We start from the raw sequence: 104,344 nt of genomic DNA on the forward strand, positions 1-104,344 counted from the left end.
CACGCATTTACCAGGCAGCCATCGCCATGGTAACGCTGGAAATGGTGCTGTTTCAGGCCAGTTAGAGCACTCTGACAAATGCAGAAAATGGCATTTCTGAGGCGGGAGCAGAGCTTTGCTTGCAGGGCCTCCAGGTACCTGGGGACGAGGCTGCTCGGAGAAGGTCCTCACAGGACTCAGTGCCCCCAGGGACGTGTGTCCCAAGCTGGGGTGAAAGGTGGTGGAGGGAGCATGCGGGATGGGAGATGCTAGGGGAAAGGGAGCAGCCACAAAGTGGGCTTCTCAGGCAGCGCTCCTGGCATGGACAAGGCTGGGACTGGCAGAGCTCGTCCCTGGGACTACCTCAGGATCCGAAGCAGCCCGGGGCCGGTACGAGGGACAGGGCAGGCATTTCATGGAGCTGCATCCTCACCCCACATGTCAGAGCCATCCAGCGCCGTGATGGTGTTTCCTAGCTGTCACTGGATTATTCATCCATGTAAGAAGCAGTCTGTGCCTTTTTGTGGGGACGGCTCGCTGTTGCACAGTCAGGCTGGCTTTTTACCTGTGTGCCTTTATAAAGGCTGCACTGTACCTGCTGTTTAATCCTCCAGGCAGTCCTGTAAGATGCTTTTGCAGATCCTCGTAGCCAGCCCTCATCTTCTCACCCTGATCATAGAATCATAGAACACCAGGTTGGAAGGGACCTCAGGGATCATCTGGTCCAACCTTTCTAGCACAATCTAGACAAGATGGCCCAGCACCATGTCCAGCTGAGTCTTAAACGTGTTCAGTGTAGCAGAGTAAACCACTTCCCTGGGGAGATTATTCCAATGATTGACTGTTCTCATGGTGAAAAATTTACCTCTCGTGTCCAATTGGAATCTCCCTCGGAGTAACTTGTACCCATTACCCCTAGTCCTTACCATGGGACTCCTTGTAAAAAGGGAGTCTCCGTCTTCTTTGTAGCTCCCCTTTAAGCACTGGGACATGGTGATGAGATCACCTCTAAGCCTCCTTTTCTCAAGGCTGAACAAACCCAGCTCTCTCAGCCTGTCCTCATACAGCAGGCTTCCCAGACCCTTGATCATCTTGGTGGCCCTTCTCTGGACCCCCTCCAGCCTGTCCACAGCTTTTTTGTACAGCGGGGACCAGAACTGTACACAGTATTCCAGGTGTGGCCTGACAAGCGCCGAGTAGAGAGGGATAATGGCTTCTTTGTCTCTGCTGGTGATGCCCTTTTTGATGCAACCCAGCATCCTATTGGCCTTCTTGGCCGCAGCAGCACACTGGTCCCTCATGTTGAGCTTCCTGTCCACCAGGACCCCCAGGTCCCTCTCCACAGAGCTGCTCTCCAGCCAGGTGGATCCCAGTCTGAGCTGCACTCCTGGATTATGTTTTCCCAGGTGCAAGACCTTACACTTGTCCTTGTTAAACTTCCTAAGGTTCTTGTTAGCCCACTCTTCCAGCCCATCCAGATCTTCCTGCAGGGTGGCTCTCCCTTCCGGAGTGTCTACTTCCCCACTCAGTTTGGTGTCATCTGCGAACTTCATCAGGCTACACTTGATCCCGTTATCCAGATCACTTATGAAGATACTGAATAGCGTTGGGCCCAATATCGATCCCTGGGGGACCCCACTTGTGACGGGTTGCCAGTTTGAGAAAGAGCCATTTACCACCACCCTTTGGGTGCGGCCCACCAGCCAATTCCTCACCCACTGCACAGACCACTTGTCCAGGCCATAACGCATCAGTTTCTCCAGGAGGAGGCCGTGGGGAACCATATCAAAAGCCTTGGAGAAGTCCAAGTAGACAACGTCGACCGCTTGCCCCATGTCAACCAAGCAGGTCACTTTATCATAGAAGGCCACCAGATTTGTCAGGCACAATCTGCCCTTGGTGAAGCCGTGTTGGCTTTTCCCAATCACGTGCTTCATTTGACTTGTGATGGCCCCCAGGAGGATCCGTTCCATAACTTTCCTGGGGATTGAAGTAACACTGATGGGCCTATAATTACCCAGATCCTCCCTTGAGCCCTTCTTGAAGACAGGGGTAACATTTGCCTTCCTCCAGTCCTCTGGGACATCCCCCAATTTCCACGACTTCTCGAAGATTATAGAGAGTGGCCCCGCAATGACATCAGCCAGCTCTCTCAACGCCCTTGGGTGGATGCCATCAGGGCCCATCGATTTGTAGGGGTCAAGCTCCTGTAATAATTCACATACTAACTCCTTCACTGATGATCAACTGGGTATCATCAGCAATCACCTCCCTTCTCCCAGCTGCTGGAGGAGTGCCGGGCTGTACAGGGAGCCCTTGGGGGCTGCCCTGCCCTTCGCACCGCTGCAGAATGCCCACGTTGTTTTTTAACCAGGTATTTATTCACATGGGGACTTGCCCACTCATTCCAAGGCATCTTAATTTCCTTAATATGGACCCCTCCTGAATGTGTTGTGAGACCCAGGTGGACCTTCCCACTTGAGTCTCACCTGCCCAGCAGGATGTGGGGTGACTCTGCCCCAGTAGCCCATTGCTATCTGTGTGTCCGCTCATTTTCTTCCTTAGGATGTTGTCCATCGACTTCTGAGGCTGGTTGAGGACCTGAGTTTGATTAAATACTTCCTTCTGAAAGCCATGCACGATTTAGGAAGGTTTCAAGTAGGGAAAAGTCTTTACTCCTAACTTTAAGCTGTCTTGCTCCAACTCTGGGAATTGAGCCTTGTGACGCTCTGGCTCCCAGAGCAAGGCTTTGCTGTACCTGGTATTTTCTCCTCTTTCTCACCTTGTAACCTCTCAGTCTGTTTGACATCAAGCTTCAAGTCTTGCTGCAAGGCTTTTTCTCTAGAAATCATTAGCTGTGGCCTTTTCTTTTTGCCACAGTTCTCTACCACTGGTTTTAAAGCGTGGGACTGGAGCTGGGCACCAGCACCAAAAATTGGGGGAAATCTCCTTGGATGCAGGCGCCAGGCTGGAAGGCTTCTGCTCGGCCAGGCGGTCCCGGGATGTGCAGAGCTGGGACCTACCGAAGTGCAGAGGTGGGAAATCACCTGTATACAGACCCACTTGTCCTGCTCAGCTCCCCTCTCCTCTGTGAATACTGTGCTCCTCTCACCTGTTATCAGTTTTTCCTTGTTTTCTGCATGATACACTGCAGAAAAAGGAGAATTAAGGCCTTTGCAGGGCTCGGGGGAAGGTACTTTTTTTGGGGGGCTTGTGGAGCAGCTCTCTGCAGCAGGCTGCAAGACGGTGGGTCCCTTGTGGAGGGGCCAGGAGGTCCCAGGTGGCAGGAGGGGACGGCAGTGGTGGGAGGAGAGGGCGGAGGGTGACGAGACCCTGGCATGGGAGCTAGGGCGGTGGGCGAAGAGCAGGGCCAGTGGGCGCGTGTGGCTAAAGCCGTGATGGCGTGCGGTTAAAACCGTGTGGGCTCGGGAGCCTGTGAGCCAGGGAGTTACCATGGGAACCGCCGGAGGATGCTCCGGAGGGCAGCGCAGCTCTGCCGGCACGGCTCCGTGGCCTTGGTGCCTGCGCCCGGGTCCCCAGCCGCAAGCACAGGTGGAAGGCTCCCGTTGCTGGGAGCGGGGCCGGGTGGGCCCCCAGCCCGCAGGTACCCGGAGAGGTACCAGCTTGACTTCAGCAGAAAGGGAGCGATCCCCTTTCAGCCAAGCCCCAAAGCACTTCACAGAGAAGCTGCCTTTAAAATAGAGAAAGTGCAAGTGGGAGAGCAACCCCAGGCAGGACCAGAGCGGGGGTGGGACCTGCAGCCAGACAGCAGTGCCTGGGCTATGCCGGTGCCGCCAGCTCCGGGGTCCTGAACCTCACACACACCCCTCCATGCCTTGCACGGCTTCCGAACCCCACCATGCCTTGCAGCGGCCAGAGCAGGGCAGCTCCTGGCCCCAAAGCACAGCCAGCCACCGTGCAGCAAATGGCTTTAAAGCCAGGGCTGTAACGCTGTCCCTGGGGCGGCTGCATGGTACAGAGCCATTTGCTTGGCTCGCTGCTTTGCTGCCCTCCAGAGAGCTGGGTGCTGAAGTGCTCGGCTGAATCGGGGCCAGCTGCATCCTGCGTGTAGCTGGCTGGCATGTTTTGTTTAAGCCGAGCCTTCCCGGCCACCCTGAGCCAGCTGTTGACCCAAGCACGGGTGGCGAGAGCCCTGCCCTCAGTGCCTCCCTCTGCTTGCCCCTGGCCCCCAGGTGGGCTGTTTTCCCGGCTGGCCTGGCACTGGGACCAGCTGCATTGGCAGCAGCTGCTCCGGGCACCAGCCAGCCCCTTTCCCCAGGCTGCTCCACTTCCCTGGAAGCCTTCAGTGACAACATTGTCACCAGCCCTTTGCACACCCAAGAGGGCTGTATCGCGTGCATCGCTCCCACGTGCTGCTGCTGACACGTTCAAGGCTGGCTGCTCTCAGGAGACAGGCCTTGCCTTTACAAGCCGTCTCAGTTTCCCAGGTAGGGTGTATTTACTCAGGTGCCCACAAAGGCTGTTTTCAGGAGCATCTCTGCTAACTCGCTGGTACAGCATCAGAGTTGGTGCCCTGCCCTTTCCTAGCTCACCCTGGAACATGTTAAAAGGAAAATCGTTATCACAACTGCCAGGCTCCAAACTGCTCTTTCCAGGAGCAGGGAGGTAGGGCTGTTTGAGAATCAGCTGGTTCATCTCCTGGTTCCTTCAGGAGCCTTGGAGATGCCTCCTGGCGCCATGGCTCCTTGCTGCTCCCTCCTCAGCTGGTTTCACGTTGTCATCTGTGGTCACCCCTGTCTCCTCTGCACTCCCCAGCGAGCCGGGTGGGAATCACCCAGTTCTCTCGCTGCCAGCACTGAAGCAAGGACCTTGGGCAGCGTCTCCCAGTGCTCCTCCTGCAGCTGCCCTGACGGACTCCTCCCTCTGGATGGCTGTGAGGAGGGAACGGGAAGATGACCTTGGCTACCTTTCCCTTTCCCTCAAGCCCACCCTGCTCCTCTCACCCTGCTCCCTGTGAGCTCTCAATTTTCCCAGGGTCTCTCCAGCCCTTAGACTCTTCCTAAGACCCATGTTTTCCCATTTTCCTGGAACTGCTGTTTGGTGCCAGTGATGACCGATGGGGACAGAAGCGCCCTGCAGGTCACATGTGGGTGTTCTGACTGGCAAGGCTGGGCTGGGCGCCTGTTTGCTGTTCTCTGGCTGCAGCCTCCGTCCCTGGACCGTGAGGACGGGGACAGGGCCAGGCTCCTGCCTGCCTCTCGCCTGCGAGACCCACCCAGCCAGGAGCACAAACCCTGCTCCTCTGTCCTGCGGGCCGCACAACCGCCTCTGGTCCGTGCTCACAGGTCTGGCAACAAGACCTGTATGCATCGCTCTGTCCATCATCACTAAACACCCTCCAGGAGTATTGAGAGCCTCTGTGCCTTGCAGACCTGGCAAGGAGCAGCTCGGCATGAAGGCAGCAGGGCAGAGCGGGTGCTCCAGCATCCCGGCATCCAGGGATGAGCGTGGCCAGAAGTACGAGCTGCCCCATCCCAGCCAGCGCCGCCGGTGGGCCCCGCAGAGCCGGAGAAAGTGCCGGCCGAGCCCGGCAGCGCTGGTGCCCGGGCAGAAACCCCACACACTGTGAACAGGAATCACTAACGGCAGCAGAGGGGAAGGAGGGCGGAGGCGATGGAGGACTGCTCGGCCCCATCCTTGCTCTCCAGATGAACTGGTGTGAAATCCCCACAAAAGGCAAAAGCGGTGGCTGGCAGCCTGGCGGCAAGAGCCCACCATGGCCAGATCCTTGCACCCGTGGGGCGCTGCGCATCCCCACCCAGCGCTGCTCCTTGGAGGAGGATGATGGTGAGGGCTGCACGACGGCACAGGAAAGCCCTGGCATCGAGGCATTGTGCAGCAGGAGTGATGGGGAAAGGCTGGCCGGGGGAGGCAGCCGCTTTCTGCAACAGCCTTCAAAGAGTTTTCCTTAAGTGTTACTGCTCTTTAGGGGTTCCTTCTCCTCCAAAAAAAAAAAAAACAAAGGGAAAAAAAGGCGACAAGGAAGAGCAATCTCTCGGTGCGGGATGAAAGCGGCCTGTCTTGACTATTTACCCAGCAATTATAAGTAAATCGTTGGTGCCTAACGGGGCCGGTTGCCATAGTGACGATGGGATGGAAGGACCAGCATTTGGTCCTGGCCGCAGCCAATCAGGCTGGGAAGCCCAAGCTGCAATATAAAGTAAAGATTCCCATCTTCCAGCCACACACTTGCCAAGAAAGGGAAATAGGTTCAAGAGTCTGGGGGAAAAAAAGTGCTCTGGACGGCGGCAAGCAGGGCGGCTGCTCCCGTCATGGCGGACTGCGAACGCCCGGGCAGGTGAGAAATCCCAACTCTCCCCATCTCCCCGCTTATTGTTCTCCCGCGCCGCGGTCCCCTCCGCTGCCCCACCCCACCCACGCCGCCGCCCCGACCCCCTCGCCCCGGCACCCACAATGAAACCCCCCTTCAGGCGAGAGACAAAGAGAGGCGCGTGGAGAAAGGCTCCACCATTCTCCCCAAATTGCCATCGTAGGCCTTTCAAATCAAATTTCGCAAAGCAGCTTCATCAAAGGCCCCCAGCTGAGAGGCGCGAGCCCCATATTCCTGCCCCCCCAGCAGGTCTGGGGTGGTGCAGTGATCCCACACAAAGTCCGCGCCACTCCAGAAGTGTCTTTACAAAAAAAAAAAAGGGGGGGAAAAAAAAAAGGGGGAGAGATGGAGATAAAAAAAAACGCAAGCGAGAAAGAGCGGCGCCTAAATTGCTCGTCGTCTCCCCATCTCATTACTCGCGACTTCTGAGGACGGGTATTTCCAAAGGCTGCTATGAAAGACTTGTGAATGGGGCCCCCCCCGTATGAGATCAAAGCCCGAGGGCCGGGACGGCGGGGTGTGCCGGAGGAGGGGGCGAGCGGCGGCGGCGCCGCAGGATGGTGGGGGGGAGCCTTCCTCCCCTGCTGCCGCTGCCCTCCATGTTTCCCGGTGTCGCTGCTGCCGCTGCCTGACCCATCTTGCAATGGAGACCGGGGACAGCGGCCAGAACCCAACGGCTGAAACCGAGATGAGCAAACTCCACCAGCTCGCAGTTCGGCAACTCTCCCAAAATTCATGATTAATAAAGGAGCTTATTCCAGCCGGGACCTCTCCGGACACCTCGAATTGCAGATGAGCAGGCAGCTTCCCCATCGCTCGAGCCCACTCCTTGGGTCTCTTCCCTCCCCACGCCGCAGCATCACGAGCCTGGTGGGCCACCAGCAGAAGGGCCGAGGACAAAGGCAGAAGGACAGAAGTTGTGCCACTTTCCCTTCCCGCTGCCTCCCTTCAAATATGGGCTGCTTTCTTCTGCTCAGAGACAAATTCGGCTCCAGGCAGCGTTCCCACCACTAGCACCACCGGCAGACAGGCGCCCCATGAGCGGCACGGAAAGCAAACTCACAGATGGTAAAATAAGAGAGTCGTGTAGGGTTCAAAGAGACCTTCTATGTCAATTGTTATATTATTAGGTAAACTCTAAGAAGAAAATCTTTTAATCCACTGTGGCTAATCCAGTCCACTTTTGTTGGCCAGGACATATTCAGCATCAACAAAAGGCTCTGGCCGACGGACACCGGCATACATAATGTATTTATAACTGCGGGAGCCGGCTCGGCGGCAGAAAGAGCCACTGCTTGGGCCAGCAGCGGGGGCCGGGGCGGAGGATTTGCCCGACTTTTATCAGTTTTATTTTCATTTCAAAGAACCCGGCTGATATTTGCACTGCGCCGCTTACCAGGGGGAGCACAAAGAGGGCAGGGATGTTCCCAGCACCAGCCAGCCCCGAAACCCCGCCGGGACCCCGCCGGGACCCTCGCTCCTTGCCTCCCCCCTGGGGCCGCGGCAGCACTGGGGCGGTGGCAGCAGAGAGGGCTGCAAGGGCAGGTTTGCCCTATGCCTGGTTTTGGGGTGATGGTTCCCATGGGGTGTTGGCAGCTGGGCACAGCTGAGGTGGCTCCTCCTGAAACAGCTGTCGCGGGCTGGCAGGGTCCCTTGGGATTTACCCTGGGAAGGTGCTGTTGCCCTGGGATGGGGGGAGTCACCTTCCCACAAGGACGTGGGATACAACTGATGCGAGGAAAGAGCTGCAAAGGGCTGGCACTGCGAGGTGGAGAGCAGCGCGTGGATAGACCTTGTCCTCCAAATCCAGGGAAAGCAGAGACCAGAGATGAGGAACCTGAAAAGCAAATAAAAACCAACGGCAGCAAAGAGCAGGTGGGACACGAGTGCGGACCATGTGGCCACAGCCCAGCCGATGTGAGGTCTTCTGGCAGGAGGAGGTGGGAGCTGGTGGGACCGAGCTGAGATGGGTCAAGGCAGCACCCACAAGCTGCCGGTTGAGGATGCTGGAGGTGAGCAGGGGACACCGGCCACCCAGCTCCTTTAGGCCTCAGGTACGGCCCATCCTGAGCAATGGGCTCCCCCAGGGCAGGGCTGGGTGGGGGCCCACGCCTGGCCCACAGCGGGGCAGGAGGGGATGGATGGCCAGGCTGGGTCCACAGACTGAGGCAGAGATTGAAAACGGCTGTGAAACGCCTGGCTGGATGGGTGCTGGTGGCCATGGGATGAGAACAGGACTGAGCAGCAGAGACCTCCGCAGAGCAAGGAACCAGGGTCTCCAGTGGAGGTGAGCTCACTCAGGAGCTCATGGTCATCCCAGGATGCCACTGAGGCAAAAATGTCCTTATTTCCACCGTGGGTAGCTCAGTGCCATCCAAGGCCAGTGGCTCAGATCCAGCAGTGAGGATCTTCATGGAGACACAGCAATGGAGGAACCAAAAGGGCTTTTTCCAAAGAGCCCAGAGGGCTTGTCCAGGGTTTGATCCTCATGACAAGGGACAGCGAAGGAGACGAGCCCTCTCCTGAGGGAGAGGGGGTTACCACACCCCAGATGCTCCTCAAGGTGGGCACAGGGTGTTCAGCCATGAGGGTAGAGCTAACAGGGCACTGATGGGCCGCACCACTGTAAGTGGCCTGAGGAGCAGAAGAAATGGCCTCCAAGGGATACTGCAAGCCCCAGGTCAAGCTTTTCCACTTTCATTGCACTCACAGGTACTTGGAGTCCTCCAGAACTACAGTCTTCCTCAAATGTAGTTAAATTGGCCAATGCTCAAAAGTTTCTGCAGGGAATGGATGCACATACAGAGTGCAAAGCCATGAGGCACCGGCCCTGGATGGTCCATCCTGAGATCCACCAAAGGAGCCAAGGGACAGGGGGTGAGGGATGTGGATGCCACCCATGAAAGCAGATGCTCTCCAAAAGGCTGGAGTGTACCGGGGGCTGCTGGGGTGCCCCGACTCGCTGAACCTCGCTGCCCAACCCAGCCCGTTGCTCTAACCATCGCCAAGGCATCCCCAAAACTCCTGGCTGCTCTGCATAGCGCGAGGTCCACCCAGCAAAGGAGCTGCCAGGCCAGACCAACACACGAGGAGCACAAACCATCTGTGAGACAGAGGATGAGAATTCAGGCTAAATCATCCATTTTCATCAGGCAGAAGTTTAACAGCAGGGGCTGGAGAGGTGCCAGGCTCTGGGCAGATGTTGAATGTGAGCCTGAGCTAAGTAGCCTGAGTTAAAGATGTTCAGCGTTGGAGATCTGAAAACATCTCTCCATTGGGAAAAGGGAGCCATGGACCTCCTCTGCAGGCACCTCTGCTCCATGTCCCACTGCAGGAGAAGGCTCAGGTGGGCTGGGATGGCTTGTGGTATGGGCTGGGGTGTCACGGGATGGCTGCCCACAAGATGATCATCTCCAGACACAGCCCATGGGTTCTCACCCCACCTCATGGTCCTGGGAGGGTCAGAGAAGTGTTGGAAGAACCAAAGTCCATGTCAACCTTCTCTGTGAGACATGTTCTCCACAGCATGTCCTTGGCACGCTGGGGAAGCTGCTGCTGCCACCGCAGGAAGATGCTAAGTCCAAGGTCTGGCAAGATTTGGTGTAGTACATACACCACAACACGATTTCTCATGCTTTGGCCAATTGTAACTGTAAAGGATCAGGACAAAACACAATATGAGGCCTGATTTGCTTGTGTTTGCTAGCCATGGGTTCTCCTGAGGCTGGTCACCACGCCAGCCAACACTTGTCCATTGAAGGACTTCTGGCAGAGGAGATGCATTAATAAGAGAAGGCCCAGCAGGACTGGCAGAGTGTGGAACACGTCATCTGGGAGAAGACCAGGAGAGCCTGGCACACCAAGGTCAGAAAAGCCGAGGCTGCGGGATCAGGCTGCTGTCTGCTCCCACCACAGGGGGAAGAGCTGCGTAGGCTGAAGGACATGGCTGGCGTGAGCACCAATAGTGTGAAATGGCTGCAGATGTGCAGGCTGGACACCAGAAGGTGGCTCCAGCCCTGCAGAGCAAGGGACAGCAGCTGCCTTCGTGTCCTGATGAGGACAAGGGCCGAAGGGCTGGGAAGCAATACCGCTTTATGGAAGATGGTCCAAGGCTTGGTGTCTGGAAGAGATGCGACACAGCAAAGCTTGAGACACCTGCCCAGCCTGATGCTTACATCTCTGCCGAGCGGTTCTTGCTGTCTCCTCTCCAGGAAAGGAGAGGGCCATGGGATGCTCATGATTGCTAGCCCACGTCTCCCCCAGCTCCCAGCCATCCTGTCCCAGAGAGGACTTGGCTCTGCTGTGGTTCACCTGCCCACCATGGCATGGGAAGGGGAGGGGATTTTAGGAGAGAGGCAGCCTGGGGTTTCACACCCAGGGAAGAGAGCTACCAAGTCAGGAGCATGAGCAGAAAGGGCCACTGACAGTCCCAGAAGTGCTGGCAAAAGGGGATGGGGAATCTCATGGCCGACATTTAGCACCAGGGCAGGTTTGCTTTGGCTGCAGAGCATGTTTTGCACACCTCCAAAGACAGAGACCCCCCACTTCTCCAAATTTCCTCCCACAGTGAACCATTTTGTGAGCAATTTCTCCAGTTCTGTGTCAGGACGACTCTGATGCTCTGCACATCTTGATGAGGGAAACCCTTGAGATGGGTCAGCACCGAGGTGATCTCCTGGGCTGGGCTTGTCGTGGGGCAGCTAAAGCAGCAGAAGAGTTTGAAGAACTCTTCCATAAGTGCATGAATAAATGGCACTCACTGAGCACCCCCAGCTCATCAGCCGTGGCTCAGCACAGCATTGGTTTGCTAATGAGGAGCAGCAGAGCCTGCCCCAGCCTGCCCACCCATGCAGCCTCCTCCCACTGCCACAGCCCCACCAGCCCCAGCGCACTTGGGTGTCCCCAGCTGGTCTGCAGATCTCCAGCCATGGTGCAGCAGGAGGGCTTCCTCCTCATCATGTCTCTGTGCATTGTTGCTCTTTTCTGCAGAAGGAAGCAGGTAAATCCCAGAGCCACTGCTGGGCTGGGTCCAGCATCTTGGCTCAGCTGGTCAGGACCTCAGCTGGCATCCAGCAGTGCAGAGCCTCTCCTGGTGCCATTCCTAGGACCTCACTCCCACCATGGAAGAGGAACCCTACAGGGAAACCTCCTTTCCCACAGGTGGTGCAGCCCTCGGGCAGGTCACCGGGGTGGAGGGGCTCCAGCACTTGCCTGTGCCGAGCCCCGGCTGCCCTGGTTGGGTGCTGGTGATACAGAAGTGCAGGGGTCCCATCCACCAGCTCAGCCGGGAGGGTTGGCCAGTGCTGGGGAGGTGGGTGCAAGGGGAGCAAGGGGAGATGGCAAAGGAAGGCAACCCCCACCTGGGGCTGGAGGTTTTGGAGGTGCTGCTGGGAAGCAGGAGGCTGGGGAAGGGGTGGTGGAGGCTGGACTCCCAGCACAGGTAGGGAGAGACCCCAGGAGGGTCTTTGGCTGTGTTACAAGAGAGCTGGAAGAGCAGGGGGCTCCCAGAAGTGCCCTGCCAGGACTAGGGGTCCCCCAGCCAGGGCTGGCGTGTCCCCCTGGCCTGGAGCAGACCTGCTCCCTTGGTGCAGCCCGTCGTGCTGCAGAAGAGCCCAGCAAGGGCTCTGGCTGGCAGGCTGTGACTTCCCATGAGCACGGCTGTCCTGCCTGCCGGCGGGCAGCCACCAGGAGCCTGTTACCGGCAATTAGCTGCAAATGGCTTCCCAGCCTGGCTGCTGGCCTGCCTGAGCGCTTGGAGCCAATGCTTCTCTGGGGCACAGCATCTTTCAGAGGAGCATCTGATGCCCTGTCTGAGAGGCATGAGGCAGCGAGGATAACCACTCTGCAGGAGAAATAAGGGGTGAAAATGCCATGGGGCTTCCCTCAGCAGCACCCAATGTGATCACAAGGATCCGTTGCCCCAGCCAAGGTCTGGCTGGGTTTTGGACCTGCACACATCAGCCACAACCTCAGCTGCTGTTGTCACTTCATGGGCTGGGAGCTCTCCTGGAGAAGGACAACACTGAGTTGAGACCTGAACTGTACCTGTCAGGTATGTGCGCAGGTAAAATGATTTCCAGAGCTTGTCCCAGGCGCACAAGTGTTTCTGAGATGTCCACATAGGCCCCACCATGCCCAGCAAAGCTGGCCATAAACCGGTGGGCCACTAGGTGGACTCGTAATAAACCAAAATTGCATGATAGAGAGCTCGCTGACCGTCCTCCACATCCTTGCAAAGAACCTCGTCAAAGCAGATGCACTGCCAGCAGCATGCATCCAACTGGCCACCACCTGGTCACCAGATGTTGGCCAAAACATGGTGAACAGACCTTACTTCTCACAAAACTTTTTGCCAGCTCCCTGGGAGGGCTGACCCTTCAGGATGGGTGAACCAGGAGTGTGGGGACAAGCACTTGCTCCCCAAGCCAGACTGCTGATAGCAATGATATCAAAACAGGCTGGAAGTCTGCACGGCTGTAGGACAGACATCAAGGCATCGCTGAGCACTGAGCTTGCTTTTGCCAGCCAGGCTAGTGACCACATCTAAGCCAGAAAATCTCACCCGGTGTTGCAAAACAGATCTGCAAGAGCGGAGCAACTGATATTTCCAGCAGGACTCTTGACATCAGCCTTCCCTTACCCCCCAGTAGCCCAGCTGGTCAGGATCACCGATGGCTGGATAAAGGAGATCTGCCTCTCCTGCCAGGATCAAACAGGTTCAATTAGCACGGGCTGCTCTGGGACAATCCTGCTGGCAGGGACCAGCTGTCTCAACACAGCTGTCGATGATGTGAGCCACCCACCACACCCCACGTTCCTCCCCCGGGGGTGGTGCCCACCGCGTGCCCACCTTGTCCCATCCCACTGTGGGGACACCAGAGCAGCAGCCGCAGAGGGCAAGCGAGTCAGCGATGCCCAGGGGCAGGTGGGTGAGCCCTCGGTCTGCAGTGAGGCTTGGGGACCAGGGACAGGGATGTCCCCCCAACGCCACTGCTTCCTCCTGCCCCAGCTCCATAAGGTGGGGCCATTTCTGTACTGATAACCGCTCCAGAGACCCCATGCTCAGGGTCAGGACAGTCCCAGTATGGCTCAGGGCAGAGCAGAACCCGCTCCAGACATCTCCATCTCATGAAGGGCCAAGATATGAAGTGTGTCCTTCAGGACCTTGGGAGCAGGACCCCCTCCTGCAAGCGGGGACCAGAGGGTGTCCCCACCTGGCCCAGCTCCCCTGCAAGCATCTCCTGGGCAGGGTGGTCCCAGCGGGGATGAGCTGACATCTCTTCTCTCTGCAGAGCGGCGCTGCTGAGACGCACGTGGATGGTGTCGCATCCCCGGCCCCCCGAGAGGAGCAGCAAGCCTGGTGGTCTGGAGCATGGAGAGGCAGGAGTGCAGGGCGCAGGCCTGGGGCAGACCCCAAAGGTGGGTGCGGGAAGGCGCGTGGGGTGGGACGTCACCTGGAGGTGCCTGCTTTCACCAGCCGGTGACGAAGAGCATTGGGCATTGGCGATACTGGCCGAGTGTGTGTGCGATGGGTTTTGGCAGAGAGAGTTGATCAAAACTGGGAGAGTCATGGGGTTTTGGATCCGGCAGGGGTCTGGCAGGATCTCTTTGCTCTGCCGGACTTGGGCAACTTTTCCCTGAAAGTGGCACAGGAGCCAGGTGGAGGGCCAGGGGGCCACCAAGGTCCTGGCATCGGCTTGTGCACTCCTCTCCTGAGCTGCAGCCCAGAGCAGCAGTGCCGGCTCCTTGCCCGAGCAGGGCTGGGGCACGTGCTGCATCCTCGCCACTCGGCAGGGACAGGCTCAGCAGCCTCCCACCACCCACTTCCACCCTGAGCGAGGTCCCAGAAGAAGCTAGGTCCCTGCCCAGGTGATTTCAATGTTTCAGGACTTGAATTTCAACCTTAAATCTCATTTGTAGCCTCAGTCCCATGGCTTTTGCCACAGGTTTTATGCAACTCCTAGAGCACCATTGGAAGGAGGCCGTTCATCAATTACAGATGATTTTCTAGAAGGAGATTGCACCTACCCCAAGGTGTCATCACTGTGAGAGAGAAATAGCTGGCTGGTTATCGGGTGATCAGCTCATCTGGAGCAGCCTCCCAAGGCACAGCATGATTACAGTCTGTAATCTTTTTTGGGGGAAATGCCAGGCTTAGAGGCTCTGTAATCTGGCAGGGGAAGGCAAAGCAGAGCTGGGGGAGGGAGGCTGATGCCAGGGCAGGCACAAGGGGAAACGCCAAGCAGGGATGCTGCCGGGGCTGAAGGCAGAACGAGACCCTGGGGAGAACAGGCCAGGGTGCTGGGATGCTGCAGGGGCTTCCCTCTGCTGTATGGGCATCTGCACCACCACGAACAAACGCTGGCAGCTGTAAAAACTGCTGCCTGAGCTGGCCCAGGCCCTTATGTTCCTGGAAGGAGCCCGCCTTGGCTGGAGGGCCGGAGTTTTTCTTATTTTTCATGTGAACAGTAAAACTTTTGCCCCATCCACCTGATCCAGCCCTGTACCTGGGAGGGGGGAGGCCCAGGGATCCCCGGCGTACCCTGAGGATTTGCAAGCGAGCACCCATGTGGGAATGGGAATGGACTGGGAAACTGGGATGATTTTGCTGGAGGGGAAGGACCCGAGCACCCAGAGCAGCCGAGCCCCACACCCTTCCCACCTGCCTGGAACAGCAGGCTCAGGCGTGGGCTTTATAAAAGAGCAGCATCTGAGAAAAAAGGCATAAGCTTGGTGTCCCAATGGTGCTGCACCCCCTTTGGCCAGGACTGGAGGCAAATCCAAGGCAAGCTGACAAATGTGGGTGTTTTTGCCTCTTTTGAGGTGGGGAATCCAAAGCAGGAGGTACATCAGGCTGTCCACGGGACCTGCACCACGGGGACCCAGAAAGCTCGGCTCCTGCTGCTCCGCAGATGCCGTGGGGGGCTGACATTGCCAGGATGGGAAGGTATCTTTAGACCAGTGCCTCCTGCAGGAAAGGATGCTGTGAGGGTTCAAACCAGCATCGCCCGCTTCAGCTCTCGCCTCCAGCCCCTGGCACGGCTGCTCATGGGCATCCTCGCTGCCCGCGCAGGGAGGTGCTCCCTCTCTCCCTGCCCGGCAGGGCAGGAGCTCCCAGCTCCCAGCCCAGCCGTACCCGTGGCTGCTTCTCTGCTTTGTTCTCCTGCCAGCCATGTCCTGTGGCTCCACTTGCTCGTCACCTCCACAGCAGTGCCGCTGGGCTGTGGGTGCCTCATCCCAGCTGGGCTCTTCAGGTTGCCCACGGTTCCTGGTGCCACAACGCCAATACTTTTATCTTAACTGCTAATACGTTTTCTTTCTCCTGCTCTGCAAGCATCATCTTGCTAGTGGTCCAAGAGAGAGCTATCAGCCTCCTCTTCCACCCCAGGACATTTTTTTTCTTGGCAGCCCCTTCTGCCATCGCTGCTCACATAGCCAAACCCCAACTCCTGCCTCAGAAATGAGGGTGCTCCAGGCACGAGGCGGGGACGTGGTACGCAGAGGGCCCCTCTGAGGGCGAGCTGCCCTTTGCCTCCACCAGCAATCAGTGTAGGACCTCACACTTCAGGGTATTTCTATTTGTCCTCCAGTTTCAAAAAGGTTTTTTAATAAAACCGAAATTCGGCACCACTTACGACCTTGCAGGGTCCTTTTAAATCGCAGCCAAAGGTTGAACAGCACCATCTAGTGCGCTTCATCCCGAAAGTGTCCGCGCCGGAGGGACGCCAGCTCTCACCCACGCACATCTCTGCTGTTAGAAGGGTACGCTGGATGCTAACAGCCCACCAGCCATCAAACATCAGCGCCGGGTCAGGCCCGCCTTGCTTTGGGGAAGCTGGTGAGTCACTATTAAGACGAGAATTAATTTGAGATTAATATTCTTAGTGCTGAAGCCGAACCGAGCGCTCTCAGCCTCTGCAGAAGTGATGCTGGAAGGCTTGCAGCTCCCAAGCCAGCCCGGCAGGGAACTGATGGTGCTAGCAGAAAACCTCCCTTTGCAGCTCTGAGAGATGGGAGCGAAGGGCTTGCAGGGAAGCTCTGCAAATCACACCATGCAACTGTTACGTGCACAGTGTCAGGCTGCTTGGATACGGTCCCAGGCCCTTTAGACCAAACGCTGAAAGCAGTTCCTATATCACTAGCATTTGCTGGCTCTTCCAGGCAGAAATGAATGTGTGCACCAGGAGCCGGGAAGCGTACGGCATCCCAGGCTTGCACGGGGACCAGCCTCAGCTGCAGGCTGACGCCAGGTCTGCACCAAAACACCACTGGCATCTCAGCTGTGGCAGTTTTGGGGAGGTATAAGGCAGGGCGATGCTACCAAATGATGAAGAAGGGAGGAATGATCTGGTTTGGTTCATTGGCCTCTATCCTCTGTCAAAAGACCTTGCAGGCTGATTCCTCCCCCGCGTAGCCAGGGGTGCTCAGTTTGTTTTTTCACCTGTTTGATGTCCCTAGGTAAATCTGGAAGTAGCTGATGTTGGCTCCTGGCAAAGCGCAAGGACCGGGCTCCTTGGCGTGGGCGAACCGAGGTGTGAAAGGCAGGGAGGGGCTCCAGAGGGAGCCCATGGCTCTCCCAGCCCCGCTCAGCCCTGCTAGAGGACCAGAAAACAGCGAGGCACTGGGAGGGCCTGCCATCAGCCTGCGGGGAATTCGCTTCTTCCAGCCCACAAAGGGGCAGCTGCCTTGGCTGGACAGGGCAGCGCTGGCTCCGCGTTCTCAGGGCACGAGAACAGAGCACACACAGGGATCCTGCGCCGCTGGAAGGGACCCACTGGCTGGGCTGGAGCTGGCTCCTCACCCCGGGCTGTGTCCTCTGGGCCGGGGGAGTGCGGCTGGGAGCTGGTGGGTGCAAGAGAAGCCCCCAGCGCTTCTCTCACCGCCCCAGGTCCAGCCTGGCCCCGAGGAGCAGTAAGCAGCCCTGGGGCACGCCAGGCCCTGGCACTTCATCCACTTGCATCCTGGTGCACCCAAACTCCTCACCAACCCCACCTCGATCCCCCCTTGCCATGGAGAAACCTGTCTCCAGTTTCTCATGCAAACTCAGTGCGGGCCAGGAAACCTTGCTGGGCCTTTCTCTGGGAGATGAAAAGCTCTCTAATGCCTGATCATCTCTCACCCATGAAGCTGCTTAAACGCTATAATCGAGGCATCTCTGGGGCTCCTTTGAACTAGCTAAGGAGGCTGCGGTTCTCAGGTATCCCCCTGCAAAGCAGGGGTCAGTTTTAACTCGTCTCCACCATCTCTCTAATTTCTCAGCGACCTTTCTGAAACGCAGACGCTGGTACCCCTTCTGCTGTAGCACCCAGCCCAGCCCCATCCCGGCCAGGACATCCCCCGTGGGGATCCTGCTGCTCCCGCCCTGTCCCTCCTGCCTCCTAAACTCCCCCCGAGCCCGTCCTTGGCAGGGCGTGGGTTTCCAGCAGAAGAGCCCTGTGCTCGGTGAAGGGATCCTTTCGCAGCTGCTCGCATTCAACCACGTTTTATTTGCCCAGGACTCAGCTTATGAAGTTTTCTACAGCTGTCTTGACCTCGTCCGTGTCTCCTGCCCCTCTCATTTCCCTGGCCCCGGCGTTTTTCTCAGCAGGGCTTTTTAATCTATTTCTAGACCATTGATGGAAATGCTGAATAGCACTGGGCTTCCCATCCAACCCCCGGACACCCACTGAGAGCATTCCCATTCTGCAGGGATTCCCCATTGATGGCTGTCGGTTTGCCAGCTCCCAGTCCCTTTAAGGTGTCTCTCTTGATGTTGTATTGTGCTAATTTTTAATCAGAATACTATATGGATTAAGTCACATGCCTGAACGGAGTCCAGGTCTATTATTTCTATGCCATAACCTTTATCAGCCAAACTTGTAATCTCTTCAAAGGATGACATCAGAGTTTGACAAGAGCTATTTTCCAGAAACCAGGCTGATTGCATTAATTATATTCCCATCCTTTAATTCTTTACCAGCTGAATCCCACATCAGCTTTTCTAGTATTATGCCCGAGATCAGTGTTGCACTGCTCCATGTAAATCAGCTCCGAGCATCATTCACATGAAAGAGCGCAAGGAGCTGCACCGTCCTGCCGGGCTCTGCGCTGGGGCGGGAAGGGGAGCGCCGCTGCTCGGGGTGGACTTCTGTGTGTTTCAGAAAGCTGCAAAAAAATGTTGTACCTTTCTGAAAGTGTTCCCTAAATGCATGGAAACAGGCACATGCAGTATAATAATTGCATCAAAAAATGGAAACCATCCCTATCAGAAATCTTGTGAGTTGTTTCTGATATTTAGACGATTGCCTCAGGGCTTGCTTGCATGTTCAGCTTTTGGGATGGTACCTAGGGGTCTGCCTGACTCCATCCCAGGGCTCTGAGTCTATCATCACTTTCCAGGGAAGAAGCAGGCTTTGCATTTCCCCGTCGCACTACTCTCGTTCGGTCTCTGCATCTGGTCATCTCCTCTTCCTTCCTGCAATGTCCCCCATCACTCTGGGACAGCACTGCAGTCTCAGTGCCGGGGTACCCCGCCTGGCCAGAAGCTCCGTCTCGGGGTAAGACATGCTCCGTCTTGGAGTAAGACACGCTCCGTCTTGGGGTAAGACACGCTCCCCACCGCCTTTGTGGGGAGTCTCCATGTTGTTTGACCCATTTCAGTCCATACAGTGCCACCCCTTGGCGAGTCCCCCCATTTCTCCCCACCGCAGAATTGCCCTGCTGGGAGAAGCAGGACACATGCTGCGGTTTCTAAACCACCTCTGGTTGATCGTGGAGGCAAGAGCCGCCGGTGGAGCAGCCACCGCGCTCCTCCATCCCCGGGCCCGCTGGTGTGTGCTCTCTCCTGGGCAGAGCCTGGCTGAAGACGTTGCCGTTCCATCCCGGACAGAGCACTACAGGCCCACGGCGGCTTTGAGGCTGGCTGCCTTTTCCCGGCCGAGCCGAGCCAGCTCCTCCGCCAGGCCTTGGAGGTCCCCAAAGCGTGACCCCCTCCCGGGCCGTCCCCTGCCCAGGATGCTCGGAGCTCTGCTGGCTCCTCTTGGCCACAGCCCTGGAGCTGCTCAGCCCTTGAGCGCGGCGCCAGCCCATCGGGGCTCTGCTGGGGCCCCGCTCCCCGGCCCGGACCCTCGGCCATGTGCCCGGGGCTCCGCGGGACTCGAGGCCTCCGCGGGCGGGCAGCGGCCCTCTGCCTCCCCGCCGGCCCGGCTGCGAGCGCGGGGCTGCGGGCTCCCCCGCCTGCCCGGCCGCCGCCACCCCCGGGCCCCCGGGCTCCGTGTGCCCCAGCGCCGCCTCCCCCGGGCCGGGCCGGGCCCGCTCCGCCCCCGCGGCCGGCCGCCGGCGCGGGCCGCCGGTCCCGCAGTACCGTCCGGGGGCGCGGGGGGCGCGGCTGAGCCGCTCTCCCCGGCGCTGGGAGGCAGCGGCGCAGGCGGAGCGGAGCGGTGCGGGGCTCGCTGCTGCTCTCTCCCTGTCGCCGCCACAAGCCAGCGGCCGCGGCCATGGGCGTCCCGGGCCGCCCGCTTTGTGCCGCCGCCGCCCCGCCGCCGCCCGCCGCCCCGGGCCGCCGCTGCTGAGCCGCATGGGCCGGGCCCCGCGCCGCCGCCGCCGCTGCTGCTCCGTGCGGGTGAGTGAGTGAGCGGGGAGGCGGCCCCGAGCCCAGGCCCTGCGCCGAGGCCGCGCCGGAGGCCGCCGCCGGGCGGGAGGCGCGGGGCCGCGCCGGGCGCCGCCGAGCCGGCGCTAGGCCGCCCTGGGCGCGGGGGGGGCGGGCGCCTGCCGGCGGCCACGGGCCGGGCCGCGCCGCGGAGGGCGAGCGGGGCCGGGGGCGGCGGCGGCGGCGGCGGCGGGGGGCCCGCCCGGGTCGCCTCCCCCGAAGTTGCCCGGGGGCGGCGGGGGGCCCCCGCTCGGCGCCCTGTCAGCGCCGGGGCTGCCCGCGGAGCCCGGCCCGGCCCGCCGCCTCCCGCCGGGCAACTTGGGGCGGCGGGGGCCCGGGCGGGCCGGGGGCGAGGCTGCCTCTGGCAGGGGCCGTGAGGCGGGGGGTCCCCCCTGCGCGGAGAGGGGCGGCCGGGGCGCCTGGGTCGTCCCCGCCGGCCCCGGCCGGCGCTCGCCCGCTCTCGGCGGGCACCCGCGGGGCTCCCCCCGGCCGGGGCGAGGAGCGAGCGCCGCCTCGCCGCAACAATGCCCGGCATGGCTGTGGGGCCGCTGCCCCGAGGGGGTCGCCGGCACCCAGGCGGGGGGAACCGGCGCCCTTCCGCGGGGCGATGGGTGCGAGCCCAGCGCTCGCATCCGTAACCCGGGTGAAAACGACCCAAAACCGCAGCACGCTGCGAAAAACCGGCCCCATTCCCTGGTGCCAGGGCAGCGGCTGCACGCTCCGGGCAGCTTGGACGGGGCGTGAGGGCGGCTGCATGGCGCAGGTCGGGCACACGGGGCCTGGCCGCGCTCGCCGGCCGCTCCTGGGCTCGCTGGGGTTATTTGGCGACGCGCAGGTGGGCTGTAAGGACAGGCACGGCACAGGCGGTCCTTCTTGGTTGAGCCAACGGTGGGAGAATGGCAAAGCATCCCCAAGGCATGTTTGTTGGAGTGGGGTGAGCTTTGAGAGGGAGGCCAAGCTAAAGTGTGGCCTCCCTGCTATATTTTCACGTGCCGTTGAGTCAAGCCAGCGCAAGGAGTAATTCATCGGGCGGCTGGTGCTTTGCGGTATTGGCGGCTTTGAGGCTGATGCTGTTCTGTAAAACAAGACTTTTTCTGCTGTCTTTAAATCACGAAGTTACCTTGTTGAGCGGCGGATGTCGCGGCCCAGGGATCGTCCTTGCCCTCCTTCCCCGCACCTCCCGTCCTCCATATTGACTCGTTGCTCTTCTTTAAAAACATTGTACTTGATCAGATTCCCTTCTCGAGATGGTTTTCTCATCTTCCTTTGATGACCTGAAATTTTCCCAGGCTCGTAGCATGCAATGTTGTTAGCGTAAATGAACCTTTTCTCAATGGCCTGTCTATCAAAGCCAGTGCCAGAGCTGGGCTCCTGTGCTAACATGCCCATTTGCAGCAAGAATGCAGTCCAGATGCCCAAAATATTGGGGTCAACGATGCATCTGGATTCCCCTAGAGGTAGACGAGGCGACGTAGTTCATTTCTAAAATGCAGAGATTTGTGAGGAATGTGGCGCTGGTATGTCACTTGAGCGTACAAAAGCCACCTGTGTTTGATTAAGGTGCGGTCTCACTTTCGGGACTAACTGGATATTCTTTCAAAATATTTCTCACAAGCCTTAAATTCCTGTTCGGGGATGAGAATTTGCTAGATCAGTAGCCACATAAAAACATGCTGCCTTAGTATGACCTGGTGCATGTGCTGTCCAGGTAGGCTGTGCAGAGGAGTTAATGGCAGCAGAGAAGATGGCATGTGTCCTGTGGCACCGGGTGGTACCCGAGTGTAGATCTCTTGTTCGTGGGGACTGCCAGCTCCCAGGGTCCGGTAAAACCATCAGTGTTGTGAAATTGGCCACCATTTTAGCGTAGCACCAGCCGTATCAGTGATGCCGAATGCTTGGGATATTCTGTAACTGTCATTTTTAGAGGGTGCCTGGTTTGAGCCCAGTTCTGTGCTCTCTGAAGTTGCTGAGAGCTTTGCCATTGATTCTGCTGAAAAAGACACGTTAATACAGTAACCGTGGAGAGCAGAAGTAGTGGTTTGTAATCGTAGAGTGTTTATATACAGTGATACTTATTTTTTTTTCTCATCTGTTTCAGCCGAACAAACTTGTTCACCTTGGAGCAACAGATATTGGTGATTTGAGATTTGAGCTCATACCCCACTGTTCCTGCGCAAGCAAGGACCAGAAAAATGAATATCCAGGGGAAAGGCTTCCCCTTGGACCTCGGAGGAAGCTTCACTGAAGATGCTCCGAGGCCACCGGTTCCTGGTGAGGAGGGGGAACTCGTGTCCACGGATCCAAGGCCAGTTAGCCACGGTTTCTACTCGGGTAAAAGTGATGTGGTTAGAAATGAGACGTCCACGGCAACACCAAGGCGCTCCGATTTGGATTTGGGGTACGAGCCCGAGGGGAGTGCTTCGCCAACTCCACCCTACCTGAAGTGGGCCGAGTCACTGCACTCCTTGCTGGATGATCAAGACGGTATCAACCTCTTCAGGACTTTCCTGAAACAGGAGGACTGTGCGGATCTGCTGGACTTCTGGTTCGCCTGCAGTGGCTTCAGGAAGCTGGAGCCGTGCATGTCTAATGAGGAAAAAAGGCTCAAGCTGGCAAAAGCCATTTACAAAAAATACATCCTCGACAACAATGGCATTGTGTCCCGGCAGATCAAACCGGCCACAAAAAGCTTCATCAAAGACTGCGTCGTGAAACTGCAGATTGACCCTGACATGTTTGACCAGGCCCAAACAGAGATTCAGTGCATGATAGAAGACAATACCTACCCTTTGTTCCTTAAGTCGGATATTTATTTGGAATACACAAGGACAGGTGGGGAAAGTCCAAAAATTTATAGCGATCCAAGCTCAGGGTCTGGGACAGGTAAAGGGCTACCCGGTTATCTGCCGACTCTGAACGAGGACGAGGAGTGGAAATGTGACCAAGAGGCCGAGCCAGAGGCCAGCAGGGACTCGGCGCCTTCCAGCAGGCTCACGCAGAAGCTGCTTCTGGAGACGGCCACCCAGCGCGCCACCTCGGCTCGGCGCTACAGCGAGGGGAGGGAGTTCAGGTAGGTGAGCGCTGGGGCAGCGTCCCCTCTGCGGGTGCCTCCAGGGAATGGATCAGGGAGCAGCCGCGGGGGTGATGGAAAGCCTTGGAGGACCTCGAGTGGTGGGGAGCATCCACATCGGTACAGGATGGTGTCGTGCGGGCGCTTTGGTGGAATGCAAAGCTTTATTTGAAAGTAGTCACAGGTTATTTTAAGGGTGACTTTGGTCGTTCCTGTCTGGTTGCCCCAAATCATCCCTGCAGCATGTTCCTTCCCTGGGGAAACTGCTGCTGGACGTGGCCTGGAGGCAGGTAGGGCTTGGCGGGCAGTGCAGAGCCGTGGGCAGTCCTCGTGCATATGCGGGGAATCAAGCGAGCTTCAGGTTCAGGTTGGCCGTAGCCTGCACCGGCAGCAGGTCAATGTTCAGTTACAGGAAGGCAGGCGAGTACAGCTCGTGGTAAAACTTCTTGTAAATACACCAGGAAATTGTTGTGATGAGCCAGAACTAGAGGCTGCAGGAAGCTTGCAGGGGATACCCTCACCTCTGTAATGTTCATATGGGTCATACGGGGATGCAAATGGTGCTGCTTTGCACACAAAGATTCCCAGCGCTGAATTCTAGCAGTGTCAAAGTCAGAATCACTGAATCCAGTTAAAACCGTTCCGGGCTGCAGCTCTTCCCTTCATCAAAGTAATTGCTGGGTTTTTTTAACTGGAGGAGTTGCACAGTTTTGCAGCCTGTTTTTTTTCTGGGTCCCCCACCCACTTCCAGCCAACATAGATTTTGAAACTTGCTGAGAGCTCAGTTAAAATTCCAGACAATTAACTTAGCAGGGAGCTCTCTGGGATCAATAAGCGTGTGTGTGTCTAACCCTTGCTGAATCAACAGAACCCGGCCAGAACACATTCCTACTTTTTTTTTTTTTTTTTTTTTAAATAAAATCTCCTTGTTTTAAGACCTGCTTAGGCTAAAATCTGACGCTTTGTGAAGATTACGAAATGAAGTAGCTGAACTGTCCTCTTCAAAGCCGTCTGCCTTATGAAAAGCATTTCTGTGTTTAATCTCTCTCGGCCGTCCCTTTAGGCTGGCAGCTGGAAACGCATCCCGCCCCGCGCAAGGTCTCGGCGCCTTTCAGCTGGCAAAATGTTTTCGGTTTGATTCTTGTTTTCTTATAGATTTTGAGGAGGGGATGTTGCATGTGAAACTCTTGGGGAAAAAAAAAAAAGGAATTCATGTGGACTCCCGCTGTTTTAATCAGGAGTCGGAAAAACAAAATCCCATGGTCTTGGGACTTTCCTGTGGAGTTAATAAAAACCTTGAATGTTTCTTGAAGTGCGTTTTCACTAAGCAGTCAGGTACTCACCATAAGAGAAGGATTAGAAAAGTCTACAATTTAAGTAACTTTTTATTTAAGCGATAATGGCTTTAAGACTGAAAATAACTTATTTGAGGTTCAGCTGTGTTTAGTTTCCTTACTAAAGCAGGTAGCAAAAACCTGCATGCAACACTGCGCTCCTGAGCTCCGGCTTCAGAAAAAAAATGCACTTTACCCGTTATCTGAATATATCTGTGCCAGATTTTAAAATGGTTTAAGAAATGTGCTGTGAAATAGAAGTGTTTTGGAGTAGAGTTCCTCAGTCTTGGGCATTTTCATACCAGATTGGAACAACATGAAATAAATCTTTACCTGGGGGATGGAGGTCAGAAAAAATGCATTACTATTAATTTGTAGTGTCCAACAGCCTGTCATTGTGGCTACTGACGCTTCGTTGACCTGTTGGGTAGGGAGGCACGGAAACGTTTACCGTTCTCACCAGCACAGGAGTCATTTCTCAGCCTGGAGTAACTGAAGATAAGTAATAATTTTATTTTTTAAATGTTGGTATGTGAGCTCTAGTAGCGTCCAGAGCATCGCCGTGGAAGATGCTGCCGAACTGCGTAATCTCTGCATTTTTTATTCTAAAAAATCTGCTGAGATACTAATTTATGAGGTGATTGTTCCTCTTTGTGCAAGAGCTTGTGGTTGAATTAACTTACTTCCCAGATGTTGTATAGCAATAGCTGTCTTGAATAAGCTGGTTTTTAAACCATAGCATCTTTATCCTGCAGATCTTTTTGTTCATATACTTTCTCACCTGAGTAAGAGCGCTGGAAGCCAGCAGAGCTATTTGCAGCAAGAAGCAATAGCTGCGTGCAGCATTTGAAAGGCTGGGTCCCAATTTATTTTGAAAATTTCCACAAACCTTTTTTTTTTTTTTGTGTGTGTATGTATGGAAGAATTTCTTGTTTCTGTTCTTGAGGGAATGTTGAAATAAGCTGTTTTGCATTATATCTGAGGGCCTGTTTAATCTTCCCAAGATTGAACTTCTATTCCTTGGCTTCCATGGAAACCCTAAATAAAGAGGAATCTGAGCAAATGCAATAGAAGTATTTCTCTGTTAGCAAATGAGCATCTTGAATTGACTCCAAATTTTTTGCAGCAGAAAGTTCATAAATCTTGATGTGGTGGCTGTGCTCTCAGGAGAGCAAACATAAAAAATTCCTCAAACAGCAGAAGACAACCCGTTATTAACATTGGATATTTTGAAGGTGTGCAAATGTGCGTGCCTATGTGAGAATATCCCGAAGCCAAAAGCATCGCCGTTACCCACTGTGTTTTTGTATGCGTAGGAAAAGGCCAATAGTCATTATAGTTAGGCTCCTGCAAATTAATTGGACATTGGTTATGGATCAGTGAACTTCAAAGCGGGTAACCCCCGAAGATCTCGGGCATTAACTCGCAGCTTCCGAAAGTGACACTAACGTGGTTGTGAGGGCGGCTAAATCGTTCATTAACCTTCTTCTGACATGCCGGGACAGCGTTCCTCGGATCCGAAGAGCAGAAATTAAACCTGTGCCTGAGAACCGCCCTGCAGCCTGGTTTTTGAGTGCTCCAGGAAAAGGCACACATCTTAAAAAGCTGGAAATTTTGTGTTTGATGGTGAAAGGTCACAGTTGTGTCTTTTGTCGGGGTGCGTTTCTTCTGACATCTCTTTATCTTTGCGTCGGAAGGGGTTTCCCCCCCATTCCCAAAGCGCTGGGGAGCAGTGCTCACAGCCGTTGCCTTTGCTTTCTTCCCGTGGTGGAAAGCAAGAAGAGCGTACCATCTTTCGTCTCTTCTGAAAGACCAGCAAGCTGGGAGATGTAGGTTGATTCTGCCAGTTGTTTTGGGTTTTGACCCGTGTTGTGAAGTGCGCAACATGTTGAAAAGGAGACCTGGGGGATGGTTATGAGAGGACATGTGGTGGTAGGTGAGGTCTCCAGTTGTTGGACATTGGGGAATTTTGTGGTGGAGCTAATAGGCATGGATGGAGAAATTTCCCAGCCAGCGCTTTGATATACATGTGGTTTGGGTTTTTTTAAAGGAAGTTGGCTACGTGATCTAAGCTTCAGTTTTCAGAGTGCTGAGCTGACTAAGCTCATGGCATTTCACAAGTGTTGGTGGTTCAAATGAAAAGGATGGGTGATGCGGTTCTCCACCGGGGCTGGTAGAAATCACCAGGAGAGTCCTCATGCTTGTGCCCACGTACTGGCAGCCTCCCTGGGCGCGCATGAGAGCAGCTCTCCCCAAAACGTACAGCCAGCGCTTCTTCATAACGGGTATGCAGAGAAAGCAAGTGGAGAAAGAACTGAAGGAGCTTTTGGAGGGATGTGACAACTTCTGGTCTGAGGCGGTGCAATGACAAACTGTAACGTGAAGAGGAACAGCGTAGGCTGGTTAAGGGGAGATGCGGGATCTCTCCATTGCTTAGGTGGCGTAAACGGTCCAGCAGTCAGAAGCTGGGCCTGCATCATGAAGAAGCTAAAATTTAGCTGGCAGACCTAATTTTGAGGTTTGCTGGTTCATTCGTAATTAAATATTAAATTGCACACTTCTGACTCAAGACTGTGTGGTGAAGGAATCGGTGTTAATTGTACCGAATGGGTGGAAAACTGGGGATGTAAAATCACAAATGCTGATGCAGGAGCAGTCTGCGTTTAGAAAGTTCAAGGCATGCGTTACTGTCTTACCAATGCTTCTTTTAACTGACGAAGCAGCATGTGAATCTTGGAGCTAGGCTACTGGAGCTTCATGAGAGGTTGGTTGCTGGAAAAAACCAGCTACTAAATGTTATACTCTTATGTAAAGGTGGAAAGAAAAGCTTTGGATGCTTAGCTTGACTTAGCTGGAATTAAAATTGCTGGGCCCGTAACACCACTTGTAATCGATACAAACCTATTTGGAGTGTGTGGCTATTTCCAAATTTAAAGAAAATAAGTTACAGAAGAATAGTTATGCTTCTGCATTGTTCTTGAGAGAAGTCAGTGAGTCTAACGGGGAGGTGGGGTCTGATGCTAATAGCGCTAAGTGGTAATTTAGTGACTAGAGCGCTGTAAGATATACAAGACAAAGACTGATGGTGGTTTTGCACAGAAGTTATGCCAGCTTTTTTAAATACATTGTTAAGCTGATGAAACTTCTACATGGAAATGCTTATATTAACAGTGTAAAGTATTTATACTGGTGGTTGCCAAGTTTTAAAATGGATTTTATTTGAAGAAGAATACCTTTTGTGCCCATAGCTTTGCCTCTACACAAATCAAGATGAAGAAGTGGTGTATTTGTTGTTTGGTTATGGATCAGTGCTTTGGCTTCTTTTTAAGACAGGTAGTTAAGCTTTTAGCACTCTCTTTTGATAAATGAATAGCGTTTTCTCCCCTCCTCCAGCAAACAGCTACCTTATTTTGTTGTGATTGAGTTTTACTTGGGTTACAGAAGCTTTTCTCTTAAAAGAATGAAAGGGGAGTAATAGCCCCCTCTTTTTGGTGCTGGGGAGGTTCATATTGGACATGGGGGAAAAAAAAATCTTCATAAGGAGCGTGATGCAGCCCAGGAACAGGTCACCAGAGGGGAGGGGATCGCCATCCTTGGAGGGCTTCACGGCAGGGTTAGACAGAGCCGCAGCCCCTCTGGTCCAGTGTTGGCAATGGTCCGATTCTGATGCACACTTAGAATGATGGCACAAACCATGAGATACTGTGTTTTGAGAACTGGGTTGGAAGTCGGGCTCGTTTGGGTTCTTCCCGGTTTCAGAAAGAATTGGGTGCTAAAAAGCCAAATGGGAGCTGAACCGATCCCAAGACACTGAGAAGTGCACCTAGGAGGTGGGCCACGGAGTGGGTACACCTTGGTTTTGATCTGCCATTCAACTTCAGCTTGGCTTTATGTTTTAAGCGTTTCTTTGTTGTTGCTATAATGGACTAATCCCTTGAATAATTAGTTACCATTGGACATTTTAAAAATGACTGCCTCTTGGATGTTTTCCTTTAATAGTCTGTTAGATCCTGGATTTATTAACTATTGAGACAGACTGTGAAATCCTGTTATGCCAGGCTTTCTTGGTGGAAAAGGGACTGAGAAGGGTGTGGGGGTGCTGGGGGAACACACGCTGGCCGCGTGTTAGGGTAGAGCTGTTGACTTCCCCACCTTCCCAAGCCGTGCAAGAGGTCCTCCTGGCCCGCTGGGCTGGGTCGCTGGCTGCCGGAGCACACCGTGGCTGTGGGTCATCCCTAGGTTTGGGCCTTCAGAAGGTGCTCCAAAAAGTTACAGCACTGTGGCTGCACAGTGCGAGGCCACTCATGCAGTCACTGTGCATCTAAAATACACTGTGGGCCTGCTTTTATTAGAATCAGTGGAGAAGTCTGATTTCAGAAGTGGCTGTATGTGTAGTGCAGAAAATTGCCGAGTTTAAAAAAAAAACTCAGAACGAAGGTGCTGATATCCTAAATCAGTTCCTGGAAGTATCATTGGATTATTAGGCTCATCCTTAAATCCATTAAGCAAATTACAGTTAATCAGCCAAATAAAAGAAGAAAGATCTTTTGCAAGGCCCTGTCTTTTGAGCCACATGCAGAAGCTGTAGTAATATTTTAATTTTCTGTCTGTCAGTGAATGTGTTCAATCATTTCACTTCCTTATGTGGAGGACTTGAAATTAGAAACTGAGGTTAATTATCTGCACTAAATGAAATATGTGAAGCCCACAAAAGCAAAAACCTTCACGATTTGGTATGGTCTGTTAAGCTAGGCAGACTGTTTCAGAAGGAGAGGGGTTATTTTTTCCTGGTTTTGTTCCGATTGAAGGGTTTTAGTCACAGTAATTGAAATGATTAAAAAGTCAAATTGCTGGTGAATATAATTCTGAGCATCTTTCTGAAAAGACTTGACACTTGGTTGAGAGCAGGGGTTTGCTCTGCCTGGTGGTGTGGAGCAGCCGGGATTGTGCCGTCCTGGCATGGGTGAGGCCCGTTGTCCTTGGTGCCTTGTTATCAACCTCTTCCATGGCAATGGGATGTCATAGCTCTGCTGCTAGGCTAGGGGAGGTGATTTGGAAGTGGAACAATACAGGAGAGCTATGCTTTTGAGTGTATGAGATATAAAACAGGTCCAACACCATCCATCCTAATGCCAGTAATTAGCTAATTACTGCCTGCTTCACTTGAAAGTGCAGCTTTGGACTCTACAAAGAAGACAGTCCTCTTGGAAATACACCATCCCCAGCGGTCAGCTGGTTTTGGGGTGATTCGTTTGTTGAGGGTCATTTTTTCCCTAGTGCTGCAGTACACATGTGGATCAGGTTTGAGCTGCTCTGGGGGCTGCAGTGCCCATCTCTGCTCATCGGGGCAAAGGTGCCCCTTTGCTGGTGCAGCCCTGAATCCCCTGCTCGTCATCTGGGCACTTCAGGAAAGGTCTCTTCTGGAGACGCGCATCTTCTCGTTTCCCTCTGCCTTGTGCCAGAGCAAGCTGCTTTGCCCGAAGTCACGCTCAGAAATTAAATTGCAGTAGGTCACACTGGGGTGTAAAAGCAAAACCATCATTACTCACAGCCCGGGTCCGAGTTCTTTACTGTTGTTACTGCACTGATGAATTTAAGTAGAACCGTTGCAGTTTTAAGTCAGATTATCCAAACTCTATAAAACCCACATGGAAATTGGATTTTTCCTTTGAAGACTCCAGAGTACACTTTTGTGGTAAGACCTGGAATTTTTTGGTCCTGTGGGCCCCAAGATACAACCTGTCCTTAAAGTACCAGCTTTTAGAAGGTCTTTAGCTGATCTAAATAGCTAATAGATGAATAGCTTTCACCTATCCTGATGAAAAAAAGTGGAGGGAGGGAAAACTATAGCTAGAGGAAAAAACCTCTTTGAAATACCCCAGTGAGACCTACTGGTTAGCACCAGGACCTCGTATTAGTCCCTGGACCCACCTCCAGAGCTAGTGACCAGAAGCTACTGGGTTTTATTCTTCTTTCAACCCTCCAAGCCCCACATATTCCCTGTCCTGTTGTAGACTGGAGAGTCTCAGTCCTCCCCCTCTCTCCATTTTCATTTTCCTTTTTTCTGGAGGTTTAGGTTTTTTGTTGTTTGTCTCCAGGCTGTGTTCATAGAAATGCTGGTGCTGGAAGGAGGAGAGCGGTAGGCCTGGGGAGGTGGGGTTGCCTTTTTTTCAGCAGTCTACATTTAGAGTGGGTTAGCTCTGCTGGAAAACCGTGCCTTTAGTGTTCAACAGATTTACCCTTTCCAATCATAAATTCTGGTCTTTTTCTTGGCTGGAAATCAGCTTTTCGGACTGGGTGAGATTTATCTGGAAGAGGGGCTTCCTTGTTCTGCCATTGCTGCCAGCCTGGTCCAGGCGGTTGCTTTGGGACCTCCATCCAGTGCATGTGTTCACGTGGGATCCGTCGTTTTCTAGCTGAGGACCTCTCCAAGCTTTCACAAGCAAAGTACAAATCGGAGCCGAGTCATAGGAGAGCTCCTGGGAATTACAGGTGGGATCCAAGGAAGGAGGTGTGGGGACTCTGTATCCAGCTGTAGCTACTGGGTTTGATTAACTTTCTCCTGGCTCTGCCCCACGGAAGTAAGAGCTGTAAAACCATTTGGCACCAGACATGCAAATGAGAGCTGGGCTGAAGCGCCTGTTACCCTCCAGGATCCCAAAAGAGGAATCAACAAATAGAAATTATTCTATTAGCAGGGGCAAAGTTCACAGGTTAACCATCGTGTCAAATCAATGAAATACAGCCTTGATGTCCTGCACAAGGGCTTTATTGTGTATAAATAAGAGTGCCGGAGCAAAGACAGCAAGTTCTTGCACTGTAACATTTGCAGCGTGCTGAAGAAAGGGAAGCTCTGTGCAGATTGCAGCACAAAATGCCTCCTTCGCGCATCAGCTTCATTCCTACTTCAAAAGATTGTAAAACATGACCTTGGAACCTTCTTGCTCTCCTTATGGCCCTACCCAGATTGGATTTCCATAGGTCATGTATTTTTTATTTTTTTAATAAAAAGTTGGGGTCTTTGGCTAAGAAGGCTTGTCTTTGTACTTTTAATTCAGTCCATGTGACTGTCATAACATTTATTTCTTAGGAAATGAAAAATGTTCCTTCTTGAGCAAAGCCACAAAAGAAAGCTGTTGGGTATGCTGGCAACCTCAGGTGTGTGCAGCATGTGTCTTCTGCTGATCTGCTAGCACTGGATGAAGACCATCACCCCTTTTTTGCTTGGTCCAAGGCTCTGCCAGGAAAAGAAAGGGCAGAAGCTGCCTTCTTTGTTGTGGAAGTATTTATATTTAATGCGTCTTTGAACATCTGCACATTCAGAGAAGCTCTGTTTTCCTCTCTTAGGAAAAGCTACTTTGAAAAGGCTCGCTTGACACTCTTCAAGATGGGCCAATGCTGGCAAAAATAGATGAGCTTGAAACAAGGTGGAAATGGGCAGCAAAGGATGTGTGGATGTGTCACTGCAGCGTAGGATTTGTCACGTTGTAAAACAGCGTTGCGGTTTTCCCCTCCAGATATAGGCAGCGAAGTTTGTGACCCGGGGGTGATTTGAGTGCTGCTGGCTGGGGAAATTAGCCCAACTGGAGGCATTTGAGAAGGCTGAGCATCCTGCTGTCCACAAGCGGTGGTTTTGGGTCTTCCCCAGAAGAGGCAGGAGGAGCCTGCTAAAACTGATCCATAAACTTTCCTCCTTCTGAAGAGAGGAAGCTTTCCAAATGGGCATGGGAAAAACTTTCCTTTAATAATCCTGGAGATAACAGGTCATGAAGCTTCACCCAGCGATTCTTGCGCAATAACTTGTGGTCAGGCTGAAGTGTCTATTTTAGAAAGGCATCCAAGGGATGGGAAGTCATGCAGCATTTTTGTTATCTCTTCCCGTGGTTAGTTACTCTCACTGTTCTCAGTGTGTTCCTTATTGCTCCCTTCAGTTTTTTTCCAGCTTCAGTTTCTAGCTGCTGGGTTTTGGTGGGACTTTACTCACTTTAGTGGCTCCAAATACCTTTGCATGTCTGAAAAAAAACCCTACTGAATGGGTGTGAATGTTCTCCTTAAGTGGCAGCAGCTTTGTTATGGAAGGCCCTTTGGTTTTATTAGACTTTTCAATCCACCGGTTGACTGTTAAACAAGCCGTAGCTTGTCATGGTTGACAAACCTTCACTCTGGTCTCAGACCTAACCTACCAGTTTAAAAGGCAGTATTCTTTTGTGTGCAGGTTTCTGGGTGGGGACCATCGGGCTTCTAAGGGAAATTAACTTGCGGCCTTTCTTTCCCCCTCCCACCTCAAATAAATTAAGTTTTATGTTAACTGTTCTGTCTTTTCCAAAGGCCAAAAGGAAATGTCAGCCTATTCTTTAGGTTTTCTGCTACATGCTAAGAGTGCAAGTAGGTGGGAATATGTAATTATATTAAAAACAAAACAGCTGCACGATCAGTGTCAGCCACTGAAGATAAAATGTAGAAAGTTTTTTTTTTTTTTTTTCAAATGATTCATCCATAATTATTTAAAAACACGTTGAATTTATTCTTAAGCTTTGGAGAAGAATTCTTGCAAGGCTGGCGTTTGCCATCCGTGATGTTTATACACCTGAGTAAATGCCTGTCTCAGCAGTTTGTCAGTGTTGAGTGCTCCAGATCTAAATCCCTTCAAAGGTAAACCCAGCACACCTTTGTCTCTGCTGGCCTTTCCGTCTCCAGAGCTTTGGCTGGTGAGGTAGAAACAGTCGTAGCAGTGGCTGGCACTACGACAGGCAGGGTGCTGAGGCTCACACCGTTTTAATAACTGTTTTATGTAGATTTGCTCTCTGTAGGTTTGGGTGGCAAAGGTTGTAGCAGCTGGATGAGACAAATACACTGATGGGACTGGTGGAGAGGTGGTTGGGGAGCAGCTTTGTGTGCCCACCGCCACGGCAGCCAGGCTATGGGCTATGTCTGCTCTCCTCTTTTTACGTCCCTTCAGCAGTATCTGTTGTATGGATTGTAGTGGTCCGGGGAAGAAGGGAGGGAAGCGCCTTTGGATGGTCCCTCTGGGATGCGGCAGGCTGGCCACACCTGATTTTAGGGGCGTTGGAAGGTACGGTGCTTTTCCTCGTGGCGTGTCGTTGCAAGTGCTGCTGTTTCCTGCCCAACAGGGCAAAACTCAGTATTTTTATTTTCGGCCCCGTGGTATTCAGGAGAAGGTACCCTGCGCTGAGAGAGGGGTGTTTTTCACATGCTGTCTCTCTGTGATTGCCAAGAAGTTGGAAATGCGCTACACTGAACGGCCTGAAAATTGTTCGGGGTTGTTGTTGTTTTTATGCTAACATAGCACTCTGCCCGACTCACCGGCCCAGATAAGCATCCGCGCAGGGCAGGGCTCTTGCCCACGTGGCCGCAAGGGCAGCCGGCACCGCAGTGGGTGTCACTGCTCAGCAACCAACGCCTTGCAGTTTCGTCAGGCTAGGGGTGCGTTTTTCCTTCAGTGAGAGGCACGGCACGGATGCCTGCTGCAGCCTGCGCTGCCTTTCGCTTTGCTCCACTGCAGCGGAGCAGGGAGAGGAGGGAAAGGATCTCTGAGACCGACGAGTTGCATCTTTGATCCAGACGTTAGCAGGGTGCCCTCAGTCCCTGGGACAGTTCACTAGTCAAGCTCCACTGCTCCATCACGCTGCTTGGATGGAAGAGATGAGCAAATTTGAGGAAGGCAAAAACCCCAGTGCTTGTTCTAGCCCCTCTCCTGCTCAGCCCTGCTGCCTGCAGCTGCAGCTTTAGTCAAGAGCTCAAGGAGGCTTTTCTGATCCTGCAGCAGTCTTGGCAGAAAAGTCAGCTGGCCCTACGTTGATCTGTTTTCCTTTCTTGATGCAGTGCTAGAGCTGCTCTCCTTGAGATCCGACTGTCCCTTGCAAATATCATTGACTTGGGCACTCTCAGCCTGGGAGTGGTGACCTGATACCCGACTGATTTTATAGTGAAGATGCTGGCCTTGCAGTCCTCTAGTGCCTGCCCACAGCTCTTCCACATGCTCAGAAGGGTCGATGCTTCCTACAGCTCACTGGATTTGCGTCCCCAATGGTAGGATACACTTGAGAGGCAGCAGTTGCTTGGGCTCAGCAAGGTCATCAGGGTTTTGGTCCCTGATGGTGACGCCCTGAGTCAGCTCTGCGTGGATTGCTCCCTTTCTCACCTCATGTAGGTTCTGCTGTCTGGAGCCATCAACCACATTGCCAGCAGTCAAGCTACGAGCAAGCCTTTTTCTTTGCTAATTGCTGCCTGTGGCTTGGCACCAGCAATGTCAGAAACCCTCCCAGGTAGCCCATCTTGGGCTGTGGACTTGGGTGTAGCGTGTTGCCTCGGGTGGCACGAAGTAGCATAATCCTCTCACTTCCCAGCGTTGGAAATCATCCTGGAAGCCTGAGCTGAAGAAAGAGGGTGGGACTGGAGCCAAACCTCTCGATCCAGATGGGACAGTAGTGGCAGGAACACCTATTGTCCATAAAGGTGTTGCCAAGCCACAGAAGGCAATTAGCAGGGAAGAAAAATGTACTTCCTTTACAATTTGAATTTTAAAAATAGTTTTTCTTTTTAAATTGAGCATACATACATTGATATGCCAAGTAGGCAAAATTGGGATTGTAAGAACAAGCATCTGAAATTATCTAGCTCGTGTAGTTAGCAAGTTAATGAAACAGGCAGGTTTGTCAAACGGGATTATATTCAGTCCTGAGCGATAGCCGAGTGTGAACAGGATTCATAACATCAGGTTACTCTGCGTTTGGCATAGAGGGCAAGTAAGACAGTCCTGGAGTATGGTAGAGAGGTCTCTTTCTAACCATATTGTTGCCAATGCACTTATGGTGGAGATAGAGTTTGAAAATAAATCTTTACTCCTTTTTAGGGTCAGCTGTTCATGTTGCAGATCTAAACTGTGTATTAAACCGTCAACCCCTTCAGGCCTTAAAAAGGTTTTCATAAGCTCTCCCTTTCATATAGGGGACCCTTCTGCACCAAGTCCCCCTCCCCAGCTGACGTTGCAAGCATGGTTTATATTTGTGCTAGGCTGCTGGATTTCACCTTTCACTGTCATAGCACTCGGTGCATCAGTTCCCTCTGTATTGTTGTATTTTGAGTGAATTTGGAAACAGAGCAGGATTTCAGTGGTGGGGACCTCAGGGGTGGGAAATCCTTCTCAGGTGCTGGGGGGGAGCATGGAGATGGGGAGCAGCAGAGCGGCGGTGCCATAGGAGGGGAGGGCAGTGGGGAAGCATCGCCTGCAGTCTGCGACCTGCAGCGATCCAGGCTTGAGGAGGTGGAATAGAGAAAAAAGTAGATGGTGTGGCCCCACGTTAGCTGGGGACCTGCTGACCGTGTGAGCTGTTTGAGGTCAGAGTGCCCTCCGAGTCCCAGAGGAGTGCCTTATTAGCGCTTTACTATCCTTCCTATCTCTGGCTTCCCATATAGACAAAACAGGCGTGTGTCATTTCTTGGGGAGAAGTGTGTGGAAGCTTGTCCCAGGCTCTTTAAAGCACGTTGTTGGCTTTCCTTGAGAATCCTTCCTCCTTGCTCTTCCCGTGGTCCCTGTGATGCAAGATCAGAAAAGGCTGTTCCAGTATCTCACCATAGCTGATCGTAAGTCTACTTCTCTCACCAGATTTCTTAAAATACTCATGTTCTTAGTAAATACATCAGCCATGGCCACGTTACCTAGTGCTGACAGTAGTCCTGCTTCAAGCTGGAGGTTGGACTACTCTGCTCCTCCAGAGGTCCCTTCCAACCAATACTGCCGTGATTTTAGTTTTTAGTTAACCAGTAAGCAGATCCTCCTCTGTCATATGCATGTCTGAAGGACTTCTTCAGCTTCTATGCAACAACGAGCCCCGCAGAAATTCATATACTCATACGGCTGACATAATGGCACTAACAGCTGGACTGGTGGCCAGGAGACAGGGAGCCATCACTGGAAAGAATCGTGAAATACAATACGAGAGCCTTGCTCTGAGATAAAAGTGTAGTTCCAGCAACCCAAGCCACATAGGCAAGGAAAAGCATTTTTTTTTTTCCCCCAAAAATACGTGTTGAAAGTGAGGGATGAAACTGCCATACTATAACAGCCATCTACACTAGGTCATGTCCTTGTCCATCTCTCCTCCTCTGCACCTCTAGGGGTGTTTTTAAATCCCCTGTCTAAAAGGTTAAGCTTTAAAAATGAGAAAGGTATGTTTCCTTTCCTCTCAGTCATTTAATGATTTTTAATTTGCTGTTTGATCCTGGTTCTCATGCATTGACTGCGTGGGAGCTACAGCATTGGGTTACAAATAAAGCAGGTGAGTGTTCCTTTAAAAACTATAAGGCTTAAATCAAATCATGCAGTATTGAAATAGAGCATATTTTTTCAAATAACAGAATGAATGGATTTTTTGTTGGTGGTGTTTATTGGTATGCACAGTAGGATCCTCCCATGTTCTTAAATATCTGATCTAAAATCTGTTCTCCTGGTGGTGAATTTCTCTTTGCAGCATGGTGACCAGAGGTCCTGCATCTCGCCTCTGAGGCCAGTGAAGGTGGGAATGGGCAATGTACTATTTTTAGAAATCAGCAGTGATACATTCCAGGAACTCCTGCGGTATTTTTCAGAACCGAGTTTGAAGGTTTTAAGTACAGATAGGGAAATATGTCATCTGTGTAAATTGCTCTAAATTATCTGCAATTTGTTGGGAGTTGCCATTTCTAAGTGCTTACTGCAACTCTAGATATTTGAGGAAGCTTTTGATTATCCTGAGCTTGTAAAATGTAATTGGCTATTTCTTAATTGTTGTCCTCTGTGAAGTATAATTACCTGTAATGTAGAGCTTTTTATTTGTCGATGCCGCAAACAGGAAATCAAGAGTGTCTGATTGAGATAAGTTTGGGAACTCCACCATGACTTGTAATTGCATCAGGTGACTTGTTTGTACTGGAACTGGTCTCTCCTGTAAAGTCCTGGAGGCCTTCAAAGAACCTAGAAACCTTAAATACTGTCTTTGTCTTGTTGTGCAGGAGCCTGGGTTGTACTTTCCTAAAACACACTTCGAACAGCTACCATCTTCTTAGCAAGGTAGTGGCATCTCTTTGTTCTGACGTATTGCGTGAAGTTTCAGGAGGGATAGACTGAATTGAAATTCTGCAGTTAATCAGAAGATGTGGTAGAGCTTACCGACGTTCATGAATACTGTAGAGAAATCAGTTAATTAAAGCTTAGCAGCCTGAAGGAAGTTGATAGAGGATCCCAGTTTTCATCAGCACGTGGTGGTACCTGGATGTAGAGCAGAGAACAGGTCTTGAACGGCCATACCGAACTCGGATCTATTGCAGACTAAAGTATGTCTCCTCCCAGTCCAACATGTCTGCACAGGGAGTTGGTCCTCATGTCCCATTTGCTGCTGCCGCTCAGCTGCCCTTGACCCAATCGTGCTGGCATTCCTCTAGGACCAGGGCATGGGCTGGGAATGTGGGTCTGTGATGCTGGGGTGACGTGGTTGGGGGGTATGTTGCATGGCCAAGGTCCACCTGTAAACTTGCATCTCCCCGGGTTTGTGTCATGCTTGCTCATGCTGAAGCTTTCATTGTTGTCATCTTCCCAAGCTGCATCTGTCCTTGGTGGGGCATTAAACATTATTACTTAATTGAACTTAGACGTTATTGGGAATTCTTTGTTGTAGTTCTGGGTGGTTTTATGTTTTACAGCAGCAATAGGAAGTGTCAGGCAGGGTATGTTCACCCTTCTTTCATCTCCACCCAGGCCCGGCTGTGCTGAGCCCAAACGCAGTTCCGGGGTGCAGTGGAGGAAGATGTAATGTAGATTGACCAGTCTGGGATTTTACATTCGGTGTAAGGGGATGGAGAGACGTCAAGTGAAAATGAAAAACCCTCTCATTCTCCACTGCAGCCCTGGGAGATGCTGTGCCAAGACAGGCTGGTTTATGAACAACTCTGCTCCCATACCTGGGGCTTTCCAGAACTTTTGTGTACATGTGTTTTCCTTAGGTGCAGTCTGTAGGTTTAAATATCCTCCTCACTGTGCCTTAATAGCATGATGTAGACTTAAAACCGCTTGAGAGTGTCCTCCAAGAGTGCCTGGCCAATTCTGCCGCCCGAAAGCAGCAGCGCAAGCTTCCTTTGGAGGAACCTCCTAAAAACAAAACCTTAAAATAAAAACCCTCTTCTTGCTAAACTAACTCTCTGCAAACATAGAATTTTTTAGTCTTATTTTTGCTCTTTTGATGGAGAACCAGTGCCGAACAGTTCTCAGGGAGAGCGGTGAGTCAGCTTGCCCAACAGTGACTCTATTGATAGATGGAAGGAGTGGCGCTGAAGTCTGTCTAGTCATTGTTGGTGCTTGGCTGGAGCGCCGGGGGCTCCGAGGGCAAGCTCAAACACTTCTCGCCAGCCTTGGGAGATCAAACGCAATGAGTCAGGCTGCAGAAAATCATGATAGGCCCAAATTAATTAAATCATCTTTTTTTTTTTTTTTTTTTTTTTTTTTTAAAAACCCTGTTTTGAGAGCAGGCAGGGAAGGACACACATGCACCAGGGTGTGTGGGACCTGCCAGCTTGTGTCTCATTGCAAGTTGACTTCTCTTGCATCTCCTGAGCTGCTCCAGTGGTAATTCAGCCCATGCTCTGCTCTGAAGCAGTGGACCTGCCAACTTTCTCCTCTCTTGATAGCCTCACGTTTCTCAACTTTCTGTGTAAGGACATGAGGCAAAGCTGGAAAATAAACATTTAGCACCAACATACCACTCTTGCATATACCGTTTTCTGGTTATTTTTCAATTAAAAATGCATACAAGCCAGAAAACATTTCAAAAGGGGCTTTAATTCATTCTAATTTTTGTGTAATTTTGATCAAGGTGAGAGAGGTAGGAGATGGCCATATGGTGGGAAGTGCGGCCATGCTGCTGACCTACCAACGGCTTTCCCCCAGGTTTTCCCATCTCCTTTTCCCAAGGCATGGCTTGCTGTCGAAGATGGGGAACCACATCCATGAAGCCAACAGCTTCTGACAGAGCTTTGCCTATAAACTGAACCTTAAAGGTCATGGGCATGAAGGACCATATCCTATTAAAGCACTAGTTCTTCATGCCAGCACCAATATCCCATGCCATGCCTTGGGTTGGTACTGTCCCCTGTGCAAGAGCGAGTTACAATGGGCACTGAAGGCCTCGAACTTCACTTTGGTCTATTAAATGCAAGTGCCACACACTTTGATACCTCAGGCCATGCTGCCCCGAGCTTTCTTCAGGTGCTCTGAACACATGGTGTTCACCTCCCATCTCACCAGGCACCAGGAGCCGGCCAATTTTCAGCATAACGCACAATCTCAACTATTTTATTGCTTAATTTAGGCCATAAAGTCCCTTTGATGTGTTGTGTAATGCAACGTTCATTCTGAAAAAGTGGGTGGAGTAGCTTTATGGTATTATAAAAATAAATAAAATGCCTGGCAGGATTTTGAAACCACATGGTCATTCCTCCTCTCTCCGCAGATAAGTTGATTGTTGAGAGAGAAATCTTGCTTAATATCTAACTTTGGGTGATTTATTTCTCCAGAGTCCTTTCATCTCTAGCATGTATTGGGTTATCTGTGACTTCTAATCTGATTGTTTTAAGCGTGATCAAAGAAACCAAGAGAATGCACTTTATTTTCCCACTGTATGAACAGAATGCTGTTTGTACAGTGCATTACATCACCTGTTCCTGCTGCTCCTGAGTCCTGCACCAAATGGCTGCGGTATAAATAGAAAACAGAATGGACTTGTAGGGGGTGATGAAATTTGTTCCACTTGCCGAGTAAAACAGAGTTAACTCAACGAATGCTTTCTTCGCGCCCGACTCTACCTCAGCACACAACAACACGGGCTGAAAATGTTTGAAATAACTTGCTCTGTGCGGGGTATTGAGCCAGCATTCAGCAGCATTGAGGAGCCCCGCAGAAAATCCACAGGAGATGGCAGGCAGGGAGATTACCGTCGTTGAAATTGCTGGGATTCTTTCCAGGCTATGCAAAGAAAGAGGTTAGCCTTGCATCGGAGTCATCGTGTTGTTCTAGCTGCAATGGTCCATGGGCCGGGTCTGCAGGGAGGGGTAGTCTCTGTCCTTGCCCAGGCTTGGTGCTGCAGGATCCCTGCACATGTGGAGCTCTGTGCTGTCCCAAAGAAACCCCTCCGTTGAAAGCAGCTTGCTTTTGGACGGTCTGGAGGAGGTAGACCATGGGGACCCATCCAGTTGTTGCTCCAGGATGCAGACTGTGCATTTCTGGAGGATGAGCACTGAGGAGCGGCTCCAATTCATGCTGGAGGCCTAGAAGGTGCCTCTGAAGATGAGCCTGGGAGCTGTGTTTCTCTGCTTGCTGCTAAAAATCCCAAATTCAAGAAAAGGTGTTTATTTTCTGACATGTCTTAATGCTTCACCACCACATAACCTCAGAACTTCATGGAGGATGGCTGTCCTTCTCTCTGCAGCTTTGCCACATCTCCCCCCTGCTAACCTCTCCCAGCCTTTTCGGGGGCACTGAGCAGCATGTTCACTCCAATTATCTAATTGATTAACATATTTAACTTGTAACATTTGTTCTCAGCCTGTGTTTGACTTTCAGTTTCTTGCTTCTCTTGCAGACCAGGAGGGTAATCTGAGGACCTGAAAGCTTGCTTGCTAGCTTTTCCAAGCTGTAGCTGTTGACCTTAAAAAAAAAAAAAAAAATTAAAATTAAAAAAAAGCCCTCTCTCCTTACTGACCTTGCCTTGACACACCTACAGGCCCTCACTAAAATCCCACCCTGGGTAAATAGCTCACGTTTTTTATTCAGAGGCAAATTGCCATGCACCAATGGGTCAGGGAAAATCATTTGGGAGATAAGTGGTGGTTTTATCTTAAGCAATTAGTCCTTAGTGTTTGGTTGGGTTTTTTAATTTTCTAATTGGCTTGGAGGTTGTTCTTGTGCAGCATGTGGTCACTGTAGGAATACTCAACTTGCAAAAAATGGCTAAAACTTGTCTCCCCCACCCCATCCTGCCCCTGCCGCCCGTCTCTCTGGGAGGCTGAAAGCCACTGACATTGCTGACGTGCCATTACAGCAGGATGAGCTTAGGGCCACTATCTCCCTCTGTCAGCCTCCGGGTAGTGATCATCTGATACATGAAAAGGCTTTGCCCATCCATCATTAAGCTGCTGGTGGTTTTCTCTCTCTGTAGTCCCCAGGTTGAAAGAGCAGGAAGGAAGCAGGGAGAGGACTGAAGCATGGAGATTTCCCTTCGGATGCTGTCGCTGCGTGGGTTAGGGTCAGGATCTGCATGGCTTCAGCAGTGACGACTGCTCAGGCACGGCCGGGTCTCTGCCTTGCTGCAGCCATCACCCTGTGCAATGGGGAATTGTCTTTCTCCGAGCAAACCGAGCTGCTCTGCAATTTCTTCACGGCGAATCATAGGAAAATAAGTTTGTCCTTCTCCCTTGAAAGCTGTGCAGCACCAACTTGGGATTGACTAAATCTTTCAAAGTTTCCCTACGGGATGCTGAGCAGTGGGAACAACTATGCAGTTACCTCTTCTTGTCCTACCCACAGGTCTGCTGCTGCTGGCCAAAGCGGCAATACCGAGCTCGCTCTCCGGAGACTCGCTGGTAGCAGCGTGTTGCTTGCCTCAAGGTGATATTGCAAAGGTTGCTGTAGCCGAAACGCTTCTTGTTTATTGTTTGCACAGCAGTCGTGTTTGAAGGCCCCTGCTTGCTCGGCTGCAGGGGGATGACGGCGTTACGATTTGCATTAGGACGGGGGATTTTCCAGCCCTCAAGGAACAGGATCTTCCTTAGTGAAGTTTCAGCTTCCTTTTGGCATGGCTGGATGGTGGGCAGGGGCGGTCGTCTGCAGCGGCTGGGAAGCTCCTCTGTCTCTGAGCCCTTGTGGGGAAAAGGGACTGAATTCTGGGGTGTGGACTGATGAAGTGGTGAACTGAGCTCACATTACGGCTGTTTTATTGCTGCTATTGCAGATCTTAGAGGCGTCCGGTTGGACTCTGTGAGTTGATAGACGCACAGACCAGCACTGAAACAAACTGCATCTGCTTGAATTCACCAACTGGGATATTAGGGTTTAATCTCTGTAGTGCTCCCTCCAGAACAGAAATCTATATTTCAATGTGATACACTACTAGTTTTTCTTCCCCCAACTGTCTTATGCAAAAGCACTTAAGGAGTCACTTCAAAAGCATGCAGAGGTGTGAATTACAGCTGATGTAATTAATTTGTGTTTGTGGGCCTGGCCCCCTGCAGTCTAGGTGGTGTGTTGGGCTGGCAGTTAAGAAGAACAAAAGTCTAATCTTGGAGAAGATTAGGAATTCTTTGACAAAGGTTAAGCCAGGGCACTGCTGCCTTATCATTTGTACTGGTGTCCTGTGGCAAATCTGTAATTTAAGCCATGAACAGTAGGCAGGCTGTTCCTCACGCTAGCTTTAAAGCAGCAGCAGCATCCCTGCTCGCCTACCTGGTTGTTTGCAAAGCAAAGCCTTAGAAAATGGTTAGGCATAAAACAAGACCCGGGCAGCTCTAGATCCTAAAGTCGCTACAGGGGTGCCCATTGCAAGGACATTCAGAATCGGAGCCCGCTGTGTGACTTTTGAAGTCTCTCCTTCCCAAGGCCATCTCCATGCTGTTCCCTGTCTCTTCTGCTCATCTAATTCTCATCCCTCCCACCCTGGGGTGTGTGAGCAGCATAAATACTGTGCATCGACCAGGCGCTGCAAGGAGAGCTGGAGATGAAATGAGGAGGGAGGCAGAGGGACCAGCAGGCAGCTCCGAAACGGGGAAGCCAGCCTTGCCTTTCCTGCGGGCTGCCTTGGCATGCTGAGCCCCAGCCCGGCTGCAGCAGGATTTAGTCCCAGCACACTTCCAGCCAGCATGTCATGGCAAGCTTCCCCAAGCAGCAGTTTCCACTTTTCCTCTTTGGTGTCTATTGTTTTGTTATTTGGGGAACTGGAATCCATGATCAATTTTGAAACATGGTTAGCATTAGCCTCTGACGCAACAGGGTTGTGTTTTTTTTTTTTCCTTTCAGATTGGTCTGAGCCTGAGCCCATCTTTCCCTGGACAGCTTGAGGGGTCCACAGCTCTCCTGTGACCCACGCGCTCGGGCAGTGAGGCAGCGTTGTGTTTAGCGCTGAAAGACCATCCCGTTTAGTCTCAGCAGAGCCGCAAAGTGCTGGCTTGGGCTACATTGGGCAAATAATCACTTGATAGCAAGTGAGTTTCCAAAAGAGGGGGAGGCTGATGGCTTAGATTTAGTCACTTAATGAACAGCATCAGGAATAGATTACGTTCTCAATTATTTTGGTTTTAATCTAATGTGTTAATACCGTGAGGCTCTTTAGATGAAAATGTATTTCCAAGTTGCTTTAAGTATTTGCTAGCGTAGTAAGTTGAAGACATATGTGAAAGAAAGGGTCATCTGATGAGCTGCTATTGTTCTCTTAATTCAACCCACCCCATTTGGGCCACTCTGCATGAATGGCTTTGTGTTTGCTAATAAAATCATGCTATGTTCCCTGCAACACATGTTCTGCATGTCCCAGCTAGTCAGGAGCAGTAAAACCTTATTTTGTAGGTTTATAATGTTACCTTCTCAACTGTGGCTTCTTTTAGAGACACCAGTACTTCCAGGGTTGGCCTTGGGATGCTTGAGCACACAGGGGTGACTTTCAGAGCTGCCACAACCCTGTGCTTCTGGCACATCTTCCTCCTTTCCCTTGGTACCTTGGGCTCTTGCTCCCTGCATGGCTTGTCAGCGAGCGTGTGCACCTCCTCACCCAAAGGGTGCTGTGTTAGCACGTTGAACATTGGAAGAGAAATAGAAATGTGCCCCTTGGCCTGCATTCTCTGCTGTCTCCCCAATGTGTTTGGACGAGCCTGAGTTGCTTCTCAGGCTGGCTCAGAGAGGGTCCGAGAGTGGCTGCAGGAGCTGTGGCTGCTCCACAGCCCTTTTATCTGCTGGGCTTTGGAGACCCAAAGAGATTGTGGGAAGAGCTGTACTGTTGCATGAGCCCAGGAGAGATGCAACCAGCCTGATGGTTTCTTTGGGCAGTCCTTAAGACAGGGATGAAAAGCAACCTTCTGCCTTAGCACAGCATCTCAGAGGGGGCTGCTCTTAGCAGTTGGCTGGCAATGGTCCTCCAGGAGCCACGACCAAGCTGGGAGGGGAATCAGTATGCATAGCAGTTGCTCCCTTTCCTTGGCACATTGTTTTTTAAGGGCTGTAGGGTGGAGGGGATTAGACCAAGTTCTTAGGGGAGGAGAATAGCCAGCAGGGGATGGCTGGTCATTTTTGTTCCTTTTGTGGCACAAACAATCTTTCCCTTACTACTCATAGGGGCTCATGAGCCTTTGTGATGTTTATTAGGCTGAAACATTTGGAGACCTCTGGTCTAGATAGCTCTCCAGCTGAGAAGGGGAATTTAGGCACTTGTGATAGCACGGCCAAAGAAATGACAATAAATATTTAGGAGATTTTCATGTTTGGCATTTGTCAAGAATGGTTTAGCAGAATGAAATCTTTAGTGGAAAGGCTGGAAGTCCAGCTGAAATGACAAAGATGTGCCTGGGTTGGCGTTGGCACATCTTCCACACTTCAGGGATTAGAAGGAATTGTGTAATAGCGGCGTAATGATCTGCATAATTGGCTCATTTAAACTTCAGCTGCTTTTGTTTAGATGGACTTAAAATCTGAAACTGGGTCAAAATCTTTTCTTGCTCTAGAACTAAAAGTTCCACACGTTTCAGACTTCTGTTTGAAGAGGTCTCTTTCTTATCACTGTTCAACTGGCCCTCCTGGGCTGAATTTCAGCCAGGCAGGTGACCTTGGCCTGCTAGTCCTCGTCACTTGGGAAAGTGACATTGATGAGGATCAGAAAAGGTTTTGTAGGGTCTAATGATCACCAACACATCCTCTCCTGCTGATCAAATTACGGTCCTTGGTCCCCTTTAGGACTGATGGAAACATCTCCTCTCTAAGACTAGCAGCTGAGCAGGCACTGTTCTGGGGGTATATTTACTCTTCTGGATTCTTATCACATTTTCAGTGAAGGTCAACATCAGAGTTTTATCAGTGCATGAACTTGCCCTAAACTACGAGGGAGACAGAATTCTTTCTCAGCAATGGCATTCTTCCCAAAAATGAAGCCCAGGTCTTCGTGAGCAGTGTCCTGAGAGCTGTTGTGGCCCCATATCTCCTCAGCTTGCAGCAGTGAATAAAATCTCCAAAAGGTTTTTTGGGTGCAACTGCATTCCCAACAGTAAATGAAGATTCTTCTTCCTGATCCCAGGGGCAGTCGCTCACGACATGCATGGCCTCCTCATCTCCTGGGTTTGGCCCCAGTCAAGGAAATGTGCAGGTATTTCTTTGTCCCAACCTGTTCCCTAACTTTTCCCAGACAATAAACCCTGGGGGGAGATTTGCAAGGTTAGTGTTGGGAAATAGCTGCTTGGGAAAGCCCTCTTCCTTTCTCCTGGAGAAAGCAGCCTGATTAATTATTCTGGTTGCTCATCTGGACTGAGGTAGACTTCCAGTGCTGAGACTGACCGCAGTTGTGAACTGGAAGATTTGGAGGTCAGGAATTATGGCCCTTCAGCAGGCAATCCCACCAGGCAGTCAACCTCCTGCCCAAAGTGATCCTGCACGTGCAGGATCTCCATAATTCGCCAACAGTGGAATTCATAAATTCATTTATTATTTGCTTAAAGCTGCACAACAAATGCATGTCTGCAGCATACATAGACATCTGTCATCGTCTTGAGCAGAGAAGATGATGCCATTGAGCAGTTGCTGTGTTAGCAACATGCACATGCAAAACAGATGAATCTCTCTTTGCTCGCTTATTCACGGTGTGAATTTTACATTGTACTGTGGATATACACATAGTCCAGAAAGATCAGTCCTAAAATAAGAACCACTGGCAAATATTGTTCTCTCTTCCCTGGATGTGACAAGGTACCGGCATCAAAAGTTGGCAGCCAAGTCTCTGTGCAGTCGCGTCGTGTCATGCAGGAGTCTCACAAGCAGCAAGAGTGTCACAAGCTCCTGCATGTTCTGATTAATTCATCTACAGTTTTCACACACAGGTTCGGGGACGGGTGCTTTCATCAACTTTGCGATCAAAATGTATGCCAAGGATATTATGACTCATGTTACAGGCTCGCTTGTAGTTGTGCAGGGGGGGTTAATAGCAATGTTAAAATATCGCTCATTTACTATATAGGCGGAGCTGGCAGCAATGGCTGTAGTCATGGTTGCCTAACATTTCCCATTATATAAAACTCTGTTGTAGTTGCTCATATCTTTATCAGACTGTGTTGTTTGGTATTCTTCCATGCTGAGATTCTGCCTAAGGCTGAATTATTTTGGCAAATTTTAGCAAAAACAGAGGGGGAGGAAATTACATTGTTTTGCTCATGTCAGAGTCTTACAATTTACTTTTCATTGATAACCTTCCAGCTTTCCTACTTTGAAGCAGGGGTGTATCGTTTGGCAAGTGGGTTGCTGGAGGCAGGAGGGGTGCTGGCAGCTTGGACGTACCTTTTGCTATCGATGTGAGAATCCGTCCGATTCGATTAAATTACAAGCTTGTGAAAATTACACGAGCTCTATAGTAGATGGTTTAAAATTTTGGCAGCCAGAGCATCTGAAAAGTGTATTTGTTCTGACAATGCTCTTGGCTAAGACTTCGGAGACTGGAAACTGCAATTCCTGTTGCTGATGATGATTCTGGAGTCTCCGACGCTCATCGTTAGGTGAACCGTCTCTCTTCTCGCATCCTACAGAAAAGGAACTCAGCAAAAAAAAGGCTTTTGGGGCACTGACGGGAGGACGTGAGGGCAAGATCCTCCAACGGCAAGCAGGTGATCTTGGGAGCTAGCAAGAGACAAGGCTGTACAGGCTGTTCAGCCTTAGTTCAAGCCCATTACGCAGGAGGAAGATACTGCTTATCCACTAATCTCAGCCAGTTTTGATAATGGGATAAAATTCCCTTTTGTGCAAATAAATGGCAGGTTAGAGGAGAGAAACCCTGTTGTCCTCCAAGGGAGAGGGCCATGAGCTGACCCCGACTGTTGATTGATCCCGTATAGCTGAACAGGAGAGAGGGGCTGGGGATGTTTGCCCCATGTAGATGTGGGACAGCGTAAATCTGATGTACAGTGGTATCACGTGGCATTTCGTAACTTCCTCTACTTTTGTGGCTATTTGTTGATGTGTGATCATAGACTCTTTTTCTTCAGGATTCTTGCTTGTTCAGTGCATGGGATGGCTAGTGCCAGGGGAACTAACAGCAGGTAGGAAGGACCTCTTGCATCATTAGAAGGCCTTGCAGTGGAAGAGGTAGAAGATGCAAGCACAAAAACATGGGTGCTTCCATGCTGTTTTCTGCCAGAGACATCCTGTAAGACAGCTCTTCCCCCTGAGAGAGAATCATCGTGCATGGCCTTAGATTTTCTTTGTGCAACTTAAGACCCAGATCAGACTTACTGATGTGCTGAGCATGCATCAAGGCAGAAGTCTTACAAAAATGCTGAGTATTAGGCCCAGAGCATTTCAAATTGAGCATCCACATTTTGAGAAAATTTTTACTATTTCAGCATTGCAGTTGGCTTTTTGTACATAAGAGGATAATAGCTTTTCCTTCCTCCAGAATAGCATCACAAATAAATACAAGATTCACTTGTGAAAATTACCGTAGAAGAATCTCCAACCAAGTGAATAATGCTGCATTCAGCATAAGATTTGGGTGATGTAAAAGTACAAATTGGGGGAAAATAAGGATATCAATCTGTTTATCCTGTGCCCTGAGCAGATGAAGTTCTGCAGAGGCAGTGCAGGATCAGTAATAGATAGCGTGATACATGGGCACAAGAGAGGTGAGTAGAAGAGAAATTTTTTTTCAAAACTGTAGGTTGCTTTTCCCTGCTGTCTTAAGAAGAAAACATCTAAAGCAATGAGGCATTTTTGTATTACCTACTTGGTCAATGAAATCCTGTATGTATAGTACGGCACATATGCATTCTGTAACAGATGGTGTGTTTGTGTCACGCAGATGGGCTCCAGTGTTTCACAGCTCTTGTGCTCCAGGCCCTACACAGAAAACAGCCTTTTCCTTCATCCACAGGATTCCATTTCTAATGATGGCAGCTGGGGTGATTGCAGCGCGTGGCAGTGGGTCAGACTAGCCGTGGTGCTCTGTTCTGGGCTCTGCTTGCTATAGAAGAAGAAAACGGTAGCAGCCACACAGCATGTCAACTGGAGATGATTTGGGACCCATCCATGGCTATCTGAAATGCAGATTTAAACCAGGTCTCAGCACTGGGGCTCCCAAAACGTGGCTTTTGCAAAGGGGCCCATGCTGACTTCGGTGTCTGGGAAGGTGTCAGCTGGAGCTGAAACTTCAGTTTGCATTTGACGTGAATGTGAGATCTCTTCTCCATGTAGGTTTTCTGCTGAGATCTGGCCACAGCCTTGTCGTTATTCAGGGCACTTAAGAGTCTCTCCACACCCTCCTTTTTTTTCACTAATTATCACAGTGGCTTTGGGGCGTCCCTCCCCTATTGAATTTGGTTGGGTGTCAGCAAATACCTTCTACTCAGAATTTCTGGAGGGAGTAAAGAGACATCAATGGAAACACACAGAGTTTGATCACCTAGCCTTCTGTCTTTAAGAAACTGAGGTAAAAAAAATACAGCTGTCTTTTATCTGAACAGTGGCAAATTTATTTAGAACAAAAAGCACATTGCTTGCATTGTCACTTCTTTTTCCTAAATGGAGCGATCAACTGGTTTTAATTGTATAAAGATACGTAGGAATGGAACGAGAGTTCAAACAGCTCTTTTACAGCACTTTAAATGGATGTGGTACTTCATATATATCCCCACAATAACGCATACTAGATGAAAAGATACTGTGGAATTTGTGTAATAAAGGTAAAAGCCCATATATCTGCCTGTTCTAATGGATGAGAACCAAAACAGAAAAACTGTATAAGGCAAAAATAACAACAAGCAAGTTTCACTTGCTGTGGAGCGCACCGAGAAAAAGCAAGCACAGGACTTCCCTGAGCAGTGGCCAAACACGGTAATGGGACGGACTGCATATATAAGCTTCCCAACAGCTTCCCCAACACTCTCACGCTGCAGTTAAAGGTGTTTCATCTCCCCTCTGGTCTGGAGTTTAGCTGGACCTTCTGGTATTGCCGTGTCCCAGGAGCTATATTGTGAGCTCCTGTGCAATTTGTCTCTGAGCAACTCATTTTTTTTTTCCCTTCCCTGCCTCCTTTAGCTGTTTTTCACTTCATTTTAATATCCATTTAAATGAGGTGAACTGGTTCTCGCACCTTAAACTATTCAGTGAATGCCTCTGGAGATGTTCTCACCTTCAGCAGCAGAGCATGCCCAACAGGGTCCTTCTAGTTATGGTCAAGGTATATGCAGTAAAGAGGGATTGCTAACCAACCTGCGTCAGCTGGCTTCAGATGCTGATCTCTGTCTTTCTCACCGCTGAATTCTTTGCTTTTGGTTTGCTACTCAGCCACTGAAGTTAGAGCTGTTTGTAAAAGTACAGCCACAAAAAATGAGAAACTGAATCAGCTGATTTCATTCATTATCTTTAAATACGACTTTGTGTGACCTCGATGCAGCAATTGATGGTTTGGCTTGCAGGTCTTGCTGGAGGTGCAAGGTTCAGTGACTGTCCCAAAACTAGGACCATGAGTGAAGACTTCATTCTGCACCATCTAAAGAAAAGTTACTTTAGTCCTTATTTAAAAGGAAGGCTGGCTGTAGCATCTTGACAAGACTAACTTCCCTCTGTATGCCTGTTTTCTGGGGACAACAGCAAGTTGTGTGCTGTTAGTCTGCTAAATTCTTAAAAGAGGAAAAAAAACAAGTATCTCTAGAAAAGGAAAGATCCTTTTTAACAGCATCTGTCTCCCTTAGACACAGTTTCTGCGTGGTTCATTCCTTCTGGTTGTTGTTATTACAGTTCTTCTGGGGACTTGTCATTGCTGTCAGCCTCTCATGGACCTTGTCAGAAGGATTGCATGACTTAGTCCACCCTCAACTTGCCCCAACCCCTACGTTATATCGGCCAGGTCAGTTTGAGCTGAGAAAGGAATGTCAGATTACGGGCTCCCAATAGAGACCAGGAGACCGAGTTATGATTCATACATTTACTGTGATGCTGACATCTCTTCAGAGCTGAGCAGTAAATGATAGAGTAAGTTTAAAAGCTTTTTGCAGCTTGCCAGTATTTTGTTGTTGATACAGCCTGCCACTTGTTAACGTGATCCAACAAGTATCCTTTAATGACCTCATTTGGGGAGCTTGTCAGACTCCAGAGGACTGCTGGAAAAGCTCTGTTTCATGGTGCTGTACTTCTGAGACCTACTTATCCATCATGGTTGCAGTCAACTGATGCTTAGGAATTCCTGCTCATTATAAAGTACTGATTGGAGGCAGAAGTCTTCTGGGGGGGGGATCTTTTCTGTCCCAATCTAATGGTCTCTTGACTTTAAACTTAAACGTGTTCCCTAGGTAGAAGTAAAGTTAAATAAGGCTTTGCAGGAATTTTTAATGCGAAGGTATGAAACGTCTTTGTGAAGGTCTTTTGCTCGACTGAATGGTTTTTTCATGTGCTGCCAATATCTGATCCCACTTCTTGACCTTTAATATACGCTTGAGAGAGAAGATTAGGATGTTTCTAATCAGCTGAATCTCCCCTCTGGGAGCACTATTAAATCCTGACTCTCAGCTTTATCTCTGCCAGGTCTTGCCAGCCCTCCGTGTTTTTGGTTTTGTTACCAGCTGAGGTCAGAGTTCAGTCACCTCAAAGGTTCTTGTTCAATTGGGGGAGTTTCTTGGATCCTTTCTGTAGGAGTTAAGACACGAGTGAGCGACTCTGCTTGGAGGCAGGCCTCTTCGTTTCATGTGCGTTGGTAAGCCAGACCTTATTCAGTGAAATAAAGTCTCTTTTTTTGTGCAGGATTATTGCTAAGGGTCCCTCAGTAATCCTACCCACCTTATCATTAGTAGGGCTTTGTCAAATGCCTTGGGGAACAAACCTGGGTTGTTTTGAGGTGCCAAGTCAGGTGACTCATAGATATTCAAAATATTACATCAACCTGTTTCTTCTGCCACCCAAATTTGTAATTTCATTAAAGTACCAAGTTTGTTGGCAATAAATTGGTAATAATTATTGAGTTTCATGCCATTGTTTCAGTGAGGATTTAAGTGAGGCTAGCAAATCTGCGGTCGTGTGGCTCAGCCTACGTTACGTGGCCCAGTGATACAAACGAGCAGTTTAATGTCAGAGTCGCAACTAGTGTGTGTCAAACGGAGCCCCCGTGAGTTGCATATCTTCCCCTTTCATTTCAGCCATCAGCATCATCACTGTTGTGATTTAAGTATCGTGAAATTTATCCCTGAGAGTAACACAGACAGCGGATTGCAGTGCTGGGGTTTCTGCCCTCCTCAAAAGCTTTGGTGATCTAAGGACTGAGCCCAGGCAGTCTTATTTGCCCTTTGATTCCAATGGATCCCATTCCCCAATGTGGTCCACGTACCTGTAGATGTCCCTGCCCCATCCCATGTTCTTGAACGCTCCAGAGGATCTGTAGGTACGTAGGAAGGAGGGGAATAGTCTGGAGTCACTGGCCAAAGGTGGATGCTTTGTTCCCGTCCAAAAACTTACTCATCCTACGGGCCGTGGTCTTAAGTTACTGAGCTTGCAGAGAAATCTGCTCGTAATTTCTTTCTTGTAAGCCCTTTCTTGTTGAGCAGAAATTTTGGCAAAGAGTCGTCAAGGCACTGGAGAATCCCCAGTTCTGCCTGGTTATACCAGGCCTCCTCAGATCTTTCCTTGGAATGAGCAAGCAAGAGGAAATACTTTCCATTTCAGAGAAGCGTGGACAAACAACGTTGCTTCAGACGGAGAAGAAAAGCAGCAGACGGAGTTACAGTGCTGAATCCTGCTAGCCAAAAGCATGCTCTTGCCTTTATTCGATCATTCCTGGAACACAGTGTTCTTATTGTATTCCTCCTTACCCCGCTCAGTGCCTCTCCTGGGGCTCGGGACTCGGAGATACCCCGACCGTGATGCTGGTGGGTTTGTGGAAGTTAAAATAAGCATCAAACACATCTCGGAAACAGACCCTCTCCCTCGCCTGACGTTAGGTAAACGTGTTTTCTGAAAACCTGGATCCCGTTAGAAAGGTTCCCGCTGTCTGGAAAACAAAGTACTCGCTCGCCTGGTTTAGTCATTAAGTAAATTTGTGGTTTGGTTGAGACGAAAAATAATGAAGAAAAGCTGTTGAAATCCCAGGATAAATTTGATATTTTGCAGGCAGTGCTGTTTTTAAGTGGTGCTGCTGCCTTCTTTAGGTTATGAGCAGACGCAGGTATAAACCTGGGCTTCCCTTTCTCCCCGCGCCTCAGAGGCAGGCATTTGGAAGTAATTTGTTTCGCCGTGCGGGTGAGGGGGATGCTCTGGGCTGGAAGCCGTGTTGCGTGGGTGTCTGCACGGCCAGCCCGCGGCTGGAAAGCTGGGAGATGCTTTCGGCTGCTTTTTTCATCTGCGGAGGGAGCAGCATCCTGGGCTGCAGGCTGGGTGGGAGGAAGGGACGGATGGTCGCTCGCTTGGTGTGACGTGGAAGGCTCTGAACGGTTGGGGGGTCCGCTGGTATTTTTACATCTGCAATGTGATAGTTGTATTGCCCCTTTTGGGAAGAACAGTTTCCTCTGCGACTCCTTTACATCTCCCAGCTGCCGTGCCTGCCTTCCCAGGGAAGGGAGACCAGGGGGAAAAGGCACAGGAGCCCGTGCAGAGACCCCCATAGCTCTCTGCAGATGGTTTTTCCTCTCCACCGGCCCCGATTTATCTGGGAGAATCACCCGGGAAAGCAGAGATGTGGGAGCTGGCGCTGCTGCATGCTGTCTGAAATGGCTACTGTGTGTGTTCATCCACTTAAGCTCATATGTATAAAATCACTTGCTGTGTTAAACATAGATGTCATTTCACTCCGAGAAGCCAATTAACAGAGCAGAAAGGTCTTGCCTATCAGCCTGTTGGCAAATTTTCCCCAGCTCTCAGCTTAAGTGAGGGGAAAGGAGACCACATTAGTGCCTGTGTCCATGCTACCGAGCCCCGTGGCCCAGGGAGAGCACGTTGGGAGGGTCAGAGAGTGGGGGGTGAGGACTGGGGTCTCACTCGTTTTCGGCAGGTTCCTGTGGGCTGGTTCTCACCCAAACCCTTGGGCAGCTGGAGCACACAGGGAGCGTGCTGGAGCATGGCATCCCCTGCCTGGGGATAGGAACCCGAGCTCCTGGGCTCGCTGCAAGGCTCATATAGACAGGCCCTGTGATTTGAAAAGGTTTGTATATATTTTAATGCAAAACACGACCTTAAAGCACATTGGTGCTTCTGTTCTGATATTGCTCCTTAGGCATGTCATCCTGTCTCTGTTCTGGAGGTGTCGGAAGATTTGGTCATCAGGGTCAAGGTCCTCTCACTGCATTTGGGATGCATTTTAATGTCAGTCACAAATTTAGTTATTAAGGCAACTTTTTCTGGCAACATGTGTGGATGTTCAGCACATACCTGTGCAAGCTTGATTCTGTCCCTTCCAATAAAATATTGAAAATATTTTTTCTCCTCTGGAGTATTGTCTGACAAAGGCCATGGCGTAGAGATAAGTGTGGCTTATGGGTGCGAGTAATGTACCCTGGATATCCAAAATGAACACAGGAGATGCTGGTTTTGCCCTGGTTTTGTGGCATCTTAAGTCACTAGAGGGGCTTCTGAATGACTAATGGAGCCAGGCTGCTCCAAAGCAGTAAGGCTCCTGTTCAATCACAATTAATGCAGTCAAACATCCTGTATACATTATAGAAAATTTCCCTATTTAATGTCAACCTTTCATAATGGATAAGGATTCGTATTAATCATGTCACCTTTTTGTTTAAAAAAAAAAAACTATGTTATGGTGTAAAAATGTTGAAATGAGTCTAAGCAAATACCTGTTATTGTTAGATACAGAACGAAATGTTCTGTGACGTTTGTTTTATTTCAGGAAGATGATCCAAGTGTCCTGTTAAATGATGTGCAGACATTGTGTTGCTCATGTTTTCTCTTTCATTTTAATTCATTTCTTGTGCATTGAGCTATTAAATAAATGAGGGTTTTGGTCTTATTCTCAGGAAGATGTGCATTGTTTTTAGGAAGGACTTGACTTCATTGTGTGGCAAAACTGGATTTTTACAGTTTTGATTTTAAATCTATAAGTAGTGGAAAAAATACAGTATTACATTGGGGTGATGAATGAGCACAGCCTTGCCTCTGTCAGGAAGGAGGAGCTGGGAGGGCTTATTTGTAGATGCACAGTCAGATGAAGTCTTGAGGGACTTGTTCTGCATTTTCCTTGGAACACAGTGGTTGCGTCCTGTTGTCTGAAAGCCTTTCCTAAGAAGGTTAGGGTGGCAACAGGGCAATACAGCCACAATATTTAGCCCATCTAGTCTTTATTTGCCTCCAAAGGCAAACAAATTACTTCCCATATTTTAGCTTCCTTCCTAGATTCTGACAAATTCTAAATCACTTCTCACCCACCTTGCTGTATCCTATGATCTAAATTATTGGTTTCAGTGAATGCATCTTCTGTTCCTTAGTCCTGCCTGAGAAGTAGTATGTCCTTGGTAAATGCAAAGGAGTGAGAAATTGGAAACTCAGACTGGTAGATCTTGGGTTTAGCTTTTGTAACTGTACTTTAATACTTCACAATAATTACTGAGCTCCCCATAAAATAATCTCCACGTATTCCTAAAATGGAATTGAATGCCTTAGAATAAAAGAGAAGAGGAGCCCTTATCTGTACTTTCAGTTAAGTTTTTATTTATTTCCCTTTTTCCTCCAGCGTAGGAGGATGAATAAGCACGGAAGAAGATACAGATTTGCAAAGGCAAGGAGCGCTAAAGAGCGTAGTTTTTTTCATCAGCTTTTAAAAGCCAGACTATAATCATAAATTCCCTGATAGCTGGAGCATGCAGAAGTCGTCTTTAAGCCTACAAGTGACAGGCTGCTGTTGCTTTTCAAACTTCAGATTTCATTTTTTTGTAAGACACAACTTTGATCTGGTTCCTTTGTAATGCTCTGCAGAGCGCCGGGGCTGCTGCGCTCGCCGACTGCAGGGCTGGAAGTGAACTTTCTTGGCGAGAGCCATCTGGAGACCTCAAAGAACAGATTAACTTGCCCAGAATTGATGTGATCTTTCAAGAAGCTGCCCTTGCCTAGAACACATGTGACATTGGCAGTGATAAAGTTGAGATGCACAGCAGTGTCTGAGTACTCGCAGTAATTGGGAAGAGTTTTAAGTGGAGCAGCCCCGAGGATTTGCAATCAAATTATCAGCTAAATCCCCAATTTTAACCTCTTGAGCAGACTTTGTGTCTTTAGTGCAGGTTAAATCCAGTCAGGAGTAAAGATTTTCAGCTTTGCATCTGCATAGGCGTTTTGTTCTTAGCTCCAAAATGTACCCGTGATGATGTATTGGGGAACACTGTGAATGCTTTGGGACATTTCTCATAGTTTTATAACCAGTACAGTGCAACTTTTGCGATGGTTGTTGGCACTGTGGATTGGAAACTGAGACTTTCCTCTTCAGGTGGTAGATTAATGTAATCTTGTAAGTTGGACTTCTTGGTGAATGCTGTTCTGATCTCTCGTTTAAAGGTGACCCTGCCGCTTGGACACTGTTGTCAGCATGTGCTATTTAAATATGCTGAGGGGATTTGCTTCGGCTTGTACAGCATAAGCTAACATGTGCACCTTTTAATTTGATTGACTGGTTGTGATAATGAAATGTGGTATTGCGTGAAGGATGTGACAGTCACCCGCTTGTTGGTAGATGTAACTATGGGAAGTAAGACAGCTCTGATCATGTCTGGCCAGCCAGAGACTCAGCGAGATGTCATTTTGAAAGCTGCTTTTTTTCTTGGGTGGAAGTGCGTAACTTTTTAAATGGAAAAATTAATTTTTTCACACTGAGTAAATGGGAGACGTTAAAATAATGAGCTGGAAGGATGTCTGAGCATTAGACTGCGTCCTCCTAATCACAAAGACAAAATGACCGGAGACACCAAATAAGTGTAGGGCTTAGTTCTGGTTTCCTCCTGCAAATGTAGTTCTGGAAATAGTTATATTTAAAAACACAGGACTATAAAAGTGTAAATTAAGTTGCCAGAAGGTGGTGTGAAAAAGCAGGGTGGGAGCGCAGAGACTCGGTAACTGGGTCTCGTTGAGTCGCAGCCCTGCTCTGTGGTCTCTGGGCACCATCCCTCAGCTCAAACACAGCCCACCAAAAGAGGAAAGGAGGAATCGTGTCCTGCCACGACGCTCCTCGCTGCTCTGCAGGAGGGAAGGTGTCGCAGTTGTGGCAAGAGACCCTGAGTCTCTGCAGAGTCCGTTTTGGGGTGTCCTTCCCTGGGACTTACCCCTGGCCCCGCTTCTCTTGCAGCTCGGGGCTTTCGAAGGCAACTTGTGAAGTCTGGGTGATTATCAGCTTGCCTCATGGCTCAAGCTGTCTAGAAAATTGGATTTATCCCATGTTAAAAACAAGCTGGTCACCCAAACCGTGGTGACCAAAGATTCGGAGTATGTCATGGGAGGAAGTCTTCTGGAAGCGCTGTTTAGGGGGAATGTAAGCAGAATGCATTGGGGTTTTGTGGTTGTCAGCTTCATGAGTCTTTATCTCTTGGGTTTACTGATCTAGTGTCTCAAACAGCTGCTTCCTTGATAGTGCAGGGGTTTGGAGGTACCTCGCCATGCCACCAGAGAGTTCGGGGATGCACTCGTCTCAGGGTCAGGCCGCTTGGGGACCCTTGCAAGAGGAGGACCACCAGCCTGCCTGGTTTCTATTACATGTACAATTCTTTTGAGTTAGAATTTTCTTCCAGAAAATGTCCTTGTCGTAAAAATTCAGTGCTAGAGCTGGAGGAGATGGTACCAATGAAAACTGATGGATCAGATTGGCTTCCCTGATAGACTGGGAGCTGCTCCATCTATGCCAGAACTGCTAGCAGTCTTGGGAAGACCATGTCTCACAGAACTGCCAATAGTATTGTGCAATTTGTTCCTTCCAATGAAAATTTAAATTCTACAGAAATTAGTTGCCTACAGGTCTTTCATCTCCAAGTTCCCTTCTTGCCTTAGGTTTTTTTTCCATACTTGATGAAGAACATCAATGAAGGAGGTACGTAGCTGTTGCAAACCGAAGGGAGTGACATGTGGATATGGGTTTGCAGGTAGGACCTGAGAGATCTTTCTCCTGCTGTGGGTTCTGAAGGTGATGTAATGCTTCCCCAGAGCGTGCCAGCCAGAGCACACTCTTTTTGCAAAGAGTAGCATGTTTGGCAAAAATTGGGGACTTTGCGTCTTTGATTTAAAATTGAAACAGCCATCAGTGGGGAGCTGTGCAAAGGAGACTGGGGATCCCAGGCTGGAAGGAGAAGGATGCCCTTAGGGACTCGCAATGCAGTGGGCACTCCAGCTAGGGCAAGAGGACCGAAGAGGACCTCACCTCTTTTCTCACTTACATTGAAGCGCCAAGATCTGACGGTGCTGATGTCCAGAGTGCTGGGTGCTGCTCTTGGTTGGAGGAGTGGCAGATTTGGGGATGGGATGCAGTCAAGATAACATGCAAAATAAACTCTGAACAGGTAGAAGGAAGCCCTAAGGAGATGCTTGCTGGTTTTCTACTACAGTTTTGGCCCTTGTCAGCATTACCAGAATTGACAGGGATCAGTGGAGGGCTTTATGCAAAGAAAAGGCAGCTGGTCAGGTTGACTTACTCGGGTCGCTGTGATCTCTATTATAATTGTTCCCTATGTGATTATTTTGAGGGTTGAACAACTGAGAGTTGCAGAAGAGACATGCAGCTTTATTTCTGCAATATGTGAAACGTTCTATGTTCATTTCAAAACCATTCATTGCTCTTTCCGTCAAAAAAAAAAAAAAAAAAACATTCCGGAAGTCTGCAGGAATTTTTGTGAAGTCTAACTTTAAATGCTCACCTTTTCTTTTATCGCCCTTATCAGCACATAGAGCCTCGGTATGTGAGGTTTTTAGCTGACATTTCAAATCACTCTGAGTGTGCCTGTAATCCCTTTTAAAGCAGCCTCCCCTCCCAGATCAGAAGTGACCAGGGTTTTTTGTTAGACTCCATGTTCCTTTAATGTTTTCCTCCTAATAGATGTTGAAAGCGTTCTTCAGAGGCACGGCACAAAACATTCAAATAGTGATATGAGCCAGCTGAAGAGAGTTGTCAGGGAGAGGGAACATTAGGAGAAGGATTGAATACAGATGGATTCCTCAAAAGTAATGTAACCTGTTATGATTGCTTTGAAATCCTATACCCTTTCCATCTACTTACGCTTACTGAAAGTTTACATTTGCATTGATGTATTACAGGCAGAGCTAAAATGGAAGTAATCCCTGTTGTATACATGCTTAAGTGTGTAATTTTAGCTAAATACAACAGTTTTGACCAAACTCTTGCCTGCATCCTTAGTGGGAAGCCCACAGCCATGGAGTGCTGCAGGAGAGCCCGTCCATCCCGACTCCTCCGGAGGGGCCAGGGACCAGCCGGCACCCATCTGCTTGCTCTTGGCTCCTTCAGCCATCTCAGACCCACACCCAGTGAACTTTTCAGATGCTCTCTGCTGCTCTTTGTACCAGCAGATACAAAGGAAAAATGGATTGAGCTGTACATTTTATTCTATATACCATAGTGCTTTCTTAATACACTGCTGGAATAATCAGTGCCTCTTCCAGAGAGTCCTGGCAGAAGGTCCACTAGAAGTTGGTGCTATATTTTAATTGGGTTATCCAAAAAGCATCCTTCTCTTTGCCCGCAGGGGAGGCATGAGCTATCTGTCATTCCTGCCTCAATTTAAGAGGTTGTATCAGCCTCCATCACGCAACTGTCATATCGGATTTGACAGGAGGGTTGCAGTGCACAACGCTCCTTTAATGTTCAGAACTGACCGTTATGCAAGGGGAGGACTGGTGAAGGAGGGCTGGTAAGGTTTTCACTTATTATACCTTGCTTTTTAGGGTGAACTTGTTCAAATTATTTCCAGCCTTAAATATTTGCCCTAGAAAGCTGTTCTGAAATCTGATGGAATATAGAAATAAGGTTGCTCCAGTGCACATTTACAGTGACAGAAAGTTTGTGTGCTAGATGTCCGTGGTGACTCGCCATCTCAAGGTGCCCCTAAGTGTTCGTACCCAACCCGCTCTGTACTGCACCCAAGCGTGGAGAAACCTCACAAGGCTCCCTTTGCCTCAAACAGTCGTGAAAAACCTTGGCTGACTCAATTTTGGATGCTCTTTGCACCACTGTGCAACTACACTGAGCTTCATCCTCCGAGAAGAAATAGCTTGGAGTTTTTGTTGGCTTGTGGCAAGCAAAATATTAGTTTTCTCTTTGTCAGAATAGGATGGTAATTTGTTTCTAACTGACCCCAGAGTGGACCTAAACCAATATGGTTTTTCTTAGTGACCAGTGAACATCCCTGACCACATGTATTGCAAGGAAAATTGTCTGGATCTGTGTCTAGGAGCAGAAGGGCATGGTGAATAGGAGCTATACAAGTGGTGTGCCAGCTGAAGGCTATAGCCCTGTCGAATTCAGGTTTTAATATACTTTGGTAACGCTTCCATCCTTGTACACTGAGTTACCATATTATACATAAATCATTCTGAAAACCACCACTTTAAATGGGTTGTCTGTTAGTCCCAGTTCATGTAGTGGCTGTCCTGCCTTTATACTCTGTACAAATATGCAGAAACTGTCAACTTTTCCCTTTGCTGGTGTCTTCCTCGCCTCCAGTCTTTCCATCTGTGTGTTTCTCATGGGTTTCCTTGCCTTATCTAAATGTAAACTCATCAGGGCAGGGAATGTTTTCTGTTGTCTGTAGGACTTTGACCACTGCAGTACAGCCAGAAAAGCTTTTCGCAGCAGAATGGGGAAGCACAAATTGTGTGATGTGTCCTCCTTGGAGAGGTTTGCTCAAGATTCATTACAAACCACATCAACTAGGTGCCGGTTACTGAGTTACTAAATAGAAGATCATGCTGATGAGCTTCATGATCTGGATTAAAACAGGACTCTGGTTTTCAAAGCTGGTAACAGAGCTTGGAAAACCTAGGAATTTATCAAGTTCAAGGTATCTTACAAATGCTGCTCTTCATGCAGAGGGGTAGTCAGGGAGAGTGGGGGATTAAAGGATGCTGTGTTAGTGTGAATGTTTCAGCTTGTTCCTCCTTCCGGCAAATTGCAAAATGTCTTGCAGTGACAACAAGACGCCTGCGTGGCCTGACTGCCCTGTGGTATAGCAGAGCTGGAGGCACATTGGCAGCAGTAGCTTTTCTATGCCAGTGGCAGAGTCGGTGTGAAGGAGCTGCTTGCCTGCTTGTTTCATAGGCTGCTTCACCATTAATGCAGGTCTCCTCCTGAGCAAGGAGCTTGCTTCCCAAGTTAGCTCACGCCGTACTGCTTTTAGCCTTCATAGATCCATGGCCAGATTGTCCATTGGAAAAGCTGGTGTGATTAGATGGCCCTGCCTGGTGGAATTTTCACGTGTTCGATATACCCGAGTATGGCACTCGAGCTCGGCTTTAGGTACTGCATTGTAAGCGACAGCCGTTTCTTGCTTTACCTCCCTTCCTTGGCAAACATTTTGGGGTATAGATGGTATAAAAGCAAGCATAGAATGGGTGAGCCGTGCTACGCATCCCTCGCAGTTGGAAGAGTAGAAAGAAGCCTGATTTAACTAAGAAAAATCTCATTATCTAGGTATTGCTTTTAGATGTCCTGCCTTGCTCATAGAATGACAATGCTAAGCAGTTAGCCAATGGACACAATAAATCCTGATGGAAACTGGACTTCTTCCATCTTGTCTTGTTCCCTCTCTTCTTCAACTCTAATATTATCACCTTCATTACTCCGTGAATTCCCTTTTGCTTCCAGTTACGAGTCAAATTGTTCATGGTTCTATCAGTGCAACTTAACACAGCTTAGTCTGTAGCCTGTCACCGATGCTGGGGCTCCGGGCAGAGTCCTTCTGCCCAGTGATGCAGAGTATGGTCAAGGTTGTGTCCTTCTAATTTGACTCTTGTTTTTCTTGCAGGCATGGGTCGTGGAGAGAGCCTGTTAACCCTTACTATGTCAACACGGGCTACGCTTTGGCACCAGCAACCAGTGCCAACGACAGCGAGCAGCAGAGCATGTCCAGTGATGCCGATACGATGTCGCTGACGGACAGCAGCGTGTAAGTAACTGCAGTCTGGTGGGACAATAAGTGGGACAGTAACGTGTTTGTTTCTTTAGTGGTGGTGCTGCTGCTGCGTTGGTCTGGGGGAGGCTTTGCCACAGCTGGTGTTGGGGGGAATATCTGACTAGACCAAGGTCATGATCATTCTCGCTTTCTTTTCAAGGGGGATTCTTTTGTCACTGTACAGGCTGCTCAGCCTTGCTGGTCTTGGGAACATGTGCAACATCAAATGGTTTGAGTGAAGTAAACAATGCTCAGTTGGAGTTCCTGCAATGTTTCTTGCCAGGTGCAAGAAATATTGGAGATGTTGGATGGCTTTGTAGTAAGTGATTTGGGATGTATCTTCTGAATGTCAGATGGAGCTTTCTACTTATTTGGGTACCTCTCCTCTGGAGGTTTTTTGCTGCCAGACTGTGCTCAGTCTGCGATTGTTCTTCAGTAGGATTGGTGACTGACCAGTTCTAGTTTATGTCTGCTGACCACTGTACTTTAACACAACTGGTACCGATAAGCCCCCACCAAATCTTTTTTTCTTTATTCTGGTTCCTACCTTCCTGACAGCACCCTGTATCTCACCTGTGAGATACCTTCCTTAAAGATGGTCTGCAAAGGGAGAAAAAAGGGGTTACGAGATTTTGTTGTGACTGAATCTCTGTGATGGAAAAAAAGGATTTGGGGGAAAATATTTAATGTTTGGTCTGTTTTTTAGTAGTGCAAATGCAAAGTGTCTTTTCTGTAGAGCAGAAACCCTTTGATTCTTCAAGCAAAAGATGACAGGTTTACAGAATTAGGAGAGGATTTTATTAACAGCAGTGCTGTAAACACAAAGTCCTCCAAGAGGCTCGTTTAGTGTCAGTGTGAATGTCAGGAGCTGTCAGACCTTGTTGGAGAAACTTCCCAGCCTGTGTCGCGGATGTTGTTAATGGGTGCTGCAACAGCTCCCCACCCGCCCTCAGTAACACAGTGAGCTGGTGAATGTGCGACATGGTAAGGGGGCTTCTGTGTCTGCTGTGGTGGCTCTGTGTGAGCCGGTACCGTGCTTGTCTCTGGCTCTGTGGAGGCTTGGAGCCGCGTAGGAGCAGCTATTGAGTCCGCTCTGCTCACTGCCACCAGCTCCTCGCACCTTATCCATGTCATGTTGCAAAATGGAGGAGGCAGACCTTGGCCAAAGGGGCATGGGAGGCAGAGGATGCTCCTGGGACAGAAAGCTGTAGAGGACCGCTAATTAAAGGCTCAGTTTGATACAAATCCAGCTGCTTTGCCACATCCTTTTGCGATTCTTCATATTCATCAATTTATATGGAGGAGTACTCTGAAGCTAGCAGGGGTCATGTAACTTCTTGTTATCAGGAGAGACAGATGTAAGAACTCTTCTAAATTAATTAGCTTTTAGCACTTCCTTTTCCACTGGTCCAGCGGGCTCTTGGGGTTGCACTGATGGTTATACCTGTGATAAGTTGTGATCATTTATGCCAGAGTTCTTCACCCTCCTAATTTTTATTTCAGTAGCCATAATTTATTTCTTTCACAGGCAGAATAATTTCTGTTTGACCATCCTATGCATTCTTTATTCTTTGCTCCTTTTTCCTCTAGGCATTTTATCCCTTCTGTGCCCACCATAGGCTGCTTCTAGGACTTTAATTACCACCAATACATGTGCTGCCTTCTGCTAATAACTAGCCCAATCTCAGGGGTTCATTTTAAGTAAGTCTCAAAAATCATAAGGGTAACCTGTGATCTTTCTTTCTGTGCATCTCAAACTGGATGCATGCAGATTGATCCCTAAATTGGGATTCTGGACATACAGCCTTGACCTTTGGCTTACAAAGACTCTGCTTTTCAACACTTGCTCTTCATTACGTCCTTTAAAACTCCAGTCCCAGGTTTTGTTCAGTTTTTACATGGCATTGCTGAACCTATCTGCCTCCCAAGTTTCAAAGGAATTTTTGCAGAATTGCTCAAGGCAGCAAAAATGAAGAACAACCAGACGCAAGTTAAAGAAGGGACTCCTGCTGCTTGACAAGACTTGCATGTCTCAGTGCTTTGAATTTAGGCCTCCTCTAAGGAAAATGGCAATAAAAGCCTCGTTTGCTGATGAGCGAGGTTCTTCCCTATGTCTGCTGTTTACATACAGCAGTCAAGCTCAATAATGAAGAAATCTGGCTTCTGCTCCAAGGCAGCCCGTGAACGGGCTGTCATCCCAAGGCAGAAATCTCCCTGACCCTCCGTCAGAGGAGAATGTGTCCGGACAATCAGGATGCAAACTGAGGAGTGCTAATAAACCAGGAAAGCAGGCGGGCGCACAGAGAGCATGGCTTGATGCAAGGTGTGCTCTTCCAGTGTTGGCCAACTGAAGTCAGTGGAGAGGGCAGACACACTGAGCAGTTGCTTGTACGCTGACGTATTGCAGTTGTCACCAGCTCCTGTTCAAGCTTTGATATTGTATTGATCATGGCAAAGCGGGGCTTCGATGTGGCTACGTGCACAACTCAGCTATGCAAAGCTGCTAGCAAAGACCTGGGCGATGCTCTGGCCATCTGGCCTCCTGAGCTGGGGCGAGGAGAGGCAGGCACAGGTTTTTTGGGAGCGCACAGTTCACATAAGTGTTTTTAAAAGTCATTTCTGTGGTACCAGCTACAAGCATGCTTGCCTAAAAGACAAACTTTCAACAGGATGTCTTTCCAAGCACTGGTAAATATTATTGTAATGGGTTGAATTTATATAACAAATATGTTATCAGTCCCTCTTGTTCCATAAGTTTGCTTTTTGAGTGGCTTAAAAAACACTGCTTTTAAATGCCTGTGCTCTGCTGATTATTTTTCAGTCTTCCTGTGTCATATGAATTCCTCTGCCCTTGTAGGCAAAACAGCTCTGGTCCTCTCTGCTGAAACCTGTTTTTATAATCGGCACGGCAGCTGTGTTGTTTTAGCTGGTTTATGCGGAGGCAAGGTCTGGAGAGGACACGCTGAAAGGCTTCGGTGAGCGCTGGCCCGGCAAGCGCGCCGTGGCCGCAGGTGGGGCTGAGTCGCTCACTGCTGGTGTTCGGTGGTGGGTCGGGGCTTTGGGGCTCTGCTTCACCCCCAGCTGCTCGGAGGCTGCCCCAGGCTTGCAGTGGCATTTGCACTGCGGTCCTGAACTGCTCTTGCTGTCTCAGATAACCCCACATGCGGATAGCATCTTTCCCAAGCAGAGGAGACTGCCTCTGGGTGGGAGGGGTTGTCACAACAAAGACACTCAAGGGAAATTAAGGCAAATCTAGGTAGGAAGGCAACAGGCAGAAGCTGAAATGCATTAAATCACCATGTGATAGTCCAGTTCAGACACAGAAATGCCTTAGGTCCATATCTTTCTTCTCTTTATTTCTGCAAGAGCTTAGATGGGTAAACAAAAGGTAACATCTCCTCTTTAGCCCAGTGTTGTGGTCCAACTAAACAACAATACTCCTTCCTCTGGGTCTTATCATGTGTCCTGGCTTATCTTGGTTGGGAGACAAGCTTTGCTTTCCCCGGGGCGCTTGGGAAGCCCCTGGTGCCAGTGGGCTTGGGTGGGGCACAGCTCCGAGCTGTGCCGGAGGGATGCCTGCTCTTCCCCAATTCCAGTCAAACCTGCCCCAGGGTAAGGATGGCCATTCCCCAGAGCAAAGGGGTTTAGGACAGTGGTTACTCCTTCAAAAAACCTTGCAGATTAAATATTATTCCTCGTATGACTGGCCTTTGGCCAAAATGCCTGGCGATTTTCCCGTTGTGCTTCTTTATGTGAGAAAGGTCTCTTGGTGACGGTGGTGCTTTGATAAGAGTAATTGGTAGAAAATATCAGCTTCGCTGTGGATTTGTTTCCTGTCTTTCCTACAGCCAGTGATCCAGAATGACCTTGAATTCTGCTATATTTAAACAAGTTTAACAGCTTTCTAATTTAAAAGATCTTCAATGATGGTTTCCAACTTGTTAGGCTTAATGGTTGAGTTTGGAGGCTGTCTACAGAGGAGCAAAGACAGCCCTTCTTCGAAGAGTCCAACTGCAGAGCCACAGCAAAACCTCCCTGCTCACCAGAGGCTCTTGCAGGTCGGTTCGGAGGCGAGGAAGCCCCCGCATTTCCCCAATAGCAAACCAATTGCATTAGCATTAAATAAATGATAGAAATGCTGTTGCTCCCTCCGTTGCATTTCATCTCAGAGCTTTCTGGTGCTAGAGAAAATCACGTGATGAGACAAGGAAAAAGAGTTTGGAAAAGTTTTATTTTAAAAGTAGATGTGCTCTAAAAAAGTTTTAATTTTTTTTATATATATATATTATTTCACTATCTATTGAAAATCTCTCAAAGCAAGCTACCTGACAAAAGGAAAACAAAAGTACGGTATTGGTTTTCCTTGCTTTCCCCCCATCTATTGAATAAGGTTTTGTTGGGATAAAATTAAAGTGCTTATCTTTGAATTTGCTTCCTCTGGTTGAGTTGGCACAGTACATTGAACGAAGGAATGTTCCAAGTTCAGAGGTGGCATTGGGGAATCTAGTTAAAATGACATCAAAGGCAGCACAGCGGGGCTGAACATGTGTTTGAAGCCGGATAGATTAGAGGCCATTATCAGCCTTTCGCTACTGTGCTGGGAACAAAAGTCGCTCTTTCCGCTGGGACTGCTGCTGGGGAGAATTAAAAAAAAAAAAAAAAGAGAGAGAGAGAGAGAGAGAAAGAAAGAAAAATTGCACCTTCTAATATAATGCCGCTTTTCCCGCGAATGGCCGGGCGGCTTTAGCGTGCGAGTTGTGTTCTGGCGCCCGGGTTTTGTGCGGTGACTAAGCTGAAATATTGGTTATTGATGCCAACCAGCGATAGCTAAAACAATCCCCCAGATTTTTTTTTCCCCCTGTAAAAATTTCCAGTTGTTTTGTTGCCACCCAGTCTGGAAAAAGGCGCGTCGTGATGCGACGAAACTCTTTAACTGTTGTGACTCTTTAAGTTATTTTTCAAATGGAAGATCGTCATTAAAGAAAATAAAGCCACCTAATGAAAGCTATCGTAATCGCCTGTCGGTATAGCAACGCTTGGGGAAATTGCTCTGCTCCCCTAACGTGTCACTGCCGGGCGCAGCGGAGGTGATGCTCCCTGACACGCTCTTCCTCCTCCCGCGTTACCTGCAGCCACTAGCCAGAGCTGTAATTAGCCTGGCTAATTTTCTGTTCTCTCATTTGTCTTCCTACTAAAAAGCACTTGTCATTAATCATGGGTTTTATTTTATTTTAATGGTGTTTAATTTTGAATGCCTGGGTTGCTGCATGAAATTGCATTCTTCTGATGTAATTTGGTGGCGATTCTGCCTGCACCCACATTTCCAGGGAGCCAGCAAGGTAGCGGGCACAGTGAAAATGGGAAAGAGAGGTGATGGTGACCATCCTTGCACAGGCTGGTGCTTGTAACTTGGGAGGTTTGCAGGCAAAACACTGCAGTAAATTGTGTTTCCCTTGCCAAATGGCATCTTGACTTTAAAAATCTGCGGGTTAAACTGTTTGGTTTATGTTCTCGAGAGGCAGCTGTGCTTGGCAGTTGGGGAGAGGGGTAGGTGCTAAGTACATTTGGCTTGTGCAAACATCTTGTCGTCGTGAGATGCGTTGGGACTGGCTCGTTGGCACTGCTCGGAGTGGTGAAGGGTTGGAAGGAGACAGCACGTGTGCATGGAAGTTATTTGGTACTTCGGAGAAACCAAATCCCTCCATTCATTTCCACCCATTTCTGTGCCAATGCGTGGCGTTCCCAGGTGGTTACTTTTACTGAATCAGGGAAATGTGTAAAATAAAAAAGGAAAGCTCCAAATTGCCAAGCTTCAGGCTGGTGTTTGTTTTTGCATTCGTCGATTTTTCTCAAAATAGGCTGGTGTCACCAGGAGATGGGCCTGTGTCCTTATCTTGTAACTGGGCTCCACTTGCTCGCCTTCTCCTCGTCCCCAGGTGTAAGCAGGGTGGTCGCAACGGTGAGAATAAAAATGTGTTTCCTTTCTTCGCCTGAAGTCATACTCAGCCGGTGATGCTTCGCCATTAGGGGTGCTTAGCGAAGCCTGGTGGCTCTGACCCCCCTGAACCCCCGTCATGGGGACCCACGTGCACCCAGGCCGCTGTCTTTACAGACGGGCTGCGTGCCGCTCGGCAGAGCAGAGCCACGGACCCGGCTCCCAGTCTGTCAGGACCAAGGATCATTGCCACCACTGTCTCCTTCCTCTGCAGAGACCTCCATCACCAGCTTTTTGAGCAAGGGCACAAACCAGAGCAGAGGTGGTTCAGTTGGGTGTCGCTGCCCATGGCATCGCTTCCTAACCTCGTCCAGCCTCCTCTGGGGCGAGGGCTAGGTTCTTCCACACAGTAACTCCAGTATCAAGCCCATAATTTCATACTAAGCTAGAGATCATTTTAAGAGCAGCAGAGCCTACCCCTTCTCTTTGATAAGCCATTTGAGAAGTTGTCGCACTCTCTTAAAAATATATACCTTGTTCCCCAACTGAGTTCCCCTTGGTATAGATGTTCACTGAGCTCCCACTCCTCCTCCTCCTCCCCCTCCCAGCCTGCCCTGTGGTTTACTCTGTACATTACAGGCTCTTTTATAGAAAGCAACCAACTATAAAAGGTACCAGGATGCAGTCCAAGTCCTTCTCCCTGCCCTCTGCCTAGGGCAGCAGTCTCAGGAGCCCTGCCTCGCTCTGCTCCCAGCAGATGCCATGTAAGTCCCCCCGGCACCCAGTCCCAGAGCGTTGCTGGTGTGGGGACCTGGGCAAGCATCGATACCTGCACAGATTCTTCTTGCTCTGCTGCGCTCGCCCTGGATGTGCAAAGCCTTTCTCAAATGCAAAGGGGTTTCCTACCTGCCACTCTGCGGTGGCGAGGGTTAAATGAATGTAATGTATCAGAGAAAGGCACTAAAGCGGGGCATGTTGTTGTTTTATTCCGGCAGAGATGGGATCCCGCCGTACAGACTCCGAAAGCAGCATCGCCGAGAGATGCAAGAAAGTGCCAAAGCAAATGGACGTGTGCCACTACCTCACATTCCTGTAAGTAGCACTGTGTCCTTCCCCAGAGGTAAATATGCAAAATATGTGAGATCTCTAGCGTATAGTTGCTCTGCTTGCTGGAGTTTAACCACCCTTAGCGCTGTATTCATTTGGGGGATGTTTTAAGATGGAAATACACTATCTAAGAAAGGGCTCGGTAGCCTTCTGCCAAACTCATCATCCAGGACTGCCCAAAACGCATAATTTTTCTTAACCATTCAGTCAGTAGCCAGTTGTTTTCCCTGGATGAGAATGGAAGCGCTGGCTGGCATCTACCTGCAAGCAGGTTACGTGCCCTCAGGTGAGGCGGAGGGGTTTGTGGAAGGTGTAGGAGGCCATTGGACATGGAAGCTGATGTAGCTCTCAGCCAAGGTCAGCTGGGGAGAAATGCAACTGTCCTGAGTGGTATTTCTTCACTGGGCAGCCAAAGGGAGCTGTAACCTGTTCTCAAGGATGTAGCAAAGCCTGCCTTTGGGTACGAGGCAGGAGAGCAAAGAAGGTGCAGGCATAAGTATTTCATTTGTCTGATACTGTCTTCCCGGTTGCTCCAGGTAAGCAAACAGCTTTGGAAAATAAACATACCTGCCAGGGCTCTGCAGCATCATCTGCAGCTCTGCTTATTATTATTTTCTTTCTGTGAGAAGTTACAGGTGACATTTAATATCTAGCAGGGAATAAAGGTGCTTCTTTCCCCTTTGGACAGCTGGACTCCAGCTCAAATCAAATAGGGAGAAAAAAAACTCCATCTGCTTTTTCCAGAAGTGCCTTCAAACTTGATGCAGCTGTTCTCATCCTGCCTGCTCAAAACAGCACAATACCAGCAGAAATACACCCTTGTTTTAATCTGATTTAAAAAAAAAAAAAGCACCACTCTTTGTTTTGCCTTTTAAATTAGATTATTTTCCTTAGATTTAAGAGGGTCTCCTGTGCTTTGATCACTGGGTTGACAATAAAAGCCCTGGCTGCAGACGCTCACTAGCCATCCTTGCTCAGTCACCTCTCTTTTCACACAGTTGCTTTCACAGTGTGGTCGCTGTTGAAAAGGCTGGCTGGGTGCCTTTTTATTTCACTTGATGCTGTTTTTACTGTAAGCATGGCTTTGTTAGAGTTGAAGTTTGAAAGCTTGGCCTTTATTTTTTGTTGTTGTTGTTGTTGCTGTTCCCCAACAGTGGGAACTACCGAGTGAATATTCTCTGGCTTCAAAGCTTGTCAGTGGCTTTACCTTTTGGATAAAAATAATAGTGGCTTTCTGTTGATCGTGTGCACTGGCAATGCCTCGATGAACTGCAGGTTATAAACTCAGAGTATGGAGCATTAAATATGTATAGTGAGCTCTGCTTTAACGAATTTCCATCTGCCAAACATTTCTTTTGTTGAACTGAATAAGTGTCATTCCAGCAGCAGTTCCTTGCAGGCTAATTAGTTTTACTTAGCATTAAATTTTATCGACCTTTTTGGAAGCCAGTTTAAAAAAGGGGGGGAAAAAAACAAGGTTTAAATTGGCCACCTGCTGCTTATAAATTGTTATATTCTCCTACTTATCTACACAGTCTTTTAGAATTACATATTCCTCCTAAACTACACACAGACGCTTCACAAGGATTTTTCTGTGAAACATCCGCTATTCCTATTAGATTCTGCACTGTAATTTTAAGTCCCAGGGAAAAAGGCATCTTGATGCCTATTTATATGGGAGGAGAGAACTGAGAAGTCGAGTTAGTTCTAGACTTTCTCTAGGGAATAAAAGTTTAGTTCAGACACTCTGGCACCTCCTGCCAGCCAATTACTGACACAGAATTGGCATTGACTTCAGAGAGGCACTGCTCTGCCCTCACTTATCAATCAGCCAAGAAAGGAGAAGGTAATTAGACAATATGTTTTGACAACACCAGTGTGAAATGTTATAAAGTTAGTCTTTTAAAATCACCTCTAACTGCACGCTTATTGAATTAAACTTCCCCAATTAGCAAGGAGCCATGCAAATGTTTCTTCAAGTGTTGCTTTCCAAAGCCAGTGGTTAGGGTATCTTGCAGCCTGTAGCTAAAGCAGTCTCCATCAGCCGCCTGGACCTGGTGGTTAGCGTGCTTTTAAACGTGTAGCAATGACTAAATTGCAACCTTTGAGTGAAGGTCTTTATGGACTTATATCTAACCACTGTAGCCAGAGTCCATGCTGATAGTGCTTTCAGAATGCATGGCATGTTTTCCTAGTGATAGCAGAGAACCTCCTACTTCCGAAAAGTCATTTCAGAAGTCCTTTAGAGACCTTACTGTTCCCTTACAGATGAGTTATGGGGCTACTATGCAACATTGTGAAAGAACTTCTATTGTTTTTAATAACAGCACTTTTAGTTAGGTCCAGAAGCTATAAACTGTACTGATTATATGTTCATAGGAGGCTGCCCGCTAATTTCAACAGCTGTGCTGCCTCCAAATAACGAAGGCATGTTCTGGCTATGTAGGATGCCCTGCTCTGCAGCAGGAGATCTTGGTGCGTGCATGGCTGTGTTCTGCATATTCCACGCTTACAAACTCACCAGTGCTCTAAGTTGGGAAAAGTTGCGTTTTGTGAAATGGCGCTTGGCCCAGGAATGCAGTGGGTGAAGGTCTCTAGCAAGCAACGAGACCTTTGTTTTGTGCCTCTCGCAGGAACCCGTTACACAACAGGTGAGTGTTGCTTTTCATGTGGTCTTCCACGTCTCTCTTGGATTTGAGCAGAGTCTTGGAGCACCAAGGAAGGAAAGAGCAAGCAAGTTCCCAAAGGAAGGGTGAAAGCCCAGAGAACGCAGGGCCATGCCTGTGCTATTGCACTGTACTTACCCCAGCTCTGGCATTCATCCATTCCCAGGAGAGGATGGGAGATGCTCCTTTTTCCCAGCAAATTCAGAAAAATCCAACCTCAAGCATTAAAACTTGGGATTCCTTTTTTTGTTTGTTTAACTGCATAAAGAAGCCATTTTGTGATGTTCTTGCTGTTGTTTGATCATCAGGTGGGAGCTCTCCTGTCCTCCCCCACAATCGAGGAAGCTGCAGCTCTTTACACTATTCCCGTGTGCAAATTAAAAAAGTAGAAGCAGCGGCAGAGTGCGTCACGCTGATTGCTGAACTTCCCAGAACAATGTCCTCTGGGCAGAGGTGGCTTCCATAGCGTTCTTGAGTGGAACAGAAGATTTTGAGTGACTACTCTGCTATGCTGTAGAAGCGAGGAGTGTACAGCTGGAGCGCTGGTCTCATGCTGTGTAACTACAGCTATATGAACTTTCTGCTCCTGCAAGTTGGGAACCTGCTCAGAATTCCCATCAGCCATTTTTTCCCATCAGCCATTTCCCATCAGGAAAGATTGCTCCACCCAGGCCAGTTCAAGCAATTTCTTTCTTACCAACCCATCTGGCATTCAGCTTCCCATCCGTTGTTCTCTGCAAACTCCCCAACTCAGCATGGTTTGGTTCTGGACAGACCTGTCTGAACTAGTGTCATTAAATAAAAGTAGATAGATAATTAAATAAAACATTAGATAAAACAGCTGTAGATAAAACGATTCTTTAAAATTAAGCGCTTCCTTTCTGAATTATTGACCCAGAATGGCCAGAGATCTCATTCTGGTCCAGACTGGAGGGCTGGATCCTCCAAAGCCAGCAAGCTCTTGGAGAGTGCTGCACCCTTTACTGGGAACAAAAGCATTTGGAGCCGTTCTGATTTCAGAATAATAAACAGCTTATTTATGACTCCCTTGGTAGGGCACTGTATGCCCATGGGAAGCTGGGGGCAGGTTCAAAATCCTGAGGCCCTGAAGGATCCTCCTCCAGGCACAGGCTCAGCCTGGCTGGTTTTTGATGAAGCTTGTCTCCCTTCCAAAGTCAGGCCCGTCATTTGATAAAAGTTTCAAACACTTTGTTGTCTTAAGCCTTTTGAACCAGGTCAATGCAGTCCATGTTTGCTGTCCAGGGACATAGAGAGAGCCCTCAGCAGTTATCTGTATTATTTCAGCACAGGGAATTTGCATTCATTATTCTGCAATACTCTTACTTTGGGGGAAGTCTGTGTAGCTCATCCTTTGAGCTAGGAATAAAGTCAGACCCATGGCAATATTCAAGCATCATCCTGCTTGCCGGCTTTCTGTGAGTTACCATTACAGGTACCTGCCAGGACAGCATAGGGCATGTGCAAGTGGTACCCGTGGGGTGAAGTGAGGTTTATTTCAGTTGCATTGAACTTGGATGGTCAGGGAGACCCTTGCAGAGATGGCATCACAGAGGGGATGGCATCTTGCACCCTCGAATAGGCTGCTGAGGACCTCTGCAAGCTGTTGTGCTCAGTGGAGAGCTCCAAGGATGGGGCACTGGGTTTTGCAGATGCAGCAGTTTATCAAAGAGAGAGGAAAACGAGTTTATCCTAAAGATTCTTGGGTTTGATTATTTTCATTTCTGTAGTTGAGCTTCAGTCACCTCCAGACTTTGAGAGACTGTGGATAAACATGCTGAAGTTGTAAAAGACCAAATTCGTCTTATCTCGAGTTCCCTGGATACAGCAGTGACCCTGAATGTCTTCAGATCCTCATTAAAGACAGAGCTGTGGTCCTCAGGCATTGCTGGGCCTGGAGGGAACCACCTTATTTTGACAGGACTTGAAGACGCAGGTTAGCAAACTTCAACATTTGCACCCACTGCTGATGGGGGCTCGGGAAAGACTTTGGTTTGGGATGATGCATTGCATCAAAGGCTATGAAAATAAAGGGAAATTCTTTCCTGGTTCTGCTTTTCTATGGAAGCCACTGCAGTATCTCCAACAGGGAGACCCAAGACTAACTGCTAAGTGCCGAGCTGCCTCTCATTAGGCTCATTAAGTTTCTAACGGAGCAGGGCTTGGTGCTGCCGTCGTATAAACAACCACAGGGAGAGTTGGCATGTCTGAGGTGGCAGGAGGGAGTGAACACATCACCTGACGGGTTGTGACTTGTCAGGCAAGAGAGAAATTTCCCTCCTTGGGAATCGCTGGTGCTGCCTCATGAGATGGATGGTGGTGGTCATGGGTTTGAGGTTTTTGATGAAAGCAGAGTCCCTTAGCCAGAAGTGCTCCCCTGGGCTACGTGGGGGGAATGGGGAAACATCACTTGGATCCTAGAAGCTCCCCAGAGAGTAACAGAGCAGGGACCAGCTCTGCCATGTCTTTCCCCATGATAGAGCATGTCTGGGGCCCATTTCTGCACAATACAAGGTCCAGGCGCTGAGACAAAGCATGCCACTTCAGCCTTTGTGCCAATATTTCAAGACTAAATGTCATTTTTGTTGATGAAAATCTTGCTCTGTGGTGTTTCTTTTTAATACAGGCCATTGATTTTCAGGGCTGGAGGTCCTGGTGGCAGCAAAGACTTCGTTATCCCAGGGTGGGAGCCACCTCGTAGCCCACACGTGTTATGCCCTCTCCAGCGGCTGCATCCCTGGATGAAGGGGGTGGTTGTCTGGGGTTGTCTGTTCCCAGCTCAGATGGGTCTGTCCTGCCTGGGACAGCTTCAGGTGGAGCTGTCAGTCCCTCTGCTTGTCACCGAAAGCAAGTGCTAGCGCAGGCAGTCCTTTTGCCTGCAAAGCCACATCGTATCTGCAGACTTTCCCAGGGGTGCTGCAGCCCAGCACCATCCAGCATGGAAGAGAAGGCGACAGCAGTGAGCACTGGAATTGAGATTTGCTGGCAGGGCTGGCTGGGTCTTGCTCTTGGTGAACAAAATGAGCGGTGCTTTAACTGAGACCTCTGCAACCCAGCTTGGGTGTCATAAAAGATGTCTTCAGCTTCTCTGTGCCATCAGCAGGATACTTACTGCTTCTGTTTTTCTTCCCCTGCCTTCCACTTGGCAGCTGGCAGAGAGAGAAAAACCAATATGATTTGCATACTTTTGTCAGGTTTTGAGGCAAAGCATTATTTTAGTCTTCCGCATTGATCTTTTGGCTGGTCTGGGATAAATTTTGGTGGTCTCTCATCCTCCTTTAAAGATTTCAAGCTCGATGTCTGCTTCTGGTGCTGCATTTGTTCTTTTGCTATGAACTATCTCATGTCTTCACATTTAATTTTATCTCTGGTCCCATAGAGTGTATATTTCTCTCATGTTGGTGTTGAAATATTTGAATGCAGGTTGTATTCTTGTGTTGTTGAATTTTCCATATACTTTTCCTCCAAATTAAATTTTTATCTATCTCTGCTATGTCATTTTATTTTTTCTACTATTTTAACAAAATAATGCAGAAGGGATAAAAATGAGGGGAAAAATACAGCGGCTGATAGCTTCATACTTCAGTAGGCAAACTTCTTATCCAGAGCTCAGAAATTTAGGGACAAAGTAGCTCAACATAAGGAATTGAAAATGCCCTTGAACTTCCATAAATATTCATTTGTTCACCCAGAGCAAGCAGAAGAATGGTATCTGCACTTGTAAGGTTGCTGTCTTGATAAAGCAAGCAGGGAATCATTGCATGGCTCTGAAGAGCCGAGATGCAATCCTGCAGGATACTCTAGTAAGAGAGGACGCTTTGTGGGAACCGTGGCCTTTTGTGGCTGCGCTGGGTTGTAGCAGAAGACGGAGGGAAGTTAGATGTGTTGGAGGAGACAGGATTTCCACTCCCTTCTGTGGCTATGGGCTAGATTTGCAGAGATTGACCAGTATACACTGATCCACCTGGGGTAAGCTGAATAAGTGTGCGTAAGAGCCCTCCTTTCTATCAAAGAGAAAACATCACTACTATCAGCATGATTTTTGAGAGGTGTGTCCGTATGTCCTTTTCTCACCCTTTGAGACCAGGATATTTCTGTTAACCATGTGTACATTGGGAGAAAAGCAAGCACATCCATCCCAAAGTGGGGTTTGGTGCTGAAAGAGCTTGTTGAATTGTGGCTCCAGAAAACCTTTCCCTTATGTGGGGTGGTGTGCGGAGCTGGTGCCAGCTGGGGAGCTCGTGGTGGTGGCTCAACTTCCAGCCCCTTGGTCCTAGGCTGCATCTCTGTGTCTGCCAGCCTGTCCCCCCTCAACTCCCCACTGGAACGACTGGCATTTCCAGTTATTGAAGTCTCCAAAATAAATGTGTGACTTTTTTATGCATCTTTTGCTAACCCCTGGTGTATTTTTCCTCCAGCGTACATACCGAATGCCAAAGGATATCCACGTTGAACCAGAGAAGTTTGCTGCAGAACTGATCAATCGTTTGGAGGAAGTACAAAAGGAACGTGAAGCAGAGGAGAAATTAGAGGAGCGCCTTAAACGCGTTCGAGCGGTTAGTAACCTCCTTGCCTCCTCTACCAGCATGGGAGTCTGCGTACTGTACACCACAGGGAGCTTTCAGCTGCTGTGGAAGCAACTGGGGTGGCCTCTTCCCTGCTCCAACAGCCATGGTCATCATTTGCACGGGGGCTCCTGGAGGCTCCCGTTGGCCCAGGAGCTTCCACGGTACTGTTCCCCCATCCATGCAGGGCTCTGTGAGCTCCAGCACTCCCTCCCTGCTGTAAGATACCAGCTATGGCACAGCAGTGCCCACTTCTGCCACCATTTAGGGGCTGTGAATGCTCTCCATCATCTTCTTTGGCACCCTCGCTCTCCTGGCTTTGTGAGCAGTCCCTTCCCTGTGAGGATGGGGATAGGTAACAGGGGTTTGCCTTCCCCTGTGAGGTTTTGCATAATCTCTGTTTCCCCCACAAATGGTAACCAGATGGCAGGTGATGTTATGCCTGGAGGTGTTTGTGTCTGCTATCAGGCCATTTCTACCACAACCAAGAGGGTTCTGCCCATCAGTGCCTAGCACATCCCTAGAAAATTTGGAACTGATCAGATTTAGTATCCAAAAACCCTCTCCTGGGCAGAGAAACGCACTGACTCCACATGGGTGGCTGGGGAAACCCAGCCCATGGCACTGCGTGCTGTGAGCCCTGGTACTGCTGGAGTACTTGGTAGATGAACCAAGGGAAGCGTGCAAGGCCTTCAGCTCCACAACAAGCTCCAAAAGGGAGAGAATGAGGTACTGGTCATCTAGTATTACCTGTTCAGCAGTATTCACACTGTATCTTTTCTTCTGAGATACTGCATCTCATGGGTACCTATACATCTTGTGCTGGGGATACAGGAGAGTTTTCAGAGGACACCACAGTGTTACTGAACATCACCAATGTCAGTATAACTACAGCCCTATGTGAAGAAATTGTGGGTCTCTGCAGTTAATAGCTGCCATGGCCCTGAGGCAAAGGCTCTGTGCTTACTAACCCGCAGCTCTCCCTTAAAGCAGAGGTATTGGTGCCTGTCTTGGCTAGCTCTGTGCTTTCAGAGAAGCTGAGCCTCTGGGGCTCCAGGGCAGACCCTTCAGCCCCATTAGAATATTTTTAAATGTTCATCTAGTAGCTCTTTAAACCGGAAAGAGCTGTAGGTTGTAGTATTCGCTTTAAATCACATCTGAATTTCAAATGTAGAGAAGTGAGGAAGGCAGAAGGATCTGTAAGGTTCCCTCCAGCTCCAAGCGTTGTCCAGCAAACTCCTGCACCTCTGCATCCAGCATCCAGCCAGGAAAGGCCAGCGAGGTGCTATTTTGTGATTGGATTCCTGTCCTTCTGGAATTGCTCTGTTTTCCTGTCTGGTACTTACTGCTTTCTAGACAAAGCCAATGTAACCGGCAGCATTTTCTGCTAGCACAGTCCTAGAGCACTCTTCCTCCTCCCCCTCCCGTGGCTCCTTTGCAGCCCCCACCTGTACCAGACTACATTATCCCAGCCCTCTGCCTCCTTGAAGAAGCTGCCAGTAGCAATACCATAAAATCAGCAAATACCTATGTGCCAGAGAATAAATTTAAGTCTGTTTAAACACATTTTTGTGTGACTTAATCTATTTTTAAGCCCAGGACTCCCACTAATGCTATATATTAAAACTCTTTGCTGTCTCCAGAATATATTTCATTGACTGGCTGGCATCTGGCATTAGCCATTCAGGAAAAACTCAGAGTAAGCAATTGTAGCTTTTTTAGGTCAGCACTTAAGGTGCAGGAGCTGCTGGTATCAGCAAGAGGAGAGCTTGAATCCTGATAGATCACAGGGCTTTTTTCTATGACCTGAACACCAGGACTACAGGGTAACCTCTTGCCAGGTCTGCACAGCTCACTGAACAGCCACACAGGGAAAACCACAAGCGTTAGTCACACTAGGCAGTTATCAGCTTAGCAGAGAAGCTGGAAATATTTTGCAAAAGCTACGAAAAAAGAATTTTTCTCCCCCATACTAGGCTGCCTGCAGTTTCCCTTTCAAAGCCACATCATGCAGTAACATCAAGAAGAGGCATCTGATTTAAAGCCAAACGCCTTTTACTGAAAAGACTGTTAATATTTCTGTTTTTCAAAAAAAACAAACTCTGAATTCATTAATTATTCTGAGCGACGTGGGAGAGGATTAGAGGATATGCACGTTCTCTTATTACTTTTTGAGCCATTTCAGCCTCACGTCCATGCATGGAAGCTGCAGTATTGTGTCATACAGATCAGTATCGTATCATACAGATCCCTCTGTCTGAACTGAGCGAATTGAAAATAAGCCAGGAGAAGGAAAGCCACTGCTGAGATTCTTGCTATTTGAATGTAAAGCATCACCTAACTAGAGAGGGAAGTCATTTGCATGATGATGGAAAACGCACTCCTGGTTAGGTGAGCTATTTTGCCTGACCGAACAGCAGCAGCCTGATGCGTGGGACTGGAAGAAGGCAGAGGAGGAGGTTTGCAGCAAGGTATCGCTTGCCCGTAGCTCGTCAGTGCAGATCTCAGCCTCCTAATTCAAAGGGAAGGGCACCCCCAGCCTTGCTGGAGAGTAAAAATATCTCAGCAGGCAGTCAGCAAAGTTGAAGCCTGCATCTCTCTAACTGCTGCTGCCTTTGGGAGCTGATGGAAGAGGTTTCTGACAATATTATGTCAACAAAGCACCATCTAGTGGTTATGGCACCCAGGGCTTCCCTGCTGGACTAGATGCTGCGCACACCACCAAGCTTCGCCCCGCTCGCAGCAGTGAGATGCTGAAACACTGCTCCGGAGCCCACGCCACCCCTCTGTCCAGGAACGCTGAGCCCGTGGAGGAGGCTGCTCCCCAGACCCGTGGGTTTCTTTGGTGTAAAACACTATAGTTATTGCCTCTTGCCTGTGCCTCCTTGGTCCTGTCATTGTCTTGTCTTCCCTTTCTTCTGCCTGTGCCGGCTGCAGGCAGGGTGAGGGTGCTCAGTGGGCAAAGGGATGCAGGTTAGGCAGCAGGCTTGTGCAAGCTGGGTGCGGGCAGGTTTGGGTGGGAGAGAAGGATGCTGTTGCATTGCCAGGCATAGACCGCAATCTGGTAACTCAGGCAAAGAGCACCTTGAAATGCATCAGTGCATGCGGCTGAGCCATGGCTTGACTCTGCCGTATCCAAAGTCCTGCGTTACAATCTCAGTTTGGACTGCCCCGACCTCGTGCCATATGTCATTTTTTTCACTGCGGACTGAGCACGGTGAAAAGATTCATCAGAATTGGTATCTGCAGCCTTGACTCGAACCTTTGCCCTGCTCGAGGAGAGAGAGCAGCTTGGGATAGACACCCCAATTCCTTCATTAACTGCCATTTTCTCACTGTTGGGGCTTTCCTACCTGATGCGAGGCTGAGACCGGTGCTAGGGCGTGGGAAGCCAGCTGCCCCAGGGCTTGCGTGCACACCACCAACCCCAGCAGCGCTTGCTCCTGCCTGAGGACCTGCCTGGGGTCCAGATCTCCCGCTCAGTGACACAGATGAGCTGAGCCAAGGCAAACTGAGAGTGCGCCAGAGCATCCCTCTCCTTCCCTTAGCCCACCCTGATCTCAGTCTTGGAGCAAAGCAAATCACCAGGTCCCAGTTATCTGCAAAATGGAGTTCCAGGCAGCCAGAGGATTTCCCAAATCCAAGGCACCCATTTGGCTGGACCACCCTGGGTTGTCGCTCTCATGCCACCTTGGTCCCGTGTGACAGCACTGCCAGAGCTCTGGGCTCTGAGCGGAAAGGATGCCCTGCCGTTCCTCAGGGATCTGCAGCAGGGTCAGATCTTGCCCTGCACATTAGTTGGTGTTTAAACCTAGGGAGTTTTCCAAAAAGTAGGCACCAGCCCTAAAAGCGTCTCAAGTGCTGAGCGCATCATTGGGTTATCGTAAACGGCTAATAAATGCTTACCCCAATGGTAAGGATTTAATCAACACATGCTTCATCTTTTCTTGTCCCTGAGCTAGGCGCCCAGGGATGGCGGCTGGCAGGCTGCAGCATTGTGGCTGTAGATGAAAGGTGCCTCTGAAGTTCTTCAAAGCGATTTGTTAGAAAGTGGTGTGTCCTCTTCAGACATGGGCATCGTGTCACGTCCCCAGGCTTGCAGTGCCCACGCCTTTGGCACTTTCAAAGCCTGGCGTTGTCCCTGCTTCAGGTTTGAACCCCCAGGTGTGATACCGGGAGGAAGTCTGTTATTTGCTTTCTTGCTGTGTCGTTGGCAGCTGAAACTTTGAAGCTGGTTAGCAAGTGACGGATGATGACATCTGACAGGCAAAGCTGATGGGAGTCAGTGTTTTCTAGCAGACGCATTTATCTGGCAAGGCAGAGATACCCTGTACTGCAACTGATTTCTTTACTGTGCTAAAGGAGCAAAAGAGAGCGGGATTAAAGGACTCACTGGAATCCTGCTTATGTAATTAAAAAAAATAGGAATCCTGACTTCCAATAAAGAAACTTCATAAATATCTGAGTTTATGTTGGAGCATAAAGTAGTTTGTCAGCATCAAAACTGTGGCTGTCAGCATAGAGGAGTTTTATTCTTCCTGGCAAGGACTTAAGAGTCGCTAACAGCGTGTCCTAGACCGTTGTGAACTACAAGAACAAGCAGTTAGTTCCAACTTGTTTCTTTATCTGCGTGAAGTGTTTCACTCCAGCCTTAGCATGCCCCCGAGAAATCAGTGTTTGATTTTGAAAACCATTCATGCTGCTGTCGACCTTCAGTTGCTCCCTCCTGTTACAAGCCCACTGTTGGCTTTGCCTTGTGAAATAGTCATTCGGGTGAGAAACCCCCCCTGGTCTCGTCTGACTTGAGAACTGTTTTGCCGCATATCCTGTAACTTTGAGCTTTATCTGATGGGCTTTGAAGCAGTGCCTTACCAAAGGCTCGTAGGAGGTCGCAGGTACGGTGCGGTAAGTTGTGTTTCCGCTGCTGGTTGTTACAGAACCACTGTCAGGGCACCTAGGGAGCTTTTTAGTAAGGTTCTTCCCACTCACACATCCGATTGAGTGGTTACGCTTGTCAGAAAGCTGCGTCTGTAAACCCAGGTTGTGATGTGTGGGCTGCCTGTCAGAGGTTGCCTCAGTCTCCTTGGATAATGCATGGAGACTCTTGCTAATGGTGGCTCAAAAAGCAGGTACAGAGACCTGAGCAGCTCCGTGCGGTGGCAGCAAGGCTGCACAGGCTTGGGTTGAGCATTAGGAAATTTTCTGCAGGAGGGTGGCACAGGCTGTGACGGGTCTCCAGAGGGGTGGTGGATCCCCATCTTGAAGGTTTTCAAGATCTGGCTGGACTAAGCCGGGCCTGACCCAAGGATTGGCAGCAGTGCTGCTGTGAGTGGGAGGTGGGACTAGGAACCCCTTTCACCACTCTGCTGTCATTCTCTGATTGTCCTCATGTTTCTTGCAGGAAGAAGAAGGTGAAGATGCAGATATCTCTTCTGGTCCCTTGGTCATTAGCCACAAGATGCCTTCTGCCCAAGCCTTTCATCACTTTGCTCCTCGTTACTCTGAGATGGGCTGCGCTGGGATGCAGATGAGAGATGCCCATGAAGAAAACCCAGAAAGCATCCTCGATGAACACGTACAGCGTGTGATGAAAACACCAGGCTGCCAGTCTCCAGGACCTGGCCGCCACTCTCCTAAGCCACGGTCCCCGGAAAGCGGCCACTTAGGAAAGCTGTCAGGGACACTAGGAACAATTCCTCCAGGGCATGGCAAGCACACAACAAAATCAGGAATGAAACTGGATGCAGCTAACTTATACCACCACAAACACGTCTACCACCACATCCATCACCACAGCGTGATGAAACCAAAAGAGCAGATCGAGGCCGAGGCCACGCAGCGAGTGCAGAACAGCTTTGCTTGGAATGTAGATTCACATAACTATGCAACAAAGTCACGAAACTACACTGAAAACTTGGGCATGGCCCCTGTCCCCATGGACTCTTTAGGCTACAGGTGAGTCAAGGTAACACCCAAGGGGTGTCCCAGAGCTGTGGCTTCTCTAGGAAGCTCTTTCATAAACGGGCTGTAGCATGTCGGTGAAACAGTGGCTGAACCACATTTTCTTGTGAAAGCCTATGCCGGCACATGGTTTGAGGGCCTCCCACTGCTCTTCCCCTTCAGAAGCAGATATGCCCCCTGATAACCCCTATAGACCCCTTTTCATCTCTGCGATCTGGTGCTGAAATACACCCTCTAACCAGGATTTTTAATGGCATTGATTATAAAGTAGGTTTTCTGCTCCTTAAAGCAGTGGGGTGCTTAGAAGTTGTAGATGCTGGCCTACTTCCCCATGCATCAGGAGTTGCTAAGTATAGGGCAGTGTCTTGGGGTCTGGGTAACAGAAACCGGTCTCTTAAGGTGTTTATGAGAGGACAAAAAAGCTCTCCTTGTTGCAAGGCCTAACCCATTCACCAGAAGGCCTCCTTTCTTTTGCTGATGGACACTGCAGTGCTGCTGTGGCATCGTGTCCCAAGGGGACGTTCTCCAGGGTAGGGGACCCTCTGCCCAGAAAAGACATTTTGCTGCCTTACAGGCTTTTGTCCAGCTTCCCTTGGCCATTTGAATTCCTCCATCCCCTCTGTGCTGAGGGGAGAGGGCGAAGCTCCTTGTCTGCTGCAGTGGGTTTTGCTAGTCCTGTTACTGGATGACTGCAAAGGTGAGAGCAGAGCTCAGGGCTGCCCAGGATAAAGGATGGTGATGGAGCGGCCACAGGGGAGAGCTGTGCGGGCTCCCCAAGGCTGTGGGTTTGGGGTGTTGCTTTGCAGCGTGACAGAGGTGAGATATGTAGTGAAGGCAAGCGGCTGGGTCTGCAGTGGGCAGGACCAGCTTGCCAGGGTGGTAGGAGGGAGGCAGAGCACAGAGGCAGCCAAAGCAAACTGCTCTCCAGGGAGGGAGAAACACTTAAATCTGCCCTGTTTCTATGGGGAAAGAGTTGTTGCTTCAACAGAGCATGAGCATGGCCATGCTGTGTCAGCCCAAAGCCCCATCTAGACACAGGACTTCTCTCTAGCCCCAACTACAGCATATATTTAAGGGAATTATAAGAGGGCACATTCAGAGCTGTCCTTCCTCTGGCACAAACTCCCAGTTCCTGACAGTCCCCAAGTTAGGAGCTTCACAAGACAAGAGTCTGCATCCGAATGGTCTTGTTTGGCAACCAGCAGTCACTTGCAGTGGCTTGTCTGGCTCCTTGTTGAACACAGCGGGGCTGCTATCCCCCAGCCCTCCACGGCTGTGTCTGGGGGTTGAGTACAACCTGCAGAAAAAAGGCTTTTTTTTTGTTTGCACTGAAGCTGCTGCTGGAGAATTTCATTTGATACTCACTAGTCCTCATGTGGGGAGAAGCAGAGAAGAAGTTGTCAGTCTGCCCTGCCTTTGTAGATCTTCAGCAACCCCTTTCCAGGTTTTTTCTCCCCAAAATCAGCAAAGCTGTCCAGGGGCCTGTTACTGTTCTGTGGTGTTAAGGTTATTTTTCCTATGTGTGTGTTAGTGAACATGCAGAAGCAGAAGTAGGGAGGTCCTGTGGAGTAAAGCAGGTGGGTGATTAGGATGGTGAGGGTCCCATGAAATTACAGTCTGTAGCAATGACAGGCCAGCACAGGTGAATTCTGCGTGGACTCATGGGCATGGGGCTACCCGGCTGGGCACGTGGGCATGGACGTGGGCAAGGAGCGGTGGGGTTTCTGTAGGAGCCTTTGCTGCAGCCGTAAGCATAGCCAGAGTGTCAGCTACTGCCTGTGTCCGTCTGGCTGTGGTGTTTGAGGTGGCTGGGCTTCCCAGTGCACGAGAGCCCGCGGAAGGCAGCCCACCCAGCTAGGATGTGGTCTTCCACCATGATATGAAGCCTTAGTTCAAATCAGGGTGAGAAGCGAATGCTGGGCTTGGCAAATCGGCAGTTTGGGGTGTGAGTGAATCTGGGGGGTGATGGGAAGGGCTCAGGTTCCGAGCAGTGGTCTGGGCGTGGAGAGGCAGCCCACGGATTGCAGCACCACGATGAACCTCCTGCTCTGAGCAAAGAGCCAGGGGTTTAACACAACCCTTCATGTGGCAAGAGATCTGCTGGGCTTTTTGCCACATTGCTGTGGCTCATTTGGCCAGAGGAGAAGCTCCCTTTCCCTGCAGGTGGCTGGATGGAGAAGCCTGCTGTGCCCAAGTCTGGCCGGTCTTGCTCTTAGCATCAACTGCGGCATGGTTGGTTTGAGCTGTGGTAGAGCCAGGGGGCTGTGGAAGGCAGCCAGGGCCACGTCTGCACCGCAGGCAGCACCAGACCCCAGCAGGGCTGAATATGTCTGGAGACAGACCTGTCCATCCTCTGCCGCAGTCTGCGGTGGTTTGGCTTAGGCAAAGCGCTAATGTCTCAAGCTTTGTTCTTGCAGTGGGAAAGCAAGTCTGCTCTCAAAAAGAAATGTTAAGAAGACCGATTCAGGGAAAAGTGATGGTGCCAGCTATGAGATGCCAGGATCTCCTGAAGACGTGGAGAGAAACCAGAAGATCCTTCAGTGGATCATAGAAGGAGAGAAGGAGATCAGCAGGCATAAGAAAACAAACCATGGGTAAGGGCTGGCAGAGCGAGGGATCTTCACACTGTTGTATTGCATCCCCTGCACAAGGCATGTGTGTCTAGGCTGTCCAGCAGTCTGCCTTGTTCCTGGAGATCTCAGGAAGACAAGAATCCACCAAGCACAACGGTTTAGACCCTTTGGAGACTGAGGATTGTTCGGGGGCTCTAAGGGCAGTTTTTTTCTGAAGAATGACTCGTGGCCATGGTGGGGAGGTTGCAGCCCCAGGGGAATCTCACAAATTGCTGCTGTGGTTCCAAGGTGGATAACGCAGCACACAGCAGGCAGTATTTTTTCTTTAAGCATTTTCTGGATGTAAATGCCTGTTACTCCTGCAAGGCGCTGATAGAACCGTTGGACCTGCTGCACTGGCGCCATTGGTCCTGAATAAGCAGTTTAGCACGGCTCAGGGTTGCCCAGCATTTCAGCTTGCTGGGAGCATCCTCTGGGATGGCCTCGCCTGCCTAGAGTGGAGCCAAGGACATGACTGGCTCAGGAATCTCTCTGGAGTCAAGCAGATCTCCTGCAGGCTCGGATCCTTAATCACAGTCTGGTCAGTCCCTGGCAAAAAACAGTGCTTGCCAGCTCTTGACAAGAGGGATCTGGGGTCTCGTCCCCTCTGATGCAGCTGCTCTGATGGCTGAGTGGTGAAACTGCTGGTGGCTTCTTGTCTTGCTTGATGGTAGAGGCCAGGGTGGGTTGCACGGCAGGCAGCTGGGGCCGAGCGTCAGAGCTATGGTCAGTGCAAGGCCACCGTGAAGTTAGGCAGCAGGTTCTGCTGCTGGAGCTGGGGAAGGATGAGCACATTCCTGCAACATCCCCTTCCCTGGAGATGTCGACCAGCGGTTCATGGAGAGGCTCCCAGCCTGGGAATGTTGACAGCACATTGGAGGGCATCTTCTGGGGGAACGTCACAAATGGTGGAGCTGCCTTTTGCTGGTTTTATTTTTGGGTATTGTGGACTTGATGAGAGCCTTTAAACAGATCTGTAGGCTTTGTGTCAGGGTTGGCTTGCTCACCCTAGTGTCTCAGGACTTGCCATCCTGAAATCTTCTCTAGAGGTGGATGGTGCTCCCCTGTCCCTTGGAAGCCATGCTGTAAGGAGCTTCCCAGTGGTGACCGTGTCCAGCTGCAGAAGCAGCAGGTCCTTCTAGCAGTGACTGTGTGCCTGTCCAAAGCGGCTCAGCAGTCTGTGTAAAACCTTTGTGTTTGTGTGTAGCTCTTCAGGTGCTAAGAAGCAGCTGTCCCATGATACGGTCCGACCCCTCTCCATCGAGCGACCTGTTGCAGTGCATCCGTGGGTCAGTGCCCAGCTCCGGAATGCTGTCCAGCCTTCTCACCCCTTCATCCAAGATCCTACCATGCCGCCCAATCCAGCCCCCAACCCTCTCACCCAGCTGGAAGAAGCTCGCAGGAGGTTGGAAGAGGAGGAAAAGAGGGCTGGAAAACTCCCTCTTAAACAAAGGTACGGCGATAGGGTCTGGTTGTGCATAGGAGGGAAGGAGGGGACTGCTTTGAAGGTGGTCAGCTGAGGGAGATGTCCACTGCTCTCTGCTCTGGTATCCAGCTCCCAGCACCAACTGGGTGGAGGCACATGCAGAGAGGTCAGAGAAATTTGCCTCAGTCTCTCTGACATGGTGGTGCAAATGCCAAAACCCACCTTGAAGGCCTGGGCTTGTAGTTTGTGGATGGAGAGGCTGAAAATGCTCCTGGAAGGGTGGGGAAGGGGCTGCTGGGAGTTTGCGGAGGAGCTGGGCAGGGGGAGCTTGTCTAGAAGAGGCATGGTACGGGAGAGCTCTCTCCCCCAGTGCTTGCTGACTCTCCGCTTGTTCACACTTGCACGATGATTTCAAAGGTTGGTGCAGAAGCAGAATTCAGCAGGATGCAGCACAATTAAGTGCAGAAGAAGAATGTGTATTTGCTCTTTATGTACATCTCCCGCAGTTTTCTGGCAAAGGCTGCTCGTGCCATCTGGATAGGAGCACTGCACTGTAGTCCCGCTGCAGCAGCACTGACTCACTGCACGGCCCTATCCAAGTCGCTGCATCTTTTCGTGACTCAGCTTAATGCCTGTTGCAGAGCTAATTCTCTTGCTCCTCTGTTATCTTTCAGGGAAGATTATTTGCAAGGCACAGACGAAAAGTGTTTTGGAAGTGCTAGATAATTACTGTTAACAGCTAAAAGCACTTTGTCCATTAAAAACCTTTCACAATGGGAATTACATGTAGTCACTCCAGTGCTTTATAGCTGTCTTCTGAAAACTTGAAACTTTGGCATCTGACTCTTAAAAACAAGACTGTAATTTAAGAAAGAAGCTCTTTTAATTGTCGAGCTCCAATTATTTTTGCTTGCAGTGACCATGTAGCAGACTTCTGCATATTTATGTCAGAGCATTGATTGAAAGGCAGGTAATTAGAGGGCTCTCCCAAGTCAGGTTAAGCCAAGTTTATTTGATCTACTTATCAGTTGGTGTAATTGAATGGGGTTTATTAGTAGAGTCGTACGTTTATAGGTGTACTAAATTCATGCACCTTCCCCCGAAATGTCTAGATGCAGATACAGACTTTGGAAACACCAGCCTGGGCTATATGTATATACAATTAATACTCTAATAATAATTTGGCATGTATTGTAAGCATAGCTTTTGTAGGAACCCCATGGCATTGTGGTAAATGCCGTGCAGACCAGTGGGAAGACAGGCTGAGCAGTCCCAATGCTGAGCTGCTCTGCTTACGCTGCCTCCCCGCGAGGTCCAGCTCTTCTCCCGGTGATGCAGGGATCCCCCCGACCTGCCCCATGCATGGAAAACCAGGGAGCCGTGTTCGCCGTGGGGAGGAACTGCTCGTGAAAAGCAAATGTGCCCGTGTCCAGTAGCAAGCAAGAATGGATGCAGCAGTCCCCAGGGAGCCAGGGGTTTCTGGATGTTGAAATCTCTCTGCTGCGTTGTGGCAGGATTGAGTGCTCCAGCTGAAGCACTCCTTGAGCTAGCACCTTTTCAGAGAGCTCCTGCTGTGGTTAGCACAGCAGCCTGCCTGAAAATAGACCCCAAGTCTCTTCTGAGAGAGGCTGCCCAAAGCTGGTTGGGGAGCTAAGGAGAAACAGAGAGGGGATTTAATGTGAAAACACCATTTATTTCAGTCGGGAGCTCTGGAGAGCTCTGGGAAATTGGAGCATGTGTCCAGGTTCATCAGCAGCCTTGGGGAAGCCACAGGGCAGGGGAGGTGGAGGTGAGCCTGGAGGTGTCCTTGAGGCACAGGCGTGAGCTGGCCACGGGATGAGAGTGCACCGTGCCAGCTTTGTACAGCCAAGGTGACCTTGCCGGCACGGTTACCTGGCTCACCAGCCGCTCTCCGCTGGCACAGCCCTCGCCAGCAGTCGCCTTCCCCAGCTAACTGCCCGCTGCTCTGGCTGGGGGTGCCAGCAGCCCCGCTCCCACCCCAGCACTGCCCCGCTAGGAATAAAGGAGGCACCTGCAGTGCCTGTACTGGGAATCATAAATATTCTTCCAGAAATCACACTTCTATTGCAGAAAAAGCCTTTCCCTCCCTATTCTGCAGCATTTGGAGGGACATTGATCTCCAAGATAGCTACTTGGCTGCTGCTAGCAAGCAATGCAGGATTAAGTGACCAGTACTGAATGACCTGCAGATCCAGCGTGCCCAGCATTGGTGTCCCAGTGACCATCAGGTTTCTTCCATGTACGGCCAGGTTTTGAGCCACTTTCTGTAGCTCAATGTCACAGTTCACTTACGTTCACAGCTGGATGAAGTAATTCGTACCAGCTCTTCAGAGAAAAGATTTTTGCAAGCAGCAAGAACATTAGCATGAGCTTGGTTTGGAATGAATTGGGTTGGGCCAAGCCTGGAAGAGGAGCAGAGCTGGCTGCTGGGACACTTCCCAAGGTAACATCTGCTGGGTGCATTTCAGGCTTTCCAAAGCTCTCCAGCCCCAGGGCTGAGCTGGAGTGAGCTGGGCCCTTCACCTCTGCGTCACAGCGAGGTTGGATTGGTGCTCTGACCCAGACTTGGTTTCCCTAGCGCTGGGTTATACAGCTGAAAAATCACGGTGGGTAGTGAAGTGCAGATGCAATAGGTCAGATGAGTGCTGCCGTTCCCTTGCTGGATAACATTTCGTGTATGTGACACATGCAGCAAAGGGAGCTGATCCCAGAAGAGGTGGGGTGGTGGTACCTGGCTATGTGTCTGGGTCACACTGCCACCCAGGAGATGGGTGCAGGTGGAAGCTTTAATGAGACAGAGCTCAGACACGGTCTGGTGGCCTGTTTGGATAAGTCGTGGTCTCGGGAGATCTCTTGGCAGTGACGAAAGCTGAGACAGTTGTATTGTCTTGCTCTCCTGAGAGAAACTCTTGGAAAATTACATTTTCAGTGATTCTTTATTCATCAGCCCTCCTTCAGCCTGCTAGAGATTGATGGCTGCGTTTCAGGATGCATGCGTACCCTGCTCCTGGCTGGCCAGTGCTGCTGCCCAGCCTTGTTCAGCCCCAGGAGCTCGGAGGCACCGCAGCCATCCACCTCTGCTTTGATTTATAGCAAAAGCAGGGGATCCAAAACCACGGGGGTTGTTTTTAACTCTAGCTCTGTGAAGCAGTGCAGAGTTTCTGCTTTCGGGCATCGTTTCAGGCATCACTTTTGGGCACATCTCTGCTCTGGAAAGAGGTGAGCGCTGGAGCTAGGCTGAGCACATTCAGAAACGGCCTTTCAGGGATGAATTACATGGCAGGAGGAGGAAGGATTCCAGCCACCGGCATGGTCCCCCTCTTGCTTCTACTGTGGCAGAGCTCAGTGGGGGGGTCCTCTCCATCTCCCCCAGCGAAGGAGAACGGCAGCCCTGGGGGAACCGGCGTTGCTGGACATGTAGCTGTGTCCCCAGGTGCCAGGTCCCCGGGCGTGCAGCAGCTCTCTTAGTCACGACTTGTTTCTAGCAGGATTAAGAGAAGCTTAGGGACTTTGAGGTTTTCCAAACCCCTTCAATTAACTTCTGGCTCACAGGGTTCATAGAATTTGCCTGAATTTATGACCCATTTTTCCTTTAAATGCCTCTTTTTTTTTTTTCCAAGGATGATTCAATTCTTTAATGTTTTTCTAGCTAAAGGGCATCCTGTGCTTTGATATGGCAATGGGAGAGGCTCCAAGAGCTCTGCTGGCACCAGGAGTGGACCCTTCCCTCTCAGGATGCTGCGTCTTCTCCAAGGGTCTCCCAGGCAGAGCAGGCACCAGGAGGGTTGTTCAGTTGAACTTTAGACCTCTCGTGCCTTTAGAAAGAGGTGAAAAGATTGTGTTTGGTCTCGGTTTGCAATGCCGATGTTTATGTGGGCATGCCATTAAAAAGGTGCTCTGCGCGCAAGCCAACGTTTAAAGGTTAGGGTCAGAGCCATTTCCAAAACTGCGATTACCTCATGTGCTTGGCAAATTCTGTTTTTTATAGCAACTTTCCAGTCATGTAAATACAAAATCATCTTTTTTATCCAGCGTGCTTTTTAAATAATTTTTTAAAGCTGCCGAATTTTTTTTATGTGACTTTGAAAGAGAAGACTGCCTCTGGCTGAGACCACACATGCCAAGTTACCAATTTATGTAGGCTGCTGCAATGTTTGTGCAGCATTTATGGCACCCTAGATGAAAGGCTCTACAGAAGGGCAAAGTACCCTGATTTTTGTTATTGCTACTTTTGTCTACCTCTGAAAATGGAGTTAGGGCTGGGCTGATGTTTTCGGTCTAGTGATGGCACCACATAGCAGAACCCCGGTGTGTGGGCTGGAAGCAGAGACCAGACAAACATCCTGAGAGTCAGAAAAACACGGGCGATTTAAAGTCACTGAGGTTTTGGGGATGGCGGCTACCTTGCCACCCTGCGCAGACAGGATGGGCAGCGAAGCCTCTGGGCCGTGTCCCACTGGGAGCTCCATCCCCTCCAGCCTCTATCTGTGCTGAGAGAGGTGCCCAGGGGAGCCGCGGGGAGCAGGAGCGGTCCTGTCTGCGCAGCCCTGCAGATGTAGGTCAGCAGAAAGCCGTGCTGAGCTATTTTGGCCACGACAGCAGTAATACAGAGTGGTCTGAGCAGTGTTTGCGTTATCGTCGCCAAGCGCGCATCCAGCCCTGCGTGCTCAGTGTGTACCAGGAGCGTGCTGATGGTGACCTGGGGCTGCTGCCGTGGACTTGGGGTGCTCTGCCTTGCCTGGAGCTTACCAATGACTTCCTGAGCCAGCAGTGCTGCGGGAAGCGCCATCCCCTCTCGAAGCCCGGGGATGGGTTTCTTCAGCACGAAGGGGCTGAGCTAGAACCTGCACCCTCCTTGTAGCTACCGTCTGGCCCCCTCCAGCCTTTCCAAGTGCTGTTTACTCCTTCACCGGCCTCGGCATGTGGCTGCGTGCCAAGAGGGCTGGTGGTTGGAGCAAAGGATGCTCCTGAGGGCCCTGGATGTTAATTCAGCATCTCCATCCAGGCTCTGTAGATACGGGCTGTTGGGCCTGCCCACGCTGGCAGGTGGGCTGATACTCAGCAGGTCGCTTGTATTTTTGCACAGCAGGTTGAAGCCCCAGAAGAGACCAGGCAGTGGCGCGTCCCAGCCATGCGAGAACATCGTGGTCGCTTACTACTTCTGCGGAGAACCGATCCCTTACCGCACCCTCGTCAAAGGGCGCGTGGTAACGCTGGGACAGTTCAAGGAGCTGCTGACCAAGAAAGGGAACTACAGGTAAGGGCTGCTCCCCATGTATGGTATGGTGCCAGCAGACTGTCAGTGACCCCTGGCAGATGCCGCTGCCAGGATGCAGCGGTGTTGCCCCCTCCAAGGTGAAGGAGCATGGTGGAGGTAGGTCAGGGGGGCTCCTAGAGCCTTCCAGGAGGGCTCCCACAGGTGGGATGTGGTGGGGATGTGGCAGCACGGCCCAGGCGCCTTGGCTGTTGAAGAGGCAGGTTACAGGGATGAGGGAGATTGGGTTTTGTAGCAGAAATGTCCTACATGGCAGTTTGCACCTTCAACAGAAGCTGCTGTGCTGCCCTGCAGCACCCTGCAGGGTGCTGGGCTGGTGAGGACCAGCATCAGCCAGTGCTCAGTGATGCTGTGGGAAACCCTCCAATTTCCAGAGCCATTTCAGCTCCTCCCAGAGTTTTCTACAGTGAGGACAGGGGGCTGGGTCCTGCCAGAGTCCCAAAGCAGCCAGGCGTGGGGCATGTAGCTTTCCAAGTTCCCCCTTCCAAGTAGGAGCTGCCATGGGAAAGCCTGCCTAGAGGTGCTCCACCAACATGGGTGCCTCCAGCCCCTGCTTTTGAGAGAGCTGTGAATGGGCTTGGATTCAGGGCTGGAGCTCCTGAACGTGCCAGCATGGGTCCTGACCACTCTTTTTTGCTCACTGGGTGAGGCCAGGGGCAGAAATGTGGCCCCAGTTGCCTCCACATCTGGGGGACCTGCTCCCCATGCACCCCGAGCTGAGTGCCATGGAAGGGCTGTACCCGGGTTTGGAGACCATGGTGCCCTCATGACCATTCACCTGCTTTTTTTCCTCTCTGCCCCCATGTTTCTGGTTTTTCAGGTATTACTTTAAGAAAGTGAGTGACGAGTTCGACTGTGGTGTGGTCTTCGAGGAGGTGCGGGAGGATGACACCATCCTGCCCATCTTCGAAGAGAAGATCATTGGGAAGGTGGAAAAGATCGACTAAGCTCCAGGGCTGCCGAGGCGTGAGGACAGGACTGTGAAAGACTCTGGGACCGGAGGAGAGGGCCTGGGGCGAACGCTGGCGGTGCTACTGCCACTGGCGCCGGGCGAGCCCAGGGCAGAGGGCAGCAGCCTGCTCCGGCACGGACCTGGGCAAGCTCCAGGTTGCCAGTGGACGCCGTTTCACCCCACGAACCTGCCAGTGGGAGCCTGGGCTCCCTCTCCATACCGAATATAAGTGTAATGTAGCATTGTACAGTGCATTAGAAAGTGTAATATGACCTTGTTTACTAAAGCTGCATATTTTTGATATATTGTAATAAAAGGAAAATATTTCCAATGTCACAGTGCTCTTATGTAAATGTAAAACATACAGGTACTGCAGAACTTGCCCAAAGTGTACAGCCATCCGCCAGACTCCGTCTGCTCCTCGCTTTCACAGCACCCTGCCCCGGCCCCCCGGCGTGGATGGCTTCGGAGCGCTGCCGGGGCAGAGCTGCTCTCCCCCGCCGGCGTGGAAGGGGCGGCCCCGCTCCAGAGGGGCTGTGGTCCCAGCTCACCTCCGAAGATTATTGAGCCATTTGGAACGAGTCGCTCGCTCACCTCCCTGGCAGTCTCAGCTGCTGGACGTGGTAGGATGTTTTTTTTCCTCCTGAGCTTTCTTGCAACCGAGTAAATCCCCGAGGGATGGAAGGGTTGGTGCCAGCTCTTGGGGCTGGGGGCTTCCTGCGGCGCAAGGACCGGCTCGGAGCCGGGGCAGCAGGCTGGGTGCTGGCATCCCACAGCCTGCACGCTCGTCCTCTGCTCTGTGCACCTCTGTAGAAGGGTTCGCTTCCCAGGAGGGTGCTGCAGTTGTGCAGAGGGCTGGTGCCCCTGTGCCTGGCGCAGATGTGCCCAGGCCCCTGGTGCCGAGCTCTGGCTGTGGTCAGGGGACTCTTTTTAGAAGAAACATAACAGGGGAGGGAACTGATTAGGTACTAAAGCTGGGGACAAAAAATGTCTTTTTATGAGTCCCGCATCTTTTGTCAGCTTCTGTGTCTCAGGGGATGCAGCATGAGGGCACTGCAGCCCACTGCCGAGAGCAAGGGGGGTTGTTGATGCCAGTCTGTGGGGCTCGTGTAGGGCCAGGTCACCCAGCGGGGCAGCCGGCACCCTGGGAAGCCTCCTGGGCTTACTCGGACACAAGAAAGCTGGGGGCTGTGCCGGTGCTCCCACCACCCTGCCCTCGGCCCTGCCTGTCCCACAGCCCGGGCCCTGCCCTGCTCCAGCGGCTGCAGCTCTGTGCCAGCTCCTTCGGAGACCAGCCCTCACCCACCCACGGAAACCGGGGTGGCCCCTGAAGCTGGGGGGCTTCCATGTCTGCGCTCGCCCTGCCTGGTGCTGCTCTTGGCCGCGGTGGCACGTTGGAGCTGCCAGGGACCCTGTGCACTGCGCTGGGATGCGACTCAGCCTGTTGTATATGTCACCGAGTGCCTTTAAAACACGGTTCTGTGACTTGCCTACACACTACGTGAAGTCCAGCAAAACCTGCAATTGTTTTCAGCCCGGGAACAGCGTTACGAGCATTTTTCCTCCCTGTTTTTTTAAGTTCTAATGGTGTTGTGTCTGATGAGGTTGTTAACATGCCTGGGATTGATGACTCCCCCTTTTTTTCTCAGGGGGTCCCCTGTAAATATGTAAAGCGGACGCGCAACCCTGGCCATGTCTCCTCTGCATTCTCATGTGCTGACTTGTACAATGATCTTTTCAAAGGTACTTGGATAAAACGAAATAAAACCCCACGTCCCATCGCCTGCTGGTTTCTTCCTTCCCCACGGAGCAGACACCTGGGCCCCCGGCAGCCGGCTGGGGTGGCCGGAGGATGGGACGGGCCAGGCGAAGGGCCGTGCTCTGGCCCGCGGGCTTGGGCACGTGGCGGGGCTGGGGCAGCCGTGGGCTCCCTCGGGGGGTGGCTGGGCAGGTCCTGGCCCCGGGGGACGAAGGAGTTGCCCCTGGGGGAATCCCCCAGGGTCTGGGAGCAGCATCCCCAGGGGAGAGGGGACGGTGCCAGGGGTTGGGATGCCGGGGGGTTCCAGAGGCTGCGAGCCAGGCCTGAGGAGCGTGTGGAGCCCTGCCTTGGGCTCTTCTTGCCTTCCCCAGATGTGACAGCAGCTCCTGGGGCTCCCCTGGGGGTGGTACGCGATTGTGGAGCCCAGGCCTAGGGCGGGAGGGCTGCCTGGGAGCCACAAAGGCGAGACCTTGGCTGGTCCCACATCACCTGCACCCCTGCAGCCCAGCAGGAGGGCCAGCATGGAAAGCGCCAGGCTTGCCCCAGGGCCATGTCCTCTGCAGCCTTGGCCACCCCATGTCATCGCAGGGCTGCCAGGATTTGCGCCATGGCATGCCCGGGGCCGTGCCGGCTCAGCACCCCTGGGGAGGCAGAGGGCCCCTTGCAGCACCCCCCTGGCCCTGCTGTGTCCCCAAGACACATGGGTGCTCCTGAGACACGCGGGGGAGCCGCAGACACAGAGCAGAGCCTGCATCATTTCCAGGTCATTTATAGCACAAGCCCAAGCGGGACAGGGCTCACAGCTCATCCCGGGTTTCGGCTGTCCCGAGCGGACTTGGCTCCTCCCTGTCTGTGCTGTTCTCGGGGGTCTTGGGCACCTGGAGAAGGCAGCAGTGAGGCACGGATGGACACACCCCCCCTGCCTGTCCCCATCCCACAGGATCCGTCCCCCTGCCCAGCAAAGGCTGGGAGCTGCCCTGGGGTGGGTGGGGGTCCCTGGGGTGGGGGGACCTCACTCACCGCAGGCGGCTCCTCGGGCAGCGTCCCCCCATTTTCCAGGAACTTGGAGAAGGTCTCCACATCTCGCGCGCTCTTGTACTCAACCATCTGGAGCCGTGGGATGGAAAGAAGAGGAGTGACCCTGTCCCCCGGGTGCTGGCAGAGACGGGGTGGCTCCACGAGTGCCCCCACCTACCTTCCTCCCCGGCCCTGCGGGGAAGTAGTGCAGGGTGGGGAAGCCATTGATAGTGATGTTCTCCAGCTCGTTGGCCATGGCATCCAACTCGGCGATGACGATGTCCTCATGGTCCTTGTAGCGCTCGCCCAGCTCCTCCCAGGCAGCTGCCATCGCCTGGCAGTGGGAGCACCACGGCGCGTCTGCGGGACAGGCGCGGTGCCGGCGTACAAGCCGAGGGATGGGGGCCAGGGTGCAGCATCGCCCAGGTGAGGGGTTGGGGACAGGGCTGGGGGCTGTCGCGGTGGGGGGCTGAGCCCTGTGCAGAGCTCGGGGAGGGCCATGGGAGGCCCCGGCACTTACAGAACTTGACGAAGACGTTCTTGGTCTCATCGAATGCCACTTGCTCGAAGGTCTTCCCCACCAGGACTTTAACAGGCCGCGTGTCCCAGTCCTCAGGGGGCTCTGCGCTCAGCAGGTGGGGCTGTGGGGACAGCCAGGACGGCTCAGCCCGGGGTGAGCAGTGCCAGGGCCCCATGGGGCACAGTGCCAGACAGGGATGGGGGGCCCCCAGCCTGCAGCTGGGGGTGCTCCTGTGCTGCCTTTTGGACCACCTCTTCCACCATCCCAGTTCTGTGTGTCTCCACATCAACAGTCTCCTGCCTCCTTTCCCATAACAACCCCCCAAATCCTCAGGTCTGGCAGCACAAGCACCAGTGAGCAGGTGGCACAACTCCCATCATTAGGCTTCAGAGTTAACAGCCCACCGCTCACCACAGAAACATCCTTGGTACTGACTGGCACGGTGCTGCATCCCTCACCTTCACCTTGCCGTCCAGCACTGCCTGGATGAAGGTGCGTATGGCCATGTCCGAGAAGGTGTCCTGGTCCATCCGGTACTTGCGGTTGTTCTCCATCTTGACTAGGCGCAGGGTGGGGGCATCGGCAGGCGTCAGGCCAAAGAAGGGCAGGACATCAGCACCATACCCGGTCACGTCCACCACCACGAAGAGCACCTGGGTTGGGGACATGCAGCACTGATGCTGGGGTGCCCCATTGCTACCCCCCCCCCCCATGTCCCCGCCATGGGACCACCCCACCTTGCCCCGGAAGGCGCCGGCAGCCGCACGGAAGCCATCTCGCAGCGTCAGCTGTGCCGACGACGACTTGTTGAGGAAGAGCAGCATGTGGTGGGGGATCCTGGCACTGAAGATCTGATTGGAGGTCTGGGGAGCAGGAGGAGGATGAGGGCCGGGGACCATGGCCCTCGCAGGGATGGGGACAGGGCTGTGGCCGGGCCGTACCTCGTTGGTGAACTCCATCACCAGCTCCAGGCTGTGGACGCGGAGCAGCTGGGTGAGCTCAGCCGCATCCAGCCCCTGCACTGGGTCCACGGGGAAGTCTGTCCGTCCCTCGTCAAACTGCTGGGGCAGGGGCTGGTGAGGGCTGGGAGCGGGGGGGAACCAGGATGGCCCCGCCACCCCCACCACCACCCCCTCACCTTCTTGAAGAGGCAGATGGTGTCAGCTGACAGCCCGTATGCCTGGAAGAGCTCGGCCGCCTCGGCCACACCAAACGGCATGTCCACCACCTCGCTGGCCACATCGTAAAACGCCTGGGCCGCCTCACTCTCCAGGTCCTGTGGGGCCACCCCATGAGTGGCCACAGCCATGGCCACAGCCCAGCTCTGGCCCCTGCCTGCCCCAGCCCACCTTGAAGAAGCCGACGACCACCAAGTCCTGGGAGCTGACAAAGTCGGCAGCGGCATCGGTGTCCTGCAGCAGCGTGGCGCTGGGGCCGGACCGACGCTGCATCCAGCGCACGATGCCTTCAGCGTCCATGCGGCCTGGCACACGGAGCTGTCACCCTGGCCACCCCCACCAGGCGGCCACCCCCACCGTGCCACCAGCCCACGCACCTGCCACCACCACTGCGGCACTGCCTGCCATCAGCCCATGCACCATCACCATGCTGTCACCTGCCCACCATCACCACCCTGCAAACCCCATCAGCACAGTGCCACCCCTCTCACCATCACCCCTTGCCAGCCATCCTTGCTCCCCAGCCCACCCCAGCACCCATCACAGTGTTCCCCCATGATGGGTGCCATGGCCATCGCACGGCACTGCAGCCCTACCGGTGTAGGCGACAGGGTGGGTGCGGTTGCCGTCACGGAAGAGCTTGAGCGTGGGGTAGGAGGTGATGCCGAACTCACTGGCCAGGGCCACCTGCGCTGTGGCGTCCACCTTGCCCAGCCACGCCGGGCTGGACTCGTTCCTCAGCGTGGCAGCCGCCTGGGCAAAGGCGGGGGCCAACCGCTGGCAATGCCCGCACCATGGCGCATCTGTGGGCAGGGGACAGCGTCGATGGTGGGGACAGCTTTGGTGTGTCCCTGGTCCTTAGGGTGGGCTTGATGGGTGGCCAGGGCACAAAATGGCTGCATGAGCTTGCTGGGCTCCAGTGTCCCCTGTGCCATGGTCCATGTCCCCCACATCGACCATGTGTCCCAGCCCGATGTCCCCTGCCATGTCCCATGCCCCTGCTACACATCCCCCACCCCATGCCTCTGCCTGTGTCCCTGCCCCATGTCCCTGCCCTGTCATGTGCCATGCCCTGCGCCCCTGCCCCTCTGAGCCACAGCCTTAACCCTGCCTGCACCCATGCCCCTGCCCCATTCCCACCACCCCCCTGTGGCCCGTCCTGCACCCGTGTCTCTGCCTGTGCCCCTGCCCATGCCACTGCCCACGCCCCTGCCCACGTATCTGCTTCTGCCCACGCCTACACCCATGCCCCTGGCCCGTACCCCTGCCAATATTCTGTGCCCCATCCCCCTGCCCACACCCATCCCCACGTATGCCCCTGCCCATACCCCTGCCCGCACTCCTGCCTGCATCCGGGGGACACTTACAGAACTCCACCAGCAGCAGCCGGTGCTCACTCAGGGCACGGGCGAAGTTGTGCTCATGGAGCACCAGGACACCATCCTCCTCCTTGAGCTCATCTGACGGCAGGTCATCCTCCTCCTCCTCCTCTGCCACCACCTCCCCATCCTCCTCCTCGCCCCCCGATGCCGGGCCCAGCCAGGCCAGCGACAGCACCAGCAGCCAAACCAGCCGGGCCCCGCAGCCCTGCATGGTGCCGTCGCCAAAGCCAGCACCCAGGGGGAGAGGACCCAGATAAGGGCCCCCGGGGCGGGTGGTGCCAGTCCCCTGGGGCTCGTGGCCCTCCGCTACTGGCTGCTCGGCACTGCCGATAAGGCAGCGGGACCAGGTGGCTGTTTTCCAGCCGCCTGTCCCTGCCAGCGGGATGGGGACAGGGACAGAGAAGACAGGCAGAACGGGCATGGACACACCACTAAGAGACCAGTCTGTAGGGTTTAATGGCGATGGAAGAGCACAGCCTGCGACCAGGCGGGCAGCTAGGCACAGCACCACCACGGCAGGGTCACGGCCCTGGCCCCAGCGATGGGGACGCTGCGGGGACCAGGTGGGCATCGATATTTAAAAAAAAACAGCAATTAAAAATAACTTTGGTTGCGAAGACCACAACTGTGGGCACCCGCTCGCTAACGGACTGCCCCCACCCTTCATACAACCCGGGCAAGCGTGGCAGTGCCGGCAAGGTGTCCCCTGGGATGGCAGGCACTGCGTCCCCGAGCTGGCAGGGGGGAACCGGGGTGCAGGTGGGGGGGGTCAGTCCTCCCAGGCCTTCTTTATGCAGAGGCCCCACTCCCAGGAGAGATGCTCCATCTTGTCATCGTCGGTGACGAGGGAGCGGACGCGGTAGGAGCCCCGTGCCAGCCAGCCCCGCGGTGCCTCCTCCGCCGGTGTCACCACCTCGTACTCCTCGGCCCGCGGTGCGTAGCTGCCCACCATGAAGACGTCGCGGTCCACTGGGCGAGAAGAGGAGAGGGGAGACGGGTGAGCCGGGCCAGCGCGGCACAGCCCCCCCCACCGCCACTCCAGCCCCCCAACCCCACTCACCGGGCCGGCCCCGGCGGTAGGTGAGGTGGAGGCACCGCAGCCCGCAGACAATCTCCCTGTTCACCTGTGGGCAGAGGGCAGGGGCACCATGGGTGCTGCCCCACAGCTTCATGTCCCCCACCCTGGGGACCTCTAGCCTTGTGGGGGGGCAGGACCCACCTCTAAAGCCCCATCCTGCGCACCCCCCCAGGATCCAGCTTCTTGGGCAGGATTGGGCACTGAGGAAGATCAAGAGTGGCAGGGACCCCCAAGAGGGGTGGGGACCCCTGGGAGGGGCAGGGACCTCCAGAGACCCCTGGGAAAGGCAGGGACCTAACGTGGCTGAAACCCCCATGAGGGGTAAGGACCCCAGGGTGGCAGGGACCCAGGAGGGCAGGGACCCCAGGGTGGGCAGGGACCCTGAGGGTGAGGGGTGAGGGGCAGAGGCCCCAGGGCAGAAGGGACCCCGGGTGCAGGGACCCTGGGGCAGCAGGGAACCCATGGGTGGCAGGAGGGACCCCGTGGGGAAGGGACACATGGGAAAAGGGACCCATGGGAAGGAGGGACCCCATGGGGCTGGGACACTGGTGTGCGAGGGTAGCAGGGCTGTGCCCAGCCCAGCCAGTGGACACAGGGCACCGTGCACCCGCCTCACCTTGAAGGACACCTTCACCCTGTAGTCCACCCCCTCCTTCAGCACAAAGGCCTGGCCTCGCAGCACCTCCAGGTCTCCTGCGTGAGGAGATGGCTCATGAGCCTGGCACCCCTTCCTCCTCCTCCTCCCATCGGTGCCCCCACCGCTCACCTGTCAAGTCCATGGTGATGGGCCCCGGCGCCTGCTCGCACATCAGGGTGAGCTTCGTCACCTGCACGTTGGGCACGCTGGCATCTAGGGACAAGCGGCACAGCCCTTACCCACCCGCACCCAGCCCACCACCACCGGTACCTGGGGGCTGCCCATGCCCCCTGTAATGGCATGAAGGGCCATGGTGCCCATGGTGGGGGTGTTAGGAGCCGGTGAGAGCCAGCTCAGGCAGGGTGCAGAAGACCGGGGGGGCATCTCAGGCCAGCCCCAACCTTGGCATCAACGCCTTTGGGGTAAGACCAGGTTTCAAAGGGCCCAGCCACAGGTACCTCCCGGGGTGCGATGCTCCCTGGCTTGGGAGCGGGCCAAGGCAGGTGGGGAGTAGGAGGCAGGCAAAGGCATCCCTCAAGGTGGGAGCTGGCCTCGTTGCACCTCAACAGCCCAACCAGCACCCCATCAGCAGCTTGCACCCCCCACCAGCCCACTTGCACCCCGTCAGCCTGCACACACACCATCATGCACACTTCATGCACCCCACTGGTTTGCACCCACCTCACCAGCTTGCACACACCGCCCCCGCCCCCGCCATGCACCCATTGGCCAGCACACCAGGGTGCTGGGCCCGTGGAGCACCCCAGCCTGGCCCAGGCCCCGCAGACACCGAGGGCAGCACCAGGGTGGGGTGGCTGCTGGGGGTGTCATGAGGAGTGGGGGGCACCGTCTGGGCACCAACAGCCATGCCACCCCGGGCCCCGTGGCTGTTTGCTCAGTCTCTGTCATCCTAATGAATTTCCCGGTCCCTTGTAACCGTTCCTATGGAAACTGCAGCGGTGATCCCGTAACCAAGGCAACCGGGGTCCCCGGGCAGCCGTTACCGTGTCGGCAGGGGGATGCCGGGGTCTCCGCGCAGGTGGGGGCCAGAAGCAGCACCCACGGGCGATGCCAGCCGGGACGCGCCCTCCCTGCTGGGGATGCCCCACGGGTGCTGGGGACGCCTGAGCTCCCTGCTGTATCACCCAGCCGGGGTGCCGGGGTGCCAGGGCGCCCAGCCCCAGTGGGCAGCCCCTGGCCTTACCCACGGCAGCAGGGATGGCACCCAGCAGCGCCTGCTTGTACTTCCGCAGGCTCTCGTCCCCCGGGTCCAGCTCCTGGATCTCCCGCAGGCTCTTCTTCTCTGGCGTCTTGTACGCCAGGGCCACGTCGGCATCCTCCTCCTCCTCCAGCGAGAGCGTCACCCCCTCCTTGTCAGCCATGATGTCTGCGGGGGACAGGCAGTGGCAGTCCCCCCGCCGCGGGGACACCCCAGGGGACACCCCCCACCCCGTGACGCACAGGCACTGGTGAGCAGGGGGTGGCTGAGCCGGGGCACGCCAGGGATGGATGTGGGCAATCCCCTGTGGGGGAGCCGAGTTGTCCCCCTGCTCAGGGCCATGGGGATGCCACCAGGCTCCGTGTCCCCAGGGCCCGGTGGCACAGCTGAGACCCGAGGCATTGCTGCCAGCTGCATTTCCGCACGGTCATGGAGCAAGTCAAGCTGGTGCCTACGTGGTGTGCACAGTCCGGGGGGTGTTTGCAGCCCACCACAGCCCGCAGGCACCCTTCACGCCCTGTCACCCGGAGAGGTCCTTGTCACCACCCCGTGGCCCCCTCCAACCCCGCTGGGCAGCCACCAGCCCCACCTCCCACCCCAAACCCAAACTGCCAGCGGCTGCAGGGGAAAGAAAAACAGCTCTGGGGCAAACGGTGGCTCCGGGGGGTGCCAGGCTGTGGGGGGCACAAGGGCAGGCGATGTCCCCACGGCCCCTGACTCTGCCCTGCCCGCTGCATCACCCCCCCACGCCCGCCGCCCTTCTGACTGCAAGCACCGTGCTCCCCGAGGCCCTGGAAACCCCGTCCCCGCGGACACGCGGGGGCACAGCCCGGGGCAGGAGCCACCACGCTCGGCCCCCGGGCCGCAGGGCCACCTGCGCAGGTCCCCGGGGCGCAGAGCGATGGCCCTGCTGCACCTCTGGGCCCCGGCAAAGGCAGAGGCCCTGCACCCCGGGGCGCCCGGCCGTCACGGCAGCGTGCGGCCCCGGCCGCGCTGGCTCCCACCCGGGGATGCGCCCGCCCAGCCCGGCACGGGTGGCAGCCCAGGGGTGCGCGCTGGGTGCCACGGGCCGGGCTGGGAGGGGGCGGGGGGGGGCGGCGGGGTGGTCCCCCCACCCCTGCGGGACGCTCCGGTCCCCCCGGGCCTGGGGTGATGCTCAGTCCTGAACGCAGCCGGGGCCGGGGGTGACGCTCACCTGTTGGGGAGCCGGGGCGATGCTCGCCCCCGGGGCGATGCCCACCCCGCCGCCCGCGGGCGATGCCCGCCCACCCCCGGGGCAGCCGGGCGCTGCCCTCCCGCGCCCGCCGCCGCTCACCTCGGTAGCACAGCGCCAGCCAGAGCAGCTCCAGCAGCTGCCCGCCGGCCTCGCACACATCCAGGCCGAGCATGGCCGGGCCGGGCCCGGCGCCCCCCCTCCCCGGGGCCGGGCGGGGCGGCCGCTGCCGGGGCCCGGGGCGCGGCTCTGCCGGTGGCGGCGGCTCCGCCGGGGCCCGCGGCCGCGCTCCTCCCGCCCGCTGCCGCCGGGCTCGGCGCTGCCGGCTGCTCCGCTGCCGCTCCCCCCCCGGCGCTCCCCGCTGCGCTCCCCGGCGCTGCCCGGCGCGGCCCGGCGGGGCGGCGGCGGCGGCTCCCGCAGACGCGGCGGCTCCGCTGCCCGCCCCCGCCCGCCCCCGCCCCTCGGCGCCGGGCGGCTCCAGCCCCGCTCATGGGCGGCGAGACTGCAGTGAGCTCATCCGCCGTGCGCGCCCGCGCAGCGCCTGCCCGCGCTGCCCGCGCCCTGCCCGCACCCGGCAAGCGCCCGGGCCGCGCTGCCCGCGCCCTGCCCGCTCCTGGCCCACGGCCCCCACCGCCTGCCAGCGCCGGGGCCGCACTGCCCGCACCCTGCCCACGCCCCCAGGCACCCTGCCTGTACCCTCCAGGCACTGCCCGCACCCTGCCCGCAGCCCCAAGCACCCTGCCTGAACCCTCCAGGCACTGCCCACGCCCCCAGGCACCGTGCCTGTACCCTCCAGGCACTGCCCTCACCCTGCCCGCACCCCCAAGCACCCTGCCTGTACCCTCCAGGCACTGCCCACGCCCCCAGGCACCCTGCCTGTACCCTCAATGCACTGCCCGCACCCTGCCCGCACCCCCAAGTACCCTGCCTGTACCCTCAATACACTGCCCGCACCCTGCCCGCACCCCCAAGCACCCTGCCTGTACCCTCCAGGCACTGCCCACGCCCCCAGGCACCCTGCCTGTACCCTCAATGCACTGCCCGCACCCTGCCCGCACCCCCAAGTACCCTGCCTGTACCCTCAATACACTGCCCGCACCCTGCCCGCACCCCAAAGCACCCTGCCTGTACCCTCCAGGCACTGCCCGCACCCTGCCTGCACTGCCCGCACCCTGCCCGCACTTCACCCCGCACTGCCCACCCCCTGCCCGCACCCTGCCCGCACAGCCATTCCAACAGGCACAGCGTTTGCCCGCCGCCTGCAGCCGGCCGCCCACCGGGGCAGCCCGGGCACCCCCGGGGCCAGCCCTGCGCTCCCCCGACCCGGCCGGCAGAGCCGGTCCGCGGGGCCCGCGGGCAGGGCGAGGGCTGGGCCCGGGGCCGGGGCTCGGGGTCCCCGCGTACCGGGGCCCCCGTCGGGGCGCCCGGCGCAGACGGCGGCAGCCGGGGGGGCGCGGGGCGGGGCCGGGCGTGGTCGGGGGCGTGGTCGGGCGGGGCCGGGGCGGGGCCGGGCGGAGCGGCGCGGCGCGGGGCGCGCACCCGCGATGACCATCGGCGGCCCCCGCGGCCGGCACCCCCCGCTCCAGATGCCCTGTCTGCGCAAGGTGAGCCGACACCGGCCCCGGCCCCGGCCCCGGCCCCACGGGGAGCGGGCACCGCGCCGGGCACCGCGCCGGGCACCGTGGGGACCGGGTACCGAGGGGACAGGGCGCTGGGACCCTGGGGACCGGGCACCGGCACTGCACCGGGCAACGCGGGCATCGGGGACTGGGCACCGGGCACCGGGCACCGCCGGCGGCACGGGCGTCAGGATCGCCGGGGAGCGGGTACCAGCAGCGCCCCGTGTACCGCGGGACAGCGGGCACCACCCCGGCCCCGCACCGCCCCGGGCGCCCGGGCACCGCCCCACGCGGGGACACCCACGGGCAGCGTCCCGGAGCTACGAGCTCAGCCCCTGCCCCCGGCCCGGGGTGCTGCCACGGCCCCGGCAGAGCTCGCACCCCAAAACCGGGGCTCCCCGGCCAAGGGATGCCCGGAGGCTGGGTGCCCACACCTCCAGCATCGCACACTCGCCCGGCT

At 52.2% G+C, this 104,344-nt stretch overlaps 3 protein-coding genes across 4 annotated transcripts; 1 reads left to right on the forward strand and 2 right to left on the reverse strand.

The window, feature by feature from the left end:
- Positions 1-22,150: 22,150 nt before the first annotated feature.
- Positions 22,151-94,034, forward strand: AXIN1 (axin 1; the record flags this gene model as incomplete). 2 transcript variants are annotated; one of them, XM_082312262.1, is made up of 9 exons in its annotated part: positions 22,151-23,028; positions 61,578-61,718; positions 68,655-68,751; positions 75,869-76,006; positions 81,417-81,970; positions 84,394-84,570; positions 85,796-86,041; positions 91,122-91,292; positions 92,131-94,034. In XM_082312262.1, the coding sequence occupies 9 exons, from the start codon at positions 22,151-22,153 to the stop codon at positions 92,255-92,257; spliced, it is 2,529 nt and encodes an 842-aa protein (XP_082168388.1). In that variant the 3' UTR covers positions 92,258-94,034. The 2 variants fall into 2 exon arrangements, with proteins under 2 accessions (XP_082168388.1, XP_082168389.1); XM_082312263.1 differs by having other exon boundaries at positions 91,125-91,292.
- A 784-nt stretch (positions 94,035-94,818) lies between these two features.
- Positions 94,819-98,329, reverse strand: PDIA2 (protein disulfide isomerase family A member 2; the record flags this gene model as incomplete). Its single annotated transcript, XM_082314003.1, has 11 exons — positions 94,819-94,899; positions 95,042-95,128; positions 95,217-95,398; positions 95,559-95,679; positions 96,017-96,211; positions 96,296-96,421; positions 96,500-96,616; positions 96,697-96,834; positions 96,908-97,041; positions 97,333-97,539; positions 98,104-98,329. 11 exons carry the CDS (start codon positions 98,327-98,329, stop codon positions 94,819-94,821), a joined length of 1,614 nt encoding a protein of 537 aa, XP_082170129.1.
- Positions 98,330-98,667: 338 nt separating this feature from the next.
- Positions 98,668-102,756, reverse strand: ARHGDIG (Rho GDP dissociation inhibitor gamma; the record flags this gene model as incomplete). Its single annotated transcript, XM_082313263.1, is given in 7 exon segments — positions 98,668-99,087; positions 99,179-99,242; positions 99,813-99,889; positions 99,963-100,046; positions 101,038-101,220; positions 102,368-102,449; positions 102,451-102,756. Coding segments are annotated over 7 exon segments (996 nt in total). The 3' UTR covers positions 98,668-98,887.
- Between the last annotated feature and the right edge of the window lie 1,588 nt (positions 102,757-104,344).

This window comes from Platalea leucorodia (assembly GCF_965183815.1).
Source record: "Platalea leucorodia genome assembly, chromosome: 5".
NCBI classification, from domain to species: Eukaryota; Metazoa; Chordata; class Aves; order Pelecaniformes; family Threskiornithidae; genus Platalea; species Platalea leucorodia.